This window comes from Ictidomys tridecemlineatus, chromosome 1 (assembly GCF_052094955.1).
Source record: "Ictidomys tridecemlineatus isolate mIctTri1 chromosome 1, mIctTri1.hap1, whole genome shotgun sequence".
In the NCBI taxonomy this organism is placed as follows: Eukaryota; Metazoa; Chordata; class Mammalia; order Rodentia; family Sciuridae; genus Ictidomys; species Ictidomys tridecemlineatus.
Window position 1 is genome coordinate 73,480,371 of NC_135477.1, and position 128,063 is coordinate 73,608,433.

The window sequence follows — 128,063 nt, forward strand, 5'->3', positions numbered from 1 at the left end:
CTTTTTTTAAGAGTGTTAAACATGATTTGTTATTTGTGATCGTTTAAAACATTAAATACAGCTGGGTGCAATGGTGCATGCCTGTAATCCTAGCGATTTGGGAGGCTGAGGCAGGAGGATCACAAGTTCAAGGCCAGCTTTAGCAACTTCTCCAGCCCCTAAGCAAATTTGGGAAACCCTATCTTAAAATAAACAATAAAAAGGGCTGTGCATGTGGCTCAGTTGTTAAGAATCCCTGGGCTGTGGGTTCAATTCACAGAACCAAACAACCATACACCCCCCCCCACATTAAATACAGAGAGTAAACACCAACTAGGTACAGTGTATATTATTCATCTCAAACTGACATTACAGAATACCACAGGCTGCATGACTTAAACAAGAGAAATTTATCTTCTCTTGGCTTGGAGTCGGGAAGTTTAAGATTAGTGTGCCGGCAGGGTTGGTTCCTGGTGAGGGCTCTCTTTGTAGCTTGCTGGTAGCTGTCTTCTTTTTATGTGCTCACATAGCCTTTCCTCCTGTGTGCACAGAGGTGTGGGTGAGGGGAGGGGAGAGTGTGAGAAGGAGAGAGAAATACCCCCACTGTGTCATCTTATAAGAACACTAATCCTATCGGATCAGCATCCTACCTTTATGACCTCATTTGATGTTAATTTCTTCTGTAGAGGTGTCAGCTTTAAATAGAGCTATTCTGGGGGTTAGGGATTGCACATGAGAACTTTGGGGGCACACAAAAGTTAGCTTAACCTGAAGGATTTCACCACAGTCTAAACCTCAACCTCAACATGCCGCGATGTAACTTTTTCTTACCCCTGAATCTAGTTCTGTTGGATAACATACAATGAAGATTAGGAGACAGAGGAAATTGTTTATCTTTGAACTTTAAACATTGTGGTATAATGCATATAACATAAAATTTGTGATTTTAATTAATTCTGAGTGTACAGTTTAGCAGTGTTCCATATATCCTGGTTGTGCATCTATCACCACTACCCATCTCCAGGACTTTCCATATTATAAAACCGAAACTCTATGTCTATTAATCTATGACCCTCCATTTCTTTCTTTCTCTGTTCTTGGAAACTACCATTCTTACTTTGTTTCTACACATTTGTCTGCTTGAGGTACCTCATGAAAGTGGAAACATATAGTACTTGGCCCTTGTAACTGGCTTATTTCACTTAGTATAATGTCTTTAAGGTAAATTCATGTGGTTGCATGTGTTGGAATTTCCTTCCTTTTAAAGGATGAATAAAATTCAGTTGTACCTATCTACCTCACTTTGTTTATGCACTTACCTTTCAAGGGACATGGGTTGCTTATACCCTTTGGCTACTGTGGACAGTGCTAATATGAGCGGGGGTGTGCAAATACCTGTTCAAGTCTCTGCTTCAGTTGTTTGGTATATATACCCAGACATGGGAATACTAGACCATATGGCAGTTCTATTTTTTATTGTTTTGAGGAATCTTTATACCATTTTCCATATTGGCGACACCATTTTTCATTCTCTCCAATAGTGCACAATTTCCAATTTCTCTGCATCCTCACCAATGTTTCTGTTTGTTTTTTTTAAGTGACTGTTCTAATGGGTGTGAGGCGGTATCTCATTGTGGCTTTGATTCGTATTTCCCTAATGATTAGTGATGCCAAGCATCTTTTCATGTGCTTATTAGAGGAAATTATTTTCAATGTGGAAAAAAGCTTTGCTGATGGGGATTCTGCCAGAGATGAGAAGGATAATGCAAAATTGACTTTGGTGATGTCTTATTAACTTTTTGCAACAATTTATCAAGAGGCGATGGGATGCCAGCCGGCTTGTCTTGGCAAAGGAATCTGTGGCAAGACATGAGCATAACATATGGGCTCGTCAATGTTCTCCTCACTTGGATCCTTGTACTACAACCTTCCCACATGGTAAGAAAAAACACTGTTGACCTTCCCTCCTCTGGTGTCTCTCTCTCTCTCTCTCTCTCTCTCGTTGTCCACTCATTGCTACAGGGTTCTGTGATGCACACGTAGTCATATCCCTCTCTCAAACAGATGGTAGCAAGCCACGCACGCTGTTTGGTCTTTTCTGTTTTCCTCTTAAATAATATTTTGGGGAGCTTTCCTTCTCAGGGCATATGGATATGCTTCGGTAATGTCCTTTTGAAGCTCATTCTCAATCCTTGTGTCTCCCCTCCCTCTGTCAATGCACCTAGCTTCTAGAAACTTCCTCTTTCCTCCCAGCGTTTGACCGGTGCTTTTCAGTTGGTTCATTCCACATACGATGAACACCCAATGCCCAGGCTGTCCAGTGAACATAGAGGGAAAGCAGAGATTCATGGTAGCACTGTACCTAATGATTTTTCTTTTTTTTTTTCTGCTTTAGTTTTAGTTAGGAACTTACCATCCCTCTTTCTACTTTTATTTATTTTTTTTCAAAAGATAATGTAAGTTCCATTAGTCTTATATAACACAAGCACTGTTGTATTGATAAATGTAATACTGAAGTGCTGATTTTTTTGTTTAAAATGTTCATTAATTGACTGATGTTCCAAAGTTTTACTTTGGTTTGAGAAGTTGATTTAGATATAATGTTTGGAAATTCTGTATTTATGTCAAGAGTCCCTGTATCCCGGTAGACTTGTTTTACTACCTTTTTTTTGTTTTAAATTTTTTGGAGTTTGGGATTTTAGGCTCTTTCAAAGCTACATAATTTTTTTCCAGACTATTTTGGAACAACTTTTTGAGAGTTCAGCACATGGCCAATGGACCTCTTGCAAAGGCTTAAGCCAACCTTGACCCTAGAGTCTCTTCTGATGTCTTATGAAGAAAACTTGCCAAAAGATTCAGTGGGCTGAATAGTTTTCTTAGAAATGTTGATTAAGTACTTTTGTAACTTGAGTCTCAACTTTGGTACCAAGTTCCCTTCTCCTCTACCAGAAGGTTTGCACCAACCATGGGGCAGAATAGAAAGATCTTACAGGAGATCAGAGGATGCTTTCCCCAGAGGTAGAAAGGCCTGTTGACATGGTTATCCCCATGGAAAGAACAGCTTGTCAAACGGAGATATTTTCGGCGGACACAACATCTTTGTTTGTATGTGGTGCTGAGGACCGAACCCGGGCCCGCACGCATGCCAGGTGAGCGCACTACCGCTTGAGCCACATCCCCAGCCCCAAGAGATATCTTCTAAGCAATGAATTTTTCTAGCTTGAAAGAGAATAACTAAGAGACATTGGCCATAAGGGAGTTAGAGTGAACCAAGAAGTGTACCATTCAGTTATTGTGTATTCCATGGATGGGATCCTTCTGAGAATGCTAGAATAAGAATGAATATGACACAATCAAATTTAGGCATAAATCTTATCCTATTCTCTTCTGCTGGTAACTTTATGCAGAGGGTTGAGAAAGCTACCCTATGGTAGGACAGACTGTATACCAATTTTTTTTTTTTTTTTGGTGGGGGGTATTGAGTATTGAACTCAGGGGAATTTGACTATTAAGCCATGTCCCCAGCTCTATTTTGTATTTTATTTAGAGACAGGGTCTCACTGAGTTGCTTAGTGCCTCACTTTTGCTGAGGCTGGCTTTGAACTCATGATCCTCCTTCAGCCTCCTGAGATGGTGGGATTACAGGCATGCACTGTACCACCGTGCCTGGCTATAACAATAATTTTGAATAACCTATGAAATGGGTTCTATAATATTTTATTTTTCTTGCATCTCTTCCTACCTTAATACTAATAAATTAAAAGGAATCTGTGCAGTTTGAATGTATATAAATGACTTCAACATACTTTAATTCAACTTTCTGATTTCACCCAAAGAAGTGCCAATAAGTCTCACATTTTCCTGTGTATTTTAAAAGTCTGCAATTTGTGAGATGAAACCCAAGAACTGGAAGGAATGTCAAGAGAATATTGGATAATTTGGTTAGAATGTAGTAATTAGGGTAAACAGATTTCTTTTTTTTTTTAAATTTGTGTTGCAACCGAAGGAAATTTGGATGTGCTATTTTAATTTTCAGTAGTAAACTTTTAACATTCACTCTATAAATGTGCATATAGAGAAACATTTAAATTGACCTATTTGAATATTAAAAAAAGAGTTCCTGTATCCACACATAAAGAAATGATAACTGTTTGAGGTGATGGATATGTCAATGACCCTGATCTGATTTTTATACATGGTATTATAGAAATGTTACACAGTACCCATAAATATGTGAAATCATTATGTGTCAATTAAAATTTAAGAAGTGAAAAATAATAAAAATTTTAAAAAAGCAGAAAATAAAGAGTTAATGTAGTCCTAAGCGGAAACAGCAAAAATGCCAGGGATTGGAGGATGTGGGTTAGGGGATAGGACTCAGGAACACAGACTGGGGCCAGATGCTGAGGGGCCTTGTGAACCAAGCTGTGGGTGTGAGCATTATACCCTGCAGAGGATGCAAGAAGCATTAGAATACAAATACTTTTTTGTTTCTGAGTTGACTTTATCTTTGATTATAAAATGAAGATTATAAAATAAGAAGCACCTGGCAGAACGCTATGTGCCAAGCATTCTGCTAGGTGCTTCTTACCCAGCACTTCTGATGCTTATATCAGTTTTAAAGTCTGGTGTCTTCATCTGTTTGTGCTGCTATAACAAAATACCTGAGACTGAGTAATATATAAAGAACAGAAATTCATTTGATAATTGTTCTGCAGACTGAGAAATCCACTGGGCCACACTGGCACTTCATTAGATGGCAGAAGACATCACATGGTGGGGGAGGGAAAGAGGAGGAGGAGGAGGAAAAGGAAGAGGAAGAAGAGGAGGAGGAGGAGAGGAAGGAGAAAGAAAGAAAAAGAGAAGGCAAGACTTAATCTTATAAGAAGCCCATTTAGCCAGCTGTGGTGGTGCAAACCTATAATCCCATCAGCTTAGGAGGCTGAGGCAGGAGGATTGTGAGTTCAAAGCCAGCCTCAGCAATGGCAAAACACTATGCAACTCAGTGAGACCCTGTCTCTAAGTACAAAATAGGGCTGGGGATGTGGCTCAGTGGTCGAGTGTCCTTCAGTTCAATCCCTGGCATCAAAAAAAAAAAAAAAAAAAGCCCGTTCTTACAAGTCCACTCCCTTGTAAGGACATTAATCCATCCATAAGATAAAGGCAGAGCCCTCATCACCTCTTGAAGTCCCCCTGTGTCAACACTGTAGTGTTGAGAGTTAAGTTTCTAATACAGAAACTTTGGGGGGCATATTCTAACCATAGAAGCTGATATTGTACCTGTCCTACTTTTCATGTAAAAAAATTTAAGCATTGGGAGGTTGAAGCAGGAAGATTGCAAGTCTGAAGCCAACCTCAGTGACTTTTTGAGACCCTATCTCAAAATAAAAAAAATAAAAGAGATCTGGGGATATAACACAGTGGTAATATGCCTCTGGGTTCAATCCCCAGTACCAAAAAAAAAAAAAAAAAAAAAAAATTAAGTGACGCTCACTTAAGTGTTTCACTTTAAGTGATGTATCAAGTCAGAAGGCATAAATTGTTGGAGCCAGAATCTCACCTGGCACTTGGGACACCCAAGCCCTGGCTCCTTGCTTTCCTGGCACTGGTGTTTCACACTAGAGGAACAATCTTCATGCACAGGAGGCTGCTATGACCCCCCGCCCCTTGGCTGTAGAGAGGCATCCTGTCTGTAGTTCAGGTCAGAGTGGATACAACAGCTTCCCCAGGGCTTCCAAGCAGAGGGGCCCCTCAGTCCTGCCCACTCCAACACACATGGCTTGATTCCCCTGTTGATGTGGGGAGCTGGAGATCCCAATTCCTATCTCTAAGGGCTGCTGCAGGGATCGTGCCCCTCTCTGTGATCAGACTGGGCCCATGCCTGGTCCCAGTTGGAGCAGGGTTTCCCGAGTGTGGGCCACTTTGCACGGGTGGCACTGGAAACACCTAGAACGCTGGTGCAGCAGCATTGCTGTTAGGTGGGGAGGTATTAATAGCAGCATGTATTAAGAAATAAATAACTGCACAGTAGACCTTTGAGATGAAGCTTCCTTTTAGAATATTTTATTTGAATGAAAAAGTGAGTTGATATAAAGAAAAAGTACCAATTATACGATGGTCCTAAGGCTCAACATGACCAGTGGCCAGATAGTGCTGGTGATGCATGACCCTGCCACGGGGCAGCTACGCAGTAACTCTCCCCTGCAGGGCCCAGTGGGGTGCCAGGGTGCTGTGGTCTGAACGTGTCCACCAAAGGCCCGTACATTAAGGCTTGGTCCCTAGGATAGTGCTCTGGGGAGGTGCTGAGGTGGGGCCTGGTGGGAGGCCCTGAGGTCCCTGAGGGTGTGTTTTGAAGGGGACAGTGGGACCCAGACTCTTAGGCTTTCTCTGCTTCCTGGCTCATAAGGAGCCTGCTTGCTCTAATGCCTGCTCCTGCCACGGTGTGCTGACCTTGCCAGAGACCCACGGCAAAGGGGCTGCTGGACCTTGGACTTGAATTTTCAGAACCATGAGCCAAAATAAACTTCTCTCTACCTCATAAGTAGCCTGTGTCTGGCATTTCATTGTAATAATGTAATACTAACACCTAGGACGAGACTCCTTCCTTCTCTCCCTTCCTCCTCTCTCCCTTCCCGCTTCTTCTTCCCCTCAGCCTTCTTCCCTCCCTCTTTCTCTAAATTTCCTTCCTCCCTCCCTCCTTCTTTTCCTCTCTTTCTTCCTCCTCCCCTTTCTTTCTCTTCCTCTCCTTCCTTCCTATCTTCTCTCCCTTCCTCCCCTGCACCCTCCCTTCACCTTCTTTGACTCTGTGACTCACTCTCAGTGGGCAGCTCTACCTGCCTGTAGCTTCAACTTGTCACAGGGGTCACAGGGCAGCATGCACTGCCCTCCTGGCTAGGCCCCAATACCCCTCAGGCTCTGCGCTGCCTTATCACCCTCAGGAGGCCTCCCCAGGCAGGTAGCTCCCGAGAGTGGGTGTGGCAGCAACTCCTAAAATGATCCAGTGATTCCCGACTCCTCAGTAATCCCCTCCCCTTGACCGTGGACTTGGAACTCAAAAGTTATGGGGTGTTGCTTCTCAAATTAGACTAGGAAAAGATGGCGGCTTCCATCTTGGGTGCTTGCTCTTGCCCTTTCTTGGACAGCTCCCTGAGTGGGGAAGCCAGCAGCCATGTTATGAGACAAGAACTGAGTGGGGGACAAGGTCCCACAGCCCCAGAGGAACAGAGGCCCACCTGGCTGAGCTTGGAAGGGCTCTGCTTCCTAGTAGTCCTCAGGTTAGCTTGGGACAACAATTTCACGGTAACCTTAGGAGACCTCACAAGCCAGAGGCACCCAGCCAAGTCATGCCCAGCTCCAGACCCACAGCCACTCTGAGATAATCAATGTTAGTTGTTTTAAGCTGCTAAGTTTTAGGATAATTTGTTATGCAGCAGCTGTGGGGGGGGAGTGGGGGACACTGCCATTAAGACTTGGAAAAGAGAAGCTGGACCTGGGTGTAAGTTGGCAGTTGGAATCCTCAAGGTCCTGTCTGTGACTCCAGGCATGGGGTAGGGAGCCTGGTGCTTCCGCTTGGTGGGGCGCTGTCAAGTAACCTCTTATCAGAGCTCCATCAGGTAGAAGCCGTGGAGGACCTTATTGGGGTGGGCGGGCTGGGGTTCCCTTCCTTTCATTACTGACTGAGCTCAGTATCTCTTTTATTAATAATACATGCCTGATGGTGATGTCTGAATGCAAGTTCATCTCTCAAGTCTAATTGTTCTGTCGGGCATGCCTCCCGTAGATTCATCATTCCGTCTCTGTTCTTTATTTAGCAGTTTTATTGCCAGCAATTAGTAATGGCATCAGTTGGAGTCCCTCTTTATGGGGAAGATTCATCTCTGTTTACTCAGTGGGATGATTTTGGAATGAGGAGGTTTGCAGGGATAGAGACTGGCCCCTTACTGGCCTCCCTTACCAAGCAGCTCCAGGCCCTCCAAGGACTCCAAAGTCTTGGGCTGCCTAGGCCAAGCATCAGCCTGTCCTCCTGGCTAGGCCCAAATACCCCTCAGGCTCTGCTCTGCCTTATCACCTCCAGGAGGCCTCACGAGGCAGGCAGCTCCTGAGCAGCTCTGTGCTTTACTCCCCTTGCTCTCATTTAGGGGACTGTTATGACTTGGATCTGGAATGTCCCCCAAAGGCTCGTGTGTTGAAGGCTTGGTCCCCAGTGCAGCCGTGTCCAGAGGTGGGGCTTTGGGAAGTGATGTATCATGAGGGCGCTGACCTTATCAATGCATTAATCTCTTGTTGGAGTCATAGCTGAATGGACTCTTGGGACGTGGTGGATACTTCAGGTGGTGGAAACTAGGAGGTGGGATCTAGATGAAGGGTGTGGATTGTAGGGGGAGATGCTCTTGAGGACTATATCTGGACTTCAGCCCCTTGCTCTCTGGCTTTCTGTTTCTGCTTCGTGAATGTCATTAGGTGAGTAGCTCCCCACCACGACCTCTCTGCCATGATGCTCTCCCTCACCACAGGCCTAACAGCAATGGAGCAAGCCAACCGTGGACTGAAACCTGAAACCATGAGGCAGGATAAATCTTTGCTCTTCCAAGTTGATTTTCTCAAGTATTTGTTACAGTTATGAAAAATTGTCTAACACAGGGACTTAGACTCTTGATAACCTCTGAGCTTCCCTCCCTGCCTCTCCCCAGCACCATCTCCTAACAGAAAATTCTCAGGTGTCTTTTACAGCCGCAAGATGTTTCTGTGACAGATTTGGAGAAGAGTAATTTGCTTGTGTCACCACACAGTCTAAAATTCCCCATAGCTTGGCTCACAATTGCTGCCTGTCCAACTCATGACCCAGGAATGGAGCTTTCTAACGTTAGGTGAATCTGCCCTTCAGTTGCAGTGGCCCTCCATGACAGTTAGGACTCCAGAATCACCTGAAGCCTGCAGGACCCAAGACTGGGGTCTGGGGTATGAAATTCTCACCTTCACTCTAACCTGCCTAGGCATTGGGCGTCTTCCCTAATGCCCCTGTTCTCCACCTGATGATAAAGGTGTTCTTATGGGGGCAGTGTGTGAACTTCTGCAGGGCTGAGGCAGGTTGGTTGTGGGGAGGAGAAGTCTCCATGGATGGATGTCGTTGTGCCTACCTGTGAGGGTAGTGGAGAATACTGGGCAGAAGTGGCCCAGCCCCCTCTGTGCAGGACAATGACCTTGCTAAGCTGAGCTCCAGAGTCATTCTTAAGTTGCTCCTTTTAGAACCCCACCCCATTTGCTCCTGTACTGATGCAGTCTGCACAGTGTGGCTGGGCTCTGCCTCGAGGAGTTACAGGGCTGTGATGTGGCTCATGCTTTGCAGATGAACCACCTGGGGTTGGGATCCCAGTTCCATTCTGTGTGAGGCAATGACCTGGACCTCAGGTTTTTCTTCAGCACAATGAAGACAATAATCACTTATCTGTCAGGGGATTATCAGTCCCCTAAAAACGGGAGCTAACCCTTTGAGGCAATGAGGCCTGGCCTGTCAGAGCTGATAGATTCAACTCCTACCCTCAGTTGCTCTCTTACTAAACAGCAGCCTCCTCCACACTGGCCCTAAGGGATGAGGGATACTTCTCCTTGAACATTAGCACAGACACTCCATTATTTCCTTGCTCCTGATAGCACAGTGGAACCTAGTGGAGACTGCTGGAATATTTTTCGTTATCTATTGCTGAGTGACAGATTACCTCAGAATTAGTGGCTTAAGACAATACTAATGTCCAGTGTTAATCATGGGTCTGTGAGTTAGAAATGACTAGCTAGGTGGCTCTGGTTCTAGATTTTTTTTTTTTTTTTATGTCATTTCCCTGAGATAGTAGCTGGAGTTGGGAGGGCGAGGGCTGGGAAGCTGGGAGGTGGCCATGCATCTCTCTCTTCACTTGAATCAGGGCTTCTCCATGGGCTCTGCCCAAATGAGCCAGCTGCGCTCCCTTACAGCATGGTGGCCTCAGCTTACTCGGCAGCCCTGGGATTCAGAGAGAGACAGACAGCTGGGTGGAAGCTGATTGCCTTTTGTAACCCAGACTCGGGTCACCTAGGATTCCTTCTGTGCTATGTAAGTGGACTGTCACAAAAGCACACTCAGGGGTAAGAAAAGGGTCGGATTCCTCCTCTTAATGGGAGAATGGAAAGTTTTCAGAAGAGCATACAGGATGGGAAATACTTTTCAGCGTTTTAGAAAAGACCATTTGCCACATTCATCCTATGGGAAAATGGACTGCAAACAGACCTATGTCTGGGGGTCCCCAGAGCCAGGGTACAGCACCTTCTTCAGCTGGGGGACCACCATGGCTCCATCCCCCCTCCCTCTGCCCAGCTCCATAACCTCCACCAAGACAGTATCTCAGTTATTTCCACTGGAATCAGTCCATGTCCCCCACTGAGGCCCCCGGGAGTGAGGTCTGAGAGCCAAGCAGGCCTTGTCTCAGGGCCCTTCCTATCAGGATCCACTTCCTGTTTAAGAACCACCCCTTTCCCCATGATTGACACGGGGGGGGGGAAGGCCCTGCCCCCAGCTCTCCTGCAGGTCTGTGGCCTGACATGGTGATCTACACTTTCCAGGGAGTTCTGGGTCAGCAGGGGACTCTCCTTCATCCTAGGCCTACAGACTGGGGACCCTGTCCTCTGCTATAGCCTCAGGCAGCAAATGACAACGAGAGGAGAAGAGGCTCTGATTCCTCTGTGGCTCTGGCAGTTCCCCACGGAGCTCCCCAGCCTCCCCTTTCCCACCCAGCTCAGATCCTGACTTTCCACCTAGCCCAGGACCCTGTTGGGTAAGTGTCCTGCTGGCCTGCGCCGAGTAGCCCCTGGTCTCATCCAGGGCTTCAAAGGGTCTTGGATTCTGCTTTGGGGCTGGAGGTATATCTGATGCTATTCCATGCTCCTGCTTCTCTGCCTCCCTCCTCCTCCCCTTCCCTTCTTTCCTCCCCGTCTCCTTCTTTGACATAATAAGGACAGAGGGACTCTCCAAACACAATGATTTCATTCAGGAGTGAGTGAGTAAAAGGTTAAAACCTGGACTATGCAGGCCATGATGGATCACAGACATATTTTGGGGAAGCAAAGGGAGACCACGGTTTTCCAAGGTAAAGTGAGGAGGGTCACAGGATTGTTTTGAAATAATGATCTTGGCTCCAGGAGTAATGGCATGTAACCTTGTCAGGCAGCTGAACAGTCAACGGCTGGGAAGATGTCCTTGCAGAAGTACTTTTTTGTACAAGGTTGTGGTTTTGGCAGAGTCTCTTGTGATAATTCTTGTTACCCAGCAAATCATGCACGAGGGGCATTCTTTCTTGACCTCCTAGCTTTATTTTGCTAGGTTGACACAAAGGACTTCATTTTGAAATCTCTTGTCAACACTTGGGATTGTCAGAATTTATAATTTTTCCAATCTGATGAGAAGGTAACACTGTTTCATTATAACTTTGATTTGCTTCACACACTTTAGAACTCTGCTTTTAGATACACACACATTTAGAATTATGCCTTCTTCATTAATTGGCCCCTTCTCATTCTAAAGTGGCCCAACTTATTTCTTGTTCTATAAACCATTTTGACTGATATTAATTATATCCACCTCTGTTTTCTTTATTTTTATAATTTCATTCTTCTGAAACTGAAGTTTATTCCTGCAAACATTAAACCGGTAAGAGTCATCTGTGTTTTTATGAGTAAGTTTACTCATACTTCTTGCTATATATAGCAACTGCAGATGGAAAATATTTAAAAAACTGTTTCTTTACTGGACATGCACAGACTCTTTTCCTTATCACTATGCCCAATACAATAGAGTATGTAGAGTGCTATATACACACTTACATTGCATTGTGTCACCTAGAGATGTCACAGGAGAAGACGTGTATGTCCATATACAAATGTTGTGCCATTTTATAGGAAGAGAACCTGTGGCTTGTGGCATCTGCAGGGATCCCGAAACCAATTCTTTGAGGGCACGGAGGGATCCATAGGATAATCTATATTATACATTTCCATTGCCCTATTTATTTACAGTTTTATTTTATTTTACTTTAATTTTAAGCAACTTCTGAAACAACCTGAAGTTTTATTTGAGAGTATTTCTATGGATATTTATTTAATTTTATTTGTTATAAAATGTCCACATGAGAGACCCAACCAGTGAAGAATGTTGGAGAGAGGTTATGCTGGGAGGTTTTTCTAGGAGTTAGGTGGGAGCACATCAGTCACTTATGATGGACACGAGCCCAGGGTCTGGAGACATTCAGTGAATGTCCCTTTGTCCCTCCACAGGAGGTTTACTCAGATATTTTCCCAATATTAGGTGTGCTCTGTATCACTGGACAGCACCCTGCTGCTTTCCAAATTGTTGCCGTTTGAAAACTCTACAAGCAATATCATAGCTTTGCCTTTACCTCCATGTTCTTTAAACAAGGCATTATCAGTTATGTATCTGTCTCTAGGTCCAAACTTACACACCTGCCATCTATCATCCATCAATCATTTAATATATCATCTACCTACTTACTATAGTTTAAATGTCCCTACCAAAACTCACGTTGAAATTTAATCTTCATTATGAGGTATTAAGAGATGGGACCAGGTGGGGCTTCTGAAGACTCTGCCTTAGTGAATGAATGAACTCTCATTCATGGATTAATGGATCAGTGGGTTAGTGGGTTATTTCAAGAGTGGATCTGTTCAAAAAGCCAGTTTGGCTCTGACTCTGGCTTGCACCCTCTCATCATGTGATGCTTCTGCAAAGATTTTCTACCAGCAAGAAGGCCCTCAGCAGACATGGTCCCTCCACCTCGAACCTCCCAGTCTCCAAAACTTTAAGCAGAGTAAACCTTTGTTCTGTATAATTATCCATTCTCAGGTATTCTATTATGGCAACAGAAGGCTAAGGCAATAACCACCTGGATATCTAGATGTTTTACCAAACTGATGAGCATGAAATATGCACTACAGTTGATAAAAATTTTTTAACAATGTATAACACATGAATAACGAACCATATAACTCATAATGGTAAAGCTCAATGTGAGCATGTCTGTGTATTAGCTGCTCAATCAAGGGAAATAAAATTAAGTCACACTTAATTAAAATTAAGTGTGATCCCTTCCTCAGTCTTCTTTGAACTCACGTCCTCCACCTATAACTCTACAAGATCTACTTTTTTTTTAATATGATGGAAATTGAATCTTGGCCTCAGATATGCTAGGCAAGAACTTTACCATTGAACTACCTCCCAAGCCCCATAAAGGCTTTTTGTGTGTGTGTGTGTGGTGCTGTGGATTGAACCCAAGGCCTTATGCTGTGAGGCAAGCACTCTACCAACTGAGCTATAGCCCTGGCTCTCCATAAAGACTTTTGACTGCTTTTGAATACCATAGAAATGGAATCTTACGTTTTCTCTTCAGGTTGGCTTCTTTGATTCTATGTGGCTACTGAGATTTTTCCCATGTGCTAAATGTGTTATAATTCTTAAAGACTTCACTGATTTTGAGCTTCCAATGAATGAGTATTTCACAACATCTACCCATTTCACTAATAAATGCTATTTGCATTCCTGTTAATTTGGGGTTTTACAAAAAATGGTGCTCAGAATACTCTTTTGCCTGCTTTCCTTTGAAAAAGTACGTGTAGTTTTGTTAGGTATGTACTTCAGAATGGGATAGCTGGATTATAGATATGTGGACATCAACATAGTAAAGAATGTCAAATGGCTTTTCAAGGTGATTGTATATACTTCCACTCCCATGAGCAGGACAACAAAAGTTTCTTTGCTAATAACTTGGCATTGACATTTAAACAATTTTAGCTATACTGGTGGTGAGTAATAATATTATCATTTTTTTCATAGTGAAGTTTTTAGGGATAGTTAACCTACAATAAAAATCATCATGTTTAATATTTAGTTCTATGAATTTTAAGACATGTTCAGTTCTGTATTCACTACCACATTCAAGATGTAGAATGTTTTCATTACCCACCAAATTCTCTTGTGTCTTCACTTCAGTTCCTAATAATCACTGTTCTATTTTCTGTCTTTCTGCTTTCACTTTTTCTAGAATGCCATATAGATGGAATCATGAAATATTCCATTTTATATGTAGTCAGTTGAGATTGGCTTCTTTATTTCAGCAAAAATGCATTTGAGATTCATAGGTGTTCATTCCATTGAGTATTTTGGCATTGGATAGATGGATGGAATTTATGTGTTCATCAAAGGACATTTGGATTTTAGGGGTGAATAAACCCCACTAGGTCATATTAATATGTGTACAATTGTATGTTATAAAATTATATATGATATAAATTAGTGCATATAATACGTCATATATTATATATATTTTATATATAAATTTGTTAAAATTTTGGTAAGAATTTTTGTACCTATGTTCCGAGGAATATTGGTTGGTAGTTTTATTTTTTTTTGTAATGTTTTCATCTGGTTTTGTATCAGGATGGAAAAGAATGACTTGCAAATTTGTTTTTCCTCTTTAGGTTTTTAGAGGGGTTTATATAGAATTGATGTTATTTCTTCCTTAAATATTTGATGGAAATCATCAGTGAAGCTGAGTGTGAGGAATGTCTTATAAAAAAAACTTTTTAAAATGCTAATTTAATTTCTTTAATAGATAGTATAGATTTTATATATGTATACATATTACATATATACACATAAATCTGATAGCAATAGATAAATGTATATATGTGTGTATGTATATATGCATGTGTGTGTTTGTGTGTGTGTGTATGTGTGTGCATGTATTTGAGAGCAGGCTTTGATAATTTGTGTTTATCTATGAATTTTCCAATTCTACTTCATTTGTCAAATTTCTTGGAACAAAATCATTCACAATATTCTTTCAGTTTCTAGAATTTGTAGCTATGTCACCCCTCTCACTGCTGACATGGAAATTTGCCTTTTTTTCTCTTTCTATTTTAATCAATTTGGCTCATCAATTTTTTGAGCTTCTCAAACAATTAGCTTATGTGATCATTGATTTTCTTCATTGATTTTTCTGTTTGTTTTTTTAAATCGTTGATGTTTAGGGTTTCCTTTCTTCTGATGACTTAGGATTTCATTTGCTCTTCCTTTTTAGGTTTCTTAATGTAAGAAGCTTAGGTCATTGATTTGGCCTTTCTTTTTTCCTACTGTGGACATTTTAGTACTACAATTTTCCCTCTGAATATTACTTTAGCTGCATAACACAGATTTTTTTCTCTCTCTTTTTAAAATTTATATATGACAGTGGAATGCATTACAATTATTTTTTAAATTGATTTTATTTTTTAAATACATTGCCATGGAATGCATTACAATTCTTATTACACATATAGAACACATTTTTTCATATCTCTGGTTGTATACAAAGTATATTCACACCAATTTATGTCTTCATACATGTATTTTGAATAATAGTTAGCATCATATTCCACCATCATTTATAACCCCATGCCCCCTTCCTCCCCCTCCAACCCCTCTGCCCTATGTAGAGTTCATCTAGTCCTCCCATACTCCCTCTCCCTATTCCACTATGAATCAGCCTCCTTATATCAAAGAAAACATTTGGCATTTGGTTTTTTGGGAATGGCTAACTTCACTTAGCATTACCTTTTCCAACTCCATCCATTTACTTGCAAATGCCATGATTTTATTCTCTTTTATTGCTGAGTAATATTCCATTGTGTATATGTGCCACATTTTTTTATCCATTCATCTATTGAAAGGCATCTAGGTTGATTGTACAGTTTAACTATTGTTAATTGTGCTGCTAACATTGATGTGGCTGTGTCCCTGTAGTATGCTGTTTTTAAGTCCTTTGGGTATAGACCGAGGAAAGGGATAGCTGGGTCAAATGGTGGCTCCATTCTCAATTTTCCAAGAAATCTCCATACTGTTTTCCATATTGGTTGCACCAATTTGCAGTCCCACCAGCAGTGTATTAGTGTACCTTTTCCCCCACATTCTCACCAACACTTATTGCATAACACAGATTTTAGTATGTTGTGTCTTTATTTTCATTCAGTTTAATACTTGGTAATTTCCATTTGATCTGTAGTTTATTTAAATGTTATTTAGATTCCAAGTATTTGGGTATTTTCCAGATAGATTTCTGTTGTGAATTTTTAATTTAATTTAATTTTGGTTAGAGAATATTTTTTTTTGGTTATTTGAATCATTTAAAATTTATCAAGACTTGTTTTATGGCCAAGAATATGGTCTGTCTTGATAATGTTCTATGTGCACTTGAAAACTATTGCTGAAGTGCTGTGTAAATGTTTGTTAGATCAAGTTGGCTGACAGCGTTTTTCAAGTCTTCAATTGTGTCATAGATTTTCTGTCTACTTCTTGTATCAATCAGTGAAGAGGAATATTGAAATATTTGCCTATAGGTATGTGTTTTTCTATTTCTCATTATTTTATCAATTTTTGCTTTGAGTATTTTGAAACTTAAAAAATTAGGACCCTTTATCACTATATAACTATCTTGGTAAAATTTATTTCTCAAACCTGCCTTCCTTGATATTAATGTAAGCATGTTAGCTTTGTTTTTATTAGTGTTTAGCATGATCTATTTTTCCTATGTACTTATGTTTTAAACTGTGACTTTACATTGAAAGTTAATATCAATTGACAGGTTATAATTTGATTTTCCTTTTTCAATCTGGTCTGAACATCTGTATCTCTGAATTGGGGCATTCAGGTCATTTCTATTTAATCTAGTTAAGTATTTTGGGTCTAAATTTGCCATAATTTGTCTTATACCCTGTTTGTTTCTTTTTTCTTGTCTTTCTTCTCTTCTTTTGGATAAATTTTATAGTTTTGTTTTACTCCACTTAATATTTTGTTTTTCAGTGGTTGCCCTAGTATGAACAATTTAATCCTTAATAAAACAACCCTCCTAATAATATTGCCACACTTGACACGTATCATAAGAACTTTACACGTATCATAAGAACTTTACAACAGAATTTTCTCTTTACCTCTTGTTACATTTGGTGCCATCATTAACATGTATTTTACTTCTGTTTATGCTTGAAACCCTACACTGTCTTGCCATAGTTTTTTTTTAAGCAATTATCTTTAAAATATGTAGATGAAGAAAAAACCCTCTTTAATTTACCCACATAACTACCATTTTTAGAGATTGTTAATTTACCAGTATATACTCAGACTGCTGGATTGCCATCTTGTGTCATTTTTCTTCTTCTTGAAGAACCTGTTTTTATTTCTCGAGGTATAGGTCTTCCAGAGATGAGTTCTTTTAGATGTTTGTCAGAAACTAATTATTTCACTATTTTTGCTGGACAAAGAATTATAGGTTGACAGTGTTTCTTTGAAGATGCTTCCCCACTGTCTTACTTGCTCAGTCTCTGGTGATAACTATGCTGTAATTTTCATCTTTTTGATTTTTTAAAACATTTTTAAAGTTGCTGATGGACCTTGGCTTTTATTTATTTATATGTGGTGCTGAGAATCAAACCTAGTGCTTCACAAGGTGAAGCTTGCTAGGCAAGCACTCTACCACTGAGCTATAACCCCAGCCCTCTTTTTGATGATTTTATTAGTGTATTATATTTATACATAACAGAGGGGTTCATTTTGACACATTCATGAATGGCATAATGTAATTTGCTTCATTTCAATCCCCAGTACTTCCTCTCTCCCTGTGCTCCTCCTTGCCCTGATTCCCCTTTTCTCCTCTATTTGGCATCCATTTATTTATTTAATTATTTTAAATTGGTGCATTAAGTTATAAATAAATGAGGAATTCATTGTGATATAGTCACACGTATATTGTAAGTCTTATCTTTGATGTCCTAAATGTACTGTTATGTGTCTATTTTCTCTGGCTGTTTAAGGAATTTTCCTTTTATTATTGGCTGGCATGATTTTATTTAGATTTATTTTTGCCTGGGATTTGTTGAACTTTTTGGATTGTTAGGTTTATGTTTATTATCAAATTTGGAAAAAAACACAGGTATTATTTCTTTAATCCCTCTTTTTGAATCCAGTTAAATGTATATTTAATTCTTGATATGTCTCACAGGTCACTGATGCGGTTTTTTTCCCCTGTGAGTCTCATTTAAAATAGTTTCTATTACTGTATCTTCTAATTCACTGATATTTTTCTAGATATCTAATCAGTTGTTAATCTCATCCAGGATATTTTTCATTTCAGATATTATATTTTTCATCCCTAGAATCTATATTTGGATTACATTTTTATATTTCATTTTTCTTTTCTCATATGCCATGTTTTCCTTCACATCCTATAATATACAGAAAATATTTAGACTAGCTTTTAGATGTCCTTGCCTGCTCTTTCACTTAAGTATCAATTTCTATTGAATGATGATTGTGTTATATTCATTTAAAAGGAGTTATGTCTTGTCCTGCAAAAACCTAAGTTATGTGAAACCAGTTGGATCTTTTAGAACTTACTTTATAATGAAATGGTCTATAATCTGTGTTGGCTAAAGTGTCTACTCACACATGGCTCATGAGAACTTTCTATAGGGCCAATGCAACTGAGGGACCAAACTTTTATGGACTTTGCAGCTTTGGAAGATAGTTTTCAAGCTTTTAAGGATAAATCCAGTGAGCCTTTATTCTGAGATTTATTTAGCCCCTCACTAAGATGATAACCTTCTGAAGATTACACCCAGTGCCCTGTGTCTTGGTAGGTGTTTCCACTCTGATGAGTGGAATGTGAACTATTTGCAGCTGTGTGTGAGCTTTGGGGATTGCTCTGCTTATGCGTTTCTGGTGGTTCTTTTCCTGGCATTGGCAGTTTTCCCCTCACATATATACACAACTGCTCAGCCAAAGACTTGAGGGGATCATTCTGCACGTTTCCAGAACTTTCTTTCTGTGAAATTCTTTTCTCCCCAGTATTTAACCTTGCAAATTCTGGCTTTTTTGGGCCTCTCTACAATCTGATCTCTGTGGCCACAAACCCAGATTTACAGGGTCTGTTTGGGTCCCCTTCCCTGCGTGGTAATCTGGAAATTGCCTCCAGACAATAAGCCAGAAAATTCACGGGGCTTACCTGTTTGTTGTTCTTCTCTTTGGGACCCCCAACCACCTGTTGTCCAATGTCTAGAAACTTGTTTCTTGCAGAAATCCTGTAGGTAAGAGGGATGGTAGAGAGGAATGCTTTCATAACGTGTGATTCACTTGTGGTGGTGAATTTAAGTGATTGGTAGATTCAGTTAAGAGTATTCATGGAGTATAATAAAATTATTCCTAAGAAGATTCTTTTTGATACCAAGTTCCCATTGAGTGTCCAAAAGGCCCTTGGTTTAAATCAGAATGGAGTAATCAGATGCGCTTACTGCTGTCACTTTGGAGGGACCTATCTTATCTGGCTTTTTGGAGTCTCAGTGGCCCAAAGAGAGGAGTCACACTGAGAGTTTGATTGCACCTGGAAAATCTTTTTGAGGGCCATCAGCATAGGACTTAGGTTTGCTTAGAAAAACTCTTACCCATAGCATATTCTGCCAACAGCCCGGAGGATTCAGATTAAATTCAAATATAACATGGACAATTTTGGAAAGTTATTTCTTCTTCCTGGCTTCTGATGGCCCTTCTCCCACTCCACCCCATCCCTTTCCCAGGTGTTTTAGTTAGCTATTTCGATGCTGTGACTAATGGGACAAATCAGCACAATTATATGGGGAGGAAACGTTTATGTGAGGGCTCATGGTCTCAGAGGTCTTAGTCCATAGAAGGCCGGCTCCATTTCTTGGGGCTCAAGGTGAGGCAGAACATCATGGCAGAAGAGTATGGCAGAGGGAAGCAGCTCACAGCAGTGATCAGAAATCAGAGAGAGACTCCACTCAACAGATACAAATATATACTCAAAGCCACGCTCTAATTCTCACCTTCTGCAGCCACAACCTACCACTTCAGTTACTATTCAGTTAATCCTTACCAGGAAATTAAATCACTGATTGAGTTAAGACTCTCACAAGCCAATAATTTCTCTTCTGAACCTTCTTGCACTGTCTCATACATGAGCTTTTGGGGAACACCTCACATTATAACACCAGGGCTGTCAGAGAAGATAATAGGGAGACAGTATGGTCAGGGTTCCTTTAACAAAGGAACTGAGCCAGGTCAATTGGTTTGAAGTTTCTGGAGACTCAAAAAAGAAGCTGTCAGAACTTTAAAAAAGTATAAAAATTCAAAAAGTTTTAAAACAATTCAAAAAGTTTCAAAACAATTCAAAAACAATTTGCAAAGTTAAAAAAAATTCTTTAGAGGCTGATCTGACTTGCTAGGAAGTCTCAAGAGACACCAGTTTGAAAAACTCACAGAGAAATGAGCTGGATTATGAAGATGTCGAGCCTCGCCTGGGTGCTCTAAGGTTTTCTAAAGCTCCTGTGTGCTTGATAGCTTTCAAACTGTAATACAAATCCAAACCTGGACATAGGGGTACTATGTGTCTTTTAAAACCATTCATTTCTGTGAATCGTTTTTATTTCTCCATCTATGGAACTAAAATTTGATGGATTCGTTGGATTGATTTGAGGGAAAATGGGAAGAGAGACAAAATAACTATTTTAGTAAATCTTCCTGATCCTTGAAGGATAGCACTCTTGATTTTCCTGAGGTAACTTAAAAGTTAAAACCCATCTGCCTTAAAGTTAAAACCCTGGCCTTCTGACTTGGCAGCCCAACATGATGAAACACTTCAGAAGACTGTCGTCTGGTGCCGAGCTCTCCCTTGGTGATAAACACAGAATTCAGGCGCATTCACCCACTTGCACGTAATACGATTTGCCTAATGTCCTCATCATTCCACCATCACAGAGTCAACAATAATTTGGTTCTAACATGGGTTTTGGACGTTGTTATGAGGACTGGACCAGCCTTTTGGCTTCCTTTTGTTGGCAGGTGTGGAGTCTCTCATCAAAGAACATTAGTGAAATGTGAGGACTTACTTAGGGGTTACATTGTGGGACATCTGTTCTTGGGCCTTGGGTCCCTGACACTCCATCTGTGGGGTGTAGCCTGCTCAGCTGCCCACTACAGAGGGTGAGGGGAGCAGAGGAGCCACTCTGCTTTGGGGCTGGGATGGGGGCTCATCGACCTGGTGTCCCACAACCAGTTGGGAAAATTAAAAAAAATAATAAAAATAGCAATTCTTCCTGTATCAAAAGATTCTTTTTATTGACTTCAACCTCACAGTTTAAAACAAGAATTCCACTGAATCAAATGATATTTACGGATGGCCCACTGCCTGCCTTGTACTTTTAGCCACTGGGGGATGCAGCAATAATTTGGACCAGCATGATTCCCTTCTTCAAAAGTGATCACTGAGTGGGTAAGAGGAACAAATGGATAATAAGGCAAGGAATTACACTATGTGCAGCCATGGTGGAGATACTCAGTGCTGGCAGACTCAGTGCGTCAGGTAGGGCCAGGAGGTAGGGCATCAGAGGTAGTCTTCTGGAGGGCACGGTGTCTAAAATGGGGCATTAATACATAGGAGGGAGTGAGAGGAGGTGGTAAGATTGGGACCCGTAGGAAATAGGCAGGAGAAGGTTGTAAAGTTAGGACCTATAGGAACCAGACAAGGTTAGGACCAACAGGAAGTAGATGAGAAAAGGATGCGGTTAGAACCCCTAGGAAGGAGACAGGAAAAGGTTGAGCGCTCGGGACCCACAGGGAGTAGACAGGAGAAGGCTGGCAGGGAGAGGGTGAGGGTGGAGAGGGAAGGGAGCTTGGGAGAGAGGGTCTGGCCATCTGTGTTGGGTAATGAAACCCTCCAAAACCTAATGGATTAAAACAATGACAATCACTTTATTATCTCTTAGAGTTTTGTGGGTAAGGAATCTGAGAAGGACCCTGTCAGCCGATTTCTGGAGCTGGATAGGAGGCCGAGCATGTCTCCCTTTCTCCCCACACTGTCTCAGGGCTCTCCAGGCCTTCTTTCCACTGTGCTGGTGTGAGCTTCTTTGTAGTTGGTGGCCTAGGATGGTGGACTGCCAGGATGGTGGCTGTGGACTTCAGGGTTGTGTGTTCCTGGGGACCAGTGGAGTGGCGTGGTGTTTTGCCATCTTCTGATGGAGACATTAGAGCAGCGTGGACATAGGAGGAGCATGTGCAAAAGGTGTGGTCGGCCTACAGAAGCTCGGGGTCTCAGGGAGCGGCAGAGACAGGCAGGCAGTGAGGCCAGGAAGCAGAGATCCGGCACATGGCCACCTTGCATTCTGCCCTCTGGAGCCCAGCTCTCTTCTGAGGTGATCAGGAACTTTCCTGATGAGGGTGGTGCTTTCGTCAGGACCCTGGGCTACGCTGTGGGGAATGGTTTTTAAGGGAGATTGATTTGGGGGCAAGAGACTGGAGCAGTGGGGAGGCAGCTTGGACCACGAGGCAGAGTAGTCACTGAACTGGGCATGGGAGGAAGCCCAGGGTTCGGGGCAGGCCCTGGAGCTGCTTCTCCCTCCACCACCCTCTGTGCAGTCAGTGCAGTTGCTCACCGTGACCAGGGGAGCACTAAGCAAGCTCTCTTGCTCAGAACCCTGAATCCTGCCCCTCATTCCCCTGGCTCTTTCTTCTGCAGGACAAGGTGGAGCAGAAGAGCCAGGAGTGGGGAGGGCATCTCCTGGAGGCTCTAGCCTGCTCTCGGATGTTTCAGTGGGTAAACGGAATGTATTGCACTGGGTAAAAGGTTTTTAGTTATGTTTTGTTTGCTTAGGATTGTGATAAATATACATAACCTAAAAATTTACCATTTTAACCATATTCAAATGTCCATTAAATGACATTAAATACATTCGTCACCATCCATCCCCAGGCTTTTAAAATTTTTCTCCAACTTAACTCTGTACCTATTAAAAAAGAGCTCCCCATCTCCTCTGGCCCCCCCAGCTCCTGGCAACCACTTTCTCTGTCTATGAATATAACTGAGATATTTCTCTTAAATAAGTACAACCATACATTATTTGTCCTTTGGGGAGTGGCTTATTTAATTGAACATAATATCTTCAAGATTCATCCATATTGTAACATATGTCAGAATTTCCTTTTTTTTTTTTAAGGCTGAATAATACTATGTTGTATGAATGTGCCCTGTTTTGTGTATCTGTTCATCCATGATAGATGCTTGGGTTGTGTCCACCTTTTGGATACTGTGAATAATGCTATGAACATGGATGGACAAACATCTGATTGAGTGTCTGCTTTCCTTTTTTAGTGTATATACTCCAGAAATGGAATTGCTGAATCACATGGTAATTCTATGTTTAATTTTGTGAGGAATTACCAAATTATTTTCCATAGGAGTTACACCATCTTACATTCCCACCAACAGCACACAAGGATTCCGGTTCCTCTGTACCATCATCAACACTTGTTATTTTCCATCTTGTTGTTTTTATAGTAGCCACCCTAGTGGGTATGAGATGGTATCTCTCTGTGGTTTTGGTTTACATTTTCCTAATGACTAGTGATGTTGAACATGGTCAAAAGTTTTCAATTGGGAGGCACTTACCTTGTGGGAAAGTAGCATACTGGACGAACGGTGTAGGTGTGGTTACTGAGGAGGTCAGGATAGATGGGAAGCTCCATACAGTGGCTCACTCCTGACATGGGAGGCACGATAGGCCTTAGTTGCAAGGGAGACAAGCTATGACACCTCTACTATGGCAACATTAGTGAGAATCTGCTGGAAGCCAACCATTGGATTAACCCTTTACTGAACTTTCTGACACTTTCAGTTTTGGTCATCGAAGATATGGAGACGCTAGTGCCTCTGAGTTCTCCTTGCCCCCAGGCAAGATGGGCAGACCACTGGATCTGGTAGCACCTTGCTTGTATGTTGGAGCCAGGTTTGGGACTATGTTCTGGAGTGGCATTTATGAATCTGCATGCACCAGAATCTCTGGGAGCTTTTGTATCTACAGTGACCTTTGCCCAACACCTGGGGAGTCTGATGAGTGAATTGGGAGTGGGGCTTGGAACTGTTTTGTCAACAAGTGCCTTGACAATTCTATAGCCCAGACAGGATTGGGCTTCTTGATTGGGAATGGGCAGGTGAGGGAGGACTTGGCCAGACACCAGGTGGAAGGGAGGAGCCTTCTGCTCAGATGGCTCTGCAGAGATGACACTGAGGAAGTCTATGCCAAATTTCACGGTGACAAGCTCTGGTGACATGGCCCAGAGTTCTCTTTATTCAGCTTCAACTTCATATCTGAATGATGCAGAAGATGCACCCAAACAATATGTCCAATTTTATGGTGCCAAGTTGAAATATTTTCTACATATAGAGAATTCAGGTTTTGCCACAGAGGTTCTCTTGTTTTTTTTTTTTTTTTGTTTGTTTGTTTGTTTTTGTTTTGTGTACTGGGGATTGAACCCAGGGCCTCACACTTGCTAGGCAGGTGCTTAACTACTGAACTATAGCCCCAGCCCTTTTAATTTTATTTTGAGATAGGCTCTCACTAAATTGCCCAGCTAGCTTTGAACTTGTGATCCTCCTGCCTCAGCCTCCTGAGTAGCTGGGAGTCCAGGTAGGTGCCACCATGATGCATGTTCTCCCTGGTTAGAGTTCCTCTTCTAAATGCAAATGATTCTTCAATTATATGCATATGGTCAGCTCCCACTTAGATTTTTGGATCCTTGCCATTGGCTTACTGGAAGCCCAACATATAACCTGGGTCATGACCTGGGTCAAAGCCACGGTTTTGTCACTTATGATATCTGTATCTATGTGTGTCTTAGCAAAAGGATCATCAGCTTCCATGGCGCATCTCTAACCATGGGAAGCTCAGCACCCCTAACTCCTCATGTCAGGTGCTACCCTGGTCATTAGCACTGGCTTCCTCATGCTTAGTATAAACTGATCTCCCTGCAACTCTCCTACCCAGGGAGGTAAGCCTTCCTTCCCATGCAAGTGACAATACTGTGCAGCCATGAAGACATTCCATGCACCTCCCTGAAGTTTTCTATCCATGCTGAGTGGCCAGCAGCACTTATCTAAGTTCATTATGTGGATGGAAAAATCACCTAGCTGACCTTGGAAGATGAAGATTGAGATTCTGGGGGTCCTACCCAGCTTCCCGGTGAGGTATGGGTGGCTGATTTAGGGACCACACTTAAAGAAGCACAGTCTAGGGGTTAGGAGCATCTATCTGGAAGTGGCCCCTCTGCTTGTGGTTGTATGACCATGGGCAGTTCCATTCAGTCCCAGTGACTTGGTTTCTGTTACCATAAAATGAGGCCGATGAGAACACCTCTGGTGGGTTTGTTGTGAGGACTGAGACTAGTCTCAGTGCTCCTGGCTCAGGGCTGACATGTGGCACCCACTCCACAGTGTGAGATCATTTCTATCTGAACAGTCCGAGGATATTTGATGTTTCCCTTGAGGTACTCCACATTTATGTCTCCTAAGAGACACTTTGAAGGGCCCCTAAGTAATAGAAAGTGTCCAGGGCACTAAACAGAATATTTAGGTAACATCTACAGTTTCCATAAACACGTGTTCCTATTTCTCACCACCAACAAGTAGGGGTTTTCCTGGGACACAAAATGAGTGAAATACCATTTCAGAAGCAGAGGTACATATTAATAAACATCTATACTGTGAGTCTACACTGGTTCAGCTCTTGTGCTGATTAGAAATGTTAATGAATAACTAGCCAACTCAATATACTTTGATATGGTAAGGTAATCTATTAGTACGTAATTGGTGTCATCTTTGACAGGCAAATTGAAGCTGGGGAAATTCTGATTTCTTCATGAACAGATGTACCACTTTATGTTTCTTGACTTGGTACCACCTTCTAAAAGAGGTCTTCAGAGCAACCTTGTCAATTACTGAACACATGGGATGGTAATGGTCTTTAGCTCCCCAGATGCAGAGATCTCATCTTATTATAGTATCTTTAGCATCTATGGAAGTGCCTGGCACAGTGTTGGTTTGTAAAAAGGAGAGAGGGAGGAAAAGAGGAAGAGAGGAAGTCTGGCAGGAAGGCAGGATGGTAAGAAGGAGGGAAGGAAAGAAAAATGGAATAAGGAAGGAAGGTAGGAAGCAGGCATAAACGCTCCCCACCACCCTCTGGGACAAACTGCCCTGCTCCTCTTTTGCATCCACAAGGGCAAAGAAGACTGGAAAGTTGACATGGATCTCCAAACAGCTGTCCTTAAGTGTCTGCCTCTATAGATAGCCCTGCCAATATTGCCTTTCAGACTGAAGGTGACTGCCTTCCCCAAAATAAATTCCCAAAGTGTTTTTCCTTGTAGGGATGAAGTTCTTATAACTATGGTTCCTATTGGAATGAGAGCCTCTTCTTTGGCTAGGCAATTATTTTCCTGGAGCCCTGAGAATTTTTTTTTTTTTTTAGATTTGAGATCCTAATTTTTAAATTACTTATTAGTTTTCACCTAGTAAGATGAAAACACAGTTGAGAAGACTCTCAAGGTGATTTGCTGGTAGCATCCGAACAACTTCATTCTTGTTGCTTGCATCTCGGTAAATGACTGATGGGAACCAAATCTATGGGACAGAGACCTGCACTTCAAGCTGGTTGTCTGGATGCCTGACCAGGTGTAGTGAAACTTAAAGGTATCAGGCTGTGGGGGAGCATTTTCATAATGAAATTCAGGCGTGGCCACACTGTCTGGGAAAACAGATATAAAACCCTGAACCCAATCGCAACCCAAAATATTGCTCAAAATCCCTCTATTTGAGTGATTCTGATCCATGCATCTGATCCTCATCCTCCCAGTGTGGAAATGACACCTCTGTGAATAGAAACAGGATGATGCAGTTTGCATGGTCCCCTAGGACTTATGGAGCACAATCCTGACAGCTGTTGGGGTTTTTAAACAAGGAGGGAGGTGCTTGTAAGCCCTTATCTTTTCCCAGAACAAGAATTAAGAGGCTTTAGCAGAGCTTCCACATAGAAGTACAGGAAGACATGCCTACTTTGTTCCCCAGCACTACTGCCTACAGGGCTGGAGGGTGCCTGTACTAAGACCCTCAAAACCTCACAAGTGCAGGGTGGTTATCACTCAGTTCCCTCAAGTTGATTCAAATACTTTTCAGATACTTTCTTCCAAATCCCCAAAGACCAGGGACTTAGGAACATACAGTCTCCTTTAGAATGCAGGGCACAGGGACAGATCACAAAATTAGGGCAGCTGGGACTTGCCTTAGTTTCCTTTGGCCATTCTAGTGTGATGAAATCACCTCCAGATTCAGCAATGGCAAAGGCAGGTCCACAGACTGAAGGAAGTTCCACAGTATATCCCCATGATCCATTTTCTACCTGAGGACGACTTAGAAGACCCCTGTCCCCCACACTCACTAGATACCTATTGGGAAGTGTAGCAGGCTTGGCCCAAAAATGCATGGACGGATGTTGAAGAAATAAGGTGGCTTCTGGGGCTACAGTAGACACTGGAAGCAGCTCTCTTCAAACATAAGGATCTCGTGTGGTCCATGGCTGCCATGGAAGACTCCATGGAAGGCCTGGAGGGTACAGGCTCTTTACTCATTAGCCCAGACCACCCATCCACAGAAGAAAGACAAGGAGACCAGAGACAGAACCACATTGGCAAACTTATTTCGCTTTTTAAATAGTAGCCTTTTCCTTATCAGAAAATAACTTCCAGAGGCAAGTTTCTTTGGATGAAGAAAACCCATTCCATGCCAGTAATCATTTCCGTGAGGTTGCCTTGGGACAGTCCTCAGCCTGTTCCACCTGGGGTGACCTGGAACCTGGCCATTGTGTGTCATGCCTGACCTTGTGCAGTGGGTGGTGGGCAGTCTGCTGGGGTGCTTCCTGCTCCCAGCAGGGATCAGCATTTTGGTTTTTTTTGGGGGGGTGGTCACCAAGCAAGCCCACCCTTGAGAAGGAGAGAGTGGTGCAGGAGCCCAGCAGCTGTTAGGGGGACAGCATCCTGTGCCACCCTGATGCAGGGCCACAGAAGGGCAGGGATGACCAGGAAAAGAGGAAAGGAGTGGGAAAGTCTGAAAAGGTGTGTGGAGGAGAGGCGACCTGGTCATGCCAGCAGTGACCCTCTCTCAGAGGTACCACAAGAGAGCATTTTACATGGGGTTCTTGGGATCTCTACTTCCTTTGGGGCTTTTGGGATCTAGAAGGGCTATAAGTGAAAGTGTGTGTGTGTGTGTGTGTGTGTGTGTGTGTGTGTGTGTGTGTGTGTTGCCTGTTGGGAGAATGGATATAAGCTCTTTTGTTTTTTTGGGAGGAGGGGTGAGAGTGGGGGTCCCTCTGATGCAATTCTCAAGAAATGCCTTCAGTGGCAAAGTCTTCCAGGTCGTCAGTGGAGATGATGCCCAGGCCTGGAGCTTCTGCGCCCTCCTCCTCTGGGCTGCGGGGTGGTCCCCGGGGGCGCTGGGCAGCAGCATGCTGAGTGGAGTTGCCCTGAGGCCCAGGGATCTGTGGTAGTCCAGCCTCGTGGGCACTCTGGGGCCTGGCGCGGGGGCCTTGCCTGAGGAAGGTGGGGGCAGACAGCTGGGAGGAGCAGCGTAGAGGCATCAGGGCGGTCACTGGCACGGGCCGGAAGCCAGGGTACAGCAGGTAGGGAGCAGCCAGGGCATCCTGCAGGGGCGGCTCAGGGGAGGTCCCCTCAGAGGATGGGACGGAGACCTTAACATACTTGCCAGTCTCTGGGTCGTAGAAGGTCTTGATTTTCACCTGGAGCGGCAAGTCGAAGACGAAGTATTCACCAGACTGGGGATCCTGAAGGACCTTCTGGGTGGCGGGGTAAGCGGGCAGGGGCGTGAGGGGCTGGGGCCCCCAAGGCCGCCTCCCCACAGGCTCAGAGACCCCGGACACTGAGTGGCGATGCACGGGAGGAGGCAAGGAGCGGACCACAGGGAACCTGGCGCGGGACCTCTCTCCAGGTGACAGCGGCCTTCGCTCTGTCCTCTGTGAGTCCTCTGCGCAGGGTTTTCCCTCCCAGAACTCGCTCTGCTTCTCCTGCACCAGGTCGGTCTTCCTCCTCTTGCTTGCTAGTTTCTTGGCCCGTCGCAGGGCCTTCTCCGTTTTGGGGGGGACTGCCGGTGGCTTGCCGGCGGCCCTCTCCAGATGAGCAGATGGCTCTGGTTTCTCAAGAGGGGCTGCTGAGCTGGTGGCCACGTCCAGAGATGCACCTCGAGGAGAGATGGTCCGGAGGTCTTCCGCCCCCGGCTCGAGTTGGGGGTCGGAGCTGTCCTCCCACACGACGCCGTGTGTCAGGTCCTCCCGCCGAGTCAGCCTGGCAGGACCCGGGCTAGCCCAGGGGCTGGCCCGGGGAGGCTCCTCCGGAGGACCCAGTTCCTCAGGAGCCTGGGAAACATCATCCCAAACACTGCTGGTGGCCGGGGAGCACGCGCTGCTCTCTCCCAGGGAGCTGGGATTGGGGGAAGTTGCCGTCTCACCAGGGACCGTTCTCCTCCCAGGGGGCCCTGCTCTGGGGGCAGACAAAAAGTGACTTTGGAAGCCTTGTCTCTGTTCCTGCTCTTCCCAACAAGTGCCAAGTGACTGCAGGGGGCGCTCGTCTTCTAAATCGTCCTCCGGTAGAGCAATCCTGGGGATATCCGGTGGAGCAACCAGCTTCCCTGAGGCTGTGGGCCTGCTCTTGCCATCGCTTGCCATGATTTCATGTGCTGCTTCTGGGGGTGGCCTCATCCTGACCCCCTCTCCCACGGGTGATGGAGATGGGAAATTCCCCTTCAGGGCTGGTTGGGAGTTATCTATCCTGGCTGCACTGAGTACCTGCCCAGGGTCTTCTAGGCCTTCACAGGCCATGTGCTTCAAGTGAGGGCCCTGCATATTAGTGGATGTCAGGGTGCTGGGCATTTCCTGGCTTTCATGGGCACAGAGACCAGCAGCATCTTCACTCCACTCTTGCCTGGGTAATTCTTCTTTGTGGCTACTGCCAAGTGAGTCCTCTGAGGACACAGTCCGCAGAAGAGGCAGAATGATAGGTTTGATCACAGGGGTGGCCCTAAGGGTGTTGTCTTTGATGGTGAACAGTTTGTGCTTGTTTGTAGCAGAAGATGGAGAGGGGGTGGGGTCTTTGGCATGTGAAAGGGCCATGTCCTTATTTCCCCCAATCCAAGAGCCTCTGAAATTTCCTTCCTCCATCGATGCCTTCCTGGGTCTCCCTCCACACAGACCTTCCTCTTCTCTCTGCAGTGCTTCCCCCTGGCTGTGCTCCTCCATGAACACGTGTCCGTTTCTTAAAGCACAGTGCTGTCGCTCATCTTTCCCCATCACCTTTTCCTTCTCTTCCTTCTCACTGTCACCTGCACTCACATCGTTCTTCCTGTCTTCCCGCTGGCTCTCAGTAAACCACGACTTCTGCTGATCATCAAAAGAGGCAAAGGATTGATCTGAAGAGCTGGTGCTGAATTTGGCCTTACTTTGGAGGCTTGGCATAAAATCCGACTGGGTGTCGCTGTAAAACACATCCTCCTCCTCGGGGGAGAGGGGTCCTGGGGAGAATTTCTGGTTCAGGAGTGGGTTCTGAAGTCTTAGGTCTCTCTCTGGCTCTGTCTCTTGGGAGATGGATCTTGAGAGCCTGTTCTCCAGCTGATGGCTCTTGGTTTGCTCTGCAACCTGTCCAGCCTCAAGCTCCCTATTGCAGAGTTTCAAGGAGAGGTGCTTTCTGGGGCGGCGTTCCCTGGAGTCTGGACTCCAGCCTGGCATGGTGGGACACAGCTCTGCCTCTCCGTTGGCATCTTCCTTCCCATCACTGCTCCTTTCTACAGCCTCCCCATTGACACAGAGGGCTTGGGTGATAGTTGGAGGTGAGCTGAGGGTGAGGTGATTAGCTGCAGAGGACTCACTGGGGTCTGTGGTAGGGTCCTTCTGAGTACCGCTATGTAATGCACCAGGGACATTGGCTGGTCTCTCCTTAGAAAGTTCACTAGGAGGGCTTTCTTCAAGTCCATTGGAGAGGATGACCCCATTGCTCACAGGTTCTTGCTTGCCATCAGTCTTAATTCTGGTTTTCTCATCGAAGCCTTTCAAAAGAGGTGAGGGACTGTATGTACTCTTAACACGCTTCCGCACATCCTTGAGGTTGAACAGCAGACTGGGTGCTTTGGATTTGTAGCTGTCTCTTGACTGACATTCACTGGGCTCCTTCTCCTGGTATCCGTTCAGCTGTCCTGTGGGGGATGGGCTTATATCCCCTGACTGGGTGTCTGATGATTCCAGGACATGCTTGGTGGGTATGATGGGGGTCAGGAGCTTACTGATATTAAAAGGAGGACTGTAATGCTCATTAGGGTCCCCAGGCATGTCCAGAGCCTCATCTTCTGGAAATTGCCCCTGGAGGTTGTGCTTTGAATGCAGAGGTGGTCCTCTCCTGTTGGTCTGTTTCTTTTCTTCCAAAGTGTCTTGGAGACTTTCTTTACCTCCTTTGCCAGTTTTTGGTTTCCTCCATGGAGGCTGGGTTGACTTCAGCTGAGGGTCAGGCTGTGAGCTGGAAGCTTTTCCCTCTGCAGGGAATACTGGGGGTCCTGGATCTCTGCAGCCCCAGGGTCCAGATGTGGACAGAGCCCCTGCTGCTAATCTGCTTTCTTCCTGAGTGCAGCTGGCCCGAACAGGGCAGGGAGAGACTTTGTGCTCAGGGGGATAAGGTTCTCTTGACAAGGGCGTTTCCTCATAATGTTTGGGGACTTTGCTTTCTGGGATGGTTTCTGCGATGTCCTTTCTCTCGAGCAGCTTTGGTTGGTGGGCGTTCCATGACTCAAAAGCACTGTTTTCACTGTGCAGAAAAGTCCCTTTGTGAGCCCACTCCTTGCCTCTTACAGGTTCGACCTTGGCTGGCTTGTGGGGTGGAGAGGGGAATCTTGACTCAAATGAGCTGGCTGAGTTGTCAGGTTTGGGGAGGAAGCTACCGGAGCCATGACAGGCCATTTCAGGATTCTTAGGCGACTCTTGTTCTCCGTGGTTCCTTCCAGGCTGGAGGCTGTTCTGATGGGTGTTGGAGACCTCAGCAGGAACCCTCCTGACAGTCAGAAAAGCAGAATCAAAGCAGAAGTTGACACCACTGTCTGGAAGAGGGGCAAACTTGGAAGGATTTTTGAGAGCTGGAGGCTTGCTGGTGGGAGGTCTGCTATCACAGTGTTGGCTCTCAGTCCTGTCGAAAGACTTGATTAGCGATGATACTTTGGAAACAGGCTTGTTGCTGCTCCTTAAGCCAGAAACTGGCATCTCCAGTCTCCTCTGGGATGGTGTTGGTGGGGGGCTGCTTTTGGGGTACTTCTCCTCCCCTTGAACATACTTGGGTAGCTGTTGGAAGGTGGCTGCCCAGCCTGCATGCTCTGTACCTTGTGACGGAAGCTGGCTCCAAATGCCACTTTTTCTGTGGGTGTGGCTCACTGTTCCCTGGTGGAAAGTCCCAAACACCTGATGGGTGATATCTGGGGACAGATTGGAATCATGGAAGGATGCATCCTCTGAGATGCACAAGCTCCGGAACGCCCGGTCTGTGAGGTTGCTTACCTCCCTGTCTGCATCATCCAACACGCTACCAATGCTGGAGGAGTCGCTGAACCCGTCTGTGCACTTCTTGTTCCCCTGCATCGTCTGTTGGCTCTAGGAAGATTGTCTCTGCCAGCTGGTGGGTGCCTTTGGGTGATGATTCTGGCAAGGAGTAGGTGCAGACCACTTCCCACAAAATTAGAGCTTCTTGTTGACCAGTTACAATTACAAAGTGAGGATTATTTTTCTCTGCAGAAGAAAGAAGTGCATGGTATGAACAGGATATCCTGCTTAATAACTTTGGACAAGAACTACATTCTGTGATGGTTAATTTTATATGTCAACATGGCTAGTCCATTGCATATAGTTTTTGTTAAAAACCAGTCTAGATGTTGCTAGGACAGTATTTTTTTTAGATGTGATTAACATTAAAGTCAATAGACTCTGGGTAAAGCAGATTATCCTCCATAATGCAGGTGAGCCTCATCTTTGAAAGACTTAAGAGAGAAAAATGACTGAGAGATCCCAGGGAATGAATGGAAAAATGGACAAGTGGGATCAAATAAAACTTTTGTGCAGCAAAGAAAGCAGCAAAGTGAAAAGGCAAGCTGTGGAATGGGAGGAAATATTTATGAGCTATACATCTGATAAAGGATTAATATCCAAAATACACAAAGAAATCTTTCAACTCAATAGTAAAAATAATATAAAAAAACAAGAACAAATGATCTGATCAAGAAATTGATAAATGAACTGAATAGATATTTCTCAAAACAAACAAACAAGCAAACAAACTACAAGTGGCCAATAGGTATAGGAAAATGTGCTCAAGATCATTAATCATTGGGGATATGCGAATTAAAATCACAATGAGATATAACCTCATGGCACAGACTCCCATGCAGCCGGCATGGCTAGAGTATGTATGTGGTTCTGGCTACAGGGATGGAAACAGCCAGATATCTGGGGGAATGTCCCTTTCTTTCTGATTAAAGGAACAAGTCCTTTTGGTTCCCATTATTCCTTCTTTGAATGTAGACAGGAAGCCTGAAACTGTGTATTTGCTATGATGCCCTAACAAAGTATCATATTCTGATGCTTAAAAAATAGAAATACAGGTTATGGCTTAGTGGTAGAATGTTCCCTTGCATGTGCATGGCCCTGAGTTTGATCCTCAGCACCACATATAAATAAATAAATAAATAAAATAAAGTTATTGTGTCCAACTACAACTACAAAAATATTTTTTAAAAAATAGAAATACATTGTTTCTCAGTTTTGGAAAATGGAGGTCCAAAATTGAAGTGTCAGCAGGTTTGGTTCCTTCTGAGGGCCGACCTCCTTTGTTGGTGCTTAGATGCTGTCCTCTTCCTGTGTCTGTTAACATTAACTTCCCTCCATGCTTGTCTCTGTGTCCCAATTTCCCTTTTTCTGAGGACATCAGCCAAACTTGATTTGTACCTTAGTACCCTTGCCAATGTCCTCATCCTATCTAATTATATCAGTAATAGCTTTATTTCCATATGAAGTATTGGAGGTTGGAACTTCAACAGATGAATTTTTTTGGGGGGTGCCAATCAACCATAACATGAGGCATTCACTTTGCAACCCTGAAGGACAACCCATGACCACCAAAGTCCAACTTGCTGAGGATGGCAGTTGAGTAGCCCCAGGTCCTCAATAGTACTGCAGAGTGACAAACACACTCTGAGGTTTGTGTTATCAGGGTTGAGAGGAAAATTAATGGTTGCTACCATAAATTAGATTTTCTGCTCCTTGAGGTCCTGTTAATACAGTCAGGGAGTCTCCTGGTATCCTGAATGCTGGGACTTCGGTAATGATAAATAATGGACTCAGTAATACTGGTGTTCCTACACTTCCACATTCAGATGGAAATAAGATAGTTGCAGATAAATCTAGCATCTTAGAGTTAAGTAAATGGTCCCTAGCTAATCACATGCCCCTTACTATTATATTTACAGGAACTCTGTATATTTTTTGAGCACTCAGCTTCTATCTCTCTCTGTGTAAAAACACTTGATGTCTTTTGGGGCATTTCTTCTCCCTGCCACTATGTTTAGACTTGGGGTATGAAAGCCAAGGAGCTGCCAGGGCTCCCCATGTGGATGTGATACTCAGGGCAGGGCCCTGTGTGTGCCATTTCTTTGGGAGTCATGCAAGGATGGAAATGGGCTTGGGCCTTCTTCTCTGCAGTGGAGCTTTCAGTATGCACCGGGGCTGCCTGGTCCCTCACCTTGCCTCCCCTTTGCCTGTGGTCAAAGAACTCTAACTGATCTTGGATTTACATTGTCATTCCAAAGGGCGGTGAAGGATGTTCACTGATAGAGCATTCAGAAAATAACCACCTCATTTCTGCCTCAGCAATAAGAGGGATGCCTTCTCTTCCCATGTCTTCAGGTAATTTTGCCAGTTCTGATTTGGAGTATCCGGAGTCATAGGAGACTCTCATAATGTCAGCCTCATTTTCTCACTACACATTGGTACCCTTCAGCACAGTGGCCAACTACAGAAAGTGTTTCTGGTGTCACAGAAAGTGGTTTCCTGGCTTTTGGGTTCGTTCCGTATTGCCTTGGTTTGGATCGGAAATATTCTCCAAAGGCCCATGTGTTAAAGTCTTAGTCCTTGGCTTGACACTGTTGGGAGGTGGTAGAAACTTTAAGAGGGGGGTGCTAATGAGGGGTTAGGTCATTGGGGGTGTGCCCTTAAAGAGGATTTTGGGATCCTGGCCCCTCTTCTTCCTTTCTCCTTTTGCACAGGAGGATGAGATGATTATCCTCCTCTGCTATGTGCTCCCACCACAATGTGCTGCTTTGCCACAGAGCAAAAGCCATGGGGCCTGACCAACCACAGACTAAAACATCCCGAATGGTGAGCCAAGATAAACTTTTCATCTTTTTAAGTTGATTGTCTTAGGTATTTCTTACAGTCACAGAACTCACATACCTGTTACATTAGTGGGGGCTGTGGGTGCCTGCCTTGCTGCGTTTTAGGATCTGTAGTTTTAGAACTTCTTTTAAAGCTTATATTTGGTGTCATCACTGCCCATCTAGAAAGAGGAGGAAAAATAATTTTAGTGGAACCCAATTGACCAGAGGCCAATAACATGCTCAGTGGGAAAGCTATCTTTAAATGTCAGTAATATAGCTGGCAGTTGGCCTTCAATCTCTTTTTCGTTTGTTTTAAATCCATATTTGAACTCAACAAAATTCCAAACATAGGCTTTTTTTTTTTTGCAAAAATCGTAACACAAATTTAATTTATTTCTTCTAATATTGATGAACTTGTTCATGGCCCAAGAAATTTTCAGAAACGGTTTTAAACCTCTGGGATTTCTAATATATTTGACCCAGTTGTGATTTTTTTTTTTTTTGCTAGTAAAATCTGAGCAAAGGCCCTTTTCCCACTGAATGAATAACTTAGATTTTACGGGAAATAGGAACCAGAGTGGCCAAACTCAAGTCCACTCAGCCAGCAGCAGCACGTTGTTCGATTTATTGTTGGCAGGAGGCTTGAGTATCTATTTTGACAGCTAAAAGAACCAAAAAGCTGCCCAGGAGAATTTTCAGAGTGTTCAGGATGAAGTGTAAACTAATTAAAATAAACTCACTATGCAAATGTTAAATGCAGACCCTTGGGGCTTTCACAAGACCTTCCCCAGACTGTAGCTCCTGGATATTAATCTAGCCTAAGATAGTTTATTAATAATATTAATAATCATAATAACTCAAATTTGGGGAGTATGTTTCTTTAGAGAATTACAGAGGTGCTATGTTTCTGCCACCATACGGTGAGGCCCCATCCTGACTCCCCAGACTGACTTGGATGGGCTCCTTCCTGTCCCCACATCATACTGGGGCTACCTTTCCCGTAGCTCATGCTGTATTGTCACGGGTCACATATCAGAACCCATATGCTTTACAAATCGATGATTGCTTCTTTTTCTCCTCAACTAGAAAGTTTCTTGAATCCTGGATGAGGGTCTTACATGTCTTTGTAGGCTGAGCATATCAACACAGAAGCTCCATATTTGTGGCAATGCTCTGAATTGGCTATCTTAATTCTGATTAGTGTTTCCTGGATGGAAAATGGAGGCACAGGAAACAAAGGAGCAAGATAATGGAAATTTTAGTGAAAAAGACCATGATCTTGGATCTTAAGGCCATTTGTAAAATTCAGATTGACACGTTTGCACACTGAGATATGACTGAAGAAGAAGGATAATTGGACAATTTGAGTCACATTTGGACACATTTCCCCAGGAATGGAATGATGTGGTTATATTGTGGACATTCAGCGTACCTATTGCTTTGTGCTTGGGCTCTCCCCTGTCCTGCTCACTACTTTGAGCCATTTGAAGGAAGCCAACCTGAGTTGGTGAAATGGTGGCTTACAGAGCCCTTTGCAGGTAGGAGGGTGAATCTTCAGATGATGTGACTGAGGATAAGCTGTATAGGGCTGTGTCATGTTAGGAACAAGGTCTTGAAATCTGACCCAATGAACACGCAGAAACAAAAGTAAATACTAAATCACAAGCGAGATAAATTCCTTACGTGTGTCTATGGCTTTCAAAAGCAGTTTTCTTCTCAACTCCTATCCCACTCTTACCTCCATTATTTCCTTAACCCTCCTTGCTCTGCTTGGTACCACTCATCATCACCCCCTCTGCTTGGCCCAGATGAGTCTTCCAATGATTCATGTTTGCGGAATGACTTCTCCATTGCAGTCAAGACTATTGGGCACTGTCTTCTTGTGAGGGACCTTGACTCTTTACTTCTCCCTCCCTGTCCGGCTGGTCGGCCTCTTGTCTTCCTCTCCCTGATGGCTGGGTTTCCTTGGCTCCAAGCACTCAGGCTTCTCTTCTTGCTCTGCAGCGTGGACATGGGTGATCTCATCCACAGCTGGTCTTAGCAGACACATCCACACACTGATTTTGCACCCAGGCCCCTTGTCTGGCGCCATCCACATCTCCAGCTGCCCAGTGGACAGCTCTCTGCCGGTGTCTTCTAGGCCGTCATACTCCCATCAGCCTGTTCTCTCTCTGGAGATCTCACAAATCTGAGAATCTCCTACGACTTCTCCCTTTCTCTCTTCCCTGAGCCTCTCCCTCCCCAAACCATTTCCAAGTTCTGCAGGTTTCATCTTTAAGGGTCTCTTGGCCCCAATATGCTGGTCTCCATCTCCATGGTCACTATGTGGCCCAAGCAGCTGTTGTGTCTTCCTTGGACTTCTGCAGGAGCCCATATTCATCCACCCAGATGTAGCTTCTAGAAATCAAATCTGCTCTTGCCAACCTCTTGCTTCGAACTCTCCATGCCTTCCCAGTTTTCAAGAGTGAAAATTAATCTTCCTAAGAAGGAATCTCCCTTTCCTCCCCATCTTGAACTCTTCTCCCCTTCATGTTTGGCTTCCAGCTACCCTGGTCTTTTCCCAGCTTCTTCTACATGTTATATGACTTCCTGTCTTGGGACCTTTGCACATGTTGTTCTCTCTGCCTGGTTTACCTCCTTCTTTTCCGTTACCTAGTTAACTCCTACATATACTTCAAAGCCTAGGCTACCTTCAACTCCTCAGGCTATTTCAAGTGCTCCCATCAGTACTTTTAAAATAGGTTATAGCCATCTCCTTTGCAGCACTTAACAAAATTGCAGCTACTTAACTTATTGGTTTGTTATTTGACACTTATCTGTCCTGTTAGCCTGGGTGCTCATCTGTCTAGCTCATGTGCACAGCATGAGATATCTCTTAAATACATGAGAAAATCTCTGCCCCATGATATTATTCATGCTATTAATTGACTTAGCAGGATTTATTTTATTGAGTCAAATATAATTTAGTAATTGTAGCATGATCACAAATTCCAAATTAGTGATTTTGAATCCAAATGAATTTTAATTACTTTTTTGCTTCCAAGTCCTAAAACACATAAAATTTATCTGTGGTCAAAGATGGAAGTGGGTAAACCCGATTATTCTTATAGAGTGTTCACAGGCTGGCTGGGTAGAAGACCTCCATTCACACCACTAAGTTAGGACTGAGTTTCAATATTGATCAACATTTATATCAGGGAGAAGTAGCAATTTTATGACTTTGCCATTTCCCTGTTTCCCTGTTTTCCATGTTCCAATTGGGAAGTGGTTTTGAGATGCTCTGAGGGCTAATGTCTAGTAACTACTATTAAATACACCCCATTTTGTCCCTCATCCCAGATGTAGAACACTATAAAAACTTCAATGTAGTATGTCATTCATGGTATGATGAACTAATTTTAATTGTTAATATTATTAGTTAGCATATAAGCTCTAGATTATTACTTGTAACCTATTGCAAGGCAATTGTGTCACTTTCATTGAAATCTTTGTAGAATTGGCAACTTGGAGTTTCATGGGTTAATGGGGTTGTTTACAGCGCCATTGCACATGCTCATCAAATGATACATGATTTGAATGACGAGCATCAACAGATGAGATGTTTGCCTCTGCCCTGTGAAACCCAACCCTGCCGAACTCAACAGCATTCTTTTCTACAGACTTCCAGTCCCCCATGCTGTGACACGGGACACAGAGCAAGCCGGCATCAGGACGAGCAGGCTTTACAAAACCTCACAGTACACAAGGGGAAACAGGATCCCTGGGAGAAATGGGTGGACTGATGACACTCGTGATGAATATGCGCTCGGGGCGGGGGGCACTGAGGACAGAGTCTTGAGGTGGGAGAGCCACACTTGATGAACACATTTTGTCTTCTCCTTGTGAATCAGAGTATGTCAAAGAAGCCAAATCTGAGCCCACCTCCCCACAAATCAGCCTTTTCTCAAGATGAGCACCCTTTGCCTAGTTATCACTTTTCCAAAACGTTTTCTCATGTGATGCTCTTTTGGAATACCATATTGCACAGCGCTGGGGTACTGTCATGGACCAGTGTGGGTGGTATTTTTGCAGATATGGTATTTCCCCTCTCTCCCGACCCCTCACAAATGCATATGCATGACCTCAAGAGCTTCTTGGAGGGGACCTCCATGCTCTGTACTTCCAGTTGTGACGCACTGGATGTGTCTGGACTGGCTCCTCTGAGTGGTAGTCCTTCTGCCTGGAATGCCCCTGGCTCTGCTACTGACCACTTCCTCCTATTCCTTGTAGAGTCTATTTTTTAAATTACTTTTTAATTCTACTTTTTTCCTGCTATGACTCCATCACTCCAACTAGATTTTGAGACCTTTGGAGGGGGCTCTGGCCTCGTCCATCTTTGACTGACGTGGTGTCTGCTGTGTGGTCGTCCTTTGTAAAAGTGTCCAGCTGCTGTTGCTGAGAGCACTTCTCTCTGGCCACAAGGATGTGATGACAGAGGTTTGCTGGAGAGTGTGGCATACAGATGGAGGAAGGGCTGAGAGCTCAGCCACTCCTCGTTCTCCACGTCTCCCTTGGGGCTCTCGGCCGCCTGTCATCTCAGGCCAGTGAATGTCACACAGGCCAATTTCTGCTGGTCCATCCCAGACCCTCATGCATTCCAGGCTGTGAGCGCAGGAAGTGGCCATGGGAGACGACTCCTGCATGCCAACCCCTCTGTGCCAGGCCCCATTCCAGATACATCCCATAGAGCTACTTCTTTGAGCCCTCCAACTGAGGAGTGAGGGTCCTGTAGACCAAGCCCTGATGGCTGACCCTGGAGGGTCCAGGTCAGGCACCATGCCCTGATGTGACTGTGCATGATCATGATGAGATGAGACAATGGAGCCTCAGAGAGGTGACAAAAATATTTTCTGTCTTTGGTGAGTGTCAGAGCAGGGCTTGGGGCCCAGGGCTTCGGACCCAGGCCTTTGTGGTCTTGGGGTCCTCACCAGATTGAGAAAGTTAAAAAGACGAGACACTCAGTGAAGTGTGAATTTCAGATAAATGATACATTCTTAAAAAGTGTATCAAGTTTACTAAAAACTCCAGACCTCATGCAACATATGGGATAAAAAATTAGTCATCTGAAATTCAAATTCCCCTGGACTTCCTGTTTATTTTTGTTTTAAAAACGATAACCCAAGGGCCTCATCAACTCTTAGCACCCAAAGTGGATCACCATCGGTAGAAGCCAGTAAGATGTGTCAATTCTGAGATGACACAGTAACAGCGATGGCTCATGACCCATGTTGACATTCACTATCCTGTTTGATTCTCACAAGACCTTTTAGGAGGGTGGAGTGTGCCTGGTCATCGTTTTCTAGTGGAGAAATGAAGCCCAGAGAGGTACCAAATATCGCTCTGTGTCACACAGCATGTAAACAAAAAGAATTAGGGCTGAAACTCAGCTGGGGTTTGCCACTTGACTACCCTGCACTTTCTCCAGGAGGAAACCTTGAACTTCTGGCCCCTGGGCTCAGGATTCAGAGGGTGTTTCCTGGGAGACACCCTCCACCAGCTCTCTGCTTCTGGGCTGGAGTGCATGAGGAATTGGAGGGCCTGGTGGACAAAAGGAGGGTGTTGATTTCATTGTCATGTCACCTCCCAAGGGTCTTCTCTGCTCAGCTTTTTGTGGCAACTCCTGGAGTGGAAGTACTGATTGACAAGTGGTCCTAGGAGGGCTCTGATGCTCTGCGGCCTCAGGGCTGGACCCTGCAGAGCTGGGAGGGCTGTCTCTCTGGCCCAGGCCATGCTTCTGAGCTGCCATTTCCTGCTGCTTTTCGTCCCTCTCTGCCTTTCCACAGGAAGCCATTGGGGTTTGCTTGGCTGCTGGCTTTGACCACTTGCCTGTAGTGTGGTTTTTGAGCCCAAGATCTCTGGGTAGATCTAATTACATTAATTGAATGGTGTTTTCACTTCTCAGTAAAGGGGAAGCAGGAAGACAGTGGAGTTGACAGAGGTTGGCTTTATCACACCCAGAAGGCCCTAACAAATTGGAATTGATTCCTTTGATTTCTTTTCCTGTTCTTTCTGGGCGTTTTTTTTTTTTTTTTTGGCAGGGACTTGGGCATGCCTTAAGAAGGGGTTCAGTGTAGTGAATTGGGGTGGCTCCTCTGTGCAGCCTGAAGCCTCGTTCTGACTATGAACGCACACACAGCCTCCATTAATTACCCCACACCACGCCAGCCCCTTCCTCTGGACTTGGTGGCCAGTCCTGGGCCAAGCTCTTGACCTCTGTGTTCAAGGGTCAACAGCCTTCCTGTTTCAAAGGGAATGTCCTTGTCCTCATTCTACATTTTAGGAGGTGAGTATCTTAGTTGGCTTGAGCTGAAATACCATAGACGGGGTGGCTTAAACCATGAGCATTTCTTTCTCAAAGTTCTGGAGGCTGCAGAGTTCAAGATGAAGACACTAACAGATCTGCCGTCTGTTGATCTCGCTCTTCCTGCTGTGAGGACATCATAAGGACTCACCCTGCTAACCTAATCACCCCCGCCCCCCTAGGGCCTGCCTCCCAATACCATTCTGTTGGAAATTAGAATCTCAATATATGAATTTGGGGGACACAAACGGTCCACAGCAATGAGTGACAAAATGGCAAAATTGGCTTCCTTAGTTGGGGGCCTTCAGGAGAAGGGAGCAGACACAGGTGGATGTCAATGGAGCAGTAGGCTTTGGGTCCACAGGCCCTCATTGGTTCACCAGTGAAACTTGGTAAAATAAGCCTCCTTCCCCATCTTACAGAGAGGGACACTAAGGACATTTAGTGGTCTGTCCTTTCCTTTGCACGAGATAAGGGAGTGACAGAGGCCTCCAGTGCCAGAGCCGGGTAATGCCTCCCCGTGACCTTGGGGTCCTGCTCTCTGGCCCCATGATGATTCTGCTTTGGCTGTTCACCTGATACGGTGATTTCACTGTCCTTAAAACCCCTCTTGATTTTGGAAATCAAAAACATCTAGTTTGGGCTGGGGTTGTGGCTCAGTGGTAGAGCGCTCGCCTAGCATGTATGAGGCACTGGATTCAATCCTCAGCACCACATAGATATAAAATAAAGACATTGTGCCAACCTAAAACTAAAACATACATTTTTAAAAAAATTTCTAGTTCATTAAGACTCTCCTGGAAGAAAATGTGGGCCCTCACAAACTGAACTTGAAGATCTTTCATGTATTTATTTATTCAATAACTACTCACTGAGAACCTACTATGTGCCCCCGCCCCACACACACACCTTGTTTTGGTGCTGGAGATTAGCCATGTGCAGGATGTGCCCTTTCCTTGTGGGACTGGATGAATCCTCATGTTGATTTGTTAAAGCACATTGGCCTCTGATTGCAAATTGTCTTCTATTGCCACGTAAAATGCAGCTTTGGTTTGCACCTGTATCATTGCATATCTGGCTTAGTCATTTTGCTTCACTGATCTGGTATTTGGCACCCAAGAGGAGGTACATCAGCCTGCAACCTGGCCTGGCTGTCCTGGCTGTCCTGACTTGACTAACCTTTGAGGCAGGAGCTGGAGTGCAAAAGCTAAGGGCTTTCAAACGGAACCTGAGGCTCCTTTGCAAGGCTGGCTTTGTCCAGTCCCAGGAATATAAGGTGGTTGGTCTTGGGGACCCCAATGTTAGCACAGCCTGATCAGAGTCTGAGTCTTCCACAAACAACGTTGCATGTGCAGGGCTCTTTAAACTCTGCAGCTGTTTGGAGTCCAGGTCACTCCAGGGATCTCAGAGGAAGAAAGAGGCTCATGGCACTGCCGGTGACAGTATGGCACTGTGGCTGCCCATCTTCTGCTACCATTGGGAAGAGCTTTCGTGTGGAGCTCAGTCTCACTGGGGGCTGATTCTGCCTGGGTCGTCAGTCTGTATGTTTGAAAGGATCATTTGCCCCTTAGTTCCTGAATGTTGCTAAGCCCTGGGCAGAGCCTGAAGTTAGAAGCCAGGGAGCCAGGCACAGGGAAGGCCAGGCCTGGTCTAATGTGGGTGCAAGGATGCCTGGTTCCTGGCCTCACAGACCCAGGGGAAGACCTAGTCTCCAGAGAAATGAGAAGTCACAGGAGAAAAGAAAAATTGTCTGGCTCAGGTCTTCTAACACCCACCCATTTGTAGCTTCTGTGCCTGGTCCCTGACAAGCTTCACAATCAGAGAGAATTGGAGCAATGTTTAATCCAGATCTCTGGGGCAAAGGTGTTGGTCTGTAGCCCTGACCGATTTTCTGAAGCCAACCTGACACCCTGAGGTAGAGATGAAGTGTGGGCTCTGGGGCACACCTGAATGGTAGCAGGCTCTGGCTATGCTTGCTTTTAATTGGGGTATCATCTCACCCACAGAGGCTAACCTGTGAGCTATGAGGCCACCCTCATTCTTGTTTCTGCTCACTTCTGGAGGCAGGGTGGTGTTCGCCATCACTCCTCGCAGTGCTTATGGCCAGGGGGCTGGTCATGGCCAAGGCAGGGTGTCTGGGTGCTCCCTCCCACTGCCAGGGTTACCATGCTGCCTCCTTAGGTATCTCTGCAGTTTCTGTCCATGGTCATTGGCTCCTTGGCTTTAGCCCTGTGGTGGGGCAGAACATCATGGTGGAAGGGCCTGGCAGGGGAAAGCTGCTGTGCTCACGGGAGTTGGGAGGAACAGAAAGGGGCCAACGACACGCTACATCCTTCCAGGGCAAGGCTTCTATGACCCACTTCCTCCAAGGAAGGAGACCCTGCCTCCTCCAGCATCTCCCAATAATGCTGCCCAGTTATGAACCTGTCAATGGATTAATTCACTGACGAGGCCAGAGCCCTTCCATCACATCCCTAATCCCCACTTCTGAACATGCGTCCACACAGGAACCTTTGGGGACATCTCCCATCCAAACCCAAACATGCCCTGTAGCCCCTGTTCTTACCCTCAGGTCTCCTTGGAGCTTGTTTTAAGATGTCTGACCACAGATATCCTTCTATTCTCTGCCTCCCACTCAACACCCCTGGGACTCCATAGCACAGGGTGTAAGACCTTGAACCCTGTGGTGCCCTTATTGACTAGGACACAGGAATCTCTGGTTAAAAGCTTCACAATCAGAGAGAATTTGGACAAGCCACTCAGTTTAAGCTTCAGCCTTGCTTTGGATACCTTGGGTCTAGTGGAATGGCCAGCCATGCAGCTTGATACTCACTGAAAGCCTTCTAGTAGGCAAGGACAATTGCACCTGATGGACTCCATCTTGAAGAGCCCTGTCTAGGGAGGAGCCCACCTGAGGGCTTCTTGGAAGAAGAGGCATTTGGATTGGTGGGAGCAGGGCTGTCCATCATCAATCATCCTCTCTCTAGCTTCTGGGAAGGGAGTCAGTGTGGGGAGGGGACCCTTGGCAGGTAGCTCTGTAGTGTGTCGGGTGTGGCAGAGAGACAAGGTTGTAGGCAGGGTTCCCTGGAATCATGTGAGGTCAGGACTGCTGCAGAGTTCTCTACACTGTCCATGGACTGGATTCCCCCAATGAGAAACGGCTCCCAGAGCTGGGTGACAGGAGGGAAACAGAGGTGGAAGATTTGTTATTGAGCATCAGTAACTTAGGTGTATCCTCCTGCTCATTGACCTCCTGATCCCCATCTCATGCTCCATTATCCATAATCTCACTCAATAGTATAACAGTGGGAAGTTAGGCAGGGCTGGTGCCAAAGGAATTTTAGGTGGAAAAATTGAGGATCAGAGAGGTTGAAGAACTCTCTCAAGATCACACAGGCAAAGAACAGCAGAGTCAGGATTCAGGCCCAGGTCTCTGGGCTGCACAGCTGTGCCCCTCTGATTGCAGGGAAGGTTGAGAGAGGCAGTGGGTGCGTGCTCTGTTCACACAGGGCAGGGAGTGGGTGGCAGCTTCTCTCCTGGCACCTCCTCTTCTATCTCACACAGTTATTCATTTCACCAGGAGCCTTTGCTAGAGAAAGTGTCTTTGGACCTAGCTCTCCCATGGATGGGAGAGCTGCTCTGGCCCCTAGAAGCTGTGCATATCTGGGATGAGGAGAAGGGGACCCTACCCAGAGCATCTCTGGGGATTTCTAACCCTTCCACACAGGGTCAGAGCTTCTCACCTCCCTGCTGGAGGCTGGGAAGGAGATGGCAGAGGACTTGTGGGTAGATGGTGACTATCTTTTCTCCAACCTGTGTGATCGTGACGGTAGGGTGGGTTTGGATGGGGTAAAAGAAGAGGTGGAAGGGGCTCAGAGCTGTTACTGACATGGCCATGAGAGGTGAATGACATCTGCCTTCTTTGTGGCTTTTCTCATAGCAGGTACAAGCGTTCAGACGTGGCCACCCAGGCCTGCCTACCTAAGATTTTAAACTGAAAGACAGGTAAGTGACTTAAAACAGTAGTCCCCCCTGATGTGAACAAGTTCCTTGGAGAGTTTTCTCTTGAGCTGGAGAATGACAGAAACTTGTCCCCTTTCCTTTCTTAAGGCAGGGGTCAGGTCTGTCCCTGGGTGTTCCAGAGTGCCCTAGGGGCTTGTTAAACTGCGGGGCCTTGCTAGGGCCTCCCGGTGGGGCCAGAGCATTCACGTTTCCAGTAAGTCCCAGGGGCCAAGTTGCTGCAAGGCCTGAGGTCACACCTGAAGAAAGCTGTTCTAGCACTGGAACTTGAACTGGTCATAGCTGCTTGGGCCACTTGGTGCAGTGGTTGTCGTCCACTGTGGCTTGTGCCCTGTCTGCTCTTGGTAGAGGGTGCCTGACTCAGGGTAGAGAATGTACACATGAGGTGCAGAGATGCATTAGAAATGCCCCCCTCTCTGAGGGACTGTGCTCTAGAAGGGTAGAGCAGGCTGCTGGGTCCACAGAGCAGGAGACAGAGGACTCATGGGACAGCTTGTTCCTAGGCAGCTAGGAGCTAGGGGAGAGCGTTAGCTCCCAGTCTGTGCACAAGCATCCAGGGGGGCCCAGCCTGGGCACAGGGCAGAGGGTGGTGGTGGAAAGAGTGGGGGGCTTAGAATCAGAGCAGCTTCCTACCTCTCAGCCCCGGGCAGCCTCTCATAGGGACTCTCCCAGCCTCTGTTCATTCATGCACAGTAATTGGTGCTTACTGCCCTGGGTAGTTGTGAAGGACACAGGTAAAAAGTGACAAGAACCCAGAGAGACTTTCGCAGAGTGAGGACTTGATATATGGAAACTTCCCCGATTAGAGACTGCTGGGGTCTGTCGTGGTCCCCTGCCACATTCATATGTTGAACCCTAATCTCTCCAGCATGAAAGTGTCACGAGATAGAGCCTTTTACAGGGGGGAGTAGGTCATGTGGGCGGAGTCCCCATGATCGGGATCAGTTCCTTTATGAAAGGGCCCCAGAGAGCTCTCTTGCCTTCTTCCCACCTAGGGAAGACATAGCAAGAAAGCACCATCTAAGAGGAACAAGCCATTGTGAGATATTGGGGCTGTTGGCCACTTGATCTTGGATTTCCCAGTCTCTAGAACTATAAGAAATAAAGCTGCCAGTGGATGGTACTTTTGTTACTGCAGCCTGAATCGACTAGGGTTTTTGAAGCAGACAGTGCAGGGAGAATCCCATATCTACTTTGGCAGTAATAACACTCGCCAACAGGATTGTCACGTGTGTCAAAGGAGCTCATGTGTATGAAGCACATAGTAATTGCTCACCAAATGCCAGTTCTCATCATTTGTCACCCCAGATGGGGACAGTATAACCTAGTGGGAAGGACCTGGATTGAAGCCAGACCCTGTTGGGCTTGGATCTTGGCTGAACTAGCTGTGTATGCCTCAGTTTCCTCATCTGAAAAGTGGGACTAAAAATAGCACCTGCTTCATGGGGTTGTCATGAGGGTGAGGTGTCTGGGTCCTTGTGTCTGTGGAGTAGACAAGCTCCTAGCAACCCTTGAATAGACATCATTGTTGTTATCATCATATGACACAGTTAATCCAGGGCCAAGGGGGTCATGAGAGTCACAGGGATAGCTGTGCCTTTCCCCACATGAAAGGAAGAGAGAAACCAGGAAAAGTCCCTGCACTGGGACCGACTAGAGCCCTAGAGGGCTTCCTGCCTTGGGAGCTCCTCCTGGGTTTGCCCTCTGGGGTCTGGTTCCTCTGCCTTGGTGAGCCATTCATCCCCCTCACTGCTTAGAACACACTTTTCCTCCTTGATGGCTCTGCGACCCCCATGTGTGCATCTAGAATGATGCTCCCCTTGACATACACATCTGAATTTCTTAGGGAGTCACCTAACCAACGTCAGGAAAGCTTGTATGCACCGTTAAAATGCAGACGACTGCACTTGCTCTTCAGGTTTAAGATTCAACTTCTGTAAATGTGACCCTGAAGTTTTAACCCTTTTCTTGTCCTTGGGAGTGGATGGTGGGGGTAGAGTAGGGTATCCCAGCTGATGGCTGTGTACTCTGAAGCATTGCTACATAGGTGGGAACATCATGATCACTTAGGACTAGGTCATCCATCCCATGTACTGAAGGTGCAAAGATCCATGACCTTCTTTAGTACCAGAGGGAAGGAAATTATGGATAGTTGTGTGCAAATGTCCAGTGGTCACCATGGACATATGGGGTCAGTCCTTCCTGGTTCCAGCTGCTCACCAGCTGAGCAATAGCATGAATCAGCTAAATTCTGAAGCACCAGAATTTTTCCTGGTTGACCTCTGGAAGGTGGAGATCCAAGTTGGAGCTTAAGCAGGAGAAAACAAATTGCCAAAGGACAATTGGGGGCAGAAATCAGTTCTTGAACTTCTCTCATGTGGCTGGTGCTTTTCATGCATTTGTTCATTTAATGCTCATAGGTGCCTCTGAGATGGGGGCTGGTATTGTTTGCATTTTGCAGAGGAGAAAGCTGAGGCTCAGGAGTCTTGCTGAGACGAGGCAGAGCTGGCCTGTGACTCAGATCTATTTGTCCTGTGAACCTGTCTGGCCAGCACAGGCATTGGAGACACTGTATGGAATCTTGCTCTGCCCTGGGCAGCTTCTGAAGTACAAGAGATAGGTTGAGGCTCCTTTGACACACGTGTGTTTTCCTAGGCACACATGGCTTTTCCTGAGAAGATTCTGACTCTTAGATGAATGGCATGGCTTCCTTTCCAGCATGCCCATTGGGTGCTGATGTGAGCTCTAGTCTAGGAAGGGAGTTGGGAAAGACACAGGCTCTGGACTCAGATCTCCAATTCTAATCTCAGCCTCTCACTAGCTGTGCTTCTTTGAGCAGGTTACTTAATCTCTCTGAGCCAGTGCCTGCCCCTGTGAAGAGTATCACAAAGCCTACCAAGCTGAATAACCTCAAGAATAAAACTAGACATGCTAAGTGCATGTCTAGGTGCAAAGGAGGAATGCAGTCAGTGATTGCTGTGATGGACATGGTGGGGGCGGGGAACTGAGGGCAAGACATGGCTCTGCTATGGTGGGTTTAACTCTGTTCCCTTGACTTCTGCAGTCTTCAGGCTTGACCTGCCTCTCAGAGGGCCAGACAGGGTCACATAAGGGGATGAACTGGTGGGGCAGCCTGTGGCCCAGGGGCCCAGGGGCCCAGGACAGAGCCAAGGGGCAGCACCAGTGTGACCTGGTCCTTGCAGAGAGGGCTTAGCAGTAACAGGTCTGAAACCAGCCTTCAGACATGGAAAGGAGTGAGAAAGAGGGACGTGGGCCTCAGACACCCCTCGAGAGGCGTTTCAAGCAAATCTAAGCATTTCCCTACCCACTGCCTTCCTCCAGCTTCAGGTGAAGACTTGGAGATGGGAGATGGCCAAGACGAAATCCTTTCCTCAGCCTTGCCTTGCTGTCCCCAGCAGCTGAGCCTCATGGAGAAGGGGTGTTGCAGGGAAAGAAGAGAATGAGGCTCAAAGAAGCCCTGGACCCCCACTGAAGAAATTCTATGGTTTTTGGAGTTGGGAGCCCTACTGGAGCTTGGGTGCCTGAGCTGTGCTTGAGTCCTGTCTGGACCCTGGAGGGTTGGCCAAGCAGAGAATGGAAAGCTTCTTCCCACTCTCATGAGCCATGTTCCCAGGGAATGTCCCTCTCCCCTCCACCCGACTTCAGGAGCTGTGCCTTACTCTGCACCGGTCACACATCCAGCCTATTCCACAACAGCATGCCTCACGCTGGGCGGCCACACCTCAGCATCAGCATAAGCTCCACGTGCTCCACTTTTAGGTCTTGACCTGTGATCCTTGTTGGACCCCTTGGCCTCCTGCCTCTGGCCACTCCCATCAGCTCATGTCACAGAACCCCTGGGAACCAAGCAGAAACTAAGAGGCTTTGGGGGGTTTTCTAACTAACTACATGAAACTTAAGGTCAAGCTCTAGAGCTATGGATTGGTTGGTTTGGTGAAATGGGCTTTAAATCCTCAACTGCAAATCCAAACAAGACCCAGCAGCCTCCATGGACCCTGTTGGTGAATGGGAGCACTGTGTGCCTCTAACCAGGTGTCCTTCCCTCAGAGCCCTCTGCATCTCTCCATTAACCCTAGACAGACGGACAGACAGAGCAAAACCCCAAGAGCCAACAAAGAAGGCAGCCCAGCCGTGGTGCCTTGGACAGGTCTCCGATACGGACAGTGGCAGACTGGAGGAACAGGTTATTTCAAGACATGGGGCTTCCCCTCTTCAGGAAAGGCCTCCGGGGTCTCTTGAGGGTCAGAAGCAAAGGGACAGGGAACACCAAGACCCTGCCTGGAAGAGGCAGGAGAAGGGATGCACTCTTCCTCCAAGGATGGAAGGCGAGCTCTCCCTGCCTCCCCCGCCTAGCTCTGGCTCCCTGGGTTTCCAGGGGGCGGAAGCCCTTTGCTTCCAGGAAGCCACAGCGTTCTACCAGCCCCACTTCTTCCCCAGCAGGCTCACTCTCATTCCAACAAGCTTCTGGTTACCAAGAGCAGGCACAATTGTTTCCAACCCAAGGACCCAGGGGCAGACGCTGGTTGGACTTGGGTCACCCGGACGGAGGTGGCTATTTATAAACTACCCGATAAGCACAATCTGCCCTGCTCAGCCTGGGCCACACAGACACGTTGTCCGTCTGGTGACTGCACAGCTTACCCTCCCAGGGCCACTAGAGTAGACTGAATATTTCCTGTAACCCCCAGACCTGAAATACAGGCCCCAGGGGTAGGAGGTCGGAGAGCCAGGCAGACACTGGTCCTGAAGGGTCCTCTTCACAGGCTTTACTGGCTGCAAAAACTTATTGCTTTATTTGGGGGCTGTAGGTGTGAGTGTATAAATTGACTTATCTCAAGAAGCTTATTTTGTATAACAGCATTCTGCAAACTTTGTTTGTAAAAGTCCATGTAGAAAATGATATCACTTTTGCAGACCATATGGTCTCTGCAGGTATGGTGTAAAAGCAGCCAGAGATAACATGTAAATGAAGGAGCGTGGCTGTGTGCCAATAAAACTTTATTTACAAAACCAGGCACCGAGCCCAGAGGGCATACAGAGTTCACCAACCACTGTTGTAAAGCATTCTCAAATGCTGGAAATCTGGACTTCATTGCACATGCACATTTGTTTAATCTACTCCCTGGGATTCCAATAATTTTGTATTTTAAAGTCCTAAATAATAATTTTTCTTAAGGCTATCTGGCTTTTCACACATGTCCCGAACTGTTCTTCTCACACACGAATTCTCCAACAAAGAAAAAAGAAAATGGGATGACATTACACTGGGCCCCGGTGTGTGAAGACAGGCAATAGGTGGAGGGCTTTAGGTTGGGCACACATGTCCTTTCCGGGTCCACAGGCCAGAATATTCCAAAAACCACTGTCATTCTTTGTTATAGCAGGTATGATCCTGCCTGGCCTAGCACCGGGGGAAACAAGGGAGCCACCACCTCCATCTCCAACTGCCAGACAACACAAGGACTGGGACCCATCCACAGGCATGTGCTCCCTCAGCCATGAAGGGGCAGAGTGCCCGAAAGCCGGCGCGGGAGGGCAAAATCATGCATTCATATATACCACGTCTTCTGTACGATCCAGCATGCCGGGAACCCCAGCGCTCAGCATGCCCTGGCCTCCCACACTGCCCTGCACATCCAGCACACCACAGGCCCTCCCAGAGCAGATGCTCCTCCTGCCACGAGCTGGGACTCCCTGCCTACCCGTGGAGCCGGGCAAGCGTGGACTGTACCTTCCCTTCTCCGCGTGTCTCAGCTGCTTGCTCTTCAGGCCTCCCTAGGAACAGAGAGCGGTCGGGCTCAGCCCAGCAGCCTGAACTTCTTCTTCCCTCTTTAGCTGGGCTTCCCAGAGATGGGAGGACAGTGGACTGAAGACCCAATCTTCCTAGGGCTCACAAACCTGCCCACCTGAGGAAAATCAGTGACCAGAAGTTGGCCAGACACTGGAAGTCTGAGAAGCTTACCTAAATAGAGACCAAATGGTGTTCTTGGTGGGGAAGAGGCGAACAGTCCACACTGCAACACCCGCGTGGTGTCAAGTAACAGTCAGATTAAACAAACAGCCTCAGCAGCTATTTTTACATCCAGATCAGCCACGGGTAATAGATAACTTGGGGAGTGAGAAATTGCTTGCCGATGAGCTGGACCCTCCCCACGATTCCAACTTCCATCCACAATGTTTTCTAAAGCTATTCCAGCACCTAGATTCAAATAAAAATGTCTCAAGGTGGGAAAGAAAGCATTTGTCTAGGGAAACATTAAAAACATGATAGTGTGTGCCTTGGAGCCAGCGCCCGGAGGCCTGCTGATGTCCCAGGGCAGAAATAGCCCGTTTCATCATCGGCTCTGGACGACCACAGCCTGCATTCCTCGAGTAAGGAGCCGTACTCTACCGTGCTTTTGGAGCAAAATAATCTGCCCAGCTGCAGGCTGGAGGAAGGCCAGGCTGGGTTTCAGGGTGAGGGTTGCAGAAGGATATGAAATAATCGGGGAAGAGGCAAGGTAAGTGTCCACTTGGGGAGCTTGGCCACCGCAAGCCCAGTTGTTGGTAAGGCCTGAGTGTCAGAGGACAAATCCCTCCTGCCAAGCAAGGGCTCCCCTCTCCATCTCTAGGACCATTGGCCCAAGGCTCCATCTAGCTAACCTAAGCCCAGCTAACCCTACAACCCTGAGACGAACTGCTGCCTGCCTTCTCCATGGATGCTTTCTGTCTTGGCCTGGGGCCACTTGTCCCTCAAATTGCCTACAAACCCCAAACTTCTATCTGCCAAGCTTTTGCTTGCGTGTGCTGTGCCGTCTCCCAGGTTACCCTCCTTCCCCTCCCCAAACTGCCCTGTAAGGATCCACTCACTGTCAGGATTTAATGCAAGAAATTCTTCTTCTTCTTCTTTTATTATTTCTTTTTTCCAAAAATTCTTTTTCATGCTCCCCTTCCCTGTGGCCCGAGAAAGCAGAGGCGACCAGTCCCTACCAGGTGTCCCACTCCATGTGGTGTTCAAAGCCCCTGGAAGTCTGCAGCACACTGTACCTTTGGATCTATTTGTGGACTGCCCCTCCTGCTCCTCTGGGCTCCTCAAGGGCAGCAACCTCTGTCCCAGCCCTAATTGGGATCTGCCACCACCTCCAGTCTTGAACCTGCTGGTGGCCAGGGTCACAGAGACCCAGGTCTATATATTTTTATTTGCATCAAGTCAGAAAGAAGAGCTCCTCATTGTCTTGCAGACTGAGGTGTCAGGCCCCCCCACCCCCCAGGAAGATACAGACCTTCTCCTCCTGCGAGCCTTGTCTGTTGCCTTTCTGCACCTGCTCCCTGCTCAGCACTCAGAGATGACTCAGAGAGGCCCAGAGTGAACCCCTTAATGTTACCCACTGCACCCACCTCCCCTGCTTGTCAAAACCAACATTAGCCAACTTGAGACATGAACCAATATTAAAAAATAGTACATAGGATTTGGAATCTGGGCTCCGTTATTTCCTAGCATTTTGGCACCAGTCAAATCACTTCAGCTCTTGAGGGTCAGTTTACCCTAGTCGACAAGGTGCCCAGGCTCTGTGGGATTGAGATTCACAGTTGTTCATGAACATAAATATGCTCATGTTTAACGAAGCTTCCCAAACGTTAGCCACTTATTTCTTTTCTTTCACCACTTTTGCTGCAGTCTCAACCACCTGTAAGATCATTGGCTTACTATTGTCCTTTAAAGAACATTTAAGTCAATTTTTTTTTTTTGAACAGAGCTTTATGGTAAACAATAAAACCTGAAAAACAACAGTGCCTAATTTTTTCCCCTATTACAACATGGAAACAATTTTATAGCCAGTTCCTACGTCATCTGTGTCTGACTCAAATCGTTTTGTCCCAGATGTAGGAAATCTTGCATTACTGAATCCCATTCTACGCAGGAGGTCACACAGGCTGTTAGGAACAGGAGCTGCCACACTCAGCGGAGGCCCCTGCTCTTCCTAACTCGCTTTCCTCCCCGCCTCAGTTTTCCTTCTTCCCCAGCTTACTTTTAATTCCTCACAGGTGGAGAGCATGACCTCATGTCTGGTTTAGGATCCTAGTAACGGTGAGCAGTGCAGCTGGAGCTGGTGGTGTTTGTCTCACGCTGTTGATGGAGAAAAGAAAATCAGGGAAGGAACATTCAGGGGGCTGGGCAGTGGCAGGCAGCTTTGTCAATAACGTCAGCAGGAGGGGTCGGGATGGAACAAGAAAGCACAGTTGTCCCAGCAAGACCCTCAGAGCTTGGCTCAAGGCTCCATCTAGCTAACCTCAGCCCAGCTGACCACTGCAGAATCCAATTTCCCCTGGAAAATGCCTTGCCCAAGCCATGGGTCCCACAGTTACAGTGGGCACATTGGCATGGACCACCCCCAGCCAAGAGTGCAGCTGGGCTCTACACCAGGGACTCAGGGTCTGCAGACTGGGGAGCTGGCATCGTTCCTGGGGCCTGGCCCAGGCAAAGTGACCACTCTCTTCCAGTCCAGGAGCCGTGAGCTGCATGGAAAGAATGTGAATGAAGACACAATTCTAAATGTAGAATCATGGACACTATGTGAGCCAGCATGCTCCCTCATGGCCCAGAAAAACAAGGCCCGCTTGTACATTCGGCAAGAGCATAAATAAAGCTGTCCTCAGGCAGCGTGCTACAGTGTCCCATGCTTGCAGTGTCTTCAGTGGCCACAGCTTCCAGCAGGGCCTCTGGAACACTGTGGGAGTGGTATATCTGCCTAACGGTGCTGGTGAAATGGCCTAGTTATCACCTCGATGTGCATAATGATCAATAACTTAATTTTACAGCAAATTTAATCTGCTCTGCATCTGTATTAATTAGATATGTTCAAGTGTTGGTAATGAGGGCCATGCAGAATGGTTTCTGCAGTTAATTTCTGTTTCTGGTTATTGGAAGCTCCCATTCCTCCAAATAACCTGAGATAACTCTCCTGATTCTTCTACCCTTGGGACCTGTTTGTCTGTGACTTCTTGTCAGGTGACATGTCATTGATAATGCCCAGATTTCTTTAGGAATCATTTCTGTAAACTTCTTCAGGAACCTGGTGCATTTTCCTGGCTTGATAATAATAAAATAAAAATGCTAGCTAGCACATGTAGAATGAGTACTCAGTGTTCTGCACTGTTGTGAGTCTTTACATACATAAACCTCCACATGATATGCTTTTTTTTTTTTTTTTTTTTTAAGAACCAGGGATTGAACCCAGGGTGCTTAACCACGGAACCACATCCCAACCCTTTTTGTTTTTTATTTTGAGACAGGGTGTCACTAAGTTGCTTAGGGCTTCTCTAAGTAGCTGAGGCTGGCCTCAAACTTGTGGTCCTTCTGCCTCATCCTCCCGAGTCACTGGGATTATAGTCATGTGCCACCATGCCCAGCTGTACATTCTTGATCCTAGAACCATTTTCTTCTACCAACATGAATTGCTGCTTATCAGGGAGCTAGGAAAGACAAGGTTAGGGAAACCAATATTTTCATTATGTTGCAGGAAATCACTTTTTGCCCTTTAGTCACTAAATTCTCACTCTATTCCTGTGTTGTGACAGTTGATGATTCTTCTTGTTTATTATTATTATTTCAATCTCCCATCTTTTTTATAGGTGCATGATAACGATACACAATGGTGAGATCATTATGTCATATTTGAGTACTCACATAATGTAATTTTATCAGTCTCCCTGGTACCTTCTCTTTCCCTTCATTCCTTTCCCCACCGAATCCACTTGAGCTACTCTACTGATCTCCCTCTTATCATTTTTATTATTGTTTTAATTAGTGCATTATACTTTAATGTGTGTGTGTGTGTGTGTGTATGTATGTATAAGTGGGACTCATTGTGGTATTTTTGTACATGGACATAGCATAATTTGCTAGATTTCATTCCCTTGCTCTTCCCCATGTCCTCCCCTCCTCCCTCTCTTTCAATCCCCTTCCTCTCCCCTAATGCAAACCTCTTTACAGATGAGGAAACTGAGGCTTGCAGAGTCCTGAAATGCCTCACAGCTAACAGAAATAGAAGCGGGTCTGTCCACCTGCCTATCTGGTGGGTATGGTATGTCTTCATTGCACCCTGCAGCTAACAGCTCCACCAGCTCAAGCCCAGGATGCAGCCTCCTTCCACATACCTGTTCACCTTGGTTCTCACTGGATTCTTCTCCCTTGTGGTAAACAGTCTGGTGAGAAGCAAAGTCTGGCTCAGGCACCTCCTTAGCCACTGATTTGTTATGGGAACCATGGGGATTCTGGGCCCCAGTGCTGGCACAGTTCAAATGTGTTCCCAGGGCTGATGGCAAAAGAGGATACCTCCCTAGAGGTGGGTACCTCAGGGCTCAGGGCCACTCACCTGCTGAGGGGCTTGAGCAGTGGACCCCTTCTTCAGACACAATGTGGAAGGATGCTGCCTGCTCACGCCTGTCCAATGTCCAACTCACAAGGCTGGACCTGGGGGGAGCAGGACATTGTTGGGGACTAACTTGAAAGCAGCCCACATGTCCAGGTGTCTGCATAGTCTGGCATGGGGATGGTGATTGTCACAGCCAACTGAGGGCCCGGCCTGGCTGAGAGGTTCTCCCCCTCCGTACCCCACTATGAGCCAGTCACCTTATAATCAGAAAAAATATTCAGCATTTGTTTTTTTGGGATTGGCTAACTTCACTTAGTATTATCTTGTCTAACTCCATCCATTTACCTGCAAATGCCATGATTTTATTCTCTTTTATTGCTGAGTAAAATTCCATTGTGTATATATGCCACATTTTTTTTTATCCATTCATCCACTGAAGGGCATCTAGGTTGGCTCCACAGTTTAGCTATTGTGAATTGTGCTGCTATAAACATTGATGTGGCTGTGTCCCTAGAGTATGCTGTTTTAAAGTCCTTTGGGTATAGACCGAGGAGAGGGATAGCTGGGTCAAATGGTGGTTCTGTTCCCAGTTTTCCAAGGAATCTCCATATTGCTTTTCATATTGGCTCCACCAATTTGCAGTCCCACCAGCAATGTATGAGTATACCTTTTCCCTCACATCCTTGCCAACACTTATTGTTGTTTGTCTTCATAATAGTTCACATTCTGACAGGAGTGAGATGAAATCTTAGAGTAGTTTTGATTCGAATTTCCTGAACAGACACTTCTCAGAAGAGGATATACAATCAATCAACAAATATATGATGAAATGTTCAACATCTCTTTTTACTTTCCAGATGGGGCTGCTGAAAGATTTAAAATGACATGGGACTCGCACTCTGTTTCTATTGCACTGTGCTGGGCCAGCTCTTCTCTGGGTAGTGGTCCCCACCCTCATTGCCCACTATTTCCATCAGGCTGCACTTGCCTGGGTGCAGGGCTAAGAGGCTTGGAGGAGAGGGTCTCAGTTTCTCTGTGGGTAATTACTCTTGAGTCCAGAGATTAAGTAAGAACTTTGGAAACTGTATTATTCCTATTTGTTTCTTCTATTCTCTGTAAAATATGGGGTCTTAAGAAGTTAAACTTTCTTCTAATGAAAAAAAATGTGAGAATTGCCATTTTTTGAAGCTCCTAAGAAACACTGACTGCTGGCATAGCTCTCTTATATACAGTGGCTATATTTTGATCCTCCTAACCACTCTGGGAGATATTCTTAGCTCCATTTCCAGATGCAGAACAAGGTCAAAGAGGTGAAATCCCTTTCCCCGAATTATGTAATTGGAAGCAGAGTTGGCCTCAAAGCCTGGGCTCTCTGTCTCCCCAGAATGTGTCTTTCCTCCTGGTTTCATGTCACTATCATGCCAGTGGAAGCAGGGCCTTCCTTAAAGAATCTCTTCTCCCTCCAGCACAGACAGGCCTGGGGCGTCACCCAGAGCACCTGGCTGCAGGGGATGAGAGCTGGAGGGAGAAGCTCCCTTCTGCACACTGGGCAGTGCCTGCTTTCTTCTGTGCGGTGGAGTGGGGAAAGGAAGGCCACTCTTTGTTCCACACCCACTTCTGTGCAGGGGTAGCAGGATTGTTTTAATGCTAGAGATGGCCCCAGGGCCCGCCTCGTGTATGCAGCTCCATCCTGTCCCAGGGCCTTTGCACCTGTTGATCTTTACATGACTACTTCCTACTTGCCATTAAAACTTCAGAAAAAGTGTCATCTCATCAAAAAGAACTTCGTGGACTCTCCCTTCTAGAAAACCCCAACCTTGGTGCCAGCCAATCTCTATCATGCCACCCTGTTTCCATCCACTCTCAGAAATCATCTTGCTTCTTCGAACACAGGTTCATGTTGTGTCGCTGCATGCCCTTTCCCCAGAATGCAATTCCAGGAGGGCTTTTTCTTTGCCTGCCTTGTTCTTCCCTGTACCCCAGGTGCCAGTGAGTGAGTAGGGGGGCACCTCCCCAGGTGGAGGACTCCTGACTGCCTTCTATTGTTTCCTGACACATGCTGTCAACTGTTGGGCTTTTCTTAGAGCTGTGGTCCTCACATCTCCTGGAGTGGAGATCAGTGATATCTAGGACCCTGCCTGAGTTTCAGCTTCAGTGGATCCTTGGTGTGCCCGAGCACCAGACTTCTAACAAGTCCTCAGGTGATACTGGTGGCACTGTTCTGGGGACCACCCGTGAGAGGAAAGAGCAGGGGCCACCAGATGAGCTGGGCCCAAGTTCCCTTCCACCCTTGCTACAGATATGTCACGGGAGTTGCTGCTCAACTTGACTCGACAATGACTCTGCTCTTAATGACGATGAGGTGGTTCTCCCGGGGCCTTCTCATCTGTAATTCTTTTTCTACACTACGTCTCTGAGGTGGTGGACAGCAAGAAATCTGTCCATCAGAAGACAACAGCATGTACAACAACAAAAGATAGTTCCCTAAGGGAAAGGAAGGGAGATGGAGTGTTGGGATAGGTACAGGAGTTCGATGTCTCTGATTCTGTTCGTGTTTTTTTTTTTTTTTTTGGGGGGGGAGGTGGATTTGTCTTGGACCCAGGCAAATATCTTACAGAATTTTAAATCTCCCTTAAATAATTCTTTTTTTTTTAAAGAAAAAGGCAGTTCTTAAAAATTGAGGAACATTTTTTTTTCAACAAAATGAAATGAATGAGCTTAATGGATAGGTGGCACAATTTCAAACAGGGGAATTACATAAATGGCTTTTTAAATACAGCAATTTGATTTAACATCCATAATGGGGATATACCTCAACACAAAATTAAATGTAAAATAAAATGTTAGAGTATTCACAGAAATATAGGGAGGTAGATAGAGATAAAGCAAATTAGTAGTTATGTTAATGTAATTAGAATGAAAGCTCTTTTTTTTTTGGTTTTAGAGAAAAAATGCAAATTATAAAATAAAATGTTTAAGTAAAGTCTTGTATTCCTTTACTTGAATCTCCATATCAACTTGCAATTACGATCTGTTAAAAAGAGAAGTACATTCTCTTACAAAAGGAAAGTATTTTATATGACAGAATAGCAATCCACATTGCTTGAACCTAGATTTTTTTTTTGTCTCCAACTACTAATTCTTTTTAAAATGAACAGAAAATGAAAAATAAGAGTCTGGAAAACTTTGTTATACCAGAAAGGCAGGCAGCTCTCAAAACCTTCCCAGGACCTTTTTAAAAAAGCTGAGGTGCCAACTTGAAGAGTCTTCCACTAGGGAAAAATGTGGATCAGTAAGAATAAAAATGGCAATGAATAAAAAACAAATTAAATAGGTTTCAACCCATGAGTTCATAATGATACCAAAAAAAAAAAAAACCCCCACAAAACCAACCAAACAACAACAACAACAGCAGCAGCAGCAAAACACACCCAAATACAGCTCACAAAGTTCTCTGTGTTCCCTTTGGCAGAGAGAAGGAGCAGATTCTTTGTTGATGTTGTTGTTGTTATCAGAGATTGAATCCAGTGGTGCTTAACCAGTGAGCCACATCCCCAGCCCTTTTAAATATTTTATTTAGAGACAGGGTCTTGCTGAGTTGCTTTAGGACCTTGCTAAATTGTTGAATCTGGCTTTGAACTTGGGATCCTTCTGCCTCCGCCTACTGAGCCACTGTTATGGGTGTGCACCACCAAGCCTGGCACAGGTTCATTCTTCTGAGAAGTGGGACAGGGTGGGAGACTTAGGTTGATCCTCCTGTATAAACTGTATTGAATAATCCCAAGCATCAAGTGATCAACAAAAGTTTCCCTAATAAATAAGAAGGAGGGGTAGACCTAGAATATTATAATTTCCACCCCCACCTTCCATAAAACCATGGCTCAAGATGGTGATGGTCCATGAGCTGTCTGTGAAAATACACAGGACACACTCTTGCCAGAAAATAAACCTCAAGCAGAACAAACGTCTAAGACAGGATTTAACTACCAGGTTATAAGGACAATGGTATAGAGAAAACTGTTAAATGGCACCACCTGGGAACAATCAGCTAAATTCGGGAAAACTGGAAAAATCAGTGGCAAACTCTACAGGACAAGAGGCCAATTTCTCTAACAAAGAAATTATTGAAAGCAAGGCAGGTGGAACCTTTTGATTAAAAGATGCCAGGAGGACACTGACTGTCTGCATCCTGATCCCAGGAAAGAGTCTAATACAAGTATGCCACTGCTTGGGGATTTGGTTAAGGAATTACTGCTACTTTCAGGGGTGATAGTAGCATTAAGTTGAAAAAAGAGGCTTTAGTGCATAGAGAACTAACACTTATAAATGAGATAATATGCAACCAGGGACTTACTTCAAAATGATATGATGTATGAAGAAATGGGCTGAAGCACAGGAGAAGCAAGATGTTTGAAGTTGAACAGTTGTTAGACCATCTTATGAACTTCGTAGACATTTATTTAAAATGCCCCATAACTTAAAAAAGAATGGAAAATTCCCTGAGTTGGAGACGATGGAAAGAGGATCAGAAGGAGCTAACAGGGAGGTGGGAGCTCCCAGGAAGGACATGCAGCCAGAGTCAGAGAACTCGGGAGGGGCTGAGACGGGGCGAGATCTGGGGCTGTCCCTCTAGCCATGTGGCAGAGGACGTGGCACCTGGGCCTTCCTGGCCAGTCCCTCAGACTCCAGTCTGTCTGGTAACCTCACTTAGGGTTATTTGATATAAAGTGGCTTCGGGGAAGCCAACATCTCTACCAGTATTGGCAAGTACATGAAGCAAGAGAGACAATTAAACGTCCAACCTGAGAGTCTGGTTACCTAAGGCGGCCCTTACAAACTAACAACTTAAAACAGGAGAACATGGTTAGGGTGGATTATTACATAACCAAGTAAAAATGAATCTCATACAGTCATGTAAAGAAAAAATGTAAAATGTATTTATATATAAAAATGTCTCAAGTACTTAAATTGCCAAGCATTAGATTAAAAAAAAAAAGTATCTAAAACTAAATGGTACCATTTTGTCAGGTATTTTTCATTGAGGTGACTTGTAGCAGGGTGAAGAGAAGCTGGTCCGTTCTCCCACCCCACATCCTGATTTTTCCTGTTGGAGCCACGCAAAGGTGAATGGCTAATCCCACCTATGACATGAAGACCCCTGGGCTATAAATACCCCGGTGCGCCAAGCATGTTTCCAGAGAGTCCTGAAGCTGTCTACTTTCTCTGAAGAGCTGTCCAAGGGTCACTCACCAGGAGCCAGTCATGGTGATTGTGCAAGAGCTAAGGAACTGCTTCTTGGAGACTTGCAGGTCCAACGGTTGGTTCCTGTGTGGTCATTGTCTTTGCTTTAGAGGGCACCTCAGCCCTGAGAGGGCTGGTAGGACTGATCACGTCCATGGACAGGCAGCCTGAGGCATTTACCTTTCCTCTGACGGGGCTGCTCAGCTTCCTGTGGTGACGGGGATGTGAAGTCGGCTCCCACCCCCACACACCTCGACTCCACCCAGGAGGCTCCTCCTCTCAGAGCAGAGTGGGAAACAGATGCCCACAGAGGGACTCAGCCAGCTCGGGGAGGTGTGAGGGCAGGCAGGGCCCTCAGGGTAAGTGGCTTTGCAGGTCACCATTTCTCTTCTGGGGTTGATATCTGGCAATTCAGGTCCACACTCCCCAAGACTCTCTGTGCTTCCAGCAGCCTTCCAGAGGCTTCCAGAGGTCAGAACTCAGGAAGGTGTGAGACTTTCAGGTGGGGTATGGGGCTGGTTGGTCTTCAGAGGGCTTCCTCCCACCCTTTTTCAGGAAGGCCCCACAGCCTTGTCACCCTGCACACTCCAGGGAGGGACCGGGAGCTTGGGGTCCCCCAGGGAGTCCAGCGGGTAATAGAACTGGTTCCAGACCTTGGGGACCCAACTCCTATTTGGGGTCCTAGGACTTTGCTCTCTCCTGGCCTTCCTGAAGGGATCAGCCACTGCTTTTGTATCCCCCTGGCTGTCAGCTCTAGACTCCGATGCTGCCTAGCATGGCCCAGGGTCAGACCTGGCAGGTGGCTTGGTCTTGAAAAAAATTGGATCGATGAGTAGTATTCAGAAATTAAGAGATTTTTTTTTGTGGGGATAGCTGTACATCTGGCACTTTGTCATGGGAGGTTGGGTGGCATTCCCAAGAAGGGGCAGGGCTAGACCTGAGGGGTCTCTGTTGCTGGCTACCTCTACTTTCAACTCACATATCCCCGCCGCCCCTGCCCAGCTAGAAGACTTCTGCTTCTGCAGTTTGGTTCTCAGCAGAGCATGGCTTGGGCTGTGTGGGAGACATCTTGCCCGATCACAATAAAGCCGTCTGCCTCACCTTGTCCCCTTGACTCAGCTGGAGCGTCAGACCCCCAAAACACCGAGCTCCATCACTTTCCTCAATCCTGCCTTCGGACACCCCCCAACTCTCAGAGAGCTGGGTGCCACATTGAGTTGAGATGAATTCTGCCTCAGGAGAACAGGAAACAGGAAACAAGGAAGAGTTCTGTTCACATTAATACTAAATAACTCTTATCTTCAGAAACGTTTACCTGCTGTGAGCAGATAAATCTTCATGAAATATGAAATCCACCCAAATTTATTAAAACCGCCTGCGTAGTAGTGGGAACTCAAACTGAGAGCCCTCTGTGAGAGCCTCATTATTATGATGGCATTATTTATTTATATCCTACCATAAGACAGACATGATGTAATCCAGTAATTAAGATTGTTATGATTGAATATTTATTAAGCACCTACAATAAGCCAGCCACTGATCCACATAAAATGAGTCTATACCCTTAAGAGCTCCCGTCTCCCTGCCATGGGGAGATCCGTGCCTCTATAGGGGAGAAAGGGGGAGTTTAATGGATTTTTTTTCCCCCTTCCCTGAGCAAGCTTGAGAAATGAAGCTGATCAGAAATTGGGCCTGGTTTAGTTTCACAGTTCAACTGGAAGGAAATGAAAACTATCCATCGCTGGCTCAGAAGAGACGGAGGCATGCGAAGGGGCTGTCACCAAAAGTGGCTTCAGACAGAGGAGTGTGGCTTTTCAGAATCCAGCGGTGGATGGGGCAAAGGTCTGTACTTAAAACTCACCCCCCAGGCCAAGATGGAGCTGCTGGTTGGTACTCCTTCAAGTAGCCCACTCTGACATGTTGCAAGCCAGCATTTGCCGGGTCCCTACCAGGGATTAGAGGTACAGAGGGGAGCCCGACACAACCTAGGACTTCCCAAAATCAGCTCCCAGCACCAGGCCCTGAAGGGATCTCTCTCCAGTACTAGTCCTTCTCCCACTGCTCCAAATTCTTCTGTGAATTCTATGTGCTCTCTTCTCTCCCTGGCTCGCTCTCTCCTTATCTTCTTTCTTCATCCCCCTCCCTAGGCCATTTCTCTCAAAAAGGACCTGGGTGAGCTGCCCAGGCCACAGCCTGCACCCTGTTCCCTCTGCCTCTGTGGGGCCCAGTGCTTGGGGAGTGAAAATGAAATGCATGAATGGTGAAGTCAAGTAAGGGAGGAAGCTGGTGAATGTGGCGTTGACAGACAAGGGCAGTGGCTGACTTTCTTTGCTTACAGTTGTCCTCTTGCAGATGAGTCCTGCATTTGGGGAGAGAGTAGAATGTCCCTCGGGTGCCCCATTGCCTTTGGAAGAAGATGTTTTGAAAACTGGCACTTGCAGGCCAGGCTTCCCTCGGCCTTTGCCCTGACTCAAACATTTGGTTCAGACACCATCCACTTACTCAAGCAATGGACCCTAGTCATTTCCATAGACTTTTAAAATATATTGTGATTTTTTTTTCTTTATAAGTTGTGATAAGATAGGCACAACATAAAATTTATATCTTAACCCTTTTTAGTGCACAATCCGGGTACATCCACATTATTGTGAAACCAATCTCCAGAGCTTCATCATCTTGCAAAACTGAACTCTGTACCCATTAAACAGTAACCTCCCATTACTCTTCTTTCCCCCAACTCCTGACTACCATCATTCTCCCTTCTATCTCTACAGATTTGACTCTTCTAGGCACCTCATATAAGAGGAATAATACAGCATTTGTTTCTTGTAACTGGCTTATTTCGCTTAATGTAAAATCTTCAAGGTTCGTTCATGTTGTAGCATGTGTCAGATTTTCTTTCCTTTTTAAAGGCAGAGTAATATCCCATTGTATGTATGTGCTACATTTTGTTTATCCATTCATCTATGATGAGTCACCTTTGGTGACTGAGAGTAATACTGCTACAAACATCTGAGAGCCTGTTTTCTTTTTTTCCTCACTTTTTTATTGGTGCATTAGAGTTGTATATATTGATGAGATTTGTTGTACACACACACACACACTATAACAATATAATTTGTGCAATATCATGCCCCAGCACTTTCTTTCTTTTTCCCTGCCTCCCACCCCTTGGTTCCTTCCCTCTAGTGATCTCCCTTTGACTTCATGAGGTCCACCCTGAGCTTTGTTTTCCTTTTTCCTCTCTACCTTTTGCATATGCATCCTTGACCTGCAGAGATTGACTTATTTCACTTTATGTAATGTCTCTAGTTCTATCTGTTCTCCTGCAAATGCCATAATTTCAATTTTCTTTTTGTACACATACCATGTTTCCTTTATCCATTCATCTATTGATGGACACCTTGGCTGGCCATAATTTCGCTGTAATTTGAATCATGCTGCTATATAAACATGCGTATGCATGTGTCACTGCAGTAAGATGGCTTTAATTCTTCAGGGTAAACACTGAGAAGTGGTATAGCTGGGTAGGATAGTGGTTCCATGCCTAGTCTTTTAAGAAACCTCTGTACTGACTTCCATAGTGGTTGTACTAATTTATAATCCCACCAACATTGTAAACGTGTTCCTTTTTTTCCACATTCTCTCCAGCATTTATTATTGTTTGTATTCTTGATGACTGCCATTCTGACTGGTAGTTTTGATTTTTGAGTGGCTTTGTGTGTGTGTGTGTGTGCATGTGTGTCTATACCCAGCAGTGCCATTGCTAGATTGTGTCAATTCTGTTTGACTTTTTGAGTAACTGCCAAATTGTTTTCTATAGCAGCTGCAACACTTTATTTTATATCCACACCAATAGTTCGTGAGAGTTCCAATTTTCCCCATTCTTGCCAGAACTTGTTATTTTCCAATTCTTTTAGTATTTTTTTTGAGAATAGCCATCATAATGTGTGTGAGGTAATACTTCATTGTGGTTTTGATTTGCATTTCCCTAATGATTAGTGATATTGAGCATCTTTTCAAAAATAGTTTCTAAAGAAGCATCCAAACATGACTTAATTTGTTTCCTTTAAGTGAGAGTTCTTCTACAGTTTAGCTATTGTGAATTGAGCTGATATGAACATTAATGTGGCTGCATTACTATAGTGTGCTGATTTTTAAGTCCTTTGGGTATAGACCCAGGAGTGGGATAGCTAGGTCAAATGGTGGTTCCTTTCCAAGTTTTCTGAGGAATCTCAATACTGCTTTCCAGATTGGTTGCACCAATTTGCAATCCCACCAGCAGTGTATAAGTGTGCCTTTTCCCCCACATCCTTGTCAACAATTATTGTTGTTTATCTTCATAATAGCTGCCATTCTGAGTAGCGTGAGATGAAATCTTAGAGTAGTTTTGATTTGCATTTCTCTAATTATGTTGAGCATTTTTTCATATATTTTTTTGATCAAGTGTATATCTTCTTCTGAGAAGTGTCTGTTCAGCCCCTTATCTCACTTACTAATTGGGTTATTTGTTTTTTTGTGTTAAGTTTTTTGAGTTCTTTACATATTCTGGAGATTAGTACTCTATCTGATGTGCATGTAGCAAAAATTTGCTCCCCAAATACAGGCTCTCTCTTTACCTCATTGATTATTTCTTTTACTCAGAAGAAGCTTTTTAGTTTGAATCCATCCCACTTATTAATTCTTGATTTTATTTCTTGCACCTTAAGAGTCTTGTTAAGGAACTTGTGGCCTAATCCGACATGATTAAGATTAGGACCTACTTTTTCCTCTACTAGGCGCAGGGTCTCTGGACTAATTTCTAGTCTTTGATCCACTTGAGTTGAGTTTTGTGCATGGTGAGAGATAGGGGTTTAGTTTCATTTTGCTGCCTAGATGCCCTTCAATAGATGAATGGATAAAGAAACTGTGATCTATATATACAATGGAATATTACTCAGCATTAAAAGAGAATAAAATTATGACATTTGAAGGTAAATGGATGGAATTGGAGAATATCATGCTAAGCAAAGTAAGCCAATCCCCAAAAGCCAAAGGCTGAATTTTCTCTCTGATAAGTGGATATATAACGGGGATAGGCATGGGAAAAATGGAGGAACTTTGATTAGGCAAAGAGGAGGGAGGGGTGAGGAGGGTACAAGGGGGCAGGAAAGATGGTGGAATGAGATGGGCATCATTATCCTAGGTACATGTATGACTGCACATATGGTGCAACCCTACATCGTGTACAACCAGAGAAATGAAAAGTTGTGCTGCAGTTGGGTACAATGAATCAAAATGCATTCTGCTGTCATATATACTATTAAAATAAATAAATTAATTAATAAAAAAGAAAATTATAAAGTGTCCTCACACTCCAGCTTAGAGCTGTTTAGAAATGCAGATTCTCAGACTCTCCAGTATCAGAGATCCTGGAAGTGCATCCAGAAAGTTCTGTTGTGACAAGCCTTGTAGGGGATTCTCCTACAACCACTGTTGCAAAAAAGCATCTTCAGCGCTCACATTGCTCAGGTGGGGAAACCAAGACCTAGAAGAAAGGCATAACCTGCCCAGAATCAGACAGTGAGCAAGGATCCAGACTCTGGATCTAGACTCTCCTGAACTCCTTTCCCGGTGGCACTGGAGTAGGTAAAGACAGGGGCCTGGAGCTGAGGGTGTTCATGAGTCTTAGCCCCAATTCCAACTTCTCTGCAAGGGATGTAGAGAGCCAAGGGGCAATGAACTAGATGCCAATAAGAAAGGACTTTCACTGGGTTAGAGTAAATGTGGGCAATAGCTACATAAACCAGGATTACCTCTCACCCCAAACCCAAACCCCACCCTTTGGGTCTGGAGTTCTCCATTAGGTCACAGAGGAAGAACTCTTTAAGAAAAAGGATTGCCTAACGCGGCAAGTCAGACCCAGATCTGATGGCGTCCCGGAGAACAAGGTCCATGAGAAAACTGGACGCCAGGGACCATCGTTTTAATTTGGAGCAAGATAAAAACACGAAACCCAGGCCACACCCTCGGGAACTATTTTAATAGCTATTGCTGTCGAAATGCGGGGTCAGTCCAGAGCGGAAAGGAAACCTCCAGAGCGGCTGGGCTTGAAAAGCAGTGAGGCCTAAAGCAGGGCTCTGACCTCAGGGAATGTGTTCCACCTCCTCAGAGGAATGCTGGCCGCCCCTCCACACCCTGCCAACCCCAGATGACTGCCGACCAGGCAGTCAGAAGACACAAGCCTGTCATCTGGCTTCAGATTTCAGTGTGGCCTTTTACTGGCTGTGTGGGCCTGGGCAAGCTCTTTATCCATGCTCCGCCTCAGTCATCTCATCTGGAGAGTGGGTGTAAGTCTTTTGACCTCGCATTTAAAAAAAAATTGTTCTTTTCAGTCACACATAGTCTGAATATATAGAGTATATTTATATATTCAGACAAACATGGAATATATCTTATTCTAATTAGAATCCCAGTCTGTGGTTGTACTGATGTGGAGATTCTCTGGGGTGTATTTATATATGTACATAGGAAAGTTATATGAGATTCATCCTACTGTCTTTCCTATTCCTGTCCCCTTCCTTCCCTCTTTCCCCACCTTTTAAATTTTTAAAAAAAATTTTTTTATATATATATATTTTTTAGTTGTAATTGGACACGATATCTTTATTTCACTTATTTATTTTTATGTGGTGCTGAGGATGGAGCCCAGGGTCTCGCACGGCACGTGCGAGGCGAGTGCTCTACCCCTGAGCCACAACCCCAGTCCCTTTTAATTTTTTTTTATTTGTTCTTTTTAGTTATACATGACGGTAGCATGTATTTTGACATATTATACATACATGGAGTGTAACTTCCCATTCTTGTGGTTGTACATATGGGGAGTTACACTAGTCGTGTGTTCACAGATGAACATAGGAAAGTTGTACATTCTGCTGTCTTTCCCATGTCCCTCCCCCTCTCTTCCCTCCATTCCCCTTTGTCTAATCCACCGACCCGGCATTTTTGAGTAGATTAAAAACAGTGTATGTTAAATCCTTATTTCCCAACTTAGTAGAAAGCAGCTCAGATTAGGAGAGTGACATACTATTTGTGGTCCTTGAAGGAGGCTTCCTTTTGTAGAGCCTGCCTTTTGGGATCTAGGTAGATAGTCTCAGCCAGGGGGCTGTCATCTTGCAGTAAGTGCACTGGGCTAAGTCATCACCACCTCTCAAGGCTCACCTCCCCCTACAGCCCCAGACTGCCCAGTGTTTGATTTAAATCAAAGAGCTTTCTGCCTTCATTTTCCCAGGACCATTTGTATGAAATCACACTTAAGCTTTCCCTTTCCCTTTTCAAGCTTTGTTGGGCAGCTCCATTCCTAAAAATTGTCCATATGCATTTACCCTGGTGGGGTGGTTGGGAATTTGTGTAGGGATGTGTGTGCACTTGTGAATGTGTGAGATTGTGTATGTGCATGTGTGACTGAGGGTGTGTGTCTGCATGGCTGAAGGTGTGTGTGTGTGTGTGTGTGTGTGTGTGGTGTGGCTGAGAGTGGGTATTTGTATGTGCATGAGGGTGGCATAGTCAAGTTTGTGGGTCATATTTTGCATTGCCGTCTCAATGAAAAGACAAGAAGTTGATTTATGCTTTTGGCGGGGCTAATTTTCTGAGGCCTATATCCTGAGTTCTTTGTAGGTGTTGTGATAGATGCCATAAAAAAAGAAAACGTGTCCTACAAAATGTCTCATGTGTTTGAAGTGATTTCATATTGAGTTCCTTATCTAGTCAAGAATCATGGAATAGTCAGCTCACAGAACAGCATCATGGTGGGTCTAGCTAGGTTGTGCCACTTTGTCAATCTATTCCTGGGAAAGCTGAGACCCCCCAGGGGAAAAAGCCTGCTCTCGGGCTACCTGGTGTGAGGAAGGCAAACCCTCGTCCTGGTCTTGCTCTTCAGTTGGTTGGGACTGGCCCTTAGGATGGCCTCTAAAAGACCCAAAGTGGGTGGACATTGACTCTCTCCTGTAGAATGATCTAAGGTATCACTGTCCTGAAAGCCCATTTCTTAATTTAAAGCTCCAGAGTGCTGACAACAGGCCCATGGTCACAATGGCTCACCCAGCCAGTGTTTCTGAGCCTCTCTGGGCACCAGGGTTCCTGGATGTGGAGGCATAGGCTGGGGCCCCATCCAGGCATAGCACTCTGCCCCCTGCTGGAGGGAAGCTGATCTGCAGATCAGATTGCTCCCAAGTTCTAGATCCCATGTCCTTGTTGCCATGCCTGGACTCCCAGGACTACCCACCGAGGCAAAGCCAGTCTCTCTGGGGCTTCAGTGGCAGGTGACAGAGCTGGTCCTCATCATATGGAAAACTCACCTAAGATACAGGGGGCAAGAGAGTGAGCTGAGAGGCTTCCTATGGTAGGTGGTTTGCATTGGGGGATTTCAAGAGGATTGCGATTTTGAGAAAACATTGAAATGGTTTCCCCTCCTTGGGGCAATATGTGTGCACAGGCCAATGAGATTGCAAACTTAAAGTGGTGAGGAATTCCAACAGCCGGTGAACAAAAAGGTGTATCAAAAAACAGGGTTGAGCCCACCCAGGTTTTGACTCTGGGACAAGCTGTCCCCTGCTGCCTGCCCGCCCTCTCTCCCTGTCTCCCACCTCCCCTTTCTTCTTTCATCCCAAATAAAATATATTATTTAATATATTATTTGATATATATTATTTAATATATATTAAAGACAGGTGTGTAGGTGTGTGTGTGTGTGTGTGCACGTGTGAATGTGTGTGTGAGATTGTGAATGTGCATGAAGATGGAGAGACAGTGGGAGAGAAGCCCACCTTCATGTGTGGGGATCGGGGTACACAAGGAAAGCTCTGCACTTCTGCTCTATTTTCTGTGAATCTGAAACTACTTTAAAAAATAAGTTCTATGTGCAAAAAATAAATAAAAGCTCTACCCCTAGTCCTATGTGCCATTTGAGTATCAATTCACTCATTCATTTATTTTTTCACTTCTTATATTTTCTACCCCTATACATAGATATGATCGAGCCATCTAGATAATTTAATAACATTCTTTTGTCACTAAACTTTACAAAAAAGCATTTCTATGTTACTATGGATTCTTCTTTGAAGCACTATTTTTTTAAAATTATTTGTTCTAATTAGTTACATGTGACAGTAGGATGCATTTTGACACATCATACATAAATGGAGTATAACTTTTCATTCTTCTGGTTGTACATGATGTAGCATCATACCGGTTGTGTAATCATGTATGCACACAGGATAATAATGTCCGGTTCATTCTACTATCATTCCTACCCCATCCCTCATCCTCTCTCTTCATTCCCCTCTGCTTAATGCAAAGTATCTCTATTTTTCCCTAGCTGACCCCCCCCCCCTTATTGAGCATTAACATCAGTATATCAGAAAAAACATTGGCCCTTTGGTTTTTGGGGTTTGGCTTATTTTGCTTAGCAGGATATTCTCCAGCTCCATCATTTACCTGAAAATGCCATAATTTCTTTCTTTAAGGCTGAGTAATATTCCATTGTATATATAGACCACAATTCTTTATTTATCTGTTGAAGGGAATCTAGGTTGGTCCCATAGTATGGCCATTGTGAATTGAGCTGCTATAAACACTGATGGGCTGTATCACTGATTTTAAGTTGAAGCACTATTTTTAATGGCTTCATATGATGAGATTTTGAGGTTATTTGGATCTTTAGAAAATGCCATGGTAAAGATATTTTTAGGAAGACTTATTTTAAGATAGGCAGACTTACTGCCTTAACATATATTTGCAGATGAGAGATTAGTGAGGCAGAGCAGTACACCTTGTTAAGCTCTCCATGTAGACGCACTGCCAAATTGCTTCCCATCACACCATCACTGAGTGCACCTGCTTGTGTCATTGCATCCTTGGCAGCACTGGGTGTTTTAATTTTGTGAGTCCTTGTTAATATGGGCTGCAGGAAACAGAGCCTCGTGTACACAGACACCTCCCCGGTTATGCAGAGGCCGGGGTGGAGTGCCAAGTAGGGTGTTGTAGCAGGTTCACAGCCGGGGATCAGGGGGCTTTTTAGTCACTCTCAGGGCAGAAAACCTTCCTGGGTTCCTAGTTGCTGCTGGTGAAACCAGTGGGACGGAGCCGGCGTGAACACAGGTCCCAGGATTCTCTTGGAAGGCAGCACCTAGCTCTTAGGGGCAAGTGGAGTGAATCAGGGTGCTGTCTAGGGCAGAGCCCCGAGTTTGAGTCTCCTCTCTGCTAGGCTCTGGGGCATGATTTGGGGAAAAAGGTCATCTCCTGAGTCTCCATTTTAGTATACTGTGAACCCCAAATGCTCCCAAGCAGAGCTACTGTGGGGAATGTAAAGATGACACCCCCTCCCTTCCCCAGGTGATTCCCAAAGCCCCCAGCAGCCAGGTCACAGCCTGAGACTCGGCTGATGCAGCCCAGATGGAAGACACCTGTCAGAGCAGGGAAGGCGGACACAACTGACTCCTGAGGCAGGTCCTGCTGCCACTCCGGCTGTCTCAACCCATGCTGAGCCCCTCACCCTGCACACAGGTGAGGCCAGGCCACTCAAGCACTTTCCAGGCTGAGCATCTGGTGGTGAGCCGTCCGTCACTCTTGCTCCTTGTCTTTGGGATGAGATGATGAGATGCAGGCTGATAATTGCTCAGGAAAATAAAGCCTCCTTTTTAATCAGGTGCTAAAAGTGCTTTCAGCAGTCTTGTGCGGGGCTGCTGACAGGAGCCGTCTCAGGCCAATTTTGTGACACTTCGAAGAGCCTGGGAAGTGAGCTTTCCCGCCCCCCAACCCTGATTTTCTTGGACCATTTGGCACAGGTCAACCCCAGAGGTGGGAAATATTGATGTGTCTGCAAAACACAAATATTGCTGAGATCCCGGGCAAAGACCTCAGGCAAATCTCCGTCTCAGAAAGCTGTTTTCTGTCTCTTTGTAGGATGGGGACAAATCGAGAAATACCCACCTTAAAAGATTAGGAAGATCAAAGGAAGGGGAGAGAGAGTCATTGCGTTGACTGTGCTGAGTACTTTACATCTTCTTCTTCATTTGGTCTTTCAAATACTCTAAGGGGTGGGAGCATGCTTGTCCAGGACTTGAATCCATCCTGTCGACCAGCCCATTCCCTTTCCAAAGAAGAACCCTGTCAACCCCAGGGCACACGGACTTCCTCCTTGCCATCACCCAGGGATGCAGAAGGAGAACCAATTTTGTGACCCACAGCCACCACATTGCCTAACCCCCTTGTGCTGAAATCCCTTCTGCGGCACACAGAGCCAATTGCTTTTAGCTTCCACCTCCTAACGAGGTTGCTGTGCCGGCTGTTTCTTCCAGGCCAAAAGGACTTGGCAAATCCTAACACCTCCCTAGAACTGGAAGCAAAAATGCATTTGGAAAGTGGACGCTTTCCGGGAGCAGCGACGTGAGGGTGCAGAGCCAGGGTGCCATGGGTGGGGGTCCTCTTCACCACTTCCCTTCTGTCCCCCGATGCTGTGTGTCTGCCTGGGTAGATAGCATCTTAGGTCAGTAGTGTGCTAAATATAGCCACCCTCCCAGCTGGGCTGTCATGGGGCTGTCAGCAGCACTGTCCCAGGTTTGCAGACTTAGTGGTAGGCTTTGACTGGACAGCCAAGGTCAGTGATGGGGTGGGGAGTTTATTTTCAGGAGGAGTCCCACTTCCTCCCCATTTCAAATCTAGGCTCAGGAAGAGACCCCACGGAGCAGGCTGGAAGGCAGTCGGGAGTAGGGTGGGAAGGAGAGAGAGAGCTGGTCCTGGAACTACACCATGAATGTGGCTGCGTCCTAAAGATCAAAGTGTCCATCTCCTATGCCCCGATGACCTCAGGCAACAGCACTGCCCAGTGGGATCTGAAGGGCCCATTGGTAGGGCTGGGTTAAGTTACGGTCTCACCCTCTGCAGCTGTGGGACTGTGGGCAGACCCGATTCTCTTTGAACTACCAGAGGCCTTGTGTGCAAAAAGGACTAATGGAACCATTCCTGCTTGCCACTCTGGTGAATCGGGTGAGCCGGGAGGTGCCAACTCCTCGTGCTGGTGGCATTGGCATGTGCTGAGTCAGCCAAGAGGCATGTGCTTCTTGAACCTCCATCAGTCCTGCAGACATCCAGTCCAGTCTGGCCAAAATGTCCTAAGATCCCTATGGTCTGGGAGCTCAAGGCTCAGAAAGACGGTGAGCGCAGGTGCTCAGCCAGTGCGTAACAGAGAAGGGCTTATGGCTGCATTTTATGGAAATCAAAATCTCCCTTCTTCCTACCTGCCCTCCACCACTTCCTGCCTAGGTGACGATCCTGTTGAATTCTCTGGCTTATTGGTCTGAACATTCTTGGGGAAGAAATTAGTTGAGGCCTGAATACCCAGCTGGATCCTGAGAGGGCCAAGGAAGGGGTCTCGATGTAAGCTTGGTCTGATGGAGCAGTTTGGGGGGCCCAGGGCTGCTGTACTGCCTGCCCTATCTAAAAACTTCAGGCATGTTCCTCTGTGTCAAGGGCACCCTGAGTCTGTGCAATCCACAACTTGTGTAGCTGAAAGTGGTGGCCACCTTGGCTCTCCGAGATGCATCCTGTGTTTGTACGAACTTCTTGACTTCTCTGAGCCCAAGTGGCTCCCAGGTTCCTTTTCAGGGACTGAGATGAGCTTAGTCAGAGTGATTTATTTTCATTAGCATCTATTCCCTCTGAGCAGTGGTACAACGCAGTGTGATTATTTTGCATGGATTTGAATCATTCATTTGTTTTAAAAGCATTTCTTTTGTGACTAACATGGGCCAAACAATGGGGACACAACAATGAGTAAGACAGGCAGGGTCCTTGATTTTATGGAACTTAAATTTGGGGACTGGGATGAGGATTCACAAGAGAGCAGGGAGCAGATAGGACATTTTATTCAGTGCTACAAAATGTTAATGTGACTTTAACCAAGGGTTGATAGGACGTGCTGCACTTCAAACAACCAACTCCCAACCTCTGTCCGCTCAATGGAAAACAGAATTCAGTAGGACGAGAGTTTCAGGTGAGAGCCACCAGGGCTGCACCCACTGCAGAGGTCTGCTGAGAAAGAATTAGTCCAGAAGCTCAGGAAGGGGAGGGCAGGGACCACTCAGAACAGAAGCTTTTTTTCCCCTGAATTTTGCAAACTCTTCTCAGTGCGTATCATCACCTGCTGATGGCCCGAGTGTGAGGGGTGAGGAAGAGAAGACTCCAATGGGCCTCCGGATGTGGGTCACTTACTGCCTACAGGGATGTCACTCATGGTCTGGTTAAATTCCAGATGTCCACTGGGCAGTGGGCTGCGTATTCCTTAGCTAATACGCAATGACTTTGTCTCTGCCAGGCATGGCCCCGAGTGTACGTGACCAGGAATTGACTCATTGTAATAATCACAGCACTCCTAGGAGGCAGGAGCTATTGTTACCCAAGTAGTTTGCTTAAGGTCACTTGGTTAGTAGTCCCAGCATCCTGGCTCCTTCAGAAAATTGGTCTCAGTAGTAGCGATTGTCCTCTCCTTGGGCTATTAGCTCTGGTCATCGGAGGGAACTTAGCTCATGCCTGTTGCTAAGGGATCAAGTTTACATTTAGGACTTTAATGCCTACTTCCCCTCAAACACAGGTTTGCAGTTTCCCTTGTGAGTTTGCTGAAAGTTAAATGAATGGTCCCAATTATCTGCCCCTTAAATAAAGGATCAGCCTCATGGTGGAGAAGGTGTGGGGTGGCAGAGAGGCTTGACACTGTCCAGGGAGCTAGGCCCCTCTCTTGAGGGGACCCACAGAAAGAGCTGGAGCCCCTGACCCTGGATACCCCAGGGGCACCTAAGAGTTCTTGAGGGAGTTTTTTCTAGAATGGGAAGGTTGTCACTCACTGTGTCCTCATCCAGATGTACCCGCGCAGCTTGTGTCTCATTTGCTAAGGAGCAGAGAGGGTTTGTGAGGTCAGGTCACATTGGTGATGGCCATCTGGGTCAGTTGTACAAGAGGCCAGGAGAGGAGAGAGGTGTGCAAGGAGACGGCCATGAGTCTAGAATAATCTCTGGGCCCCTGCCCTTTGTCTAAGTTTGAAACTTTGCCCTGGTGTATCTTCTCATGGACCTTCATGACAGATCTGTGGCCGTAAAGGCCAATTCTCCAAAATACAGTGGCCTGTGGCAGCTCAGAACCTGTGAGGCTCTGTCCCACACGTGTGTGTTCATGCACGTGCGAGCCATCTGCATGTTATTGGGAGGATTTGCAGCCTCCTGGTGGACTGTGAGAGTCAGAATAAGGAGAGTGGCGTGTGGGGGATCCTTGGCAGGGAGAGATGGTGGTGCAGCCAGGGATCTAGGTAAGAGAGGAGGAGGGAATGTCCTCAGGGTCTGCTGAGGCTGGGCGCTTTGCACCTGTGTGTTAAATGCCATAATCTCGTCTTCCAGAACTTTCAACTGAAACCGAGGTTGTAGCTGACACTGGCGCTCAATGGCAGGGCTAGCTGTGCACCCGGCTCCCTGGCGTGCCCCTTGCTCCTACCCCGTCTGCTCCCACTTGGCCATCCATTGTGTTAATTAAGTGCTTCAATAGCGTTTGAAGGCTGGGTTTTGTGCATGGATATATTGCCACATTAATAACTTCAGAACATTTCAGGCAGTGTCGAAATAGTAAATTAGGACGCGACGGGCCATATATTCCGTGCAGAGAGCCGAAGTACCATTTTATTACATGTGCCATGGAATTAAAGGCTTAATTTTCTTTTAAAAGATGGCGATGCATCATTTCCTGCAGCCAGGTAAAAACAGTTAGCAGAAATGATTTATCCTTCATTCCATTTAAAAATAGGAATCTGGAATCCCAGGATCTTGCTCTCTGTTATTTATTTCTGCCTGGAGGGCACTTGAGACTTTTACTAACCATCTGACTTGAAGGACACAGCCAGGCTCTGGGTGTGGCCAGGAAGGAGGAGGGTGTGGTGGTAGCCACAGGCGCAGCCAGTTTGCAGGTTAGAAGCTGGCTCCGGCTGCCTTTGACTCCCAGGCTTGGGCCCACGCTGGCTCTGTTGTCAGACAAGTGCCCCATGGATCCTCATATTCACCTCCAAAATGGAATAATACCAAGACCTTCTTGCAATACTACTTTAAGGATCTCAAGAGATTATAGAAGGAAAGAAAAGTGGGCCTCCAGCCATGCTGGCACAATCATATGACATTTGCAAGAAGACACCATTTTGAGAACTGCTCTCTTATTTCTGATAATAAAAGTAATATGTACTCTTTGAGAGGACTTTGAAAAAATAGAGAAAATACTAAGAAGATAAAGAACATTGCATCATATCACCCAGATGTACTGTGTTATTTTTTTCCTTTCTCTGTATACATTTAAAAAAATCAGGCACCTATACATTTATCATATGGTATTCTGGTATCATGTTTTCCCATTTGATAGTATGTGAACCTTTGTCTGATTATTAGCTATTGTCCACAAACTCTTTTGCATAGCTGCATAGTATTCCTTTGTATAAACGTGCACACATTATATTCCAATTTCCTGGGTTGGTATCTGTATATTTTTACTTTTATGAAGACTTGAAAACTGATAGGAACCCCATTTGTAGGTCACTGTGTTAGTGTACTGTGTCTGCTATAACAAATTGCCACAATCTGGGTGGCTTAAAACACCAGGGGTTTACATTTCACCAGAAGTCTGAAATTGAGGTGTCCCCAGGGTCATGCTCCCACCGAAGGCTAGAGCTGAGAGGGAAGACTGTGTTCTTGCCTCTTCCAGCTTCTGGTGGTTTTAAGCGTTCTTTGTCTTGTGGCTTTGTCACTCTGGACTTCTTGTCTCCTTGTGTCCCTTTCCTTTGTGCTATTGCTGGTTGTAGGGCCTCCCTGGACAGTGACGATGTTCTCATTTCAAGATTCTTAACATCTGCAAAGATCTTTCCTCCAAATGAGCTCTCATTCCCAGGTTCCAGGGACCAGGATATTCCTGCATCTTTTGGGAGCCACAATTTGGTCCACTGCTGCCAGGAAAGGGGACACTTGGGTCAACCTCACAAGGATCTTGGTGTGAAGCCTGATACGAGAGTATTTGTCCGACATCCTTTTACACCTACGAGAGTCCTCTGTGGACATTTTTACTTCAACAAATTCTTTGTTGGAGGGCGACTGGTTCTCTCCTGCCTGTCCTTTCCAGGGCTCATTGCCCTTGGAGGCTGGCCCCCCCGCACACTTCACGCTCAGATCTGACCCTCTCACCAGGGGTGGGCCTCCACCCACCTGGCTGCAGCCCATCTTCCCGGGAGCACCCTGGCTTTAGCCCCAGTTCTGGGGGACACTGACGCTTGGAGCCGGGCAGATGAACCCCTCTGCAATGCCTGCTGTTCTGACCCAGCCCCACCCGGATCCAGACTATCACCCCAGCCTGGCCCTGCCCGCTTCTGGCTTCTCTCCTGTCCTGAGGAGAACCTGAGTAGGGCTGCCTGGGCTTCTCACTGCGGTCCCTGGGCTACAACACTCCTCCCTCCCCTCCCTGCCCCAGGCACTTGGCTCCCTGTGTGCTGAGAGGCTCAGGGAGGGCCAGGGGGGACCTGAGAGGGCTGGAGAGGACTGAGGAGGCAGCAACTTTGGTGCAGCCTGAGAGCTTCATTTCCCAGAGTGTCGCTGCGCTGTCCACTGCACTGCAGAGCTGATGGACTCAGGAGAGGAAATGGCCAGATTTCCCAGGGGTGGAAGGGTGAGGTGTGGCTGGCTGACCCATCCCGATTTCCTACGGTGGGGCTGAGGGCTCCTCCTTGCCACCCGCCTGAGTGATTCTCAGCTCACTTGGATTTGGGGCTGCCCACACCTGGAACCAGGTCTAGGTTTGTTCCCACCTCTAGCCATTCCTCGTAGGGCCGGGGTAAGTCACGGGGAGACCAGTGGAAGACAGCTGCAGGGTGGGCCTGGGGCTCACACACACACAGAGGGTCAGCTCAGTTGCCAAGGAATGCTGTCCTGAGGGCCAGGTATGATAGTGGTGGATGGACGACAGGCAGGGCCTCTCACCTGGAGTAACAGCCTTGGGGGAAAGGGAGCCTGTCGTAGGAGACTGCTGGCCCAGTGCCAGAGTGATCCATTGAGCAGGTCAGGGTGGGGCCTGAGCTTTGCCTGTCCATCAAGGCCCTGGGTGATGTGAGTCCACGCTGTGAGAACTGTTGGTTGGTGGGCCTGTCCCTTCCTGTCCAGTGTCATGCCCATGCACATTCCAAGACCCTGCTGGCTGGCAGGAACTGGGAGCCTCCATGGATGGCAGGAATAGCGGGAGCATGTTCCCAGGCCAGGCTGACGAGCTGGGGAGAGCGGCAACATCTCCAGGCACCTGAGCTAAGTGCCATGTCCACCTCTTGTCCAGCTTGTCTGAGCGCCCTGCACACTCTGGGGCCCTGGGCGTGGCTGGACAAGAGGGAATCCCACACACCAGCAACCTCACTCTGCCACTTCTGTAGGCTCCTCCACGGCTTCCGCCCTGGCAGCCTGGCAGGACTGTGGGTGCAGAAGGTCTGGGAGTAGCTTTCCTGAGAGCGTCCCCAGGAGCACATGGAGACTGATCTCAAGGTGCAGGCCATCCCACGGGTGCATGGGGAGTTCTGCAGTCAGCCAGCCAGGAAGCACAGGGCCTCTTTCTAGGCCAGAAACCTGGGAGAGCCAGGCTCTCCTTTCTGCCTTCCTCTTAACCCATTGTGGATTTGTGCCTGTGTGTGTTAGAGTGTGCACCCATGTGTGAGTTTGTGTGTAGGTGCATGTGAGTGAATGTAACCATGTGAGTGTGGCCGAGAGTCCTTTCCTGCCCAGGAAAGGGTGTCATGTAACTGAGCACCTACTACACAGCAGGCACCAGGCTGGGTGATCAAGGGTCAGTTTACAGTCACTGGGTGACTCAGGGATGAAGATATCCGTTGGAAAGATGAAGAAACTGAGAGGAAGAGTGAACTGTCCAGGACACATGAGAAGCTTGCAGCCACACTCTGGCTCCCTCTGGAGGGGGCGGGTCCTTTTCTAAAGGTGGTCCCTATCATGTGCACATTTGGTATCTTCTTCAACCACTCAACCCAAAGAGGGTCATAATCTGACTCCTGCAGGAAAGACAAGGCATGAGGGGTGAGTAATAAAGGTGCAGGTTTGGTTTCAGTTCAGACTTCAGGTGTCTGACTGCCCAGCAGAATCTGAGCCTGGAGTCATGAGGGGGAGCTGCAGGAGCCTGGGCCCTGCAGTCCCATGTGAGCTGCATGAGTGTCCCCATGAGCATCCCCAGCCTGCAGAGGCCAGCCCTGGGGGGCACATGGTGCCGCCTGAGCGCTCCCTGCGACCATGCATACAGCTGGAGTAGAGTGTACCCCTGCAGCTCTGGCAGACTTTCTCCAGGAGAAAGATTAAGAAAAAAATAAATGTTCAAAGATGTCCATGAATGAGATTAAAGCTTTGGTCACACTTATTGTTCCATCGAATTTCCCCAGAAGCTTGGAGAAGTAGTCCTGTTATCTTACAGACAAGGAAACCAGACTCAGAGAGATTGAGTAACTTGCTCAGGCTCACCGAGCCAAGAAAGGGATGGAGCTGGGATTTAAGGTTTATTAAAACTCATCGTCTCTTAACCCCATCAGGTACAAAACGGCCACCATTCCTCTTCTTGCCAGAGCGAGAAGTTCTTTTTTTTTTTAAAGGTGGAGAAAACCATTTTATTTTTTTTAAGAGAGAGAGAGAGAGAGAGAGAGAGAGAGAGAGAGAGAGAGAGAGAGAGAATTTTTTAAAATTTAATTTTATTTTTTAAAATGTTTATTTATTTATTTTTTAGTCATACATGACAGTAGAATGCATTTTGAGAGAGAGAATTTTTAATATTTATTTTTTTAGTTCTCAGCGGACACAACATCTTTGTTGGTATGTGGTGCTGAGGATCGAACCCGGGTCGCATGCATGGCAGGCGAGCGCGCGACCGCTTGAGCCACATCCCCAGCCCCGCAAGGAGTTCTTAAAGGCATTTAAGGCTGAGAGGCCAGCACCTGATGTTGTCATGGGTGAGAAACTGTCCAGGGCTCCCAGCTAGTTCAGAGGTTGCTCCTGCCCTGGAGGACAGCCAGCTGCGAGCTCCCAGGACCCCTGGTGCGGGACACCGGAGCATCTCCCCCACAGACCTGTGCAAGGGGGTGAGCAGGGTAGCCTGTGTGCTGTGATTTTCTATTGTCTAGCTGTGCCCAACACCAGATGAACTGAGGCTGGACCCTGGTCCAACTCAGTCACTAACACCAGGGTCCTGGTCCACCCACATCCTTGGCACTGTGCAGAGCTTCCTGCACTTTGCATGTCAGCCAGAGGTAGAGACACCGCCCACTGAGGCCCTCTGCCGTGGCCCTGCCAAGGGAGCAGTCTTTATGTGGAAACAGGAGCGCAGGAGTGCAGTGGGCACAACTGGCCGCAGACAGGCCGTGGGCTGTGCGCAGGGTGCTCCCTTCTCACTTCCTTTCTCAGAGAGGCAATGAGACAGCAGGAAAGAATCTGCTCCCACCCAGCAGGGCCTGCCCTTTGCCCGCCCGGGACACCAGATACGACTTGGAAGCCAGCTGGACATTCCTGTTCAGAAAAGCACCATGGCCTTGCTGCTGGGAGAGGCCCTGAATGCCCCTGCTCTGCCCCCACCTTCCTCTCAGGGCATTGCTCTTCTCTGCAATGTCCCCAGTCCCCTCTGGACTGGGCCTCTGACCTTGGTGAAGCCCTCGGCTGACCCCACGTCCGCCCTCTGGCTATGTTCATTTATAAATAGGCCCATTTCTCATCGAGCTCCAGCCCAGGGCTCCACACCCAAGTGGCAGATGCAACCTCGGGATTCCCTTCCCGGCCAAGGGCACAACAGGAACCGGCTGGCTAGTGTGCCCGAGGGATGAGGTCACAGATCCTCCTGCGAGCGGTAGCTCAGGCTCCCCGTGGTAAAAACCCACCCGTCAGCTTGTGTGAGTTACTTGCCTGTGGCCGCTGTGACAGGGTACCATGCACCAGGCAGCTTTAGACAGCAGAACTCGATTCTCTCACAGTTCTGGAGGCTCAAAGTCAGAAATCGGGGTGTGAACAGAGTCCACGGGAGGATCCTTCCTCGCCTCTTCCAGCTTCTGCTGGTCCAGTGTGTTCCTGGGCTTGTGGTCGCATCAGTGCCATCTTTGCCTCCGTGGTCACTTTGTTTCCTTCTCTCTCTTAAATATCTCCTAAAAGCACACCTGTCACTGGACTTAGAGCCTGTCAGGATCATTGCCTCATCTTAAGATCTGCAAAGACCCTTTTTCCAAATAGGGTAAAAATTCCAGATTCTGGGGATTAGGATGCAAACATAGTTTTTTTAGGGACCACCATTCAGCTCAGTTCAGTTCTTCACAAATGAAATGTACTGAGATGGCCACTGAGATGAGTCAACCAGGACACCTGGGAAGAAGGAGACACAAGCCAAACACATGGGGGTGCAGTACCTGCTGCCGTACGGTCTGGGGTGCCCCCGGGTAAGCCAAGTGGTGCCCATTCTAAAGGCCGCTCTTTAGTGGTGACTAACACCAACTAATCCAAGGGCTTGGGCGCAGGCTGGGTGTTGCCTTGGACTCGGCAGAGGCCGAGTTTGTGGATCAGCTGCCCAGCTATCGGCTGGATTAGTGAATCGTCAATAGATCCGGTTGAGCTGAGACAGCTGGAGTCAGCCGACCACACAGGGACACTTGCTCGTTATTCTGGCTTTCGTGGTGATGTGGCATGATTTGTAGCTTGGCGCTCAGCCACCATGACACTCCAAAGCCAGGTCAGCTGTCGCTGTGTCCTGCTCTTTGCTGAGTGCAGATGACCTAGGTGTCCTCTCCTGGTACCTAGGGCTCTGGAGTCCCAGGGACCCCCTTGGTGCATCCCCTCCATACCTTGCTGCTCCTGGACACTTTGAGAGGCTCAGACAGTTTTATCCCTGTAAAACTAGGAGAAAAAGCTCACCTCATCCATGTTGTTGCAATTACAAAGCCAGATGCTATCTCAAGGGCTGGCACACAGTAGGCCTGGCACACAGTAGGCATTCATGTAATGGTTGTTCTGATTTCATTATGGAGAGCATCATCCTCTCCTCATCCACACCAGCCTGGATGGTTCCACTCCCTTTCCTTCTCGTTCCTCTCTCTCCAAGTCCTGCCTGTGTCTTGACTACTCCCTACCTGAAGCCTCACCCAGGTCCCTATAGCAGCTTCTTGACTACCCTACCTGTCTCAGTCTCCCTTTGGAGGGCCTCCATACAGCAGGACGGGCTTCCCAGCACCACCCTGCTGAGCCTCTTGATGGCCTGGGCACTGCCTTCAGTTTTGGGATCTTGCAGTGAACACAGTCCCCCAACCTGCTCTTCTTCCAGACCTCAAGGGTCATGTAGGAGCCAGAGTATCTGGATTGAACTGTCTGGGGGACCTTGGGCAAATCAACTCACCTCTCTGGGCCTCATTTTTCTCAGCTGTAAAGTTCCTGCCTCTTCAGGTCTCTGTGTGTGAGTCCACGCCAAGCACCAAGGGTGGTGCAGTGTGTGTGAGTGTGTTAGAGTGTGTCTTTCCGTCATGGCGTTTACAGTCTCATAGAAAGTTGGGGAAGACACTACATTGTGATGCTGTTTGATGAGGGAAGTGGGGTGAGAGGACAAGGGAACTTCCAAAGCCAGGGCACTGTGTATGGAAGCACCCTCCCTGAGGAAGCCACAGCTGCTTAAAATCGAGGACATGATATAGTCATGGATATCTTCTTCCAGGGCCTGCCACTGTGTGGTCTCCAGAACTCATCAAAGTCATCCTTAATGAAGGAATGGTTGGACAGATGGATGGACAGAGGCTAGATGGAAGAACTGATGGACAGGTGAATGAAGGGATGGATGAGGGAATGGATGGATGCGTGGGTGGATGGGTGTATGCATGTATGGAAGATGGACAGATGGACAGATGATGGATGGAGAGATGGACTGATGGACAGATGGATAGATGGACGGGGAGATAGATGGGTGGAGAGATGGACAGATGGAGAGATGAGGGGACTGGTGGATGAACAGATGGATGGGTAGATTGATGGATGGATGGTTGGATGGATGGTTGGGGAGTAGAAAGGGGAATGTTCAGATGGATAGATGGGTAGACGGGTGGGTGAATGGACGGATGCACAGAGATGACGTTGTGATCACTCACACACTTGGACTTCACTCACACTTTCACTGTTTCAAGAAGATGTGCCAGGCCACATGTGACATGGGGTAGTTTCTAGCACCTTCTCAAATCTCTTTCAACACTTGGCTTGGCAAGTTGTGCCTCAAGATCTCTGGGGTTTCTGGAGAAGTTTCTTCCTCATCCAGTGTTAACTTCCAGAACTTTGGATCCGGAGGGCCATGACTTACTGAAATCCCTTGTCCTTTTGAGGGGCTCCAGTCGTTCTGGAATGACCACCAGTAATTCAGAACCTTCAGGGAAGTTCACACGCTCATCTACAAGGCCAGCTACTGCCAGAGCCGGGTCTTTCCACAAGACAAGATTGCAGTTCATCTTTGGCTCCCCTCCTCCCACAGGGTGTGAACACCCCTACACTTCAGAACTGCATCTATGTTGCTTGTGTTTGGTGGAGTCCCCCAGGTGTGGCCAGATTCCCTGGCATCAGAGAAGGTCTCAGACAGGAAGTGAGAGACAGACAGATGGGGCCCAGAAGGGGGACGTACAGCTCCCACAGCAGGTGGAGCCCACTTGTAGGTTGCGGGGGAGACAGCAGTGATATGAGCAATAGGAGTGGATAGACAGATTGGGGTGGTGCTTCAAAGCTGTCTCAGGAAACGCAGGTCGTGGCTGCCAGACACACACATTCCTTCTGAACAGACCTCTCCCCTAGTTTGCCCCTTGGGATTGGTCAAACACTTCCCAAGCTTGCATTGGGTTGTCATGTGTACAGATTTTTTATGAGGATAAATTCCCATTTCTCTGAGATAAATATCCAAATAGAGCAATCATAGGGTCATGTGATAACTGCTTTTTATTTATTTATTTTTTAAAGAAACTTCCAGACTGTTTTCCAGAGTGGCTGCAATATTTTATTTTTACAGTAGAATGTATGAGTAACAAATCCTCTGCATCACTTTCTAAAGATTGCTATATTTGGGGACATACTGATCATTTCATATTGGTGTATTATTGATATTTGGTGTATAGTGGTTTTAATTTGCTTTTCCCTCATGATTATTGAAATTGAACATGTTTTCATTTATTTATCTGCAAGCTGTATATTCTTTTTGTTAAAATACCTGGTCATGCCTTTTGTCCATTTTTTCACTGGGTTTTTGCTTTTTCCCCAATGAGTTTTGAAAGCTCTCTATATATTTAGATATGAATCCTTTTTTAGATATTAACTTGACAAAGCATTTATTTCCTCTAGGTCTTTTCATCCTCTTAGCAGAATCTTTTGCAGAGCTCATGATGTGGCTCTCTGTATTTTCCATGTATGGATGGTTCTTTCAGGATCAAAAATCTTGATCTTGGCTCTAGATCTGACTGATTTACTCATATTGTAAGAGACCCAAGTTTTGGGTTTACCATTTCAGCCTTGATCAATTTTGTGTTAATTTTTCTATATGACACTTAGGTTTGGTTCACTTTGATGTCTGATTTTTCCAACACCATTTTTTCAAGTTTATGTTTCCTCCATTGAATTGATTTTGTACCTTTTTCAAAAGTTACTCAGGCCTTCTTGTAGGCTGTATCATGTCCCTCTGAAATTCACATGTTGAAATCCTCAGCACCAGCCTCTCAGAATGGGATCATACTTAGTGAAAGAATCTTTAAAGAGGTTGTTGGGGTAAAATGAGTTCTTTGGGGTGGCCCTAGTCCAGTGAGATTGATGACTGATAAGAAGAGCAAATCTGTACACAGACACATAAAGGAGGTAGACCCTGAGGAGACTCAGGGAAAACCAGCCACCCACAAGCCATGGAGAGGAGAACCAACTCCACTGACACCTGGATCTTGAACTTCTAGCCTTTAGCATTGTGAGAAGGTAAATTTCTGTTGTTCAGACAGATGGAAGGAAAGATGGATGGATGGGCAGATAAGAGGGGCTGAAGTACAATAGGAGGCTGGCTCTAGCCTGTGTGGTCTTGTTATGTCATCTCTAGCCCACCACTACAAACATACTTGTAGGAGTCAGTTTCTAAATCTGTTCTGCTCCACTGTGCTAAGTGTCTACCTCTCTGCAAATATTACATGGGCTGACTTAAAGTAGTTGTATAGTAAACCTTAATATTCAGTAGAAGGATTACTCCCATTTTATTATTATTCAATTATTTACAAATTCCAATGCAAGTTTTAGAATAATAACTTTGCCCAAAACCTTTCCTGGAATTTTAATGAAAATTGCATTAAATTGTAGGTTAATTTTGGGAGAATTGACATCTTCATTATGCTGATTCTCCCGACCCATGAGCATGGTATGGCTCCTTTATTTAGGGTTTCTTTGATTTCTTAGCATTTTATAATTTTCATACAGATCCTGTGAATGCTTTGTCAAGTTAATATCTAAACGTTTCATTTCCTTTAGAGGAAAATTGTTGATGGTATTGTTTTTAATGTTAGTTTCAAAATGTCCATTTGTGTCTGTAGAAGTGCGGTTTATTTTTGTGTGTTGGTCTTATATTCTGCAATATTGCTGAATTCACTTTTTAGTTCTAACTTTTTTTATACATATATTTTTGGAGACAATCCTACCATTGGCAAATAGGTCAGTTTTATTTATTTCTAATCTGAATGAATCCAGGTTGGTTTCAGAACCCCTGCCAATACACAAATTTGTGGATGCTCAAATTGTTTAAATAAAATAAAATCGTAGCACTTGCATATAATTCATGCATATCCTCTCTGTACTTTCAATAATCTCTAGCTCACTTATAATACCTAAAATAGTGCAAATGCCATGAAAATAATTATTATGCCATATTATTTAGGGAATAATGACAAGACAAAAGGCTGTATATGTTCAGTACTATTATGGTTTGGATCTTAATGTCTCCCCCAAATCTCATGTGTTGAAGGTGTGTTCCCTAGATGGTGGCACTTTGAGGAGGTGGTGGAAACTGTAGAAAGTGGGGCCTTGTGGGAGGATGCAGATCTTTGGTCCCTAGCCCCTTCTGTTCTCTCTCTCTCTCTCTCTCTCTCTCTCTCTCTCTCACTTTTTCTGCTTGCTGGCCACCATGAGGCCATGAGGTGAGCAGGTCTGTCCCTCTGTGCACCCTGCCATCATGGCGTTCTGCCTCACCACAAGCCCCTAGTGATGGGGCCAAGTGACTAGGGATGGAAACCTGTGAAACAATGAGCCCAAATAAATCTTTCCTCCTTCACATTGATTTTTTCAGGTCTTTTGCCACAGCAATGGAAAGCTGACTAACAAAACTATAGACACATTTTAAAAAACACATATTCAATCCCAGCAACTTGGAAGTCTGAGACAGGAGCATCGCAAGTTTAAGGCCAGCCTGGGTGACTTAGTGAGACCCTGTCTCAAAATAAATGATTAAAAAGGACTAGGGATGTAGCTCTGTGCAAGAGCACCCCTGAGGTAAATCCATAGTACCAAAAAGTAAATGAACAAATTAATAAATAATTAAATTAATTAATTAAATTAATTAAGAAGCATTTTCTATCTGCAGTTGGTTGAACTTAAGGATGTGGAATATGCAGATAAAGAAGGCTCATTGTACTTTCAATTTTATAGCAGGAATTGTTTATGCAGCTTATAGCTTATAGCATTCTTATAAATTAATTTATAAAATATAGGCATACTATGTTTAAGTAATGATTTATCATTTATGAAATATTCTCATTGAACTTAGGGCTAAAAAGCATTTCAGATTTTATTCAATGCAAATTTATGTATGTCCCCCAAACAGGAAGATCAACCAAAATCAAGGTTTCCTGCTCTCTGTGTAGGCCTTTTTCCCCTCATCTTGTCTCAGTGGCTAGAACTCATGGTACTTTAGTGAATAGGAGCAGGGAGAACAGACACCTCTATCTTGTTCCTGAGTGTTAAATTTTCTCACTGAGTATTCTGGTTTCAAGGAGTAAGTTAGTTCTCATGAGAGCAGGTTGTTATAAAGCAAGGCCATTCCATTTGCTTAGCTCTTTCTACACATGGATGTTTCCTTTTCTGCCTTTCCAACAGGTTGTGATGCACCCAGTAGGGTCCTCCCTAGAAGCTGAACAGATAGGACCACTTAATTTTGAACCTTCAGCCTCCTGCTAAAGTAAACCTGGTTTCTTAATAAAATACCCCAACTCAAGTATTTTGTAATAGCAACACATAAAGACTAATATAGGAACTTAATTCAGTTCCTTGAAGTCATTATTCAACATCTCCACTCATATTCCAGTTTCTTCTGGGAAGGGCCCTGTATTAAAATTCACTGGATTCTAATATAAATTCTGATCACTTACTGAGGCCAGGCTGAAGAATGTCAGCAGGGGCAAAGTTCCACCACATGACAGTTTGCTTTTGCTTCTCTCTTGGAGAAGCAAAGAAAATAAAGAGCCAATGGAATCCACCCAAAATGCCTCACTGCTCTGCCATGCGGCCAAACTGCCCTCAACATAAACTGACCTAAGCTGGTAGCAAAGTTTAATCATTTTTCATTGTCACTAATGAAAATAGCACTGCCTTTGGCTGGATAGTTCAGAGTGCCCAACAAATGAATTCTGAGTCCCAGGTGAGAACTCTAGATCTGGAAGGTCTTGGATCAACTAATGACATACCTTGTGCAAATTTTAAACCTTCCAATAATGTCCACTCATGTGGCCTAATGGTCCTAGAGAGATTTCAGGATTGGTACATATATTAGTCACTGTAATTAAAATCCTGGAGTTATATGTTATTTGTATGGCAGTTTGTGATGTGTTTAATGTTCCCTGTTTCAAAATTATTAAAGCTACTGTCCCTGGGCTGGCCCAAAGTGATAAGCAAAGTAAGAATGTGATCTTATTCCCTCTCCATGGGGCAAGCGGGGAAGAGGATGCGTGTGGGATTTTCTTATAAAGAGACCAAATGCCAAATAAAAGAATTCCAGCTGTGCCACAGGAAAGTTGAAATGGTTTGTTAGGATCATTAATATTGCAATGAAAACTAATTAAACCTGGAGCTAGAAGGAGTTCATTAGTGGTTTGGAGCCAGGGATTCTGCTTCTGCAGTCAGTTATAGCACATTGGAACTTGGAAAGTTGTCAACTGGGCTTGGGGGTCATGTGGCACTCCTTTTGTGGCCTCTGGAAGGGGGTTTGCACCATGGATGACAGGTACTGGCAGATATGGACCGAGAGATTTCCTCGGCACACCCGAAGTCCTCCCAATCTCTTTCCCCAAGGGAATGCAGACATTGCCACATCCGTCTGGGCTGGGCACTCCTTACAGGCTACTAAGAATGCACTTTTGAAGATAAGGAAGGAGTGGGATTAGCAAGTTTCCCCCCCCCCCCCCTCAAGCAACTCAGTTCACTCCAAACACTAGAAATAAAAGTAATGCAGGGCTTCTATCCTAGGTCTGTGTGATGGAAGCAACGTGCTATCTCAGGTGCTCCTCTCCATGGCTCTCACAAAATTGCTTTGTTGTTTTCCTCCCTGAGTTTATTATTTTTGTTGCAACCTGAACTTCCTGGTGAAGCAGACCCTAAGGTGGGATTTAGTGGGCAAGGTGTGTATTAAAGAGGGCCATTGGGGCCAACCTCTGTGCCTGAGATGGCCTAGTGGGCAGAGGGAGAAGTCAAGCTGTGATCTCGCCCAAGGGAGACTTGGCTAACAACACTGGGCAAGGCAGGACATTAGAGATGTCCTGGGCAGGGTTGAGACGGCTGGGTCTTTATCCTTTGGATTTGATCTGTTATTAAATGGGTGCTGCCCTGGGAAAGGCAGGACCTTGGCAGCTACAGGCTCCTTGCTGACAGCATCACCAACAGTTGGACAGCAAGGCCTTCCTTGTAGGGAGTCTGGGTGGCCCACTATAAAGTCCTGTTTTGTTCTTTATAATTGCTTTTGATCTCCACATCTTTCTTGGCATATGGTAGGATTTTAATAGATATTTATTATGTTAATAGTATATTTTGATTTCACACAGAGAAAATGAAAGTTTGAGAATGTGAAGTAAACAGTGTAACTAGAGTTACAAGGATCCCTAACTCCAGAATCCCAGCCTTCACCACTTTTTCTTGAAGAGGAACATCCAGATGATGGTCATTTGGCTCCTGCTACAAATAGAATCTAGTTAATCTTTCAGTACCCAAAGAAGAGAGAAAAGTGATATACTTAAGATATGAGGCAAAAGGATTAGGTTATGAGACTGTAACCTAGTGGATTCATTAGTGGATTAATCCATTAGTCAGTGAATTAATCCTTTTGATGGATTAATGGGTAGTAACTCTAGATAAGGTATGGTTGTACTGGGGATGGCCTTTGTGGTTTATTTTATCTCTGGATCCTGCTTCCTGCTTCCTAGTTGCCATGTACTAAGAGGCTTTCCTTCTGCCTCACCTTGGGTCCAGAGTGATGGAGCTGGCTACCCATGAGTGCAAACCCTGAAGCTCAAAGTAAACTTTCTTCCCTCTCAGTAGCTCTTATTCGGTATATCGGTCACAGCAATGCAAAGCTGACTAGTAGAAAAGGCTTTTTCTTTTTCGATTATTTTCCCTGGATCCTAAACCCCGGTCATTATTTGGTGGAAGATAGCCATTGGTTTCAAGAGGAAGGACTAGGGATTGTCCATCAGGTTTGAACACACTTGGTCTTGAGTTTGAGGAGTCTTAGAATGAAGGATGGCTCTTCTGTCCACAAGAGTCTGTGGATACACATGCTCTGGGGTTCAGGGAAGTTGCCCTGAGATAGCTTGGGACAATTTGCTATAAGATCTCACCCACGTGATTGTATTTTAGGCCAAACAAAAACAAAAAGGTAAATCTTATAACTAAACAAATAAGGCAATTCCTTTTCTTGATTTTCTGGTATTTGAATCCGGCACTTCTCAGTGTGCCAAGAAGGGGTTATGGAAATGCCAGTGTATTTTTCTTCTCGATCCTGGCGGCAGTGTGTGGAGTGCAGCTGGTCCCCTCCAACCACAGGCAGCCTTATCTGTTTGGTCCCATGTCATCCGTGTATTATGACCAGGAAGGGTTGGGAATATACTCCTTGATTCCCTTTGCTGCAGTAAGTCCTCTTTGAACAGTGGAGGCTAAGGGTGCTGAGCATCTTCAAAACCACTTCTGCACTGTGGTAAAGATCTCTCTCAGTTTTCCAAATTGAATCCCAAGTCCCAAAGGAGATGACTCCATTTCTCTCAGGGCCCAGAAGAGCAACAATTTAAGTGCCAGATCTACATGATCCAAAGACCCCGGAGACCCTCTCGCTCAAGTCCCTTGCCACAGCTTAGATATTGAATGTCCCCCAAAGGCCCACGTGTGAAGGGTTTACCCCCTTAGTCCCCAGCTTGGTACTATTGGGAGTTGATGGAAACTTTAAGAGGTGGAGCCTCTGGCCAGGCTTCTAGTCACTTTCTGTGCCCTGGAAGAGGCCTGTGTGACCACAGCATTTTCCTCTCTCTCTCTCTCTCTCTCTCTCTCTCTCTCTCTCTCTCTCTCTCTTTGCCTCTTGGCCACAGGTGAAGATTTTGGCTCTGCCATGGGCTCCACCATGATGTGCTTCTCTTCCCACCCTGTCATCAGAGGCCTAAAAGCCAGGGGTTGGCCTGATCATGGACTGAAAGCTCCAAAATCAAGTCAGAACTAACCTTTCCTCTTTGTAAGTTGATTTATCTTAGGTATTTGTTGCAGCAATGGAAATCTGACTAACACATTCCCTGGTTTTATGGATGAGGACCCTGAGGCCCAGGGAGGTAAATGCCCGGGCAATGGGCATGAAAACGAGGTGGGTTTAATTGGACGACATTATTAACCCTGCTCATTATCCTGTAAAATAATCCCATAAGAGCTTATAAAAATGGTGATTATTTAATTGCATGCTTGATCTGCATAGTATATTTTATGTATTGTATAATTATCATAATTAATGGTGGTTAATTCTTCTGTAGCTGAAGATGGTCTGTGAAAGGGGATATTTAAATATCTTTTCTTTTTTTTTACTTCAAGATTCAGCCTAGGAACTCTTTTACCTTTCAGTCCCCCCACAGACAGCAGACAGAGGGTATAGAGGACAAGTTTGTGGGGCATCACTGACCCCAATTCTTGAGTGTTCAGCTCTTGTTTCCCACGGCTTCCAGAAAAACACAGCTGCATGATACTGGGGGCTGCTGGCAGTGCCTGAAGATTCTCCCTGGTCTTATCCCAAATGCCATAGTTTCCAGGGAGTAGGAAGTTACAGAATCTGCTCTGAACCTTCCTTGATTAACACTCAAGATTATTGAAATAATTCACGATCTGCCTTCAGCTCCACTGTAATACAATAGAGAAATCCAAAATCTCAGAGGTTTAAAAGTCTGGAGTCAGGCTGTCCAGCGTGGGGAAGGTGATTCCCATGGGGTCTCCCTCTTTTTTCTTTTGTAGCTTTCATCCTCAAGTTCACCTCACGGTCCAAGTTGACTGAGAAAGCTCCAGCCTTCATGCCAGGATTCCAGCTGGAAACAGGAAGGAGGCAGACGTCGGGGACCAAAGACTGCTCTTCCCAGGGGACAATGCATTTTCATTCACTGGCCAGGACCCGTCACCTGATTACTTTTAACTGCAAGTGAACAAGGTCAATAAAGGTTTTTAGCAGGGGCCTCTTCTCGTAGCTGAAAACACAACACAATAAAACGGGGCTTTCTGAAAAACTGTTGGTGTAGACCGCAATTCTGACATGTGATAACCCATGTTGGGCTCTGAGTGGATCTGCTTCTGACCTCAGCATCTTCGGGGTGGTCAAAGCATGGGGCTAAGGAACCAACCCGTCAGGGTCCTGGGTGTCCAAGTCTGCCAGTGACCTGTTGTCATGAGAAAGTTTGGGGCTGCCAAAAGGGGCTATGCATGATGGGAAGCCTGATGTGCTGTGGGTGGTGCAGGTTGGGAGAGCCGTGGGTTCAAACCTCACAACTCTACAGACGTCAGCCCTCAACCTGGGGAGCCTCAGGTGTCTGGTCTTCCAGGCGGTGACAGAATCCCTTACCTTGCAGGACCATCATGAGAATTAGCGCCCAGCATGGCTCTTGTCAAGATGTTATTGCTGATGTCAGAGTTGTCTGGCAGGGCCAGCAGGGCTGTCCCACTCCAGGGACATGGTAGACTCCTTAGATCGGTTACTGTAGACAAGGAAAAAGAGAGTCAGGATGACCATCCCCACTCTTCCACCGTCACCCAGAAATCCATGTATTCAATGACGTATGAAGAAGAGCAAAGTGCATGGGGTGTTCAACGATCAATTCAGTACCACTCAACACTCATGTAGACCAAGTTTATGGGAGCCAAGTGTTTTGGACTGAATTCCTACACTAGGTCCCAGTGGACAAGACCAAACCAAAATGGAGTCACTCATGCTAAGTGCCACATCAGCAGATCAAAGAAGAAAGTCTCAAAGAGAATCCCAAACAAGCTATTTTTTTTTCCTGAAAATGGGAGATTCACAGCAAACAATCAGAAAAATCTTGGTCTATCTGAGTTAGCCTAATAAGGAAGTCCTCTCTGCTTTAAATCTTTTAAGAAAAATGATCTGTTGTACCTATTCTTAACCAATCCACCTTTCACATTCTTCTGTTTCCTTGTTCCCCCTCACAAAAATCAACTTTCCTGTCACACCCAGCTGAATACTTATTCTATTCTATTCAAAAATTGCAAATAAAAGACATTTAAATCTTTAGATTATTGTTATTTTGTCTTTTGACACTAATACCCAGAGGCCATGGAGCCACATCCCAAATGCTTTTTATTTATTCATTTTTATTTTGAAACAGGGTCTCCCTAAGTTGCTTAGGGCCTCACTAAGTTGCTGAGGCTGACATTGCACTCGAGGTCCTCCTGCCTCAGCCTCCTAAATCGCTGGGATTACAGACATGCACCATCATGCCTGGCTTCAGTACTTCAGTTTTGTTGTTTGGCTGCAGCTGGGTGATTTCCAAGGTTGCAAGGTTCTGGGAATGTGGGGTGAACCTCCACCTCAATGAAGTGGGAGGCTGGTAGCCTGCTTCCCGTGTCCAAAGTGAGGGGCAGGTCTGTCTGGGATGACCTTCTGAGCAGAAATGCTCAGATCTTATTATGTGGTGCCTAAGGAGTATTGAATTTTCTCATTCAATGTTAAAAACATGAACAAAAATAACTCCCTTCCTCATTGCCAATTCCGTAAGCGCTAGAGAATGTCTCATTGTTTTAATTCCCACCTCATTGATCACTAGTGGGGCCAGTGAGCATTTTTTCATAGATTTATGGTCTACTTGCCATTTACTTTTTATATTGAGCCCATATTTCTATTGATGACTTGAGTCATTTAAATGACATGATTATTAACTCCTGTACCATATTTGTTGAAAATACACCTTTCTAGTTTGTCCTAGCCTTTTATTATTTTAAATTTGATTTTGGTTTTGGTGCTGGGCATTGGATCCAGGGTGTGGTGCATGCTAAGCACATGCTCTATCACTGAGCAACACCCCCCAGTCCCATGTCCTAACCTTTTATTTTCAAATGTGGCATTTGTATAGAATCTGTATATGATATACATGGAGAACACAGTTTAATCTAATTCCTCTGTGGTGTTTCTTGTTGATTTTAGAAGTACCTCTTCCATTCCAACATCAGCAATTATTGACATACATTTATTTCCTTTTCTAAGGTTTCCCTCATAAATAAAAATATTATTTGATGACTAATGCATTCCTTTCCCCTTGGGTGTGATGTTCTCCTTATCATCTTCTTAGTTCTTGTATATTTTTTAGATTTCTTTCTGTGCCTGTTTAGCCAGTTCCATTGATCTGTTTGCAAATTCTTCTGCCAATAAAACACTTAATTGTTGGAACTTTAGAATATACTTTAAAGTTTGTCAGGTCAACTCGCCCTGCTTTAAGGAAATGCTTCCAACCTTTCTCACTTGATGGGTTTTTAAAGTTTAGAATTAGTTTACAAATATGTGTTTCATGAAAACATCTCACTGGCATTTGATAAGGGTCTCATTAATGATTTAACTGGAGAGCCGTGAATCTACATTCATTTATTTGTATCTATTTATGACACCCTATGGCATCTTTGCAATATACTTTCAATATTTTTTCTCCATTTATCAAAGTGTTGCTTTATAGATTCCATACCCTTTTGTCAGGTCTTCCTGTCAATTACACACACATATTGGAATAGTTATTCCTGGTTATTTATGCTTTAACAATCTATTATGAGAAGTCATTTTGTTATTATGCCTTTTTAAAATAATTATTGCAAGAGTTTAGTCGTATTCTTGATTTACGTTTATTTCTCTTGCACTCAACAATTTTATTGATTTAAATAGTTTTTTGGTTAACCCTCTTGAGTCTTCTTAGCTTATAATTGTATTGTCTGTAAATAACATAATGCTGTAACTCCTTTCCTGGAATCATTCCTGTTCTTGTTCCCACAACTTATTGTACCAACCTGAACAACCCAATCAGTATTCACTAACGGTAGTGGTGGTGGGCTTCTTTTTAGTTTCACTTTCATTTATTTATTTATTGAGGAGCGGTCTCACAATGTTGCCTAGGCTGGTTTTGAACTCATGGACAGAAGGCACCCTCATATCCCAACCTCCAGAGTGGCTGGGACTACAAGTATGTGCCCCTGCATCTGGGCTGAGTTTCTTTTTAATATGTTTACTTCAAAGGTAATGAAGTATAGTGTACTCATGAATTAAGTATTTATTTTGGCTTAAGGTTGTCTTTTACCTATTCCAGAACACCTAATTGGGTTTTTAAAATTTAAAATAAAGTCAACTTTGTGTTTAGTTTAATTGCATGTCTTTTCAGCATCTGTTCAGATCATCATTTTATAATCCATCTTATAGGTATATTACTAGGTCTAATAATTTAATTTAATCTTCCTTGTATTTTTTTTTGCACTGGGATTGAACCCAGGGGTACTTTACCACTGAGCCACATCCCCAGCCCCCTTTATTTTTTAATTTTGAGACAGGGTCTTGCTAAGTTGCTTAGGGTCTCCTTGAGTTGCTTGGCCTCAAAATTGCAATTCTCCTGCCTCAACTTACAGGTATCAGGTCACCACGCCTGTCTTCTTCCTTGCATTTCTAAAATTAAATCATCTTTATCAAGGCACAGATTAGCTTATACTATCTATATTTGATTTGCTAGGCTTTTTACCAAAACTAGCTACATAATTTGTAGGGCCCAGGGCAAAATGAAAGTGCGGGACCCCTTGTTAAAAAATTATTAAGAATTTCAAAGTGGTGATAGCAAAGATTAAACCAAGCAGAGAAAACAGGAGTGTGTAATAGCCTTGGTTCTTGCTTTTATATGCATACAAGATGTTGAAATTGGTCCATATTTGCTACCTGGTGTTGTCTTGCTTGTTTTGATATCAGGTTTCTGATCATTTCAGAAAATGAATAGGGTGGATTATTAAATTTTTCATCCTGCAGAAAATTTAGTTTGACACTGGCATGAGTCATTCCTTGCAAATGTGAAAAGGAAGATGTAGGCATGGCCGTTTGGTTATGGTATATCCTTAAAAAATCATTTTTAAAAAATTAAAAATTATATAAATCTTGTTGTTGCCCAGACTTCCTTATTTTTTAAAATCGATTTTAATCATTTGTTTTTGTCATACCAAAGTGATCATTATTATCCTCATGTTTGTACTTCTTGGAGAAAATTTCTATGTGAGGTTTAATGTTGATTTGTGTACCAGCCTTAGCTTTGTTACGTCTCATTTCACATAGCTGATTGTATTTGTTTGTGTACTTCTCACTTTTCTTCATCTGCTTTACTAGCAATTTCCCTATTTTGTTGTGATTTTTATCCAACCTGATCCTCACATGCAAACAGCCTGGCGGAGGAGAATCTATCAATTCCTTCCACTTTGCATGTGGCCTATTTTGCTTTTCTGTTTTGCTTGTGGTATTAATTTCTGCTTTTATCTGTGTTGGTTCCGCCTATTTGTTCTACTTGGGCATTTGGCTTATTTGTTTTTTTCCTACTGACTTCTCTTGCTCTTGATTAACTTTCATTTAAAAAAAATACACAATGAAAGCACTTCATATCATAAGCTGGTTTCTGCTTCTGCTTTGGGCTTCATTCCATATTCTTTGAAATTCAGTGTTTTGGTTTTTCTTTCTTTCTTTTCCCCCCAAATCTGTAATTACACATCTGACCTCTATGATTTCAGGGTTAAGAGTCCACTCCACCATCTTTTTAAAGATTTTCACTTGTTTGTTTAAATTGCATTATCTGCTACTCATACTATACCTTTCTTTTAGATGATAGCATATAAATTTCTTTCTTTTTTTTTTTTTAGGGTTTTTGTCTTCTTTTTTTTAAATTTACTGGATGCTTGATAAATAGTATTATCCATAGGACAGAGCCTAAATTCTACCTATTGATTCAATCTTATTAATTATAATTCTCATAATTTCTAGGTCCCTTATTTTTTAACCACTTGGGTTTTCAGTGGTTAAAAGATGTACGACTGAACTTAGAGCAATAACGGTTTTCCTTTTTACCCCTTTATTTTCATATTCCTTTCTGGGCTTTATTTTGTCTCATGCTATGATCATGAAGTTTTACAAGTATTCCATATTTCCTGGGAAAGGTTTCATTTCTTTTGTCAGTTTCAGTGTTATCCTCCAAAATGGCTCGCCACCTGTGTTGGCTTTTCATGGCTGTGACCAAAATACCCGACAAGAACCACTTAGAGGAGGAAGTTTATTTTGGCCCATGATTTCAGAGTTCAGCTGGTTCCATCACTCTGGGCCCCAGGTGAGGTGGAGCTTCATGGTGGAGGTGTGATTGTGCAGGAGAAAGCCACTCACCTCATGGCTACTGAGAAGCAGGCAGAGATGGGAGAAGGGGCCATGCACGGGAAGATGCACCCTCCCAGGGCACATGCCCATTGACCCAGCTCTTCCAGCCACACCCCGTGTGCCTGCACTTACCACCATCTGCCCATTCAGAGTAGGATGGACTGATTAGGTTATAGCTTTCACAGTCCAATCGTTTATCTCTGAATATTCCTGCACTCACACAGGTGTTTTTCGGGATTCCTCATAACTATTTTTTATAATTTCTGTTTTAGTTCCTTATTGTCACTTTTGCCTCTGTTTTTCCTCATGCATCCTGGGAGCAGAGCCAGCCTGAATGTTCCCCATTTCTTCCTTGGCACCCAGGTCTGTCCCTGGCACACACAGAACATTCAATAAACTTGTAGACAAAAAAGACAACTCCCTGGGACAGGTTAAACAGTTGTTTACCTTGAATTTTATTCAGTATATAAGGAATCTGAGGACTCTGCTCTTTCTTGTTTCTTCCCTGGTTCCTGGCAGAAGAGGGCCCTGTGTCTTTGGGTTCCAGGTTGGGCATCTCCACTCTCCCTCTGTCCACACCGCCTGTCTATTTGCTCTGCCATGGCCTCACGGGCCCATGCAGGCAGCAAGGCAGAGCAGAAGGAGCACCAGACTTGGAACAAGGATCAGGCGACACAACTGGCTTGGTGTGCTGAACAACCCTGGGGACACTTGCTAGATCCTCTGAACTCAGCTTCCTCATGTGCTGAAAATAAGTGAAATAATGTGTGTGAGACTTGAGCTTAGGCTACAGGTCCACTGCCATCCTTCCGGTCCAGTACTTTAAAGGAAAACAACAATGAAAACACCACTTTCTAGAAGATTGATAGCTGCCTGTGGGTGGGCCTGTGTTCTTGGAATTGTTGCTTGTTAGATGTGCCAGATGCTGCTTCTGGGCCTGGATAGAGGGACACAAACACCATCCTGGGACCTGGGACTGACCTGACACCGGGACACCATGACTCATGAGCCTATTAGTGTGTCAGGGCATCTGCCTTCCATATGGATGGCAAAGTGACAACATGGGTTATCCTCCTTTTATCTTTGGGAATGAGGCTAAGAAGTTCCTTCTGGTCTCCTGTCATGCAGTGAATCAGTAGGGGAATCAGTTATTAATATCTTCAATTAGCTCAGGGCCCTACTTTGGAGACGTTCAATATTCTCCTCTGTCTCCTGAGATTTCTCATTTGCATCAACAGCATCATGAATGGTGAAGGGATCTTCAATCAGGTCTGATCCTTACAGCCTGTGGGTGTCTTGCTGCTTCTTAGGAAGTCAGTGGTCAAGACTCTTGGTTCCCTTTCTTAGGAGAAGAAAACTAGGCAGGGTTTTGGACTCTTCTGGGGTCCTGAGAAGGGCACAGTATTGGAACAGAGATGAAGAGACCTGGGTCCCTCTGTGAATGGGCAATGTTCTAACCCAGCTCTAGGACCTAACACCTGTGTAGCAGGCTTTCTATATCATAACTTGGACCTCTTCTGTGTCCCTCAGCTTTGCCTGCCAGGGCTATGAGCCCTGACTGAGGAGCAGCTTCTCTGTAGGCCCTGTACACTCAGGACAGTCCCATAGGAGGAGGAAATCCCTAGACCTTTTTGTAAGCTCACCAAAGCTTTGGTGAGCTTACAAAAAGGAGCATCCAGTCTCCTTGAAGTCAGAGTATCTGGCCAGCCAGAAGCCCATGTGCATTTTCCATTTCCAGGCTATATTTATGCTCTTCTCATGCCTCTCACTTTTCCAAGCCACAGCCTTTAGCTCCAAATGCCTATCCAGAGCCCGAGGGAGCACAGGATTTGCTCCCAGCCCTGAGCCTGGCTCTTCTAGCTCCAGCAGCTGGGCCCAGCCTGGCCCGACCCAGAGGGCCACGGGGATCCACACTTGGCTTTGCAAGGACTCCTGGCTGAGCAGCCCCAGCAAATATTGGATCTCAACTCCTCTAAAGTAAGAGGAGTACTTTCTCGCTTCCCTGGGGTGCCCTGAGAATGAATTATTTACTATTTGTAAAGCACTTTATAGGGTTCAGTATCATTACACAGGGACCACAGAGCTCAAAAGCAGTCCTGGATGCCCGACAGGGTGGTTGTTACTATTAAGCATTTATATAGCACTTTACATTTGCCGAGTGCTTCCCAATCACTTATTAGTTAATTCTCCCCGCACTCTGGAGCTGTCAGTGGACTTCAGTTACCATGCTCTCCCACCTGGAAATGAGGTTTCCAGGGTCAGGAGAGGACAGTGGTCCTGGCCGAGGCTACCCAGCATGGGTGACTCAGAGCCAGGGTCATACCTTATGTAGGTAGGTCATCATCAGCCATCACTGGCTCTGTCTTTGACCCACGAAATAGCCTCAGAATTCATTTCTTCCAACCTTGTTATCAACCTGTTCAATTTCTCAGTGAGGTACCCCTGCAAGGGATTTCTATCACTGATGGCTCACGATACTCCCAGGAACATCCTGAATTGATGACTTCCTGGAGCATGGAGGAGCGAGCAAGAGTCACCACCTAGCTGTGCATCCTAAAAGAATTGTGACCCTCAGCGAATTTCCTTAATGCTCCTGAAGCTCTGGTTCTCAATGATCAATTAGGGATAGAAAAATCAACAAAGCCCTTGGGAAGAACCCGAAGTATTAAATGGAGAGAACTCTGCTTAAAATAAAGGCTCAATACTGGTAAGCTCCAAGCCTCTGATGACTGTCATGTCATGGACAGATTTTTGCTTCAAAGGTGACATGAGCAAGCCCATGGACATGATACAAAGAAAAGCTCTGGATCAAAGGAACCCATGGGGACTTGACACATCTCCTGCCTTTACCTCGGGAATCTGGGAGTAGAAAAGTAAAGACAAGGACAAGGCTAGAACCTCTGCAATTTCCCTTATGTCCGTAAGTCATGCTGGTTAGAATCAACACTGCTTTTTTTTTTTTTTAGAGTTTTCTTTCTTTAATTAACAATTGTTGGCTAAGTGTCTACCTAAAGCAAGGTTTTAGTCAGCTTTTTCATCATTGTGACCAAAAGACCTGACAAGAACAATTTTAGAAGAGGAAAAGTTTATTTGGGGCTTCTGGTTTCAGAGGTCTCAGTCTGTGGATGCTGGTTCTATTGCTCTGAGCCCGAGTTGGGGCCAGAAAAGGTGTGGCAGAGGAGAGCAGCTCTGGACTTGACACCAGGAAGCAGAGAGAAACTTTTCCTTTTACCAAGGACAAACATATACCCCAAGGGCAAACCCTAGTAACCTTCCTCCTCCAGCCACACCCTACCTGTCTACAGTTACCACCCAATGAATTCCTTTCAGAGTATTAATGCACTGATTAGGTCAAGACTCTCATAACCCAAACAGTTCACCTCTAAACTTTCTTGCAATGTCTCACATATAAGCTTTTGGGGGACACCTCGTGTTTAAACCATAACAAGCAAGAACAGCTTTAGGAGTGAAGTATTTGACAGTGAACAAAAGAGGTAAAGTAACCGATGTGATTCTGCAATCTGTATACGGGGTAAAAATGGGAGTTCATAACCCACTTGAGTCAAATGTATGAAATATGATATGTCAAGAGCTTTGTAGTGTTTTGAAAAACCAATAATAAAAACAAAACAAAACAAAACAAACACAAAAGAGGTAAAATTTTCGCTTTCGTTGAGCAGAGACCTAAAGAGTGAAGCAAGACTGATTAGGTAGGCAGTGAGTGAGAGAAGTGTGTATTGGTGGAGGAAGAGTATGTGCAAATGGCCAGGGGAAGGCAAGGCTTCAGAATGCCTAAGGAGCTGAGGGAAGACTTCTGTGGCTTAAGTGAGGACATGAATGGCAAGAAGAGCTGTGTGAGGACCACTGGAGCAGCCTACACAGAGACCTCCAAACCAGAGTAAAAGAAGGGAATCCATTCTCTATGAGACGTCACTGAGGGACTATGAGAAAGGGAACGAGGTGACCACTCAGATTGCTGAGTGGGTCATCAAACCCTTGGTAGTTGAGATGTAAAGAACTATCTCTATTGGATTTTTCATATCTTGGCTACAAGACACCTGAATACCTTTTCTTAGAGTATATCTGAGTGACAGAGTCAGCGAGGGTGCTCAGGAAGACCCTGCAGCTGGGCTGCCTCTGGCCTAAGTTCTGGGCCACCAAGCAAACATCACCACTTCCAGATGCCGAATTCAGAGCCCTCATGTGCACCCCCCCTGTTCCTCCAACAGGCTCAGTGAAATGCAGTGACTCGGGTAGGTTCACTTACTAAGCATGGATTTAGGGAGTGGATTCTGGATCCTGTGGTTGAGAGGAGCCAGCAGGGCTATTAGCTCCTCCCACTGCAGTAGGTCATCCTTTTCCATCTCCCTTGTGAGATCCGCCTGCAGACTGGTGGTGGAGGGCTAGCCCCTTTTTCTTCCTGCCGTCTGGGGAGTCCATGCTATGGGCCCGAGTAGTCCTTCTCAGAGCTAAGACAGAAAACCCCTGGGTCCCAGATCTCTTCCCTGGGGCTCTTAATGGACAATCTGCGTGGGAATCTTGAAGCTATCTAAGAGCGATGTTCTGGCCAGCTCTGAGCTTGCACTCTGATTGGAAAAATAACACTTCAGTGGCTTAGAAATGATCTTTATAGAGGTGTGTACAGTGTTCTAACATGCCCTGGCTGAAGAGAACTTCACCATTTTCGGATCCACCTCCCTCATTGCTACTCAAGATAATGGCTACAGTTACCAGGCTGGCTTAATTAATTGCTGGTTGCATTATTTTGACCATGTATGACTTGGAATCTGTTCCCAGCCCCAGTGGTGATTTCCTTGAAATCCCATTGTTGAGCAGCTTTTGAGAAAAATAATGTTGAGGACTGAGGTCATAAATGAACCCACAAAGCATTTATACATATACATATATTTTTTAATCTTCAATACAATAAAACAAAAGCAGCATACTAAATAAAGACAAAAGCATTGGCCTCTTATACATCATAAATTCATAATCGCAGGAAGTTTATAATTAATTTCCATTTACCATCCCTTCCCCTCTAGAAACTTTTGATATCTCTTCCTCACAATTTCAGCAAGATGCTTGTAAATCCACTTGGCTTGTATTCAGAGAACATGTTTAAAGGGGATAATATTTGTGAAGTATTTTCATCTCCAGGAACTCTTCATGCCCTGGGCTCCCCACCTGTGTTGGACAGAATTTTTACTAGCAGACAACAAAACCCATACAAGTTAGTTTAATCAGAAAGGAGATTTTAAAACCATATGAGTTGGCTTACAGGATCTCCAAGGAAACCAGGGAATGAACTTGGCTGCCACACAGCCAGGAACATTACCAGAGCATACATAGAAGTTTTGCAGCAAAATACCATTGTTGCCACCACCTACTGCTTGACACCCGTGGCACTGGGGCACTCAGAATGCATTTCAGCTGCAGAGAGCCTGTTGCTTCTGTCATCAAGCTTTCTGAAAGATATCGGGTCCTGTTGTGTGGCCAGGTCCTCTGTTCCCTTCTTTTCCAAGTCTTGGAGATATTACCAGCTTGGTGGGCCTTAGGTCACACTGTGAAATCATGTGCAAAGGAACCTGGGAAATGTAGTTTCTGGCCTCTGTCTTGACAAAACAGGAAGTCCTGTGAGAAGGAAGTTGGCTGAGGAGCCAACGTATAGGATTGGCCACAGTGCCCATGGAGGCAAAGGGTTTCAGGTGGAAGATAGAAAACTATGTAAGGAATTGTCTCAGCTCTGACCTTTCAAGTCAACTGCTTTTTGAGCCCCTAACAGGACAATAATTTTGAGAGCTAGGATTTGTAAGAGAGAAAGCTTCTTTTCTTCTACATTCTTGAAACTCCCATTAATAGGTAACAGCCAGGCCCAGCCAGAAGGAACATCAAGTTTGGGAAAAGTCACAGGGAAAAGAAGCTCACAATATAATATACTCATAGTCCCTGTCACACAGGAAAAGTAAAAAGCCCATCCTTTCCATCCTGGTGGTCTGCAGAAAGGGAAGACAGGAGAGGTGACAGATTGGTCAAATCAGAGTCTTCATCTTCCCTCTCTGGGGGATACAAGTTGACAGGGTGAGGATGCTTAAAGTATTTCTCAACACCTGAAATATTAGGAATTCCTAGCTCACTTTCTACATTTTATCTCGGGAGACTTTAGACAGGGCAGGAGACAGGCTTTAATTCATAACTATGGTCACCCTGCAGTGGGAGCAATAACGTGGCCCAGGCAGAGGATGCAACTCAGAAGAGGAGCCAGAGGCAGGTTGCAAGGCCAGGGAGTCCCAGAAAGCCATCGGGGACCCACACTCTTCCACCCAATGGTCCTTGCTTGCCCTTAGTTTTGGGTTCTGTGTTATATTACTTTTCCAAAAATAAGCAAAAAGAGGGAGAAAAGCCTGTGGATGATCACACGAGATTTCAGGGTCCTGGCTGATGCACGGACTGCAGCATTTCTCTTTCACGTTTGGCCACAACTTAACCACATGGTTCCACCTGACTGCACAGGGTTCTGAAAGATTTGTGTGCTCTGGTTAGAGGACCCTAGACACTGAGGGGCTGGTGGAAAGCACCGCTTAGGCTGGCTCTAAGAGATGTATAATACAGAAACTTCATGACCAAGTAAAATAGTGGATCCAGAGCTCAGAGTTGGGTGCCACAGGATGTCCTCAAGGCCAGACTGGATCAACGGCTGTCCCCATCGTCAGCAGCCCCAGTTGCGATCTGACTAGCTGGGCTGTAGAAGCCTGGGTCTGAGGCCCCCTTGCCCAGCAGCCACAAGGCCACATGGGCCCACCACATGGTAAGATTACGTTTTGCTATGAAGGCATGTGTGCTCTCTACTACCTTTCCTCTACCCCTTCTTTTGTTTTTACCTCCTTTAGTATTGAGGTAATGAAGGATGGTTAAGGAAAAAGACCAAGTCTTTCCGGATAAGTGACAGGTCCTTGTCGCCATCTATTGAGAATTGCTGCTGTTTCTCTGAGTCATTGTGGTTGCATTGTGACTGGCGTCCCACCTGGGCTCTGCAGGGCTCCTGTTTTGTAGCTCTCTGAGGTAAGGACCCATTCTGGCACAACCCCCCTCGCCTCTCTCCTTCAGCTCCTGATACCACGATTTCTTCCACTGCCCCAACAAATTCTTACTGCAGTACCCCATCTTGTGGTGAGCTGTGCTCTGGGGTGCTGCATGGGCAAGCTGGCTCCTCCCGGTCACCTTATGGCGCATTGCTGCTCAGATGACAGGCGTATGGGCTCCTTGGCCACCATCCTCACTCTTGGCCATCACGTCTTTCCATTTTATTTTCTCTCCCCAAGCAAGGTGTAGAAGAGGTGAACAAGCCCAGGCAGGTGACCAATCAATCAGGGAATAAGGGACCAGTCTGTTTAGTAGGCTCCTAAGTCTCATGGAGTCCCCATCACTTGGCTTGGAGGATGGAGGAAGGAACTTTCCCCTAGGGAGGGTGAAGATTCCTCCCAAGGACAATGAGTCACATCTTCCTCCTCTCCAAACCTGGTTGTCTACTTCTATAGACATTCATGGAGCTGAAGGTGGACTGGCAGGAGGGTTAGTGTATTAGTTAGCATGTCTAGAGAAACAGGACCAAAAGGGCATGTGGGGGTGTGCGTGGTGTGTGTGTGTGTGTGTGTGTGTGTGGTGTTTTTATACAGTCGTGCTTCTTTTAATAATGGGGATACATTTTGAGAAATCATGCAACAATTTCATCATTGTGTGGATATCATAGAGTTACACAAATTAAGATGGCTATGATGTCATTAAGTGATATAAATTTATGAAATAATCATCATATATGGTCCATCACTGAGTGAAGTGTCCTACACAGCACATGATCAGAGATAGAGATAGAAATAGAAATAGAGATGGGGGTGGGGGATGAAAGGGAGGGAGGAGGAGGGAGGGAGGGAGGGAGGGAGGGAGAGAGACAGGAGAAACTGAGGTTTTAAGGAATTGTCTCATGCAATCATGAAATCTTACACGTCAAAAACCTGCAGGCTGGGCCAGCAGGCTAGAGACCCAGAAATAGCTGAAGATGTACTTCCAGTCCAAAGGTCACTTGCTGGCAGAATTCCTTCTTGTTTAGGGTGGTCAATTATTTTGTTGGATGCAGGGCTTCAACTGATTGGATGAGGGCCACCCACAGTATGGAGGGCAATCTGCTTAACCCAAAGTCCACTAACTTAAATGTAAATTTCATCTCAAAATAGCCCCCTCCTAGAAGAATGTTTGACCACCTATCTGGATCTTCATGGCTCAGCCAAATTGACATATAAAATTGACCATCAGAACTAGTTATTGGATGAGTCTGCAAATTTCATCAGCTCTAAGGAGTTGCTGACCACTCTTGGCAAGTCTTTGGACTGTGGATGTTTAAGACTTCTCATTTCTAGATTTTTGTTCTCAGACACAAACTTGAGGGAAACAAAACCAGTTATAGTCACAGTGAAAAAAAAAAGTCTTCTGTTTTAGCCAGCGTTTTTTTTTTTCTTTTCTGCTATGACTAAAGGACTTGGGCAGAACAACTGTAGATGATGAAAAGTTTATTGGGGGCTCACAGTTTCAGAGGCCTCAATACACAGACAGCAGGATCCATGCCTCAGGGCTCAAGGCAGGGCAGGACGTCATGGCAGCAGAATGTGGAGGAGGGAAGCAGCTCACATGATGATCAGAAAGGAGAGAAAGAGAGAGAGAGAGAGAGACAGAGAGAGAGAGAGAGAGAGAGACTTGTCAGACACAAATACATACTCCAAAGCCACACCTCCAGTGACCCACCTCCTCCAGCCACACCCAACCTACCTTCAGTTAATTGCAATTAATCCCATCAGGTGATTAATTCACTGATTGGGTTAAGGTTCTTGTAACCCAATCGTTTCTCTTCTCAACCTTCTTGCATTGTCTCACGTGTGAGCTTTTGGGAGACACCACATCTAAACCATGACCCCTTCCCTATTTATGTTTCCATTACAGATAACCACTGCAGATGGCTTACTGTCTTTCAACTTTGTCAGTCACATATATACCACCTCTCTCTCCCATCTATAGGTGTGCCTGTTTTATCTGCTTGTTTAAATACCTTTATTGAGATAATTCACTACAATACACGCATTTAAGCTGTACAGTTTAGTAGTTTTTAGCATATACACATGTGACCATCATCATAATTGTAGATCATTTTCACCATCCTCAGAATGGAACCCTTATATTTATCTGCTGCCTTCTATCCCTGTCCATGTTCCCTACCATAAGAAACTACTAACTTACTTTCTATGCAGTAGCTATACCCACAGGATTTTGCTCTGAATGGAATCATGTAATGTGTGGTCTTTTGTAACAAGTTTCTTCTACTTAGCATGTCCCCAAGTTTCATTCATATTGTATGGAATACTTCATTGCTTTTCATGGGAAAATAATGTTCCCATATTCTATACAATAGATCAGATTTTATTTCTTCATTCCTCAGTTGATGGTCATTTGGGTTGTTTCCACTTTTGGGCTACTATGAACAATGCTACTCTGAACACCTGTGTACAAGTTTCTTGTGTAACTTATGTTTTTATTTCTGTTGGGTGTAAAACTAGGAGTGGAATTACTGAGTCACATTGTCATTCTAAGTTTCATCATTTGAGGAACTGCCACTCTGTTTTCCAAAGTGACTTCTCCATTTACCTTCCTTCCAGCTGTGTATGGGGATTCCATTTTTTTCTACATCCTTGCCAACACTTGTTATTCTCTGATGGTTTTTAGCCACCCTAGTGAGTGTGAAGTGCTGCTGCATTGTGGTTTTGGTCTGCATTTCTGTGATGGCCAATGATGCCAAGCATCTTTTCCTATTTGTTGCTGATAAAACCTGGGAGACAGTGTTTGGCTGTGGTCAAATTCTGCTCATTTTGACTAGAAAAGTCAAGACTCCAGGCAGTAATAGGGGTAATTTCTCCTCTCACCTCTTTCCCACAGAGATCATCTCACCTAGCCTGCACTCACTTAGCTAGGTAGAGCTAGAATCCCTTGAGTTTGCAGCAGTCCCATAGCCAACTCCCTCCTCGATCCTTTCCCCTACTTGTTTTAGGTTTTTGCCTCTCCTGCATCCCAGCCTGGCCTCCCCAGACCTCCTTCCATGCCTCAAGACAGCCACAACCACTCTGCCACTGTTAGAGAGGCTGAGGGGAGTCTGGGTTCAGATTCTCTTGCATTAGACAAGACAAGTTCTCCAGAAGGTCCAAGCCAGTCTTTAAACAGATAAGATGCAGTAATGTAGGTGGCATCCGACTCAAGTGTTCTCTTTGGTTTTCCCCTCACCACTGCCTCCTGAAGCCTGGGGATGCTCCCTGGAAAGTCTTGTGTTTGCTGAATGCAATTATCATGCTCTGCCTAAGGGCCTCCATAGGCTTGAGAAGCTGGAGAAGGTCAAGGCTTGAATGTAGGGTTGATTGGGGTGTGTACGTCTAAAGGGAGAAGTTGGAATATGGTCAATCGCTCTCCTTAGGAAGAGAGAGGTGGCAAACTGAGTGGTCCGGAGGAAAATCTAGAAGTGGAGCTAATGCTAGGGGAGATTTAGAGCTGAGGTTGGCAGCATTATCTTAAAGGGCCAGATAATAAATATTTTAGGCTTTGTGGGCCATTAAGTTTTCCTCTCATGGCTACTCATCTCTACATTGTAGCTCAACAGCAGCCCCAGACAAGATACAGATGAATGAGCATGCGGAAGCCATAAAAACAGGTGGCTAGGATTGCTGAACCCTGGGAGGGGCGTTGGGTGGGGGAAAAAGGAGATCTGAAGAAGAGACATGACAAATAGAAAGTTGTCACCCCATGTTCTATGTCTCGTATGACATGAACCACTGACTCCATGCATCTCACCGAATGCTTCCAGTGTGTGTGCTGGGGAGGGGCTGAGCATTCCTCACAGCTGCTGAGGGGTGAACACAGATAGTGCACCTGAGCAAACCAGCATGAGGGTTCCTAGCAAAATGTAGTGCCCAGTCCTGTTCCTGGTGCTCAGGAAACTCTCAGCACTGTTTTTAGCTGACTCTAGCCAGAATCAACATTGTGATCTAGGTGGCAGAAGTTTGCTACTGTCTCCAGAATGCCCTGTTGCTGGTGGAGAAGCCGGAGAAGGTCAAGGAATTGCTGGTCATGAGGAGCCTCTCCATCTGCCCATCAAGACATCCTTAGAAGACAGTGTCAGGTGAAAGCTCTGCTCTAACTAATGGCACTAACTTTGTTACTTATTAGGGCACAGTGGGTCTGTAATGTCCCCCAAAGATTCATGGGTTGAAGGTTTGGTCACTGGCTGGTGGTGCTATTGGGAGGTGGTGGACACTTCAGGAGGTGGAAGAGAAAGTAGGTCACTAGGGGTGTGTCTTTGAAAGGTTTATTTTGTCCCCAGTCCCTTCCTCTCTCTCTCAACTTGCTGGCCACCAAGAAATGAGCAGCCATGCCATGAATTCTGTCTGACGATGGCCCAGAAATGGCAGAGCCATGGACTGAAACCTCTGAATTAGTGAGCAAAAATAAATTGTTCTTCCTTTTAAATTATTTTTCTCAGGTATTTTGTCACAGTAATGAACAGCTGATTAATACAGCTATCTAATAAGTATTGAAGAGATAAGAAATAGGGAAGAAGGGACATGGTCTAGTAGCAGACCTAAGTGACAGGCTGGGGAGTGCCATCTACTGGGTGGTGGTCTGTAGTCTGGCCTATCCATCAATTGCTTACTTGACCAACACCAATGCATATTGGGATAATGTGGGTGTCAGATCCCATCTGGGTGCTCTTTCTGTCAGATCCAGGTTGAGTTATTTAGAAACATACCACCCTGAAGAAACACAGCTACCCTGAAAATACAATGTAAAAAAAGCATCATCACTTTTTTCTCTTGTGGATCTGGTTTATTTGGCTACCCTAATGGTCTACTGTTACTAATAGATTGAAAAGAAAACAGGATGAAGACCAAATCAGCCATTTTTAAAAGCTAGTTATTTCACATGAAAACATAGCCCAGGCCTTCAGTCTTTCTTGTATTTTTTTTTTAGCAATTATCTCAAGAGAGAGGTCTTTCATAATATTTTATGTTCTAGATAAACGCAACTACTTTGTTTTCTGAATAAACAATGGCCTCGCCAGGCCATGGAGCTCTTCTTAGAATGTGAGAGGTGGCGTGCATAACGATCATCTAGTTATTAGAATGCTGCTGTACATTCTCTTTCCATTTAAATTGTTTTTTTTTCAGGAAAACATTGGAGGCAAACATGATGTGAGATGTAATATCTTTATTACTCAAAGACCTCATGCAGGTTTTTGAAGAGCATTAACCCCCCAACAGAGGTGTAGAGACAGAATAACTCACAAAAGGGGAATCAGAGAGATGGATGCAATACAGCCAGTTAAAAAATTAATGCTAACTCCCAATAGTTAGTCTCAGATGGTGTAAATCGTTACTACTTTCTGGAAAGCAATTTGGCAAAATTTTCAAGATTCACGAACAAGATCATGTCTATGATCCAGAAATACCACACCTGGAAATCTTTCCTGACAAAAGATTACAAATGGGGAAAGCACTGTACACTTGAGTGACTAGATAAGCAAGCTATAACTTCAACAATGAGAGGATGCTTCAGCATATTTTATGGCAGATGAACTAATATGCAGCCGCTGAAGAGCCAATTTTGAAGACTCTGGCAACATAAAAAGCAAAATGGGCAGGATTTAAATGGTGTGTATAACATAAAATATATGCATCAAGACTTGAAGGGAGTCCACAAAAATGTTGGTGACAGGCAGATGGAATTAACAATGACTTGAAAAAACTTTTTATTCTGAAAAAATTCAAATACACATGAGGCAAGCAAGGTAACAAACTTTAATAAACCCACCCTTCAGATTGCATAATGACTTTTTGCAATATCTGCTTCATATATATTTAAAAGCATCTAATATATTTCTTTCTTAAAAAAAGCCTAAACAACATACAGTCGTCACAAAATAAATAATTTTTCTCATGTGCAATTTTGAAAACTTCTTATATAATTTCAGACTTACAGAAAAGCTAGAGAGTGGCCACACCTGTCATCGCAGTGGCTCGGGAGGCTGAGGCAGGAGGACAGTGATTGAGAGTTCAAAGCCAGCCTCAGCAATTTAGCAAGACCCTATCTCAAAATAAAAATAAAATAAAATAAATAAATAAATAATAAATAAATAAAGGGAAGGGGATGTGGCTCAGTGGTCAAGCACCCTGGGTGTGTTCAATCCCTGGTACCAATTAAAAAAGAAAAAAAAATTAGAATAGTGAAGAGAATTCCTGAATACTCTTTTTCTAGAATCTTCAAATATTAATGTGATATCTTATTTGCTGTATTTACTGCCCCTCCATTTGTTATTTTTTTTCTGAACTATCTATTATGGTTTAGATCCAAAATATCCCCCCAAAAGCTCATGTATTGAAAGCATGGTCCCCAGGGCAGCAACATTCACAGGAGGGGCTTGTAGGCAATGATTGGGTCATATGGGCTCTGACCTCATCAGAGGTCCATGGATGGATTAATCCATTGATAGCTGAATGGACTGCCATGAGGTGGGTCTCTGAAAGGGCTCATCTTTCTCCTGGTCCCTCTATGTTTTCCAGCTGCCATGAGCTGAGCAGCATTACTCCATCAGGCACTTTTCCCATGATGTTTCTGCCTTGGAGTTTGTTAGGAGCTGAATTCTTTGAAACCATGAGACAAAATACACATTTTCTCTTCTAAGTTGTTCTTGTCACGTATTTTGATCACAGCAATTAAAATTGATTATTACACCATTTGAAAAATTGTAGACATGCTGTCCCCTTACCCCCAAACATGACAATGTATATAATTCCCAGATATTCTCTTGCATAGCTAGAATCTAAAGGTTACAACTAGGATATTAACCTTATATACAATCATAGGCATGTGACCTGCTCAATTGCATATGACCTCACACTCACAAGCACTCTTTGCTTGACTTAAAACTCTACAGTTAACATCTTGAAACTCTTAATAATTTTGAACAGGGGGGCTGACATTTTCATTTTTCCCTGGGCTCTACAAATTCTGTGGCTGGCCTGTATATAATACTGTTATTTCATTTATGGACTTTACCTGATAGTATTTTTAGAGTTAAAAATTCTAAATCCTATATTGTGTTCAGTGGCTATGCCTCTTTAGCTACTTTTAGTTAGGAATAATGCATTCCTCAGTCCTCCTTTGTCTTCCATGACATTGACATTTTTGAATAGCATAGGACAATTACTTCAGAGAATGTTTCTCAGTTTGTGATTCCTGATCACAATTAGCTTTCATCACAATTAGCTTTAGGATAAAGTATTTGCTATGAATATTGCAGAAGTGATAGTGTGTTCTTTTCAGTGCATTGTATCAGGAGGCCCATGTTTGAATTTGTACCATTGTTAGCTTTACTCAGTTAAGCAACCATGAAGTACTATTTTTTCCTGAGTCTTTAAATATCTTGTTAGTCCTCAAACTTTTCCCCACTTGTTTTAAGCATCAATTGATGATTCCTTTCTGAATGAAGTTGTCATGGTTATTGATAAGTGGTGATCTTTCTGATTTCAAATTTTCTCCTATTTTTGTTAATTGTCTTACTATTGTAGGGAAGGGCTTTTCCTTTCTTATGAATGATTTATTGACATCAGGATAGATTCAATAGGTTATTGTCTATTACTTCAATTATTTATTTTGATGTTTTAATTGTCCCAGATTTGGTCACTGAGAGCCCTTTAGGCTGAATTGACTGTCCTGTAGACATGTCTCCATAGATTTTTGAGCACTTTCTAGCAAAAAATGTTCCAGTCTCATCTTGTAAATTCCATACTTCAGTCCTGGAACCAGCTATTTTTACCAAGCATTGATGGCTTATCTGAGTAGAGAGGGTAGCTAGATATTAAATCTGGGTGCTAACTGCTTCTTGCTGGTAAGGTATCATTGTTTCATGCTAATATGTCTTTGTACCCATAAATATGCATGTCTATGCATCTACTTAGTTATCATTTATATATAGAAAAATATATCCATAAATTTATACTGGTATCTCTCATTTTTAATCCAACACCATAGGCTCACTTATCCTTCTTACTTTCCCTATTTATAACTGTTTTTCTGTGATCATAAGAAATTTAGCTCCCATTCTCAAATCGTATTTATTTGCTCCACCATATCATTTGAAATTTGGAAGTGTCTGACTTTTAATTGCAGATGGTATGAATTTTTGTAATTTTTGTTCTTGTGCTCTTTTTTCTTCTTTTGAAAGGTAAGTTGGGAAATTTGGATTTAATCATAATCACAGTGTTGGCCACTAACTATAATTTCTTAACATGTCAATCCTTTATGTTCAGTTTTCCCTGATTTTACTTACTGTTCATTTGTTCTAATTAGAATCTAAACAATTTTGGACTTTTTTCCTGGGTAATGTCTTAAAGCTATTTAAATAGACTTTACTAGCACCCCCTTTTCAAGCTGTTTATGTGTGAAAGAACTAAATTGTTTTGTAGAATTTTCCATATTCTGGATTTATCTGATTTTATCTAAATGATGTTGCTTAACAAGTTTTAGTAGTCTGCAGACTTCCTTTAACGGGGAATAGAACCTAGATACTTGCTCAAGGTTAGGGTCAACTTTATTTTGTTTTGGAAAAAACTCTTTCTAGATAGATGGTGTTTTGTTCTTATTGAATGATATCATAAGAAGCATGGTATCTGCTGGCCCCACTCTAAGTAACGGCTGATCAGTGGGCTCAGGAGATGTCAGCTCTTGTTATCATGAAAATCCCTATCAATTTTTCACCTAACAGATTTGCAGCCATTGACGATTTTTGTCATGACATATTGCCTGAGTAGGAAAACCATGGCCAACAACAATTAGCTAAATATTTCAAAATAGGTGGTAGAGAGGATCTTAAATATCCTAACACAAATAAATGATATATGTCTGAGGTGACATAGATGCCCGTTACTCTGATCTGATCATTGCACTGTATACATGTCTTCAAATGCTGCACTGTACATGAATATGTACAATTTCTGTGTCAATTAAAAATGAATTGATTTTTTTCAAAAAGATTGATTGCCTGGACATGACAAAACCATGATTTTCTAAATATATAGGAATGGCATTTCATCTATTTCCACACTGTGTAAGGTTACAGTGTACTTATAATTAAAAATGTAAATACATAGCAGTGAAATTTCATACCAATACCAGTAGTAAGTGGGGGCCAGATGACATTATCCACACGAAAGGTTTTTAATCTCTTTTCTCAGATATCTCCTTGACTAATTCCTCCTGAGAGCACAGTGGAAGTTTCCAAACTCTGAGGGGTTTATTTTGGGAATGTGTGTGGCCAGTTAAATCCCTTTATAGAAGAGAGGGGATTTAAAAGGCACATATCCCATCACTCAACAATTTCACTTTAGGTATCAGCTCTGGTGGGACAATTACTTTTCTCAGGTTGTGGCTTTCATGGCCTTAAAGACAGAAACAATTTGGTGTGTTAGTTTAAGGGTAAAAACCAGGAGAGATGGCCAGGGACATTCTTGGTAGCAATGTTTGTGATAATGAACAGTAACACCCTGTAGGAAGCATCAGTGTGTGTGCAGGGATAAATTCAATGTACGCATTGGGAACATAAGCAGATCATACAGCAGGCAAGAAGCACAGACTCGAGGCTCACTGGGTCAATGTGTGTAAGTCTCCAAACCCTAATGTTGAGTCAAAAAATCAAGGTACAAAAAATCCATTTGCATGCCAGTCATGAAAACAGAAAAATTTACTAATGATATTATTTATTTTTTATGAATATATATGTACCTATTATACAGTTTCAGTATCTGCAGGGGATTCAGAACTATGGAATATTTAAGTTCCTTCTATGGTGTAGTGTTTGCATATAGCCTCTGCACACCCTCCTGTAGACTTTATATCATCTCTAGATGATTAATAATATCTAATGCAATGTAGATGCTATATAAATGGTTGTTATGCTGAACTATGTAGGAATAATGACAAGAAAGTCTGTATATGTTTGGTAAGAATAAAAAAAAATTTTCCAGTATGAGGGATTGAACCCAAAGACACTTTACCACTGAGCTACATCCCTAGCTTTTTTCCAGATTTTATTTTCATACAGCGTCTCGCTAGGTTACTGAGGCTCCCCTTGTACTTGCAATCCTCCTGCCTCAGTATTCCTAGTAGCTGAGATTACAGGTGTGTGCCTCTGCACCTAGTTTCAAATGTTTTCAATCCACAGTTGGTTGAATCCATAGGTGGAATGCGTGGATATAGAGAGCTGACTGGTATGTAACTATAAAAATGTGTTGGAGGCAACACAAAAGTCATAAGAGAGTAAAAATGGGTAAAGTGAGGATAATTAATTAACATACTACTTGTGCAATTATTTTTAAAAAGTATATGAGCACAAAAACAGATGGAGAAGAAATATGCCAAAATAGTCACAGATAGTTCTAGGGTCTGAACTACTTACGGGTCAATGAGTTTTTTTTTTTCCTTTGTATTTTTCTGTGTTAGAAAATTCTAAACATTCTAAAAAAGGGCAAGGCCCTATTTAGCAGCATAAACAGCAAAAAATAAAAACAAACAAAACAAAACAAAAAAGGTGTCTAGAAAGACTTGTGCAACAGGTCCTTTGAGAGGAGACTGCTGTTGGAGAAGGCTCATTCTGGGCTGGTAGCTCTCACTGGGGTGGGGACAGCCCTGGGAAGGTGGCTTTTCATGGGTTACTGACTGGCTCCTGCAGTCTAAGGCTCTCTTGACACAAACCTGATATCAACTTATCTCGGGATTCAATCCTATCTTTACTTTTCCCACAAGCCAGTGGATCAAACTCAAAGACCCGAGGCTGCTCAACACGCCTCTGGTAGCAGGGCTACCTAAGGCTGGACCTCCGCTTTGGTGGGGGCGTGGCTCCTTCCAGCTGCCCAGCCTCCTGCCTGTGGCCTCAGCCTCTTACCCAGGAGCTTTAGAGAAGGCAGTGCATTTGAGGGAGCGTTCAGAATGCCGTCACCTTCCGGAATGGATGACGGTGGAGCTTGCACATGGAGAGTTTTATTTTTACCCCACGTTTCTCGAGAAAGCTTAATGGCTTCAAGTGCTCCTCTCTGTTCATGAAATTTAAAAGGGGGGAAAAGAGCGCACATAATTATAATCCCACAGCAGGGCAATTGGCTTGCCTCTGACTATTAGGTCCCATTAAAGATGTAATATCTGTGGTGTCTCAGGAGAAATTCTTACTTATTTATGCTTAGTATTAGGGCAAATATTAGTTAGCATCAAAACAGGATGCAGTTAAGTCTCATCTGATGTCACTAGTAGAGTTTGCCTTATAAACAAAATAAGTGGCAATTACTTTCAAGCTGAAGTAATAAGTTTTTCAAGCATTTCCATTTTGTGTTCCTGAGAACCGTCCACAGAAAGGTGAGTGTTTCAGGAAATGTACAGGGTGTGCTTTTTAATCACACTTTATTTAAATGTGCAAACAAAGACCATGGGCTTGGCTTCTCCCTGGGTTTTCCTTTGGGACAGTAATTAGGAAATACAACCCAATATAGGAAATGAGCATTGCTGCTTTTATGAGGATTTTAAACCAAATGACTTTGCTCCTGTAGCGGGAGGAGGAGCTGCTCTCTCAGAAGCTCAGCAGGTCGGTCCATCCATGCTACCTGGTGTTCCGTGCATTTTGGAAAATGACTCCTTGGCCATCTGAAAATTCATTTCCTGAGAAAGTTGAGGATGCTGGGTAGAGGACTGAGACTGATCTCTCCAGTGGGAATGGGTCCCAGCACTCAGCCTAGTCACAAATGGCTAGGCTGTCTCTCCCAGCAGCAGTGTTGAGGCAAGTTGTCCTGCCCATATGGCCATCTTCCCTGGCAGCTAATGGTTGCATGCACTGCCTGTTCATCCTAGACTGTAGTTACTGAGCTTATAGAACATTCTCCTGAAGCATATAATACTGAGCCCAGGCTTGTTGGTCTAGAAATTTCTCATACTGAGTATATCTATGCAGTGTCCAGAGACACTGTGTGGTAATGGCTCAGGGAGGACATGAGGTCCAGCTTGTACCCATTCTGGGTATTCAAAAATCTAGTCATTCTTGTTGCATGGGGTCATAAATCCCTCCATCCCTCTGAGAGGGGCAGCTGCTCTGTTTTTGTGGTCCAGCCCATGGTTTTTTCCTCTGGAGTGGAGAGAACCCCTCTGCTTAGAAGGCACTAGGCAGAGCTGAGCATCTAAGTGTAAGCTGGGCTGCATATATGTCTCTTGTGGGACTCTGGTTCCATGTCCCTGCTTCTGCTCAGCACAGGGCCAGCCCAGGCCATGTGAAAGTCTAGGATAAGTTCAGCTTCATTTCCTCTCTCCATATATGCTCATTTCATGGGACAATCTTCTCTAATAGTCTGATGGCCCTTGAATCTTTGTTGGGGACCTGAAATCTTGTGAGCTCTGCCAAAGTGGCTTACAGGTGCAGAGAGCATTGGTCCACATTAAACATAAAATTGCCACACTGTTTCTCTTCCCATGTTTCTGTTCAAAATAAATGGCTTCCATCTTCCACTCACTCAGACCAGTGCCTGTTCCTTCTTGACGGCACTCAACCAGCCCTCACCTTTCTTGTTACCATGCTACAGGTCAGCTCTCCCTCTCTCACCTGTACTTGTACCTCATCTCCATAGATGCTCAAGTCTTATATAGTGTGGCATTGCATTTTATATAATCTTTGTACATCCTCCAGGATATTTTAAAATATCTCCCCATTAGTTATATTAGAATGTAAATGCTATAGAAATTATTGTCATACTGTATTGTTTAGCAAATAATGGCAAGAAAAAGTTTTCACATCAGTACAGACACAATTTTTTAAAAAATATTTTCCATTTTTGGTTGATTATATCCATGGAGGTAGCACCCACACATACTGGGGGCCAAGAGTGCGTGTGTGTGTGTGTGTGTGTGTGTGTGTGTTTGTGTTTCCTGCTATTTTTTGAAAATGAATATTTCAATATTGAATACTTTATCTTTAATACTCTGTAAAGCATCTTCTAGGAATTAAGCACTAGGACAATGTCATTTACTTAGCACATATATTAAATTGGGATGATACAGAGAAGTTTTATATGATCCCTGCTCAACCTTATGTAGTGGAAAAAGGCTAGAATTGATAGAAAGACAAGAAACCAGGAGCACACCCATTGCTGACCTGGTTAGTGGCTGAGTCCTTGCTTACCGACCTTTAAAGAGGAGCTTCATTTGCCTCTCTCATGGAGTGCCACTGGACTTGACTGCTAAGTTTTCTAGTGCACTGGAGATGCTGGCTGCCAAGTCTATGCTACACCAGGTTTCCTCTGTAGTCGCCAGGTGAGAGGCAGAATATTGCCTAGATAGTGATGTCTAGGACTAAAAAGGGGACACAGGAGGCTTCGTGGGTTTGGTAATATGTCCAGAAAATGAATCTTGTAAGAAGTTCCATAGGGAGTTATGCATGTTTGGAAACCTTTTCCATGCCATGTTGCAGTGGTAGAACTAGAATTTAATGAACCAGCAGTAACTGGTGGATTTCCACACCTATATCATACTCAGCAGGAAGAATGTCTTGGTCAGCAAGACAACAGAGATTCCGAGCTGCTAAAAATGGAAGGGATCCCCCAAATGCAATGCTCTTCTAAGTTGGAGAGAAGGAGGATTGGACAGAGCTGAGGAACAGCTGTATGGGAGAGCAAGCTGAGCTCAAGGAGAGGGCTTGGGTATGAACTGATGTGACACAGATTTGCTAAATGAAGATGACCCACAATGAGTACCTAGCTGCACCCTGGCCCCTGTGTGTGCCATTCAATAACTTAAATCAACATGGCCCAGAGTGTTCTGTTCATAGCCTTTGCTGCATGGAGGGAGCTCTGGCTGGGAGCTGGCAGAGGCTTATCAAGTATTTTTTTAAAGTTAATAGTGTTTTATTGGCAATAAGTTCAGCAATTTTTTTTAAAAAATATATAATTGCTAGTAGTTATTTAGATAGGAAAATATTCCTTTTCTTTGGCAAAATAAACATAGGTATTTATGTACGAAGAGATGCCAATGATTGGTGGATTTAGATGAAATATTTACAGATACTCTGTTTGCAATATTCTATTACATATTTTCACATTTTTCAAACAAAAAATAGAAAGTTAATCTTTCCTGGCCCAAATTATTCTACTACTTTTTTCTTTTTTTTTTTTTAATTTTTTTTTATTGGTTGTTCACAACATTACAAAGCTCTTGACATATCATATTTCATACATTAGATTGAAGTGGGTTATGAACTCCCAATTTTTACCCCAAATGCAGATTGCAGAATCACATTGGTTACACATCCACAATTTTACATAATGCCCTATTAGTAATTATTGTATTCTGCTACCTTTCCTATCCCCTACTATCCCCCCTCCCCTCCCCTCCCATCTTCTCTCTCTACCCCATCTACTGTAATTCATTTCTCTCCTTGTTTATTTTCCCATTCCCCTCACAACCTCTTATATGTAATTTTGTATAGCAATGAGGGTCTCCCTTCATTTCTATGCAATTTCCCTTTTCTCTCCCTTTCCCTCCCATCTCATGTCTCTGTTTAAAGTTAATCTTTTTTTTTTCCTGCTCTTCCTCCCTACTCTGTTCATAGTTGCTCTCATTATATCAAAGAAGACATTTGGTATTTGTTTTTTAGGGATTGGCTAGCTTCACTAAGCATAATCTGCTCTAGTATTTTATGGGTCACTGCTATGGTTGTGAATATTGTTTGTCCCCCCCAAAGTGCGGGTCCCCAGTGTGGTGGTATTAAGAGGTGATAGAACCTTTAAGAGGTGGGGCCTAGTGAAAAGTAGTTAGGTTGTTGGGATGTGCTCCAAGAAGGGAATATGGAGGTTTCTCTGAGTGAGTTAGTTCTCACGGTGGAATTGTTATAAAACAGTGAACCTGGCCCCAGAATCTCTCCAGTTTCCTGTCTCATCACATGATCTCTTCCTGATGTGTGCACTCCTGCCCTGATGGCCATCTGCTAGGAGGCTCTCACTAGAACAGATGAGAAACTGATACCCTGCTCTTGTGTCTCAAGAACTGTGCGTTAAGTAATACCTTTTTTATATAGTACTCAGCCTTACGTACTTTGTTAGAGAGAGAGAGAAAAAAAAGACTAATTTACAGTCACTTAATCTTAAGACTAGAAGGTCCTTCTTCTAGATGTCACCTGATTACACTGGAGCTCACAGGACATCGGCCTTCCTGGGGTCACATGGCAAGGCGGCAACTGCAGTTCATGGTGCTCACTGTTAGTCCGTGGTTCTGTTTGTCTAAGTGGGGAGGTGACAGGCATTCTGGTGAGCACATTATGTCAGATGTGGCCAGAAGGTCTGGCTAGGCAGATTCGTCACCTATTCCATTGTATAAACAAGGAAGAAGGAAAAGGCAGTGAGTTTCACGGGGGCACACAGAATGTTAGGGAGTCAATGCACAAGGGCTATGAGCAGAGGACACTCTTGACACAACATCTTCCCCTGGAGGGCAGGGGGAGAGGCCAAGGATGGGCAGAGTAGTGGGAACCTCAGACTTGCCCAGGGTTTCCTGCCTGTCTGCTCAGGGTGCTGAGACGATCTTTGGCACCTCCGTGTCCCTAGCTCTGTGTTCCTCTGGAGTCCTATATGAGCCCACCAGCCTGTCTGGCTGACCATCACTGTGATAGTCTGGCCATCAGGTTCTTCCCTCACTGGCTGCTCTGAGACCTACTCTCAGCCTGTCCATACCTGCAGGAAGGGCACAGAACTGTGGGATCCTGAAGGGACTTTGTATTATGATAGAAGGAAGTCACCTGCATGAGGTGACAGGGGGCCCCACAGCAGCTCCACCAAGGAGGACAGGCAGAGATGAGAATGGACTATTTATTGCAAAGTGGGCTGAGAATCGATGACCCCAGAAATGATGCTTCACTGCAGAGAAGGACTTATAGGAAGATTCTCAGAGCCTCAAAGTTGGGGGTGGACATCAGATATGAAATGCTGAACCCTTGAGGTTCTAGTCCCGGCTCCCCAGTCCTAGCTGGGGTCTGTCCCATATACCAGTCCCCTTTCCACTGGACACTGTACTTCTGGGGAATGAATCTTGTTGCTCTGGGGTCCTAGATCTGTAGGGATGGCAAAATAGGGGCATGCTTCTGAGTTTGGATCATAGCATCGTTGAGACATGGGTTAAAATTCGGATCCTATACTGATGGCTGTTTGATTTGAGCCATCAGGAATAGCCCTGGCTCTTGGCCCCACCGTGTGATAACTAGACTCCATCCCACATGGAACTGTTGTGAGGACTAGATTGACAATGAGTGTGAAGCCCCTGACACTGTGTCTGCTGCAGAGCTCAGTGGTGACAGTCATGATCATGTCTGGTTCAGGAGAGAGCAAAGAGGCTTTGGAATCTGTCATATCTGCTTACACGCGTATTAGCCATGTGTCCTCAACTTTCCTATATATAATGGCATCTAATAGTTGCCCAATAAATCTCACCCCTTCCCCAGGCATTATGCTCCTAAGGAAAAAATGTTGAGGATCAAAATGAGTATGTAATTTAAAAATCCCTTTTATCTTTCATCCTGTAAAACTTGATGTTAATGTTAATGTGAGGTGGATGCTCGTTCAAAAAGCATCATTGACACTTTTTACATGCAGATTCAATATCAGTATGTTCAGATTTATTTATTTATCATTCCTGGGATATGCAATAAAACACAAATTTAATTTTACCTGTGTCATCCAAGCCTTCTCTTTTCTTGCTGCTTTATTATTTACTTGTTTTGTCAGTTACTGAGAGAAAGGTCTTAAAATCTCCCACTATGATCATGGATTGGTCTATATCTTTTTCAATTTTTACGTTATTCTTATATATATTTTGAAACTATGTTGTTGGATATAAGATTTTAGGACTATTTTATCTGCTTGTTGACACTATTCTTATTAGAAAAAGGCCCTCTTTATTTCTAATAACGCTTCTTACCCCAAAGGCTGATCTTAATACAGCCACCTTGACTTTCTTTTGCTTAGTGTTTGCACGACATAGCATATTCTATACTTTTACCTTTTTTCTTAAAATAGTTTTTTTTTAAGAGAAACTTTGGTTGCACAGTAAAAATGGAGAAGGGAAGGTGATTTCCCTCATGACCCCTCTGCCCACACATGCATTATCAACGTTCCCCACCAGAGTGGGATGTGTTACAATTATCAACAAAAACCTGGACATTTGTTACAGCCAACTGAACTTCAGTGACACATTATTGTCACTCAGAGACTATGGTTTACATTACTCTCTCTCTTTTTTCTTTTTTTGTCAGTCTGCACTGTTTTTCAAAAATTATATTTAAAATTTTAAAATCTGATCTTATTGGTTACACATGACAGTAGAATGCATTTTGATACATCATACATAAATGGAATATGACTTCTCATTCTTCTGGTTGTACATGGTGTAGATTATACAGGGTAATAATGCACATAGGGTAATAATGTTCGATTCATTCTACTATCATCTAGGGGTCACTCTTGGTGTTCATATTCTATGGGTTTTGACAAGTGTCTAATGATACACATCCACCACTGAAGTTTCTCAGAATAGTTTCATTGTCCTAAAAGTCCCCTGGGCTCTACATATTCATCCCCTCTCCCCACTAAATCCTGGCAACCACATTTGCTTTCTTTTCTTTTTTATTGACTCCATAGTTTTGCCTTTTCCCAGATATCACATCATTGGGATCATACAGTATGTAACCTTTTCAGACTGGCTTCTTTAACCAGGTGATTGATATATATATATATATCTCCAGAGATTAAACCCTGGGGTGCTTTATAATTGAGCCACATCCCCAGTCCTTTTTATATTTTATTTAGAGACAGGGTCTTGCTAAATTGCTTAGGGCCTTGCTAAGTTGCTGAGGCTGGCTTTGAACTCGTGATCCTTCTGCCTCAGCCTCCCGAGTCACTGGGTTAGAGGGTACACCACCACACCTGGCCCATTCTTTTACTTTTAACTCTTCTGCACCACCCAGCATGTGTGTTTTATAAGCAGTTTTTTTCCTCCAGTCCAATGATCTTTATCTTTATGGAGATACTCACTGTGATTCTACTTCCATCATTTATGGATCTATTTAGCTTTATAATAGTCCTTTTGCCCCTCCTTTTTTGCCTTCTTTTGGATTAAGTATTTTAAAAATTATTCCATTCTTTTCCCTTTATTAGCAAGTTTCTTACATATTATTTTACTGCTTTTAATTGTTTCCCTAGAGATTGCAACATGCATCACTGACTTATTAGCATCTAATTTAGATTAATTTCTTTACAGCTTCCTGCACCACATAAGGATGTTTTCCTATAGTTGCACCTGCCATCCTGTCTTATGTATTTCTGTTATCCTGCATTTCAGTGTACACCCTTGGTAAATCCCACGTGGCGTTATTATTACTGCTTTTCACAGTCAAGAGTCATTTATATAGAGACACATATTTTCTCTTTCTGTTGCTCATCATTCTTTTTTGCCTCTCTGCTTCTATCTGGAATCATTTTCCTCTGTTAAAAGAAAACCTCTGACATTCCCTTTAGTCATCTGTCTACTGGTGGTAAACTATTTTTGTTTACTTGAAAATACCTTCATTTTTCTTTTATCTTCAAAGAATATTTTTGCTAGACATGGAATCCAGGATCTGTGATAGTTTTTCTTTCAGAATTTTGAATATATAAATCCCCTGGCTTCCATCTTTTCTATTGAGAAGAATAAAACCGTTTGGTCTTATCGATGTGCCCTGAAGGTAATGTGTCTGACTCACTAGCTTCTTTGAGTATTTTCTGCTTATCTTTGATTCACTTAGTTGTTGTAGCTGTGGTTTTCTTGGTATTTATCCTGCTCATATGAATTCCCTTTGAATCCATTTTTGTTGTTCTACTCCAGAGACTGGAAAATTGAGCCATAGCAAGGACAAAGGCCTCTGGATCTTTTGGATCAAAAATTACCTGCTCCCAACTAGGAGCAGCACACTCTCCCCCGGGGCCTCTGATGGGCTTCAGTCTTGCCTACCTCCACTATCTTCTCTCTTATTCCTGGGGTTTTTAGGAGAGAATTTAAACAGATCTGAAATAGTTGGACGCCATGGTTGAATGTTTGGTTACCCCAAGTTCATACTTTAAAATGCTGCTCCCTAAGGTGACTGGGAGGCCAGACCTCTGGGAGGTGACTAGGTCATGAGGGTGGGCCCCCATGGGGGGCTAGTGCCTTATGAAGGGGCCCTAGTGAGACCCCTTCCCCTGCTCATAGGACGACACAACAAGAAGGTGGCATCTATAAATGAGAGAGGAGTCCTCACCAGACACTGAATTGGCTGGGGCCTTGGTCTTGGGCTTCCCAGCCTCCAGAACTGTGAGCAATAGAATCCTGTTGTTCATGAGCCACTCACTCTGTGGTGTCGTATTAGAGCAGCCCCATGGACAGAGACATTTGGGTAGAAAAACGTTCTTCTAGAAATGTTAACTATGCTCAGGATGGTGGGGAGGATATCAGACATGGCACCAACCACCATTTGTTGATGCCTTCTGTGTAGAGATATCTCGGAATCATGGTTAAGATCCAGCATCCAGATCAGTTCACTTGGACTTATATCCCAGTTCTGCCACCCATTTCTCTGCTCCTTGTGCAGTTGAAGGAAGGTGATACGGTTTGGAAAACTGTCTTTCAAAGGTCCATGTGTTAAAGACTTGGTCATCAGAATGGTGCCATTGGGAGGTGCTGTGGACCTTTACACAGTTGGACTTGGTGGAAGGTCCTTAGGTCACTGGGGATCATGCCCTCAAAACCTACTGTGAGACCCTGGAATCTTCTTTCTTTTGCTTCCTAGCTGTGGGTTAAGCACGTATGCTCTACCTGTGTCACTGCCATGATGTGCTGCTTTGCCATAGGACCAGAGAAAAGTTTCTTTTTATAAGTTGACTATCTCAGATATTTTGTTACAGTGATGGGAAATTAACACAGACAGGGATCCAGCAATCCTTCAGTTTCTCCTCTGTAAAATGGGTGGCGCTTATAGTGCTGGCTCGCAGTGATACTACTTCGTAGTTAGTTTTTTGTTTTGTTTCCCTTTAAATAATCAATTAATTAATACTAAAAAGGCATTAGAAGAGTGTCTGGAATAGTGGCTCTTTATAATTGTTACCTGTGTATTTACCATGAGCAGGACCTGTTCCTGACCATCTGAGTAACTATGGTGAGTGGGACTGGGGAATATGATTAATGATAGATGACACAGAGTACAGGAGCCTAACATGGAAAAGATCCAGATTGGATCCACTCAGGATAGTATATACCCTCTACCATGTTTGTATATCCTGTGTGCAGACAGCCAGACCCCTGAGTCTACCTGTCAGGTATGTTGGTGACCCACTTTAAAAAAAGGAGTATTCTGTTTATTCCAAACAAGATTATGGGACCAGAGGTGCGAGCTCCTCACTGTCTTGCACTAATCGAGTCTCAACAGCCATTTGGCTTCATTTCTGCAGTCACCAGACACTAGGACTCTCATTTTCCCCTCTAGCAATTAATAGAGGAGGCATCAAGAGCAATTTCAGGGAACAGGAGGAGCTACTCAAAGTGGCCAAATTGTTAACAGTCATGCTTGGAAATACTACATGGAAATAATGTTCCATTTCAGGGCAACTACTTTCCTAAAATACCCAGGAAACAGACAACATCCTTAGATGACCTTTACACTGACCTTGCTAATAATGTTTTTGCTCTAGAATGCCAAGGTATTGTGAAATGCAAAAGTTTTTGGAGACAGACATGCCAGATTTGGATCTTGGTTTCCCTGTGTTAACCCGGACCAAATTCCCCAACTTCAGGCCAATGTCTTCAGTTGGAGCCCTCTAACTCTATTATAAGGACTTCAGATGAGCCATACAAAGAAGAGGAGCTCATTGCCTCTCCAGCTCTGTAAGGATGGCTAACCCCTAATCCCACCTGCCTTGAAAATCTTACATAGCTCCAGATTCTGATTTTGCAGGAGCTTCATATTCTTGACCACTTCATCCTGGAGATCCTGACTTCGTTTAAAGGGGGGAGTTTCTATGCATGACATTGATGCAAGAGCAAAACCTAGTCACTGCTTCAAATGCAACAGGACATACTGTTGAGACAGGATCAGGGGAAGAGTCACAGAACACCGCAGTGCAAACTACTCAAATAACTTCTCTGACTCCTTTTTTTTCCAAAAGTTCCCTCCAGGTGCCTTTGACTAAGGACATTCCTTGGCCTGTCTTACTGATTAGCTTCCCACTCCTGTCCTTCTGTACCTCTCTCCTTCTATCTACTCCAGATGACACAGTAACTCCCATTTTTCCTCCTCAAATGTTGCACCCGAACCATCCGAGGCCTCATCAGACAAAATAGCCTTTTATTAAGTAGCATCTGCCTTTCCAAAAAGGCAGCTAAAAATATAAATGGCAAAGCTCTTCATTCTGTTGCTGAGTATAGTGCGTGTGTGTGTGTGTGTGTGTGTGTGTGTGTGAGAGAGAGAGAGAGAGAGAGAGAGAGAGAGAGAGAGAATCTGTCCTCAAGCAGAAACTGAGACGAATCCTTAGGTGCAAAGAATCCATTTGAGAATTGATGCCAGGAAGCAAGAGTCAGGAGGGTGAGACAGGAAAATGCTTACAAAATGTGTATTAGCGAGATGACTTCTACAGACATCAAAGGATGAATACTGCAGAAACTGCTGAGAAGACTCAGACAAAATTATCTATTTTAAAACTCAGGAGACTGGGTCATATGTCTACTGGGGGCCCAGTGACTCCTCCATGTTTCCAGGCTGCGTACCAGCTGAGTGGGTTACTATACCTTTAGAGAAAGCTCAGAAGCCAGAAAGCAAAGAGACCCAAGGCTTGGGGTGTGTGCTGATCACTGTCTCCCTCACAGAGTAGAGCACATGAAGTGCCTAGCATAGTGCCCAGCCCTCAGAAGGAGCTCAGTAAACCTTCCTCCCTTTCTTCCATTTTTTCTGTTTGACTCTCCATGGGATGCTGCTGAGGCCAGGATTCCAGCCAGGGCTCTCTGATTGAATTGAAGTGCCCTCTTTCCATGACCTCAGCTTGTTCTTGACCAATTTAAGGGCTGAAGCAAAGCTTGGTTTCAGTTCTTACATTGCTGGCTTGTGTTTCTGGGAATTAGATATTTGCTAACTCTAGTGAAAGGAGACTTAGAGATCAAAGATATGGCAAGCTGGTTTCTGTCTGGAAGAATATATCGAATCTAACTTCTCCCACTTTAAGCTTGGAGTGTTTAGGGAGAGAAAATGAACAGAAGGTGAGGTCAGGGCTATGCAGGGAAAGGAGAGAAAACAGGTGCAGTCCCTTGCAACAGGTCAACCCTTAGAGGTAGCCCAGATGGATGAAGGGCAACCTGAGAGCCATCTTGGGTGGGTTGTTTCAGATACAGCCAAGTGTAGCCTCATTGGAAAGATTATAAAACTTTTTCCATCAAATTCTATCTATACACTCTTGGATTCTGAGCCCAAAGCTTGACTCACTCTTTGTTATAAAGAAAATTAAAGAAGTTAAAGAGGTATGAAGACATATTAGCATTAAGGTGAAACTTTCTTCTTGTCACAGTGTTATTAAAAGAGAATTAAAATTTTTAAAAAAAGAAACGATTACTTGAACCTGCTTGCCTTTTACCAGTGACTGCTCACCTAGTTTTCTAGATTGAGTCTCCGTGAACTTTTGGTTTTTGCCCAAATGATTCATTCTAAGAGGACAAAACTTTGCCTAATTCAAAGAGAAAGAGAAGAAGCCCTCAGTCATAGTTTTGTTAAGACCAGGGATAATAGGAGACCTGAGTGGAGACACCAAGTAGCCATGTGACATGGGCGATCCTTCACACCTCCAGGCCTCTCACCTGCTCCAGGTGGGTGAAGTGAGGTATTCTCTAAGGTGCTTTCCTGTCTGATTGGTGAGTGTGTCCTTTCCTGGGAAGGTTCTCATGAGCATCAGTTGCTTGGGGGTTAGTTGAACAGGCCCATGGGCAAAGGAGCACAGAAGAGGCATTGAAGGCAAGCAGCATTGTGGGAACCAATGGATAGGAGGAAAGGAAGGAGCATGATCCAGAGCTTTTCCATAGTCAGCTTTGGGAGCCAGAACAGGTGTCACCACCTTTCTTAAAACAGTGGAATTCCCAAGTGGCCCCTTATCCTTGATGTACACCTGGTTCCCTTGATGCTCTGAGCAGCACTCACAGAAATCAATCCCACAGAAGCCTGAATCGTAACTGCTGATACAGACATATGTGCAGTTTCTGGAGCCACTCTTTCTGTGCAGTAACTCTTAAAAAAAAGTCAGCACTAAAGTGATTTTAGACGGCCTAGATAAATCAATATGGCAAATACCATGATTCCTTTTATGAACAGCCTTTGAAATGCTAAATATCTTTCCAGATGGGCTCCAAAAATCATTCAGTCCTTGTAACCCTGAATCACTCAGAAGATCATAGCTTATCTGCTCTTTAGTCTAAATTCTATCATGGGCTTTTAGCCAAAAGCCATAAAATCTGACCCAAGCTGCAAAACCTCTATCTAGAGAAAGATACAGATACATTTCTTTTTCTCTTTTATATAATTTTCTATATTCTGAGAAAGAATATGATCAAATAAAGAAT

At 44.6% G+C, this 128,063-nt stretch overlaps 1 protein-coding gene and 1 long non-coding RNA gene across 2 annotated transcripts; one reads left to right on the forward strand and one right to left on the reverse strand.

Moving 5' to 3' along the window:
- The first annotated feature begins 10,542 nt into the window (after window positions 1-10,542).
- LOC144366298 (uncharacterized) lies at window positions 10,543-93,170 on the forward strand. Its single transcript, XR_013425316.1, has 3 exons — window positions 10,543-10,781; window positions 90,985-91,124; window positions 91,886-93,170. It is a non-coding gene; the product is annotated as an uncharacterized LOC144366298 (long non-coding RNA).
- Window positions 27,553-32,700, reverse strand: C1H10orf71 (chromosome 1 C10orf71 homolog). The gene has a single exon (XM_040273102.2). It carries the CDS (start codon window positions 32,554-32,556, stop codon window positions 28,258-28,260), a length of 4,299 nt encoding a protein of 1,432 aa, XP_040129036.2. The 5' UTR covers window positions 32,557-32,700; the 3' UTR covers window positions 27,553-28,257.
- Window positions 93,171-128,063: the final 34,893 nt, after the last annotated feature.

Bases quoted from the DNA above. Each gene is read 5' to 3' on its own strand.
- C1H10orf71 (XM_040273102.2), bottom strand. From the start codon at position 32,556: ATGCAGGGGAACAAGAAGTGCACAGACGGGTTCAGCGACTCCTCCAGC.